Source organism: Schistocerca cancellata, chromosome 1 (genome assembly GCF_023864275.1).
Source record: "Schistocerca cancellata isolate TAMUIC-IGC-003103 chromosome 1, iqSchCanc2.1, whole genome shotgun sequence".
NCBI classification, from domain to species: Eukaryota; Metazoa; Arthropoda; class Insecta; order Orthoptera; family Acrididae; genus Schistocerca; species Schistocerca cancellata.
Window position 1 is genome coordinate 54,480,534 of NC_064626.1, and position 144,179 is coordinate 54,624,712.

At 44.6% G+C, this 144,179-nt stretch overlaps 4 protein-coding genes across 4 annotated transcripts; 1 reads left to right on the plus strand and 3 right to left on the minus strand.

Moving 5' to 3' along the window:
- Window positions 1–24,332: 24,332 nt before the first annotated feature.
- Window positions 24,333–88,370, minus strand: LOC126088096 (uncharacterized). Its single transcript, XM_049915210.1, has 2 exons — window positions 87,950–88,370; window positions 24,333–24,445 (listed from the first exon to the last, which is right to left on the minus strand). The coding sequence occupies exons 1-2, from the start codon at window positions 88,368–88,370 to the stop codon at window positions 24,333–24,335; spliced, it is 534 nt and encodes a 177-aa protein (XP_049771167.1).
- A 12-nt stretch (window positions 88,371–88,382) lies between these two features.
- LOC126167175 (serine/arginine-rich splicing factor 4-like) lies at window positions 88,383–89,903 on the minus strand. Its single transcript, XM_049920877.1, has 5 exons — window positions 89,512–89,903; window positions 89,384–89,480; window positions 89,128–89,339; window positions 88,898–89,009; window positions 88,383–88,781 (listed from the first exon to the last, which is right to left on the minus strand). Exons 1-5 carry the CDS (start codon window positions 89,901–89,903, stop codon window positions 88,383–88,385), a joined length of 1,212 nt encoding a protein of 403 aa, XP_049776834.1.
- Window positions 89,902–90,942, plus strand: LOC126180769 (keratin-associated protein 10-10-like). Its single transcript, XM_049927054.1, has one exon. It carries the CDS (start codon window positions 89,902–89,904, stop codon window positions 90,940–90,942), a length of 1,041 nt encoding a protein of 346 aa, XP_049783011.1.
- A 283-nt stretch (window positions 90,943–91,225) lies between these two features.
- LOC126088097 (bcl-2-associated transcription factor 1-like) lies at window positions 91,226–98,628 on the minus strand. Its single transcript, XM_049907968.1, has 9 exons — window positions 98,330–98,628; window positions 97,889–98,274; window positions 97,656–97,792; window positions 96,781–97,286; window positions 96,343–96,689; window positions 95,949–96,241; window positions 92,496–93,294; window positions 92,060–92,340; window positions 91,226–91,894 (listed from the first exon to the last, which is right to left on the minus strand). Exons 1-9 carry the CDS (start codon window positions 98,626–98,628, stop codon window positions 91,226–91,228), a joined length of 3,717 nt encoding a protein of 1,238 aa, XP_049763925.1.
- Between the last annotated feature and the right edge of the window lie 45,551 nt (window positions 98,629–144,179).

The following is a 144,179-nucleotide window of genomic DNA, read 5'->3' on the forward strand; positions in this document are numbered from 1 at the left end:
CGACACGCACTGATTATCTGTAATTAGAGGATTTTCACTAAAACATTGAGTGTCGCTAGTTTTATCGGTCAAATTTTTCGAGTCGGCTTTTTCACTCATTGCACATTGCGATGTACTGTTAGTAGTTTCTCGCAGCATTTCCGCAAATTAAAATTAAGCACAAAATAAAACAAAGACAAAGCAAAACTGGAACAAATACAATTACAACAAAGAGCAGTATATTGCCAACGATCTGTGAAAGAAAGAGTTACAAGTTAGTAAATGCGTTGCGCCAGATGGAAACTACATTTAACATTAAGTAAATAAGAGCAGATACATAACTGACTACTTTTCAGAAATTCACAAAGAAATACGATCCTGGCCGGTTGTCGACAAGTATAACCTCCCCACAGAGAAAATGCAATAACCTCCAAACAGTAAAAATATAATTATTTATAACTCACATTCTAGCGTAACCTGCCAAAAATACAATGTGACGAAACTCTCATAGAAATTGTATCTTACTTATAACCTTTCAATAATTAACTGACTGTGAATCTAAATTGGTAAGTTTGGACGTCAGCATTGCTGCGTCATGGCCCTGGAAGATCATACTGAATAAATTAAAAATTGTTACCTCAATAAGGTCGCAGAATAAAGCATATACACTCCTGGAAATTGAAATAAGAACACCGTGAATTCATTGTCCCAGGAAGGGGAAACTTTATTGACACATTCCTGGGGTCAGATACATCACATGATCACACTGACAGAACCACAGGCACATAGACACAGGCCACAGAGCATGCACAATGTCGGCACTAGTACAGTGTATATCCACCTTTCGCAGCAATGCAGGCTGCTATTCTCCCATGGAGACGATCGTAGAGATGCTGGATGTAGTCCTGTGGAACGGCTTGCCATGCCATTTCCACCTGGCGCCTCAGATGGACCAGCGTTCGTGCTGGACGTGCAGACCGCGTGAGACGACGCTTCATCCAGTCCCAAACATGCTCAATGGGTGACAGATCCGGAGATCTTGCTGGCCAGGGTAGTTGACTTACACCTTCTAGAGCACGTTGGGTGGCACGAGATACATGCGGACGTGCATTGTCCTGTTGGATCAGCAAGTTCCCTTGCCGGTCTAGGAATGGTAGAACGATGGGTTCGATGACGGTTTGGATGTACCGTGCACTATTCAGTGTCCCCTCGACGATCACCAGTGGTGTACGGCCAGTGTAGGAGATCGCTTCCCACACCATGATGCCGGGTGTTGGCCCTGTGTGCCTCGGTCGTATGCAGTCCTGATTGTGGCGCTCACCTGCACGGCGCCAAACACGCATACGACCATCACTGGCACCAAGGCAGAAGCGACTCTCATCGCTGAAGACGACACGTCTCCATTCGTCCCTCCATTCACGCCTGTCGCGACACCACTGGAGTCGGGCTGCACGATGTTGGGGCGTGAGCGGAAGACGGCCTAACTGTGTGCGGGACCGTAGCCCAGCTTCATGGAGACGGTTGCGAATGGTCCTCGCCGATACCCCAGGAGAAACAGTGTCCCTAATTTGCTGGGAAGTGGCGGTGCGGTCCCCTACGGCACTGCGTGGGATCCTACGGTCTTGGCGTGCATCCGTGCGTCGCTGCGGTCCGGTCCCAGGTCGACGGGCACGTGCACCTTCCGCCGACAACTGGCGACAACATCGATGTACTGTGGAGACCTCACGCCCCACGTGTTGAGCAACTCGGCGGTACGTCCACCCGGCCTCTCGCATGCCATCTATACGCCCTCGCTCAAAGTCCGTCAACTGCACATACGGTTCACGTCCACGCTGTCGCGGCATGCTACCAGTGTTAAAGACTGCGATGGAGCTCCGTATGCCACTGCAAACTGGCTGACACTGACGGCGGCGGTGCACAAATGCTGCGAAGCTAGCGCCATTCGACGGCCAACACCGCGGTTCCTGTTGTGTCTGCTGTGCCGTGCGTGTGATCATTGCTTGTACAGCCCTCTCGCAGTGTTCGGAGCAAGTATGGTGGGTCTGACACACCGGTGTGAATGTGTTTTTTCCATTTTCAGGAGTGTATATATATATCTGCGCTTATAATAAATTTTTCTGGCACAGCGCAGTGCAATGCTGGCCAATATATTTGTCATGTATAAAAAGAAACAACTGATTTGTCTTTACAATAGTCAAGATGACCCTGGATAGGAGAAATTAGTAAAATCCTTGAATTGAGTTGAATGATTGTGAACATTTCTTTTTATAAGAAACATTATTATTAAGAGATTTCTTTTTAAAAACATTTACATGGGACTTGATATAACAATAATACAAATGCGCGAGTCTGCTTTTACCTTATACTGCAACGCTCAGGCTCCGCAATCGCTCCACACGACCGGCCCAGCCAATAAGATACACCAGACTGCCAGCTACTACTTACTGCTACTGACACACAGTTTCTCCTGCTGACAACACTGCTCTCTAGTCTGAGATTCTCTTACAGCTTACATATCGCAGGCAGCGCGTGAGCAATCCATCGAAATTACATCTGCTCGAGTGCGCTAGCAAGAAATTCCTTAATCATAGACCTCTTACATAACCCTCCACTGGGGAGGCAGAAATTTTGCGGCGATGGTGAGTCAACTGGACTTGCGATGAGCAACAAATTTTCCTATAATCTATTTAGTTTACTAAGTCTACAGTCAGAGAGTATATATATATATATATATATATATATATATATATATATATATATATATATATATATATATATATATATATATACAGAATATATTAAGAAATGACAAAGTGTATACGCAATAAGTACAAAATATATTAACAAATTACATAAAGTGCACTCACACTGTGTAAGTCTTTACCATTTTACAAGAATTTAAACATATTGAGAAATGAAATTAAGTGCACATGCACTGAATAAGTCTTTACCATTTTACAAGAATCTGAACTTATTGAGAAATGAAGTAAAATGCACACGCACTGAATAAGTGTTTACCATTTTACAAGAATTTAAATATATTGAGAAATGAAATAATGTGCACATGCACTTAATAAGTCTTTACCATTTTACAAGAATTTAAACATATTGAGAAATGAAATTAATTGCACACTCACTGAATAAGTCTTTAGCATATTTAGGACAACTGATCATGTTAAAGTATGAAATGAAGTGCACACGCACTGTATACGTCTTTAGCATATTTAGGACAGTGAAAGTCATTTTCATTATTACAAGAACTAGCATAGGAATGGGAAGGATAGCATCATGGTTGTAGCACAGCAGGTTGCACGTAGCTGCAGTGAAAGTCCATATCTTTCTACAGAAACACAACACCAAGTGAGACAATCTGAAGTTCTCTTCCTGAAGTATTTATCAGTGTAACCAAGACCTGAAATGTTGCATTAATATTGTATGTTATCATTTTGGTAGTACATTAGGTACACCAAACAGTAGGACCATGATAACATCTCCAGCGTTCAAGGTGGTGGACAGCTTGATATGTCAACATCACATTCTTGTAGAATCCATACTCTTACATCAACGTAGAATTAGTGCAAAACCCAAATGTAGTACTCCGTGATCATGAGGATGGACAGGACATACGGATATTGCAGGAATTTCTGGTAATTAGGTCAGAAGGTGATGGATACTTTAAGAGTTATTGAACGCAGTTTCCCGAAATTCCATCATCAGGGAAGACGAATGGAATATTCCAGAATTTGCATCATGAACAGCTGCTAGCATGAGTTTCTTAGAAGTAGATATCTTAGGGGTTGCGAAGCAACTCAAATCGCTTGATACGGGCAAGTCTTCAGGTCCTGATTGTATACCGATTAGGTTCCTTTTAGATTACGCGCATACAATGGCGCGGTACTTAGCAATCATATACAACCGCTTGCTCACCGACAGATCTGTACCTACAGACTTGAAAATTGCGCAGTTCGCACCAGTGTTTAAGAAGGTTAGTAGGAGTAATCCATCTAACTACAGACCTATATCATTGACGTCGGTTTGCGGTAGGGTTTTGGATCATATACTGTATTCAAACATTATAAATCACCTCGAAGGGAACGATCTATTGATACGTAATCAGCATGGTTTCAGAAAACATCGTTCTTGTGCAACGCAGCTAGTTCTTCATTCGCACGAAGCAATGGCCGCTATCGACCCCGAATCTCAGGTTGATTCCGTATTTCTGGATTTCCGGAAAGCTTTTGACACCGTTCCTCACAAGCGACTTCTAATCAAGCTGCGGGCCTATGGGGTATCGTCTCAGTTGTGCGACTGGATTCGTGATTTCCTGTCAGGAAGGTCGTAGTTCGTAGTAATAGACGGAAAAACATCGAGTAAAACTGAAGTTATATCAGGTGTTCCCCAGGGAAGCGTCCTGGGACCTCTTCTGTTCCTGATCTATATAAATGACCTGGGTGACAATCTGAGCAGTTCTCTTAGGTTGTTCGCAGATGATGCTGTAATTTACCGTCAAGTAAAGTCATCCGAAGACCATTATCAGTTGCAAAGCGATTTAGAAAAGATTGCTGTATGGTATAGCAGGTGGCAATTGACGCTAGATAACGAAAAGTGTGAGGTGATCCACATGAGTTCCAAAAGAAATCCGTTGGAATTCGATTACCCGATAAATAGTACAATTCTCAAGGTTGTCAATTCAACTAAGTACCTTGATGTTAGAATTACCAACAACTTCAGTTGGAATGACCACATAGATAATAATGTGTGGAAGGCGAGCCAAAGGTTGCGTTTCATTGGCAGGACACTTAGAAGATGTAACAAGTCCACTAAAGAGACAGCTTACACTATACTCGTTCGTCCTCTGTTAGAATATTGCTGCGCTGTGTGGGATCCTTACCAGGTGGGATTGACAGAGGACATCGAAAGGGTGCAAAAAAGAGCAACTCGTTTTGTATTATCACGTAATAGGGGAGAGAGTGTGGCAGATATGATACGCGACTTGGGTTGGAAGTCATTACAGCAAAGACGTTTTTCGTCGCGGCGAGATCTATTTACGAAATTACAGTCACCAACTTTCTCTTCCGAATGCGAAAATATTTTGTAGGAATGATCATCAAGATAAAATAAGAGAAATCAGAGCTCAAACAGAAAGGTTTAGGTTTTCGTTTTCCCCGCACGCTGTTTGGTAGGGGAATGGTAGAGAGATAGTATGATTGTGGTTCGATGAACCCATTGCCAAGCACTTAAATGTGAGTTGTAGAGTAGTCATGTAGATGTAGATGTAGATGAAGACTTATGCTAGGCATCATTCAGAATTACACTAGTGTACCAAACGATCTGAATAATTATAGGCATTCATTGGCTATTTACACAGCATTTAATTAGAAAGTATGGAGTATTACACAACATTATTCATAAGTCGTCTCATTACAGTAATTATTGGAATGGCATTTATGCATAAGTTATTTTGTTGTAGTAATCATTGGCATCATAAGACATGTCATTACAGTAATTATTGGCACTCATTGACAAATTACAAAAAACATTTTTATCCATTATTCGGAAGTCATCATACAAAACAAGAGTTAATTATTGGCACAGCATCTATGCATAAGTCATCATAATACAGTAATCAGTGGAATCATAGGTCCTCTCATTACAGTAATTATTGACACTCATTGGCCAGTTACAAAGCATTTTTTATGCATTATTCAGAAGTCGTCATGCAAAACAACAGTTAATTATTGGCATAGCATTTATGCATAAGTCATCATATTACAGTAATCATTGGCATCATAAGTCATATCATTACAGTAATTATTGGCACTCATTGGCCAGTTACAAAGCATTTTTTATGCATTATTCAGAAGTCATCATTCTAAACAAGAGTTACTGTGTGTAGTATCAAGCTGCTAGTGTTTATATATGATATCATGTAAGTGACATAAGACATATTTAAAATGTAAGATGTTGTAACTATTACCCAAGGTGTTAAGTCCAATAATACATAGAAATAATGGAATCAATACATCAGAAAAATTCGCATTATATTTAAGGCTAGAAATATATCTTAAACTGGTAGCATTATTTAGTTGTATACTGCTAATAGTTGTGACTAGTACAAAATATTTTTTGTGCTGGCAATGCATTGCATTGGGATCAATAGTAAATTGCTGGGGCATGAAAATATTTGCTTTTGACTTATTGCTGGAAATAAGGATTTTTAACGTCATTCGTCATGACTCAGCTGTAGCAAGGCTATGAAACAAGTAGAGTATCTGTGATCACATTCATAAATAACAGACACAACTGGCTAAAAAATGCAAGTACTAGAACAGGTTTAATAACTAGCTGCTTATAGCATATTAATATCATGAAAAGCTTCTCCTGAAAAAAATACAAAATGGGTTATTGACCTGAAAGAAAAAAAAGGTATATTATGCTGAAAAGTAGTAAACTTCGACTTAACAGGTAATGAAACGTGTACTCAATATGCATGTACTTTAGCTGTCTTTCCCAAATCATTCGGTCATTATACTATGCGACATAAGACATACTGTCAAAAGGAACTGCAACAAATACTTAAATAACTACATAGCATCTCCTAACTAATACAAAATATATAAACCTCATCTTTATCATAATCTGCAAAGAAAAACTTCATTATTCATATTACTATAACTTTATCATTATCATAATCTGTAAATAAAAACTTCATTATTCATAATACCATATACTTCACACAACTATTCATCATCATTTATTATCCTATACAAAAATATTTAAAAATAGACACTTCATTATTCATTATTCATATTACCATTTACTTCATAACACTATTCGTAGTATAGAGTTTCTTACTTCTAGAATATTTCATCACTAAAATTAACATGTGTAGATCTGTCTGACAGCCTGCATCAATCGCCTCGTATTCTGAAAGAAAAATAATTAGTTAAGACTGCTGTTATACAGTGTCTACAGTACATTCATGTTAATGCTTGTTAATTCTGATCCATTTACTGTTCTTGACAAGGTATTGCATTTTCTTTCTTTCTTTTTGATGGTAAAACTTCCATTTCATAGTAAACCACTGTGGTTTGTAGACTTCATTTTTTTACACGTTATTGCTTTCTGAAAATGATGAATATGGATTAATATCTTGCATTTCATTCATATACTCATTAAATAAAAACTTGCTTCTAGTGATATAACTAAGCATACAGTATAGCATGACAGAAAACGTATTCTGTCAAAAACATAGACAGTGCAAAAAAGGTATACACAGTATTATAATGTAGTAGCAAAAAATGTAAAATAGTCAAGATGTTGAGATATAATAAGGCAAAATGTCAACGTCAACTGGTGTTAGTTACATCTTAAAGATTTCATAGTGCATACAGAGAAAAAATTCTACTTTCGATAGGAAAACAATCATACATACACAAAAAATGGAAAATGGGCACGGTCTGATGTCTAACGATACGAAAAGCTACCTGCTAACTTTACCTCGCCGGGCACTCGCCAAGAAAAAATATAATCATCATCAGTAAGTGGTTACATCTGGAAATGGCATTACAGTGTGATAAATCATAAAGTATGCTCATTCAATAAAGGGTTTAATATTGGAAATATGGTGATTGCCCTTACTTTATCTGTTTCTCAAAGTTTCAACATGTACTACATTGGGGTGAGGAATGTTGCGAATTCTATATGGGCCTGCGTATAGAATCTCAAATTTACCTCATCTACTCTTTTCTCTATTGGATAAATAGTGTGTGCGTACTAATATCTTCTGTCCTATGTGAAAGTCACGGCGTGTACGAACCTATTTTTGCTGTCTTCTCCGGCGCTTTGCGGCACGGTTTATGTTGTTGAGCGCAATGTCAATTATTTCATGGTGGCGTAGTCGACGAGATGTAGGAAAAGATACTAATTCTTTAATTTTCTTGGGTGGTTCAACATTTTTCAATATAAAATTCGGAGATAGCATAGTAGATTCATTTGGTTTAGAGTCAATTACACCCTGGAATGAGATTATGCGTGTGTCCCAATCAATATATCTTTTATGACCAATTTCTTTTATCAATCGTTCAGAAGGGTTCGAAGAAGCGTGATACCTGGTTATACAGAGCGAGAAATGTTTCTAGTTCTTAACATACCTGTTCATATCGCTGACCGAAATTGCGGTCCATTATTGAAAATTACTTTGAATACATGCCCTACATGAAATAGAAAATGTTTTACAAATGCGTTCAAAATAGATTTAGCAGTAGCTTTGCGTTACAGGGTGAAGGTATCAAATTTAGAAGTGAGTGCAACAGCGACAAAGATGTAGCAAAAACCTCTATGAGATCTGGGAATCGGTCCAAAAATGTCTACAGCGGCCATATTTCTCAATTTGATGGGTACAATGGGATGTAAAGGAGGAATATGAGAAGTTGTGTCTGAATTAGGTCCCTGGCAGATTTAACATGACGCTAAAACTTGTCGAATACGTTTCTCCATGTTCGCAAAATAATAGTTCGGTGTCAGTATACGAAAACATTTTCTGGCTCCGTAATGTGCGTAACTGAAATGCGTATACCAAATTAATTTGTTAACAAGCTCGTCAGGGATACATAATAACCAGTTGTTCCAGTCAGGGTGAGAGCGGCGAAACAGAATATTTTTGCATACAGTATAATGGTTTTTAATGGTAACGTTATTCCTATCTTGCCAAAGGTGTTTCATTTCTTTCCATACGTTGTCTTTGCTCTGCTCTTGTGCTATGACTCGTAAAGACGACGAAATAAAATTTTCAAATGCAACTTTTTGAATATACATGACGATAAAATTTGCTTGGAAGAAGTTGGTTGCTGTAAAAGAATTTTGCGTAATTGAGTACTTTCGTCATCTGTGTTTGTGTTGCTCTGTTTTACTTTATCAGAAATCATTTGCGTAACGTCATAGTCGGCTTCGTCTGGTGTATTGTAGTTGTGTACGTACGTATTTGTGAAAAATGTGGAATGATAGTTTGTGTTACGCGATGTAGAAATAACCTCTGCTCGATTAATTGCTTGCCCATCTGCAGATAAAGCGTGCTGAAATGCTAATGCTAGTTGTACATTTTTATCCTTTACCATTAATTAGGAATTATGAAAGTCAAAAATTGCGTCGTGTTGTACCTAAAGAATTCCTACCTAAATTAGCGTCTGTTGTCAATAAGGGAATAATCCAAAAATTTGAGGGGAACGTGTGACCTGCAATACAAAATGATAAGAGCGTCTGTAATTTTACATCTACTCCTTACCAGATACTGCTCCTTTTACTTTAGTTTTACCTAATGGTAACGTAGGATAGGTGTTCTCCTTGTTACATTCGTTGAAAGTTTCTTCATTTATAACTGACATAGGTGATCCAGAATCGATTTCTGCTGAAAATGTGTATGATCCAATCTTTACACCAATAATAGGGTGGTAAATGGTTTTTTGTATAACTGGTTTTTCATGCAAAAGTGTGTCTCGGATGTCGTCAAAAGTAGTAATATTTTCGTGAACAAGATTCTGTGTGTCAAAAATATTGCTTACGTTGCTGGAGGATGCAACCTGTACTGTATCTAGTCAAATTCTTTCTGACGTGCTGTTATTTGCAGAAGGATGCTGTGGCATTTCGACTAATTGAAGTGTTCTGTTATTTTCTCCTGACGGATTAGGTTCGGGATGATATGGACTGTCTGGTTCATTCATGATAATTTTTGTTGCGGATGATTCGCTGCTGGTAAGACCTACTGTTATTAAATGTACACTGAAATCTGTGCTCATTACTTTTACGTCTGTCATGATAGACAATGCTACATGGTGCGTTTAGATAGGAATTGAAATGATGTGTTTTCAGTACGTACTGATTTCCTTGTTGCGGTGTGTTACTATTTGGTGGAGCTGACGCAATACGTGTAGGGAGCGAAACATTAAAGCTTGGTTGACCTTGCGCATTATATTGTTGGTTAGGTATGCTAACCGACTGGTTTTGTTGCTGTTGTGGGGAAAAGTCCCTACTGTTGCCAAACTGTCTTTGCTGTTGCTGATAATTATGAGGATATTGATAATTACAATTTAGTCTGTTATTCAAGTTCTGGTGGTTGTCATTCCTGGACCGTCTATCACCTTTGCTATTAAAATATCGTGGCTGATCGTAATTGCAAATGACAAAAAATTTTGTTTATGAAGGAATAGTCTCATTGCTGAACTTCCAAAAGCTGTAACAGATCTCTAAATGCCGAAATATTTTCTTTCTGCTATCCTGTTAAGAGTTATACCCTTAACGATCATGGTAATTAAGAAATACGTAATTGGATAAGTACTGATTCACTGTATGGTTCAGTTAAGTATTGGTTTTGTTGGACCATGTGTTCAAACATTTGCGTGACAGTGGGAAAATTTGAGTTCTCATAATTCAGTAAGCTAATTAATTGATCCTTTATCCCGTGCTATGCCGTCTTCGACCAATACGCTGACAGAGAAGCATTCTGATATTCTTCTACCGAATAGCATTGTCTCGCGATCGGTCTCATACGAGTTGCCGGTTCGCCTTCCAAAAAACTGCAAATAAATTCAAGTTTGTGTGTTACGGACCAAGTTGGGGGGAAAGCAAAGCTAAATTGTTGTATCCAATCCAAGCTTTGAATCTGTCATTCCTAAATACCTTAAATTTTCTCACGGATAGAAAGTGCTCATAATCAAAATTATCGTCTCTGTATGTCTGAGCAGGTTCAGGATTGTATGATAATCTGTTTGTCTGTGACTGTTCGGAATCTGAGTCACGTACTGTCTGTAGATTACTTAATTTGCACTGTCTGTGTGAATGTGACAAATGTTCACAATGTGGCGTATGCTGTGACGTGTTAGAGGCTGAAACGTTTTTCATTTCTGTCACTTCTTGCTGTAAAGACGAGACTTTTCTACGCAATGTATTATTGGACGAACTTATCTCACTGACTGTCTGCTGTAAAATTTGGAATTCGGGTGTTTGACTGAACGAAATTAATGACATTTCGTCTGATTTGGTGTCATTGTTATTTTCGATAACGTCAATACGACTGGCCAATTTATAAAATTTTTCAGTCAGTGCTCTTACCTGATCGTCGTTTTTAGTGTCACCAGCATTAATTTGTTTTTGCATGTTACGTGTGGCTTTGTTCAATTTCTTAACGTCTGCTTTGATGGGATCAGGATGCTGTATTAATTCTAGTTGTTCAAGTCTGTTGGTCATTGTCTGAAAGTCAACTGTGTGTGTGTATGTTTTTGTTTTAAGATCTGAGATTTTATCATGCATTTCGGTGTTCAACTGTTTGATTTCGTCTGATACTGTAGCAATGTTGTTGTCTACGTATGTTTTTACTTTCGTAAGCAATTTACGCTTATCATCCTGTCTCTGTGCAGTAATTGTTTCCATGACTTGTATCTATACTTTGTTCTGTTCCGGTATGAACCTACGGTAACGCGTTTCACGGTTTTGTAGGTGGCGATTTAAACGTTCGTCAATTTGGCTGGTCTGTTGGTCAAACTTCTTGTCTACTTTCGCATCCACTGTGCGTGAAAATTCTGCTGACATTAACTTAAACTCGTCGCGTAACTGTGTTGCGTTTTCTGAACATTGTTTAGCAAATGCATTAATTTCATCTCTAAGTAATTTCGTAGTGGCTGAATGCGTATTACTTAATTCTTGTGCAACAGATCTAATTTCTTCACTGCTGTTCCTAGCACAAGCCTTAATTTCCTCACGCAATTGTTCTTTAGTATCATAACATTGCTCCGCAACGGCTATATTATGTTCAGTAAGCTGTTGAATAGAGGTGTCAAGTTTTTCATTAATTCGTTTGAACGACCTGTCGTGGTTTTCATTCGATTGTTTGAAACATTCATTAAGTTGTTGTTTGAGATTTTAATTAAGTTGTTTGTTCAATTCATTAAGTTGTTGTTTGAGATTTTAAGTTGTAGCAATAATGCCATAACTTGACCCATGCCAAAATTAGCTGCTCTATTATCTGTGCTGTGTGATGGTGTATCTGCATTTGTCACGTTTTGTGTAACCATTTTGTCACTCTCTGATTCTTGTAAAGGTTTGCCAATTGGATGTTCACTGTTGGTCACTACACCGGAATGAAATAAATCTGACGTACTTTGAGTACATTGTTCACCATCGTTAGAAACATTTATCTGTTCGCTGTGTAAATTTTGCAAATGAGGCATGTCGAACTGGACAGCGTTCATTGTAACGGAAGGTGTCGCGTCATCAGTTGTTAAATTGGCTGTGGACATAACTGAATTTGTTTCCTCATCATTAGGATCAAAATCACTACTAGTGATCGACACGCACTGATTATCTGTAATTAGAGGATTTTCACTAAAACATTGAGTGTCGCTAGTTTTATCGGTCAAATTTTTCGAGTCGGCTTTTTCACTCATTGCACATTGCGATGTACTGTTAGTAGTTTCTCGCGGCATTTCCGCAAATTAAAATTAAGCACAAAATCAAACAAAGAAAAAGTAAAACTGGAACAAATACAATTACAACAAAGAGCAGTATATTGCCAACGATCTGTGAAAGAAAGAGTTACAAGTTAGTAAATGCGTTGCACCAGATGGAAACTACATTTAACATTAAGTAAATAAGAGCAGATATATAACTGACTACTTCTCATAAATTCACAAAGAAATTCACAGAGAAAATGCAATAACCTCCCAACAGTAAAAATATAATTATTTATAATTCACATTCTAGAGTAACCTGCCAAAAATACAATGTGACGAAACTCTCAATAAAATTGTGGCTTACTTATAACCTTTCAATAATTAACTGACTGTGAATCTAAATTGGTAAGTTTGGACGTCAGCAGTGCTGCGTCATGGCCCTGGAAGATCATACTGAATAAATTAAAAATTGTTACCTCAATAAGGTCGCAGAATAAAGCATATACACTCCTGGAAATTGAAATAAGAACACCGTGAATTCATTGTCCCAGGAAGGGGAAACTTTATTGACACATTCCTGGGGTCAGATACATCACATGATCACACTGACACAACCACAGGCACATAGACACAGGCCACAGGGCATGCACAATGTCGGCACTAGTACAGTGTATCTCCACCTTTCGCAGCAATGCAGGCTGCTATTCTCCCATGGAGACGATCGTAGAGATGCTGGATGTAGTCCTGTGGAACGGCTTGCCATGCCATTTCCACCTGGCGCCTCAGATGGACCAGCGTTCGTGCTGGACGTGCAGACCGCGTGAGACGACGCTTCATCCAGTCCCGAACATGCTCAATGGGGGACAGATCCGGAGATCTTGCTGGCCAGGGTAGTTGACTTACACCTTCTAGAGCACGTTGGGTGGCACGGGATACATGCGGACGTGCATTGTCCTGTTGGAACAGCAAGTTCCCTTGCCGGTCTAGGAATGGTAGAACGATGGGTTCGATGACGGTTTGGATGTACCGTGCACTATTCAGTGTCCTCTCGACGATCACCAGTGGTGTACGGCCAGTGTAGGAGATCGCTCCCCACACCATGATGCCGGGTGTTGGCCCTGTGTGCCTCGGTCGTATGCAGTCCTGATTGTGGCGCTCACCTGCACGGCGCCAAACACGCATACGACCATCATTGGCACCAAGGCAGAAGCGACTCTCATCGCTGAAGACGACACGTCTCCATTCGTCCCTCCATTCACGCCTGTCGCGACACCACTGGAGGCGGGCTGCACGATGTTGGGGCGTGAGCGGAAGACGGCCTAACGGTGTGCGGGACCGTAGCCCAGCTTCATGGAGACGGTTGCGAATGGTCCTCGCCGATACCCCAGGAGCAACAGTGTCCCTAATTTGCTGGGAAGTGGCGGTGCGGTCCCCTACGGCACTGCGTAGCATCCTACGGTCTTGGCGTGCATCCGTGCGTCGCTGCGGTCCGGTCCCAGGTCGACGGGCACGTGCACCTTCCGCCGACCACTGGCGACAACATCGATGTACTGTGGAGACCTCACGCCCCACGTGTTGAGCAATTCGGCGGTACGTCCACCCGGCCTCTCACATGCCCACTATACGCCCTCGCTCAAAGTCCGTCAACTGCACATACGGTTCACGTCCATGCTGTCGCGGCATGCTACCAGTGTTAAAGACTGCGATGGAGCTCCGTATGCCACGGCAAACTGGCTGACAATGACGGCGGCGGTGCACAAATGCTGCGCAGCTAGCGCCATTCGACGGCCAACACCGCGGTTCCTGGTGTGTCCGCTGTGCCGTGCGTGTGATCATTGCTTGTACAGCCCTCTCGCAGTGTCCGTAGCAAGTATGGTGGGTCTGACACACCCTTGTCAATGTGTTCTTTTTTCCATTTCCAGGAGTGTATATATATATCTGCTCTGATAATAAATTTTTGTGGCACAGCGCAGTGCAATGCTGGCCAATATATTTGTCATGTATAAAAAGAAACAACTGATTTGTCTTTACAATAGTCAAGATGACCATGGATAGGATTAGGAAAATCCTTGAATTGAGTTGAATTATTGTCAAAATTTAATTTTTATAAGAAACATTATTATTAAGAGATTTCTTTTGAAAAACATTTACATGGGACTTGATATAACAATAATACATATGCGTGAGTCTGCTTTTACCTTATACTGCAACGCTCAGGCTCCGCAATCGCTCCACACGACCGGCCCAGCCAATAAGATACACCAGACTGCCAGCTACTACTTACTGCTACTGACACACAGTTTCTCCTGCTGACAACACTGCTCTCTAGTCTGAGATTCTCTTACAGCTTACATAGCGCAGGCAGCGCGTGAGCAATCCATCGAAATTACATCTGCTCGAGTGCGATAGCAATAAATTCGTTAATCATGGACCTCTTACAAGCTGTAGAGACAGTGACTGGAATACATCCAGCACATAACTGAGGACGTAGGGGGTAGCTGCTGCTCTGAGATGAAGAGGTTGGCACAGGAGAGGAGTTTGTAGCGCAGCGCATCAAACAAGTCCGGAGACTGATGACTAAGAAAATAAGTATGTTTGGGATGCAATACAGTACAGAAGTGAATAACGGACTGTGACAAGACAGTAAAAGATGAGAGCTGAGGCGTCTGACATGCGACGCTGTGGAGGTGTGTCAAAAAATTAGTCGTACTGATAAGGGAAGAAACGAGGAAATTCTCCCTAGAATATGCAAGGAAAGCGACATGTGGGAAACATTGACATTAAGAATGGGTAGAATGACGCTATACGTGTTAACACATTCGTAAGTACCTCATCAGATATTAGATGGAAGAGCAGAGGGTAAAACCTGCAGTGGAAGACAAGCTATGAATAAGTACAATAAATAATTGTGAATGATGAGTCCAGTGCTGCCCCGGTGGTGGTGGTGGTGGTGGTTAGTGTTTAACGTCCCGTCGGCAACGATGTCATTAGAGACGGAGCGCAAGATCGGGTTAGGGAAGGATGGGGAAGGAAATCGGCCGTGCCCTTTCAATGGAACCATCCCGGCATTTGCTTGAAACGATTTAGGGAAATCACGGAAAACCTAAATCAGGTTGGATGGAGACGGGATTGAACCGTCGTCCTCCCGAATGCGAGTCCAGTGTGGTAACCACTGCGCCACCTCGCTCGGTTGCTGCCCCGAGATGAGAGTTTAGCACAGGAGACGAATTTATTGCGAACTGCATCAAACCAGTAAGAAGACTGCTGACTCACAGAAAGTTCCGTTATCACTATTTTGTCAAAGGAGTCCGGTGCGGATGAATGTGAAAACAGTCGGATTCTTACTCTGACAAATCAATCTTGTGAACTGATAATCGGAATAACGCATAGGAGAATTGAGAATGTAATTCGAAGGAGTACTCGACAAAGAAACTTAGACTTGCAGGGAGGGAAAAAGGTACCAGAGACGAACTTAGTGATGGATGGCATATCAGCGGGTGTGGGTGTGGGGAGGGGAGAGGGAATGGAATAACAGTGGTATATCAAGACGTAGCGTATTATTTTTTTTTTTGTTCGGATGGGAGTAAGCTTCATTTTCATCCTATGAATAATTCTGTTCAGACTTAATATCAAACTCGAGTAATCAAGAACGTGTATGAATTTTTCGAAAGAAATGTGATGTCGTCTCCCCAAAGGTATTGATGATAAGAGTATTGATTTAGAAACGGGTGAAGAAAGACGACAAAACAAGCCAGATTTAGAATGAACTGTCTGCAGTTGTGAGCCTTCGAGTAGTAGGGCTTGTACCTGGTAAAACGTACCACACCTTACATGGTCCGGCTTGGTTCTGACGCTGCGCTCCAACAAGAGTGGAACACCTACTCTTTCCAGTAGCTAAAACGATTAAGGCACAGCAAGTAAGTAATACAGTGCTATGGTAAAGGCGAACTATATTGTTGAAGCGGTGTGTCCCATTAAGTTGGTGTACAGTATAACAATAACACAAACATAAAGAAAAAAGTGCCATCCACCAAAATTAACCTTACCGGTGCTTTATCCAATACTTCCTATCAGTTCTAACCTGCTGAAAATTTGTGTCTCCAGTATGAGACCACACCTTAGTACTGCTGGCATGTGGTACTTTATAAACAAAACTCCGGGATACTTCTGCACTTGCTTGGTACCGAAAGAAACAATGTTGTCCAAGGCGGTAAAATCTGATACAGCCAGTTGAGACGAGAAGGTCATCCGCGACTATTTAACACCTAACTGAAAGAGTGCCCAGCGGGAAAAGAACCAAAATCCTATTTTCCGTCAGCAAATTGAGAGACAAAACAGTAGCGCTTCCCGTGCTCTATTCACCCGATGTAACAACATCTAAAGTTGTAGTTACTATCACAGTCAAAAATACACCGACGGAAAAATATCAGAGTATCAAACAGGATTAATCTAGAGAATGAAATTTCCAAAATTCCATTTTCCTAAGTAACATATTTAAGTGAAGAAGACTGCAAGATCTATTGCTACATCAAAGATAAATGTAAGCACGTGATACGCCATGATAAATGTGAATTGCTGATAAATTAATAACCGGTGTAACCACCACTATGTTGAATGTAAGCGTGCAAACGTGTATGTATTGTGCTGTGCAGGAGCCGGATGTCAGTTGGTTGGGTGGAGGAGTTCCATGCCTGTTGGAGGTTGGTCAGTCAATACAGGGACTGTTAATGCAGTTCGAGGTTGACGCTGGAGTTGTCGTCCGGTAATGTCCCACACGTGCTCGACTGGTGACAGATCTTGTGATCGAAGAGATCAAGGTAACATCTCGACATTCTGTAGAGCATTTTGGGTGACACCAGCAATGCGTGCGCGAGTATTATCCTGTTCGAAAACATTCCCTGGACTGCTGTTTACTATTTGCAGCACAACAGCTCGAATCAACAGATCGACGTGTACATTTGCTGTTAGGGTCCATGAGATAACCGGTAGAGTACTCTTGCTGTCGTAAGAAATCACGTCCCAGACCACAACTGCAGGTGTAGATCCAGCGAATGTAGCACGCAGACAGGTTGGATTTAGGTCCTCAGCTGGCCTCCATCTAATTAATATACGACCATCACTGGCACAGAGGTACAACCAACTTTCGTCTGAAAACGTAGCATGCTTCTACCGTTGTTGTCCAGTGAGCTATCGCTTGGCATCACTGAAGTAACTCCCACACACTGCTGGTGTTGCGCTCTTGGGAGCAGGTACAACTTATGTATTATATATGATATTAATATGTTGTTGTAAATAAAACTTTAAGACATTCTCATGTACTGACAGCCATCAGCGTTTTTCTTTACCATACTGTAGCTACGTAATTATTATTTCAGAAATTGTGTACAGTCACAGACTGCATAAAAGCTGCTTGTGCTCTGATTTTCTCGCTGTTAATACGTACTGTGAAAACAGATGACACTTCTTTCTGCTTCGTTGTGAAACACGCACGCGAAGCAACGTTAATGGCGAAAAACAAGTTGTTCTTAATGTCTTGCACAAGTTTAGAGCGAAAAATCGGCCCTGATATTTTTCGAGAAAAACTATATAATAAACGGATAACATCCTCATAATATGCTTGGTGTAATCCGTAGCGTCGCAGAATCAGCATCATGTATGCTTTGAGGCCGCAGTTCGACTCTTTTTGAGGTCTAAGACTTTTTTTCTCGGTTTGAATACCTAGATAATTTAAATATATATTTATCAAATATATGTTAATTACCTTATAGTTAACCACCAGTTTTAAGAAAAATTCACGTCTTCTAGTTTCTAATTACATATCGCACGAAAAAATTCCGGTTTTCCTTGAAGCTATAGATTCTTAAGTAATGATATTTTATAAAATATGTTAAAGAATGCTGAAGTTAAGAAAAATGAAAGTCACATATTCTTTATTCGAAAATACCCATGTTTTTGTGGGCAGATGTGGTGTCACACGAGCCAGAGCGATAAGCGTCGTAGAAACATGGAAAACAGTCATTTTCACGACGTCGAGCACACTGTAAAAATGATAAAATGCTGCATTTTTAAGGCTGTCACCATACCATGCTACTTGAACGATTAGAACTAATTTAGAACCAAGTAAAGGCTTTTTATCACGAGAAATATCAAGACATATAAGCTGCCAAACGCACTGGAAGTAATGCACGAAGCTTTGTGGCACGTCACTGCCGAACGATGGAAATATTCAGAACAGCACGTCAGAAGAGAGGAGGAAGAAATATGGTCTTTTTGGTTGCCTGGGATTCTGCTGCTGATCGCCTCTTCATCAAAGCGGCAGTACTGAAATGATTTCGTCGGAATCCGATATGGAAGGAGTTCAGAGGTTAGCAGACGGCTGACTGTAGTACATTCAGTGGCTTCAGTGTTTAATTACATGGGAAATCACCAGTGCGCTTTTACGTCACACATAGCTCATGCAGAAGAATTACCCTTGATAGATTCAGATACTTCCATCACTCTCGTTTTAATTACAGTACCATGTTAAGTAAGAACGAGACCATGTTATGTTTTCCATCAGGTCGCCTAAGAAGCGTTTCGCCTGAGTTTTGCCACACATAATTTCCTTCTGTTTAAAAAGTAAGTGACATTCAGAGGTATATTGATCTCTGTTCGTCTCTTTCTACGTCTTTGCTGCAACCGTTCACATCACTGCAAATTAGTTAGATCACACTTGCTTGGCCAGTGCTTTCCAGGTTAAATGCGCTGGTAGACCTGTTGTCCTGAACCATCGCTGAGTCGACGTACGTGAAACGCACAGTTTAAAACGTATCCTCATTTGTATTCAGATTAAGCAATCAGGACGCTAATGCATGATGTGTGCAGTCTGTAATTATTGAACTGATTGTAATTTCTATTTGAGTGTAGAAACTGCAGCCAAATACTAAAAAATACCTATATTCAGGAATGTACTGCCCGTATGTTAGCATTAATTTTTTATTTCACAGCAAGTCCTTTTTTGCTGGGATTGAGCGAATGATGTAACACTTTTCAGTGTAGCAATTAACTGAGGCTACACAGTATGTACGTGGTTGCGGATTCAAGAATATCGTAAGAAAAAGAAAAGGTGTACTTCAATTTTTATTAAAGTGCTCGTATTATAACCACTAGATATATATGCGCGATATGTTTTCGCAACACACCTCAAGAAGTGATCAACTAGCGTAACAGTAAAGGCTGCGAAGGCACGGCGGACGAAACGAACTTGCTGCTGTCTCGAAAGGCGGTTCCCAATCAGAAATGCTAAGAAAAAACTGCACTACCAACGTCCCAAGTGTCCAAGGCCACAAATTAACACTTCACAGCAATCATATAAATGCAGTGGACAGGCGCGACTAAGTTATTCAGTGACGTTTTCAGATTAAATGACAACCATAGGTATTTTTCATGATGCGCAAGATCTTTTCTCCCTTCAAGTGAGCACGTGAATATTTACCTCAGGAACACTGGTCCCCATACAAACTAAGCAGTTCTTTAGGTCGCCTGAAATCTATGAGATCTTGACTGCATCCAGGGTTGCCATAATTTCTCTCTGACAAAACGGTGCCTTTCTCTCAAAGAGACTAAAATGAACGTAATATGGGAAGCAGAAACTGAACCTGTTGTGGACTGGCAACACAGCCAATCCACTATGACGGGTAGCCGAAAGGCACGCGTTTAAGCTCACGCAGGCTGGCGTGAGTTCTGGAACAGTTAAAGGAGTTGAGTCTAGTAAAAAGTACGGAGCTTCGGGAATACTTAAGTTCAATCCGTAATTGGTGAACATCGGTCTGACTGTACATGCATCACAAGTTAAAAAGCAAATGATAATGGCGCCTTGCTAGGTCGTAGCAAATGACGTAGCTGAAGGCTATGCTAACTATCGTCTCGGCAAATGAGAGCGTAATTTGTCAGTGAACCATCTCTCGCAAAGTCGGCTGTACAACTTGGGCGAGTGCTAGGAAGTGTCTCTATACCTGCCGTGTGGCGGCGCTCGGTCTGCAATCACTGACAGTGGCGACACGCGGTTCCGACGTATACTAGCGGACCGCGGCCGATTTAAAGGCTACCACCTAGCAAGTGTGGTGTCTGGCGGTGACACCACAGAACCAACCAGCACACTTCCCTCATAATTCTTTTTGTCGCTCCGTTCATGATGTGTTAGTGGAGAAATAATTGAAAAGTTTAATTACAAATGTTTCCACGTCAACATTCGGAACGTCAGCGGCTGCCTTCGCAACATACTAAGTCTGCTGGGCATCCAACTCGTTTTGAAATATATTTTTTACCTTTTCCTCCGTCCAATCTTTTCTTAACTTGCTTACCCTTGGTCCGTTCCAATCTTGCTTCACGTTCTTTCCTTATCTCTACCTTCTCTGGTGTATCAGTGTAAATTGTAGACATTCAGTTTTTCGCCCTTTAGGCCCATTATTTTTCCTCGGAGGAGGTTTCTGTAATGGCTGTACTGCGTCTGGAGTAAATATAATAGCATCATTATAAATGGATTGTGCAATTGCAGAGGGGCCTCAAGTTTCCTGAAGGTTGATGCTACTGGATTTGGGTGGTGTAGCCGTATTAAAATTTTCTTGAGGTTCATCACCGCTTTCTTGCTGGGTTGTTGGAGCAGGCAAGTTATGGATAGCCACTTCTCGAAACGTTGTCTATGCTACTGCTGACTCAGCTGTATTGTCTGGATTAGGTGTATCCATTACCAATGCAGGTGCAAAATAGAGCTCAGTAAACAGCTGTCGGTTATATGGGTTAATTCCCGTTTTGCAAAAGCCGGCTTGATGCTGGAAGATGTCATAGACGCGGCATAGCAGGTGTTACAATCCCCGGAAAGTCGTAAATGACATTCTTTTTCCTGGATGGCTTCGCTTCCACGCATCACTTGTCGAGTTTACAGCATTCTTCTAAGGGCCGTATGCAGTGGCTGGAGTTTGTGGGAGCAATGGGGAGGGAAGGACTGTAAGAAAATTCCATTGTTCTTTCAAAAGACCAGTGAATTAATATGAAGTGAGGATTGGTTATCAAGTATGAGTAACATTTTATGAGACGGAAATACATTTGCGTGCTTCTTGATGTGTTCCAGGAAATTCATGTATGATTCATCCCGCATCCAACCAGAGGGATTTTCAGTTCCGGCAGACCCTACTGGCCCATCCTTAACGAAACGGTGTTGGAAATGTACTCGTGGAAAAATAAAGAGTAATGGAGGAATAAAAATGCCAATGGCGTTTGCTGCAAAAGTTACCATCACTAAAGTACCCATTTCAGCTGCAGTTACTGAATCTACTTGACGAGCACAACGTCTAGCTACAACTGTAACCAGGTTTTGAACGACTGTTATGCCTGTTTCATCAGTGTTACATATGTCTTCTCGTTCAAAGTTATGACGAGTCACGACAATGGTCAGATTGTAATAGAAAACATCTACCTTATTTTTATTAAAGCTAGTCGTCCTGGACTTGCTTGTAGCTTGCGCGGTGCATACGCAAAGTTCAGGGTTTCGTCTCATTAATATCTGACACAATTACTCACCAGCCATTTCGTTATCGTCGAGAGGTTGTGATAAATTATAGTTATTACTAAGTTCGTTGGCCAATATTCTCACATCTTTCTTATATAGTACGAAATATATATCTGCACAAGGAATCAAGTACTTTGATAATTGCTTTCCTTCTTCATTGAAAACTCTGTTGTGTGCTCTATATCCCATACCTTCATTGTCCCCGCCAGTCACATCTCGCTTTCGTATATATCTCAGTAGAGAACATATGCTCTTCATATGCATCTTTATACCTTGACAAATCAATCTGCCCACTGGACGTCTTTCTCGTCCGAAATCTAGGCATCTAAAAAACAACACAAAAACAATACGTCTGTTTCAACTGTGCTCACAAAAATTGTTTCAACTGCAACAGCTCCACCTCTGATAAAAGACAGTTTATGGCAGTGGTGGTAATAATAACACATTAAAAATAGGCATTATTCCGAACTGTACAAGCTACAGAAAAGTCACAAAGAGACATTCGACTTTTTGAGTTAAATAAAATACACAATATTAGCATAAATGTCAGCAGAACAATATATTTACTTTTGGATATTAAAACACAATAGGGACTCCTGAACGTGACGACAACGCGCAGGAAGCGGCGCAACCCAGAGATTCGTGTTCAGACCTGTCACCCGCTTCGCTGCCCCATTACAAACTCCGCTCCCTGCGTAACCGTTCCAGCGTTTAAACCTTCCTTTGTTTCAACCGCACCCATTGTATCCTACTCTCCACACTCTTCGTAGGACACTCATTATTTGATATTCCAACACACGTCCAGTTGTCCGGTCCCTTCTTCGTGTTATTATTTGTATACCGGTACTTTCCTTTCGTCGCAGATTCCTCAAATACCTCTCATTTCTTGTTATATCAGTGCACCTATTTTTCGACATCCAAGGTTGGAATTTTAAGAGCCTCAACTATCTGTTTACAGTTTGCGCACAATAGATACACTTTTCGAAGATTTTCTGTCCTTCGAACTAATGACCAGCGTTGTCTATAAGCCATTGTCAGTGATGTGGAAGTCATAGGATACCCGAAGCAGCACCAATTGTGTTGACAGTTCGTTAGGTGAAGTCTGTTGCTCAATAAATCTCTGCAACAGTTCTGAAGCTAATCCCGCGAAGTGCTTACTTAATTTAACGAATCAAGTTGAAGTCGTAAGGCAGTTTTATGGGTGGTAGAGTACATCCAAGCCCGTCGATCGAACGAATCATTCACAACTTCCTTCCCTAAGCTGGCTGTAGGCCGTGTTCCAAAAATGAACAGCTTAGGGAAAAAATCACTGACACTTTCTGCAGAACCTTTCCAATATTTTGCAGGAAAATGCAGACTAGTATATAGTGCAAGTTCATTTGTTAGATCGACGTGTCCCTAGCTTCTTATGTCACTTTGCTCCCAAGGTAGCAAGCAGTGTTACTCGAATTAGCCTGCTTCGTGATCGCCAGTTTTGATCTTTATTGCTAATATCATTTGTACTACACCTCGCTAACTTCCTCTTTCCTCGGCTCACTCTCAATCCTTATTGTGTGCTCACTAGACACTTCGTTCCATTCACCAGGTCCTGCAAGTGTAACTCACTTTCACTAAGGACAGCAATGTCATCAACGAGTCTTATCATTCACGTATTTTTATCGTGAATTTTAATCCCGCTCCACGGCATACTTTTATTTCGTCATTGGTCCTTTAATGTACAGATTGAACAGTAGTGACGATCGACCACACACTGTCTTATATACCTTCTACTGCGAATACTTCGTTCTTGATCTGCATTCCTATTTCTCTCTGGTGACTACTGCACATACTGCTCACTAAACGTCTTTCCCTCTATCTTACTCGTATTTCCGTAATAAATTCGAGGAGTTTTCCATTTCACACTGACGGAAGCCTTTTCTCGATCGACAGATCCTGTGATCGTGCCTTATTACGCCTCCCATCCATTATCAAGGGCTCCTTCAGAAATTTCCTCTCCTGTCGTGGTAAAGCAAAATCGATCGTCACCCAACATAACCTCAATTTTCGTTCTAATATTATGTGTAATATTCTTGTCACAAACTTTGAAGTATGAGCTGTTATGCTCATTGTGCGACAGTTTTCGCATTTATCCGCCCCTGATAAGTTGGGGATTTCCGGAAGTCTGATGGTATGTCTCCAGGTGCATAGATTCTCGAAATCCAATTGAATAATTGTTTGCTTTCCAGTCCCCTTGAATGTTTCAGGAACTCTGAAGGAATGTTATCCGCATTTTCCACGTTACTTTATCACAAGTCTTCTAAAACAGACATCAGTTTTGAGGAAATTGGGATAACACAGTTCGTTTTACGGAAGGAAACCGTTATCTACTTGACCGTCCTCCTCTGATCAGCTTCTTCCTCTTTAATCACAGGAAGAGATCCCTGATCTCCTGTGTTTAGCTGCTCTCCACCCAGGATATGCATCGACACTACAGAAGCTATAATATTTTCAAGTAAACGCTGAAGTCACTTACAAAACAACATCCCCCCATTTTTATGACAGAATGGACATTCCTGTCACTTTTCCTTTAGTTTCGTCTGTGCAGGCCATCTTCCCTTCAGTACTGTCCAACAGCGAGGTTGCTCTTCATTTCCACACCCCCTCCGTCACTCATGTATGACATCCTAGTTCGTCCCCTGCGATACCTTTCTTCACTGCCACCTTAAGCTGTTCTTCCTATAATGTTTGTGTCTAAAATGTGACCAACGAGTCTGTCTCGTGCTGTATTGAAGTGCTCCCAGAGAGGTCTGCTTTCCAGTATTCCTTTCTTCCTTTTAATTTGCAACTGAGCGAGTATCTCCAGCAGCTCGTGGGCATGCTTCTGTAGGACCAAATCTCCAGCGCATCTTGTTTTCCTTTTGTCCACTTTTACTCCTGTTTAGGGCTATACTTGAAACAAATGGTTTCTCCCTTGATCCGTTTTGTTATATCTAGCCGGAACTTTTTTCTCAATTAAATAGTGGAGTACAAACTGGGATTGCGGAGGAATTCGGCAGATTCTGTTACAAAGCAACTCTCCCGATATCTAATCGGTTATGGGGTGATACGGAAAATCTAAACTACGATCACCGGTTATGGATTTGAACATATCCTTACTCGAGTGCTCACATAGGGTACTAACATCAGAAAGTTTTTAATTTACCGTTTTATTTTTGCCATGGCGAAGAAAAAGGCAGTACAGACATTTAACTACAGGCAAAATTTAGGGTGCTTGATTCACGACCGCACGGCCGTTGTTTCACACGGCGTCGCAAAGTTTTGTGGAGATATGGTTCCGCTACACAAAGTTCAGCCGCGATAGTTTCATCAGCACCATTATTGCGTGAATAGTGAAACAGATGATGCGAATTCTTGCCAATTCAGACTTCAGTTTAGGCAGAAGTCATGTACGCTACATTGTTAATGAAATCCCACTAGAAGGCTCTAGTGGAGATCAGACGATGTGAACAAGCTGGTCACGAAACAAAATAATTTCTTCGTGTCGGTTTTTCAGGGACTGTCCAAGAATATGAGTCTCAGGTAGTTGCGGCCTTGCCTTGGCGCTGGATGCTGAGGAGGGTGCAGCAAGTGGAACAGTGTGCGACGGCGGCGGCCGTGAAGCCATTCCGACCGCTATGGTCCATCTGGTGGGTGCGAACGATATGACGCGAGAAACAGTTGCACTGCCTGATCCTTGCTATGTGCGGACCGAAGTTCGGCCATCTGCTGCTTCAGTGTTCTGACAAAACGTTCCACTTCCCCATTTGACTATAGATGTAACGGTGCACTGGTTACATGATGCATGCCATTGCTGTCACAGAATGTTTAAATTCATTTAACGTGAACTGAGATCTGTTATCTGACACTATTACTTCAGGTGAACACTCTAGACAAAATGGTCCTGCGAAGTCTATGTAATTGCAACTTAGGCCAAGAAGAGAATTTTTGTGGCCGAGCGGACTGATTTTCCGCACATGCGTGACACTGTGACTTCATCTGTTCTATTTTAACGTGCACACCCTGCCAAGCACAGTGTCGACGCGCTGACTATTTCGTACGAACAATCCCCCAGTGTCCTTGGTGAAGTAACTGCAAAACTTCCTCTTGCTAATCTTTAGGGATGAACACACTTAACTGTCCATTGTGATTCTGTACAAGAATTTCACCTTTCTGTACAGCCAAAGTGCAGCATATTTTTTTTCTTTACTGTGATTTCATTCCCCTGCCCAATATAGGCAGGGGAAGGCTGGCAGCGGCACAATCCGCTGCTCTTCAGCCGAGTGACACGACAACTTAAAATATGAATAAAATGTTACATACATAAGGCGATAAAAAAGGGGAACTTAAAACAGAATAATAGGAGAAAATGGAGGTAAAAATAGACTGACTTGGAGACCTTCATGGAGGACAGTTAAAAAAGTCACCAGAAAGTTAAGAAACACAGTTGGCGATTTTTAAAACACAGAGAAGACACTGAATGGACATGCACAGGTTAAAAGTCGGCCACAGTATTAAGAACACTCCAGAACAACACACTTAAATCACACTTCGAGCACACACGATGAAGAATAAGACTGCCAGGTGGGACCTGCCGAGGGAAGGTCAGAGAGGCTGGAAAAGGAGGGGACAGCAAGGGGCAGCAGGGGAAGCGGCGAGATGGAGGGAGGAGGGGCGTCAGCGGGTACACGAAGAGACAGGAGACACATGGGGCGGGAGAAGAAGGGGGAAGACAGGGCAGGAGGGAGTGAAGAGACACTGAAAGGGGGCACAAGAGAGGAAAGGGGAGTAGGAGGGGGAAGCTGCTCAGGAGGAGGGAGAGGGCGGAGAGGGAGCCCTGAGGAGGAGGCAGGAAGATGGGGTTAGAGTTGGTGGGAAGGGTAAATGTCAGGGCGAAGCTCTTCATCCGGGAGGGATAGATGGTGGAAGTTGTGTTGGGAAAGGAGATGGAGGGTGTGTAAATGGAGAGAGGGTGGGACACAACGGTAAAGGCGCGGCAGATGTTTGGGGGTGTAGAAGAAGGGAGACACCAGGAGGTTTGGGCATATCAGCGGTGTACAGGAGATAGAGGAGAGGGGAAAGGACAGAACCTTGGGGCACACCGGCAGAGGGATAGAAAGTCTGAAATTGTGGATAGTAACATAGGAGGGACGATGGGAGAGGAAGGAAGCAACGAGACGGACGAAGTTGATGCGGAGATGATAGGTCTGGAGTTTGAAGTGGAGCCCGGGATGCCAGACACAGTCATAGGCGTTCTGGAGATAAAGTGAAACAAAGATAGCGGAGCGACGGGAGTTAAGTTGGAGGACACGTGAAGTGTTCCACAGGTCGGGGTAAAATCCAGTGGAGAGGAGGACATTGTACAGGGTAGCAAGGACAGACAAGAAGGATGGGGGGGATTCCTTGAGTTGGCGGTAGGTGACGCCATCATGACCAGGGGCGGTGTTGCGTTTGGAGCGGAGGACGAGTGTGATGTCTTGTGCAGTGATGGGAGTGTTGATGTCTGAGGGGGGTAACTGACCCAAGTACTGGAAGCTAGGGGCGAGAGGGGTGACAGTGGTGTCAGTGCGGTCAAGGACGATGGGGAAGAGGGAGTAATCAGAATGAGGATCGTCAGGAATGGAAAAGACCTTGGAGAGGTGGGAAGCAAAGTGGTTAGCCTTACTGAGGTTAAAGTGTAGGCGCACTACAGAGTACTTTATGCTACGCAAGGGACGAGGCCAAGATGAACAAATGTAGTTGAGAAAAATGTTCGAATCCGGATCACCTTCCGTGGCCTGTGCAATGACAGAAACAATTCAGAATCCTGAGCATCGATGTGCCAATATGCAGCAGAAGCCTCAAAGTCTGTATCTCTGCTAGGCCGTGCTATGCTCCGCGAATACCTTCCGCTAACGTCCGGCGGAGGCTGGTAGGAGCCGCGCTGATATTCACTTCTTGCAGAGGTCGCTCCTGGCGTGGCAAGGTCCACAACAGCTGGCCATTGGCTGACGTTCCCTCACCGCTTTTTCCGGTCTTGCGTTCGTCCTCTTCGTTCTGGCGCTGATTGGTACGCCAGAACACAGTCTACTATCAATTCACAGACTATATTTCACTTCACTACTGCATAAATGAATACTCGAGTGGTGTGAAATTCGCAAAATTTCATAAATTTCTAGAACTGAGAATTCTGTTTCTGGTAAAACATTTTTCAAACGAGTAATGTACGTATTCAGTGAAGGCAGGGGGTCTGCCAAACAGCTCTGCAGCGCGCACTGACATTACAGTGCACGTAGTTTCAGGTCAATTTCTGTGAATGGCTGAGCTGTAGCAACCGGTGCGGCATCACTTAGAACACAGTCTAGTGCACGTATCACGTTTCACGTGCTAATTATAATGCTGGTTGGGGTCTCCCCACGCACATTCATAATTGTTTCTCACACGTCCTGAGTCAGTATAAACAGTTCTTGCCTTGGTAGTTGTATTACGGCACCACTTACCCTGTATCCCTTAGCCTGGAAAATATGTTAAGCGTGACGTGCTTGCTACATGATGATTTAAGTTTATACGACGCGCAGTCATAGTAATCACCACGAAACAATACCACTGCGTGACTAATACTGGTTTATTTGCAGGTATATGTGTGCAGTCCTGGTACACATTGTTCAGGCCACTGCACCGTGGCAAGCCGCCAGTAAACACAAACATAACGGCTCAGCCCATTCACTATCAAGCGGCAATGGCTTTATTTCAGCAACAGAAGAAAACAGAAGAAAACAGATCCATCACATTATGCAATTAGACGCTTCTAATATCGTCGGCGTGGGGGCGATATGTAGTATTGTGAACACAGGATGAATTTTCAATTGCCAAGATGTCTAAAATCATTTGTTCATATAGATGACCTGTTTAGGCAGTTCTCTGTTGCAACTTCAGACCTGAAAAAGATGGAACCGAAAATGCTAGGATAGGCAACTAATATAACAGCACACATAAATAGATCCAAAAATTTCCAATACATGGAATAGTAGCAACATACCTATATTTGTATCATAACACAATCTCAGCCTTCCGTATAGTTAATGGTGCTGCCCAATGTATGTTCATGTTGGTCTCATGAGCTATACTAGAAGTCGACATGTCGATTTTGAAATAACAGCTGTGTACCCACATATTATTATGCCGGTTACAAATTCTCACTCTCATCACTACTTTGCAACTGGCATATCAAAGCGTAAATATTCTGAATGATACGTATGTATATCAGATGCCACAGTGGTACCACAAATAGATACCATCATCTCACATTATATTAAGGCATGGATCTACCAATCCGTATAAATACATATGCCTCAATTGTCGAACCAGTTGTCTGTATAAATAATGGGTTTCAACTACCTTGGCCTTTGAAAAGTTATTCAATGTTTATTATGGATTCTCCAAGTTCTTTGGATACACTTCATCAACAGTATGCAATGATACACATCAGAAAGACGTGCAAAGGAGGTATACACCCACCCACCCTCCCTCCCAGAGAGAGAGAGAGAGAGAGAGAGAGAGAGAGAGAGAGAGAGAGAGAGAGAGAGAGAGACAGAGAGAGAGAGAGGGGGAGAGAGAGATTGATAGAGATAGACAGAGGGAGGGGGAGCGAACGACAATTTCAAAATCGGCGTTAGAATGACACGAAAACAAGTGAACATTAACAAAGTTTAGGTACACAGCATAAACATAACAACTGTAGTTTGTGAAATTCAGAAGTGTAACCTGTATTGTGCTTCTTTCTATTTTTCCACAACAGAGGAGCAAGTAGATAACGATGAATACTTCGAAATTAACTGTGTAGTACTCGCTAAATATTTTTTGCGTAAGAAAATAATCTTTATTAGTAAATGGTTTGTAAACTTTCTAACCAAACTCATAGTAACATCATCCAGTTGCAGACCAAAGGCTTCCAGTTAACAGTACTAAATGAAATGTCCTTCAGAGCCCAAAAATATGGTAAATAATAACCACAACAAATACAAACTATCTTTTGGTCTAAATTTCGTTAGAATAATGTTCTTAAAACATGTTAGCATTGACAAAAGCACCCTCTAATGATGGTACAAACGCTCAGAATCGTATTTCGGTATTTATAAACATCAGCTGTTTGCATAATAGGTCGACTTGAGGCGCTATAATTTAGTCTCTAAACACGACAGTTCCGAGAGCTTCAAAGCAGTACCACTTTCTAAGTAATGCCATGTATGTTCCTACATTTCATCAGGACTCAAACTGATTTTGGCATTGGTCGGCTTCGACCATTCTTAAGATTCCTCTGTAAAGAATTCGTGTTGGTATTTTGCAACACAAACCTAGTAACTGATTGTTTGGTAATACTCGTACTAGCCAACACCGAGCTTCTTCTTTATGCCATCTGTTTTGCCTAAATTTATGTATTAGAAGACACGATGGCCATCACGATATTCTACCAGTGCCGAGTAATGAAGAAGAGAAGGCGTGGAGGAAAGTCCACATGCACAAAGAAATAATATTGCACGTTTTGCATTTTTACAGTACTGTAGCTTCAGACTCAAAGGTAGTCATAGGGATATGTAAGCTTGATGAGATCGTCGTAACAGGCCACGTACATGTTTCCGTGTCTCATTTATGGCTGCACGGAAAGTCGTGGAAAGCTGCAAGAACTGGACATAAGCGAAGGGTGAAAGCAGGCGACTGGAGAGAGCAGATAAATGGATTGGTAGCATTTTGTGAAGTTAAGGGGAAATTTATGATTGAGATGTAGCAGAAGCGCTAATAATCGACGTATTTACCATGAAGAATATTTATCTTAATCCAAATATTTGAACTGTGATACTTTTCTGATAGTTCTTGTGTTTTGTGTACACGGGAAGAATTATTTTGTCTTAATTCAGATCTACATGTGGAGACGAATATCTGTGATGTAGATACGCTGACTAGAGTAGGCTGTATGAACATACGGTATGACGAAACAAGAGGTGGTAAATAACAGCTCTGCAGATAATTTCTGTCATATGATGTATCCTGTGTAGCATGATAGGCTACAAACCACAGTATCCCACGATTGTAGACTGTACAGCGCACTTTGGTTATGAGTCAAGGCAGGCAGGGCTGCTTCTAAGAGTGCATTCTGAAACGCGAAGTGATTTTCCCACTCCTTTCCCCTCTCTTTTATTCAACTGTTTCTTAGGCAGACATTTTCTCAAAAGCCCCCTCGCATATCAGATTGCTATATCATTTCAAAAATGCAACAGAAACTGTGGTACGATCGCCCCCAGGACCGACCTAGTATCCTAAAAAACTGCTCTGAGCACTATGCGGCTTCACTTCTGAGGACATCAGTCCCCTATAACTTAGAACTACGTAAACCTAACTAACCTAAGGACGTCACACACAACCATGACCGAGGCAGGATTCGAACCTGCGACCGTAGCGGTCGCGCGGTTCCAGACTGTAGCGCCTAGAACCGCTCGGTCACTCGGCCGGTCCCCGTATCCTATCTTGAACATTATCCATGTTTTCCTCATCCTTCACTCTTTCTGTTTCTATTCCATCCCATAAACGTATCCTAATACTTTTTCACATTTCTTCTGTATTGGTTTCATACACGTCTGCTGATACTCGATAACGACGTAATGAGAAAATTCACACAACGACTGAATTTTTTGAAATACCATAACTTAATTACCGTATCTTTTGTTATTATTATTATTAAAGGTAATATGTTGCACTGCTAGTGTACTGCACATACTGGATGCGTGATTAGATATAATACAGGACTTTAAGGAAATCATCTTGCCAGGTGAGTTATATAAGTTAATAATTTCTCTAATTATCACAGAAAGTAACTCAGAGGAATACGCGAGGGACAAGTATCTTCCCGGGGAACGACCAAGTCACTTGTTGTTTGTGTCTCTCAGCACCATGTGTAACGTTTACGAAGGGCGCTGTTTAAATTGGAGATCGGTAATTGCTTCTTCCCCATCCAATTTGCGTCGTTGTTTACGCGGCTCGGTATTCGGGTTATCGGCGTCCACACGGAAATTGGCGGTACAGGCGGTGGCTTGTTTCCTAGCGCGCCTGCGACCAATTACAAATAACCCCAATCTCCTTCCTCGCACGGGCATCGATTAAATGAATTTCCCCACGCTGGGAAATTAGGGCTGCGGCTCTACGGAGAAAAATGAAATCGGCGTATCGAAAAAGCTGTGCTACACCATCCCTAACTGTTTCCTACGTGACTTGGTCCATCCACGAGGTCACCATGAAACTTGTCAGGCACCTCGTTTGTTTAATTTTGATAACCCGCTGAGTGTTCCTATTATCACAGGTGCATACATTACACACATCGATCAGTTAACCTTACCATTTTATGTACATGCTGAAATGATCGACTGTAATTGAGATAAGCGATCGCAGAATAGAAAAACAACTACAATAGCTTAACAATAGAAAGGCATCAGGACCGGATTAGATACCTGTATCATTCTACAAAGATTATGGGAAAGAATTCGCTCGCTTTCTAGCAGTAATATATCGTAGATCGTTTGAATATGGAAGGTTACGTAGCGACTGGAAGAAAGCGCAGCTCATTCCCGTTTTTAAGAAGGGCCGTAGGACAGATTCACACAATTATAGACCTATATTGTTGACGTCAATCTGTTGTAGAATTACGGAACACGTTTTATGCTCAAGAATTATGACGTTCTTGGGGAAGGAAAATCTCCTCTATAAAAATGAACATGGATTCGGCAAAGAGAGATCCTGCGAAACTTAGCTCTCTCTGTTACTCCATGAGATCCACGGCGAAGTGGATAAAGGCGCTTAGGTTGATGTCGTGTTCCTTGACTTCAGGAAGATATTTGGCACCGTTCCTCATTGCCATTTAGTGAAAAGAATACTAGCCTATCGAGTATGGGAACAGATTTGCTGCTGGATTCAAGACTACACTTCCTTCCACTAAAAACTGAACACTTCGTTCTTAACGGAACAAGATAGACACATGTAAAGTCAACTTCCGGTGTACTCCAAGGAAGTCTCATACGACCGTCACTGTTCACAACACATACACTCCTGGAAATGGAAAAAAGAACACATTGACACCGGTGTGTCAGACCCACCATACTTGCTCCGGACACTGCGAGAGGGCTGTACAAGCAATGATCACACGCACGGCACAGCGGACACACCAGGAACCGCGGTGTTGGCCGTCGAATGGCGCTAGCTCCGCAGCATTTGTGCACCGCCGCCGTCAGTGTCAGCCAGTTTTCCGTGGCATACGGAGCTCCATCGCAGTGTTTAACACTGGTAGCATGCCGCGACAGCGTGGACGTGAACCGTATGTGCAGTTGACGTACTCTGAGCGAGGGCGTATAGTGGGCATGCGGGAGGCCGGGTGGACGTACCGCCGAATTGCTCAACACGTGGGGCGTGAGGTCTCCACAGTACATCGATGTTGTCACCAGTGGTCGGCGGAAGGTGCACGTGCCCGTCGACCTGGGACCGGACCGCAGCGACGCACGGATGCGCGCCAAGACCGTAGGATCCTACGCAGTGCCGTAGGGGACCGCACCGCCACTTCCCAGCAAATTAGGGACACTATTGCTCCTGGGGTATCGGCGAGGACCATTCGCAACCGTCTCCATGAAGCTGGGCTACGGTCCCGCACACCGTTAGGCCGTCTTCCGCTCACGCCCCAACATCGTGCAGCCCGCCACCAGTGGTGTCGCGACAGGCGTGAATGGAGGGACGAATGGAGACGTGTCGTCTTCAGCGATGAGAGTCGCTTCTGCCTTGGTGCCAATGATGGTCGTATGCGTTTTTGGCGCCGTGCAGGTGAGCGCCACAATCAGGACTGCATACGACCGAGGCACACAGGGCCAACACCCGGCATCATGGTGTGGGGAGCGAGATCCTACACTGGCCGTACACCACTGGTGATCGTCGAGGGGACACTGAATAGTGCACGGTACATCCAAACCGTCATCGAACCCATCGTTCTACCATTCCTAGACCGGCAAGGGAACTTACTGTTCCAACAGGACAATGCACGTCCGCATGTATCCCGTGCCACCCAACGTGCTCTAGAAGGTGTAAGTCAACTACCCTGGCCAGCAAGATCTCCGGATCTGTCCCCCATTGAGCATGTTTGGGACTGGATGAAGCGTCGTCTCACGCTGTCTGCACGTCCAGCACGAACGCTGGTCCAACAGAGGCGCCAGGTGGAAATGGCATGGCAAGCCGTTCACAGGACTACATCCAGCATCTCTACGATCGTCTGCTTGGGAGAATAGCAGCCTGCATTGCTGCGAAAGGTGGATATACACTGTACTAGTGCCGACATTGTGCATGCTCTGTTGCCTGTGTTTATGTGCCTGTGGTTCTGTCAGTGTGATCATGTGATGTATCTGACCCCAGGAATGTGTCAATAAAGTTTCCCCTTCCTGGGACAATGAATTCACGGTGTTCTTATTTCAATTTCCAGGAGTGTATTAATGGTTTAGTAGAAAGCGTCGGATGGTCTCTAACGGTGTTCACTGATCATGTGGTTGTTTATAACAAAGTGGCAACGACAGAAGATAGTAACGATTTGCATAATGACATTCAGAGAACTTATGGATTGCGCGGGCTCTGGCAGTTGACCCTGAACGTAAATAAATGTAATGCGCCTACATAGGAAAGAAATCCACTACTGTACAGCTACAGGATTGATGACAAAAGCGTTGGAAACAGTATCTGTCGTAAAATATCTAGGAGTAACTTCTCAGTGTTACCGTCGGTGAAATGACCATCTATAACAAAAAGTGAGAAAACAGATGCCAGGTTCAGATACATAGGAAGAGTTTTAAGAGAACGTCACTCCTCCACGAAGGAAGTGGCTTATTAGGTGCTTGTTCAGTCCATTTCTCAGTGCTGCTCATCTACCTGGGATCCCTACCAGATAGGACTGATAGAGAAGATCCAATGAACTGAGGCACGCTTCGTCACGGGAATATTTAGTCGTCAGGAGAGCGTTACGGGTATGCTCAATAAAAACTCCATTGGCAGATGTTACAAGAAAGGTGATGTGAATCGCGGGGAGATTTACTACTGAAATTTCGAGAGAGCACTTCCTTGGAAGAGTCGGAACATATTACCTCCCGCTACATACGTCTCCAGTAATGACCGTGAGGATAAAATTTAAGAAATTAGAGCCAACACAGAGGCTTACCGACAATCATTCTTACCACTCGCTATTCGAGAGTGTAACAGGATTGGAGGGCTCAGTTAGTAGTACAAAATTTCCCTCCGTCACACACTATAAGGTGGCTTGTGGAGTGTGATGTTGATGTAGATGAATATCTGACGTTGTGTCGGCACGGTTATTTGGTTTTATGCTTCCAGATTTTCAGCATTATCTGCAATGCCTTTAAATTCATACAAAAAGAAGCAAAAGCACGTCAGCATTTTTAAATCAAGCAAGCAGGGTTTTGTGTTGCTACACCGCAAGACAAAACAACAGTACAATCAGAATTTAGTTCATTAGATAAGACAGGAAGGGACGTTAGGATGTTCTTGTTAATCTTGAACGTGTGAGACATAGCAGTCAACAAATATTAGAGACAGATCAGGTGATGAGAAGACATGTATATGTACATGAGAATGCAGTTTTCATACAGAAGCCTCAACGTGGCTCACACTCTGTTGCTCCAGCGTCATGTCTTAAGACTGGAATCGTAATTCTTATCGATAATCAATCGTTCTCTAAGAATGGTTGAAATTTTTGTTTACGTACCTATCATCATTTTTGGTATGGCAGCAACGTTACTAGAGATTTTATGTAGCCTGACTGTGTAGGTTACCGTATTACTTGTTTAGCACTATCTGCAGCCATACTTATACATTCTTAACATGATTTACTCCCTATTTTGAAATATCTTCCACTTTCAAGTTTAATTTGTTGTATGTCGGTTTGGCCACTTTTACATTTTACACTATGGTTTTATTAATTTTATATTTTGTAGTACGGTTTTATTAATTTTATTTCTTGGAAGTTTCTTATATTTTTTTATTATATTTGTTGACGATTGCATTATGCACTGCATGTCTTATTTAATTTAGGCTATCTTAGCAAGTGTCACTGCATATGTAAGGTGGTTTTGGCCCTATTAGTAGACCTTTTTCATGTCTCAACCACATTGGATATCGCAAGCCACTTCATAAACTTACTGATACAATTTCTTCGTACACAATCAATACATATCCTGACATTAGGATTTGTATGGGGTCTTTTGATGGTAATTAATTTTATGAAGTATCCCTCTTACTTTTCCATGTTTTTGGAGGGCCTGTAGATGGGATTCACATCCTGATACCCGGGTCTTGTGTACGCTATTATCCAAACAAAGCGTTTTGCAAAGTACAACTGCAGCAGGTTTATTCATCATGAAAAATTCCTTGTGTTGTTAATACAACAGGAAGTCGATGACAAAAGACAATTTCACACATCAGTAATAACTTGACGTTCTGCTTTACATTCTAATATCAGAAATCATTAATTTTTTCTTTTCACTTTCCCTCTTCGTGAAATTTCTCACCGGGAAATCCCAACCACGCACATTGTTATTCATAATAGAATTTTTTTTAATTTACATAAGTAAAAATCGTTAGAGAAACTTTCATGAGTTTCTGGTTGGCTTTACTAACCACGCCTCTTCAGCTTGATGCGTTCGGTATCGAAACAGGAAGGCGCAAAATCTCCATCATGCTGGACAGCTGGAAAAACTACACCAAAATATGATGTTAGTAAAGGACGTTTACACTTACACCAACAGTGAAACTACATGTTACGTGGCCCTGATTTCAGAGAAAAAGAGAATTAACTGCGTATCTTTGATTACTGTCACAGAGCCCATGCGAGAGCAACACAATGTCTCCCATAGCACAATAATACTCCCATCAGCCTACGTCCTTGGCGTGGTGCACTTTCCACAGATTGCAGCGATCGACAGTATTCACTGTCCACGTCTCTTACTGTCCCGAGTGTAGTATGGTGGTAAAGATTGGTCCAATACTGTGTAACAATGACATGGCACATTATCTTTTTCACAAAAGTAGCGTTTTTCTGTGGCTTTTGCACAAAATGACACAAAGTATTCATGCCGCAGAAACGCTCATCGATCGTGGTAGACAACTGTTCGAAATATTAAGTGTGCTTTCTGTAGTATCCTGCCCACTCGTCTAATATAGGGTGTCTAAGAAACTGTATGCTCAGATCGCCAGGCAAAAATTCAAGAAAACCAAATTTATGGAGTTGATTACAGTGAGTATTCCGTATTCACGAAATTGTGTCGCAAGCAAATGGCGACCTGCAAATAATCAATGTTCTTTGGTATATACAATTTCAATGCAAGCAAAAACAAAACAAAACAAAAGTTCATAGGTCACTGCTATAGAGCTGTATAACGGCTCGTCGTCCACTGTGGGCCCGGCTAGGCTGCTCGGCGCTTATATTCCTTCGTAGAGATGCCGCGCATGTCTTGGTGTTGTCCTAGTGAGCGTACTGTTGGCTTACGTCGTCTCACAGCCCTCTCTGCTGTAACGTTACAACCCGACATGCCGGCGCTTGATGTTACGCCGGAACATTCCTCCCCCCTACCCCAACCCACCAAAGCGACGGGCCGCCATCGTGTAGGGAGCGCTACAAAGGCGGGGGTGGGCGGCAGAATGGACGGTGGACCGGAATCCGCGGCTGAATGGGACATCAAACTTCCGGTCGAGCCCTGCCAGCCGATCTTCCTTCTGGCGGAAACGTCCCTGGAAGACCACAAGGATACGCGTCCACTTCCTGACGCCTATAACCGGATGTTGAAGGCGTCGGGCGCTGCAGTGTGGGCGGGTCCAGCTCAATCGGTAAAACGAGAGGAGGCGGAAGAAGCGAAGTCACCGTCTCCACGTGGTCGTCACGCGGTGTAGCGACGACACACTCTGGGAGCGGCTCGGGATCCGTGAATCTGTGGAAAGAGGCACAGAAGGATCACCGTGCACAGGACAGAGGCGAATTTGATTATGAAGACGGCGCTGCAAACCATCTGGACTTGAAATTAGGCGCATGCAAGCGTCAAGTCGACGGACGATCTCACCTCGCGCCCATCGTCTGCTGCCGCTAAAAACCCTGTAAAAGACAGCAAATGGCTCTGAGCACTTTGCGACTTAACTTCTGAGGTCATCAGTCGCCTAGAACTTAGAACTAATTAAACCTAACTAACCTAAAGACATCACACACATCCATGCCGAAGGCAGGTTTCGCAACCGTGACCGTAGCGGTCGTTCGGTTCCACATTGTAGTGCCTAGAACCGCACGGCCACTCCGGCCGGCAAAACACATGAGGCGAGAAGCGATTCTTGCGGCCTTCCTTCGGCGTCGAATGATGAGGAACATGAAGCACGTGGGGTAGTGTCCGATAGCGGCAGCCGTGAAGCAATTTTGCCGGCGATGGTAGATGTGGATGCAAACGATAGGGGCGAGATACCGTTGCAATGCTTGATCTCAGGTATGTGCAGAGCGAAGTTTGGCCATCTGCAACTTGAAGATTCGTGCAAATCGTTCCGCTTCGCCGATCACCTGTGGGTGGAACGGTGCATTAGTTAGATACTCTATGCAACTGCATTTACGAAATGTTTCAAATTCATTTCTCTGACACGATGACGTCACGTAAACCTTAGAAGCAAGAGGCAGAGGACAACACCTTAATACAGAGTGAGATTTTCACTCTGCAGCGGAGTGTGCGCTGATATGAAACTTCCTAACAGATTAAAACTGTGTACCAGACAGCGACACGAACTCGGCACTTTCGCGGGCAAGTGCTCCACCAACTGAGCTACCCAAGCACGGCTCATGACCCGTCCTCGCAGCTTCAATTCTGCCAGTACCTCTTCTCCTACCTTCCAAACTTCACAGAACCTCTTTTGCTAAACTTGCAGAAATAGAACTCCTGGAAGAAACGATATTGCGAAGACAAGGCTTAGCCACAGCCTAAGGGATGTTTCCAGAAAGAGATTTTCACTCTGCAGCGGAGTGTGCGCTGATATGAAAACTGTGAACTGGACAGAGACTCGAACTCGGGACCTTTGCCTACCGCGGGCAAGTGCTCTACCAACTGAACTATGGTACGTGACGTTCTCGAGTATTGGCACAGCAAAAGAAACTTGCTATACGAGTCAACCACAATGAACCAACGAGTATTCCAAAAACGTCCCGCAAAGTCTACGTGCACACGTTGCCATGGTGATTGCGACTTATGGCAAGCAGGGAATTTTTGTGGCGGAGTGTACTGATTTTGCGCTCATGTGTAGCACTGTGACGTCATCTGTTCTATTTGGGTGTCCATATCACGCCAAGTACAATTTCGGCGCGTTAACTGTTTCGTACGGACAATTCCCCAGTGTCCTTGATAAAGTAACTGCTACATTTCTTTTTGGAAAGCTTTAAGGATCAACAGACTGTGACTGTCCAATGTCATTTTGAAAAGAGCCGCTCCTTTCTGCATAGCGAGACTATGCCGACGTGCGATGTATCAACATACTCTGAAGTTCTTTACGCTGTGCAAGGAACGAGGCAAAGCTGTGCTTATGCATGTTAGGAAAATGTTCAAATCTGAATCAGCTTCCGTGACCTGTGCAATTTTTCTATAGTTCATTGGAGAAAACTGAAGCAATTCTGAATCCTGAGCATCGATGGAGAAGGTGCAGCAGAAGCGCCAAAGTCTGTATCATTGCCAATCGGAAGCCGTAAAAGTCCGTCCACATTACCAGGCTGACCTGCCGGACGGTACACAATCTCGTACTGGTATTGCGACAACAACAAAGCCCATATTTTCAATTTTTCAGTAGCTTGAACAGGAACCAGCTACATCGGATGAAACAAGGACTGTAATGACTTGTGATCCGTTACTAAGTAGAGTTTTCTGCCATACAGATAGTGACGTAATTTTGTGACGCCATACACGACATCCAATGCTCTTTCTCTGTTTGTGAGCTTTGGACAACACTTTTGATGCGAATGCAATAGGCCTGTCTTTATCACCAATTCTGTGCAAAAGCACTGAACCGATTCCGTCAGGGGAAGCGTCAACTTGCAATATAACTAGTATGTTAGGATGAAAGTGAAAGGAGAGGTTCTAGGCGCTACAGTCTGGAACCGTGTGACCGCCACGGTCGCAGGTTCCAATCCTGCCTCGGGCGTGGATGTGTGTGATGTCCTTGGGTTAGTTAGGTGTAGGTAGTTCTAAGTTCTAAGTTAAGTCCCATAGTGCTCAAAGCCACTTGAACCATTTGAAAGTGAAGGAAACATCGATCAGTGAGCAATGCATCTTTAAATTGATAGAATGCTTCTTGGCACTCATCTTTGTCCAAACAATGGGGACATTCTTGCGACGCAAGCGATGCAATGGATCTGCTATGTATGCAGCATTCGGTATAAACCGAAGGTAATAGTTCATCTTCTCTAAGACTGACTGGAAATCTGTGACACTGCCAGGCACTGGTTGGTTACATATGGCTAACAAATGTGACTGAAGTGGATGTACTCCTTGACTGTTTATGATATGACAGATACTGCAACCCAGGTTTATAAAAATCACACTTGTTCAGTCTACACTTTGGTCCTGCATCACATAATACACGAATCAAAGCACGCGAATTTGCAATGTGTTCTTAGGGTGTACGACCTGCTACGACAATATCGTCCAAATAGTTTGAACAGTTTGGCACTTGAGCAGTCAGCTGTTCCAAATACCGCTGGAAAATGGTGGGTGAGGAAGCACTGCCAATAGGCAAACGAACGCAAGTATTTAAAAATCCCAAATGAGTGTTCACAACACAAAATTTTCGAGATTCTTCATCTAGTGGTAATTTAAGATATGAGTCGCGAAAGTCATTTTTCGAAAAGAAACGACCAGTGCCTAATTTGTCCACGAGATCCTCCGGGAGTGGCAATGGATATGTACACTCCTGGAAATGAAAAAAGAACACATTGACACCGGTGTGTCAGACCCACCATACTTGCTCCGGACATTGCGAGGGGGCTGTACAAGCAATGATCACACGCACGGCACAGCGGACACACCAGGAACCGCGGTGTTGGCCGCCCAATGGCGCCAGCTGCGCAGCATTTGTGCACCGCCGCCGTCAGTGTCAGCCAGTTTGCCGTGGCATACGGAGCTCCATCGCAGTCTTTAACACTGGTAGCATGCCGCGACAGCGTGGACGTGAACCGTATGTGCAGTTGACGGACTTTGAGCGAGGGCGTATAGTGGGCATGCGGGAGGCCGGGTGGACGTACCGCCGAATTGCTCAACACGTGGGGCGTGAGGTCTCCACAGTACATCGATGTTGTCGCCAGTGGTCGGCGGAAGGTGCACGTGCCCGTCGACCTGGGACCGGACCGCAGCGACGCACGGATGCACGCAAAGACCGTAGGATCCTACGCAGTGCCGTAGGGGACCGCACCGCCACTTCCCAGCAAATTAGGGACACTATTGCTCCTGGGGTATCGGCGAGGACCATTCGCAACCGTCTCCATGAAGCTGGGCTACGGTCCCGCACACCGTTAGGCCGTCTTCCGCTCACGCCCCAACATCGTGCAGCCCGCCTCCAGTGGTGTCGCGACAGGCGTGAATGGAAGGACGAATGGAGACGTGTCGTCTTCAACGATGAGAGTCGCTTCTGCCTTGGTGCCAATGATGGTCGTATGCGTGTTTGGCGCCGTGCAGGTGAGCGCCACAATCAGGACTGCATACGACCGAGGCACACAGGGCCAACACCCGGCATCATGGTGTGGGGAGCGATCTCCTACACTGGCCGTACACCACTGGTGATCGTCGAGGGGACACTGAATAGTGCACGGTACATCCAAACCGTCATCGAACCCATCGTTCTACCATTCCTAGACCGGTAAGGGAACTTGCTGTTCCAACAGGACAATGCACGTCCGCATGTATCCCGTGCCACCCAACGTGCTCTAGAAGGTGTAAGTCAACTACCCTGGCCAGCAAGATCTCCGGATCTGTCCCCCATTGAGCATGTTTGGGACTGGATGAAGCGTCGTCTCACGCGGTCTGCACGTCCAGCACGAACGCTGGTCCAACTGAGGCGCCAGGTGGAAATGGCATGGCAAGCCGTTCCACAGGACTACATCCAGCATCTCTACGATCGTCGCCATGGGAGAATAGCAGCCTGCATTGCTGCGAAAGGTGGGCATACACTGTACTAGTGCCGACATTGTGCATGCTGTGTTGCTTGTGTCTATGTGCCTGTGGTTCTGACAGTGTGATCATGTGATGTATCTGACCCCAGGAATGTGTCAATAAAGTTTCCCCTTCCTGGGACAATGAATTCACGGTGTTCTTATTTCAATTTCCAGGAGTGTATATATCACAGTGTGTGTTTTGACTGCAGGTTTCCAGTCAGCACAGAAGGGAATGCGACCTGGGGAGCAAAACTAGTGGCCTTGCCCATCCAATAGTTTGTATGAGCGCAGCAGCTCTACCATCTAGCAATTCTTTAAGTTCAGCAGCGACTTTGTCCATTACTGCAATGGGAACAATTCTGGTCAGGCAAAATTTCGGTTGAGCATTCCTGCAGAAAAGAGGTCAAGGAATTCTTCCAGCAAGCTAGCTACTATGTCTTTTGCATTGTATTCAGTCACTGACAACACATTTTCCTGAATGTTAAAGTCAAGCAAATCAAAAGAATCAAGGCCGAATGTGTTTTCAGAATCGTATGATTCTAGCACAGTGAAAGTTACAGTTCGCGTATGCGAGTGATACGTTGCAGGTAAAGTACATTTTCCATTATATTGTCCATTACATTGTCCATTATAAGCTGTCAGGTTCGTGCTATTTTTTGACGGGCGTGGGGAGCCTAACATTTAATATTTTTTACGATTCCGTAATGTAACAGACGCACCCATGTCCACACAGTTTATTGGACTGGCGTAACACTGAAGAAACTGTCCGCTTGAGAGTTTTGCTAATGCCTGCAGCAGGCTTTGAATATACTTCGTTACATACTTGGGCCTTCTGGCAAGATTTTTGTATGTGTGTGTGGGGGGGTTTCGAATTGTTGAGTTGGTCCTGATGCATCCAAATGTATTGTACATGTTCTTTCTTGCCACAATTGTAAGACTGTTCTGGTCAGGACAGGCAGTCTTGGCGTTTCTGCTGTGACTTAATTCTGTTGGCCTGTTTGGAGATCTATTTACGTGGTGTGGAGTGCGAAAGCTGTCGCTGCCTAATGGGCCCGTCACGAGCAAGGAGTAACTCGACCCGACAAATCTACGTCCACTCAAACTTATCAGCCAATACAGCACCTGAATCGTACTGATACAGTACTTGCACTACGTGCTGAAATGATGGATCGGACTGTTTCAAAATATGTTCCCTAAGTTTGACATCACTTACATTGTACAGGACCGCAACACGCAACATCACATCTGAATAAAAAGCACCGCAAGCACATTTGAATATGCATTTCGTCGTCATACTGTGAAAATCTGTTACCCACTCGCAATAGGTTTGTTCTGACCATTTCTTGGAATTAAAGTATTGGTACCAAGCTGCTACCACATTCACTTGTTGGTCAGAATAGTTAGCGAATGTACAATCTGATCATATGAAAGTGCACTCGGATTGGCGTTAGGAAATAACTTCTAAATGAGTCTGGAAACTGCACTTCCTACCGTGGAGATTAAACAGGGGACTTTGAGAGTACCTGGTACATTGTGAGCAATTACTTGGCTTCAAACTGTTGCAACCGTCCGAACCATTCCTGTTCTCGTTCATGAAACTGTCGAAGAGGCGGCATAACGCTTGGAACCATGGTAGACGTGGTTTACTGTTCGGGTGGGCTCGGGCAATGGCCAGTAGCTGCTGCACCATTTGATATTTACTGATTGGTGACTCCATAGAGTGCTGTGTGCACAACGACCATTTACGTGAAATTAGAAGGACGTTCAGCTTTGGACGTAATTTTGACGGTTTATTGACAGCAAAATCCATTTTCAATCACATAATGATCATCTTCAGTGCTGTAGTGTGCAAGTTATGAGTTTTAATTTGTACACTCCAGCACTGAAAATGATCATTATTTGATTGAAAATCGATTTTGCTGTCAATAAACCATCAAAATTGCGGCCAACGCTGACCTTCCTTATAATTTAATGTTGAAATTTGTTGGCTCTGAAGCTGAAACATTTGCATTAGTTGTGTCTATCATTGACAGCTGTGGCGCCTGAGTAGGTGGTGGGATAGGTGGGGTGGGCATCTTGGAAGAAACACATACGGACAAGGAAAGCAATAAAAATAAGTACAAAAGCAAAGAAAATTTCTGCAATTCTAAGTTGAAAATCTGGTTTGCAAGAACACTACAAGAGACTTTTAAAGAAAGTAAATACTTCTGAAAATAAAAGACAATGAAGGCGCCACCAAAACACAAAAGCCCATGAAAAATGAAGACAGAGAATCAGTGGTAGCTGTCGCTATGGAATCCGTTGACCTCCTCGTCAGTAATATTCTGTCCTGGCTACTCATCTAACACAGGGTGTTACAAAAAGGTACGGCCAAACTTTCAGGAAACATTCCTCACACACAAATAAAGAAAATATGTTATGTGGACATGTGTCCTGAAACGCTTAATTTCCATGTTAGAGCTCATTTTAGTTTCGCCAGCTTGTACTGTGCTTCCTCGATTCACCGCCAGTTGGCCCTATTGAAGGAAGGTAATGTTGACTTCGGTACTTGTGTTCACATGCGACTCATTGCTCTACAGTACTAGCATCAAGCACATCAGTACGTAGCATCAAAAGGTTAGTGTTCATCACGAACGTGGTTTTGCAGTCAGTGCAGTGTTTACAAATGCGGAGTTAGCAGATGCCCAATTCATGTATGCATTAGCACGGGGCAATAGCCGTGGAGCGGTACGTTTGTATAGAGACAGATTTCCAGAACGAAGGTGTCCCGACAGGAAGATGTTCGAAGCAATTGATCGGCGTCTTAGGGAACACGGAACATTCCAGTCTATGGCTCGCGACTGGGGAAGACCTAGAACGACGAGGACACCTGCAATGAACGAGGCAATTCTTTGTGCAATTGACGATAACCCTAGTGTCAGCGTCAGAGAAGTTGCTGCTGTACAAGGCAATGTTGACCACGTCACTGTATGGAGAGTGCTACGGGAGAACCAGTTGTTTCCGTACCATGTACAGACTGTGCAGCACTATCAGCAGCTGACTGGCCCCCACGGATACACTTCTGCGAATGGTTCATCCAACAATGTGCCAATCCTCATTTCAGTGGAAATGTTCTCTTTAAGGATGAGGCTTCATTCCAACGTGATCAAATTGTAAATTTTCACAATCAACATGTGTGGGCTGACGAAAATCCGCACGCAATTGTGCAATCACGTCATCAACACAGATTTTCTGTGAACGTTTGGGCAGGCATTGTTGGTGATGTCTTGATTGGGCCCCATGTCCTTCCACCTACGCTCAATGGAGCACGTTATCATGAATTCATACGGGATACTCTACCTGTGCTGCTAGAACATGTGCCTTTACAAGTACGACACAACATGTGGTTCATGCACGATGGAGATCCTGCACATTACAGTCGAAGTGTTCGTACGCTTCTCATCATCAGATTCGGTGACCGATGGATTGGTAGAGGCGGACCAATTCCATGGCCTCCACGCTCTCCTGACCTCAACCCTCTTGACTTTCATATGGGGGCATTTGAAAGCTCTTGTCTACGCAACCCCGGTACCAAATGTAGAGACTCTTCGTGCTCGTATTGTGGACGGCTGTGATACAATACGCTATTCTCCAGGGCTGCATGAGCGCATCAGGGATTCCATGCGACGGAGGGTGGATGCATGCATCCTCGCTAACGGACGACATTTTGAACATTTCCTGTAACAAAGTGTTTGAAGTCACGCTGGTACGACCTGTTGCTATGTGTTTCCATTCCATTATTAATGTGATTTGAAGAGAAGTAATAAAACGAGCCTTAACATGGAAAGTAAGCGTTTCAGGATACATGTCCACATAACTTATTTTTTTTCTTCGTGTGTGAGGAATGTTTTCTGAAAGTTTGGCAGTACCTTTTTGCAACACCCTGTATAGGGTGCCTAGGGAACCGGCTTTCTCAGATCGCTAGGCAACAATTCAAGAAAATCGTTTTAATGAGTCTTTATGACAGTAAGATAAATGAAAATACTTCGAGAATTTACAATAGTGTGACTCAAGCAATGGGAAAAAGACCAAATAAGATAGTCTCTTCAGTACACACAACTCCCAATACAAGTGAAAAAATTCAGTTCCTAAGTCGCCGCTGTAGCGCTGGTAGAACGGCTAGTCTTCATCTGGGCCGCAGTTAGGCGGCGCGGCGCGTATGTTTTCTTCACCTAGCGGCCAATGTTGGTGTCGTCCTAGAGAGGGCTCAGTCAGCATACTACTTGCTGACGTCTTCTTCACAGCCCACTCTGAACTACCGTTCCAGAGCATCCTGTTGGCGCTGGACCAGTTATTAATAAGTATTCTCTGGACCAACTCTATTTTGCCAATCCTGCATGTACACGTAGAGCCATAGAGGAGAAAGGCGCCCTTCTGATCTCAGCAGTTCCATTTTGATCTTCCATTTCTTTTGTACTCTTTTGGTTCTTCCACATACTCTTCACCCGCGTATGCAATCGACACATACCCACATATTGAACACACCTCATCTATCCCCTGTCGGTGTCCTCTTCTTCCTCCGTCCGTCTGTCCAGCTCATCCTCCCACCTCTACCTGTCTTTCTTCTCCTCCCCATTCTCTCTGCCTCTTCATCTTTTCCTCACCTTCTCTTTGTTCATTTACTCCAACACGTCTCTCTGACATCTTTCACCCCCTACCTGTGACACATCCACCTCCGCCTTTTTCCTTTCATTTCCAGCTCCCTATCTTGCTTTCCAGCTGCCCACGACCTCTCTACACCTTCCACCTGCCTTATGCCTCATGAATCTCCTCCTCCCTCTCCTTCTCTATCGGTTTTCTCCTCACACTCACTCTGTGCATCCCCTCTTCTACCCATCTCAACCAGTCCCCTGCAATGCTCATCAGAATGTTCTGCCCCTGCAATACAGCAAGATAAAGCAAGCCGATACTACTCCCACAGTAAACACATCATGCAAGGCAGGCTACATACAAGGGGCTTGATATTCATTTATTTTCCGCTGACATACAGTCTCCGATGCAAAGCAGGTCGATAAAGCTGGCTGGAAGTGTGTAACATTACATTAGTATGTCCTATATAGTCAGATCTACTTTGCGTCACGTGAGTGTAGGGGAGTCGAAACCAGTAGTGACCCATGACGTCATATCAATTTGAGATTTTTTTATACATATCATTCATTTCTAAATTTTATTGATTATTTACAGAGTACTGAATTTAATTATGTACAACATATAATAGGTAATGAGTTTTAATGAGATAGATGTAAATATGTTTTGACATAGCAAATCATCTTGTTGCATATGTTTTCTGTTTGTAAGAACAAAGACTTCCTGTTGCTCGAGTGCGCAATAAAGTAGTCGTCGAGTGCGGATCTGCTGTATCTTTCAGGAATGGGCATAGAATTATTAATATACAACCTGCAATTGATTTGAAAATTATTCTAGGGAACCACGGCCCTACTTTGGTGCAAACAAATCGCCCGCGAATTCTCAAATATAGGCGCAGAGTTCTAGATACGCGATTGGACATAGAGCGTTATCGTCGCGTATGTGATTCAGTAACATTAACCGCAATTTACGGACACTAGTTTGATAATAGGTATCAAAGACTTATATGAGTGGCATAGTTATCGTCCTGAAGGTTAAAGTAAGCGAGACGCGATTTACTGTCGGAATACGACAGATATTAATAATTGCATAGTCAGCTTGTTGATACGTTGCTTAGCAATTCATAAATGGACAGTGATAGAATTACTAAAACGATCTTTTAAGTATTAACGACCACAACACACACTTCAGAAACAGAACAATAGTTGCTTAGCAACTCATAAATGGACAGTGATAGAATTACTAAAACGATCATTTAAGTATTAATGACCACTACACACACTTCAGAAACTAATTACTCTAACGGTGAGTGACTTCTGGATAGGATGAGTTTCTTTATTTCAGCTAACTGGTATTAATAAACTTCTTTCGTGGTTGAAACTTCATCACTGTTATCGCGCTCATTCAGTTTAGTAGAACGACAGACAGCACTAACTACGCTACCATTTATAGTTTTAAAAGAAAAGAGGGCACATAGCTGTTTTCCTTTTGAGAAATGTTCGTACTTCAGTCGTCAGTCTTCTCAAACCACAGGCACGAGTGATGCTCCCTCACAGCACTACGATATCGTGAACCACCACACACATGTGCCCCCTTCTCACTACATTTCTTCATTGAAAACCCTGAGATATAGCCGCTGTGCGAAGAAGGAAGAAAGAAGAGGAAAGATCAGCGAAAGAAACGAAGCAAAGAGAGATGGGGAGGTCACAAGTTCTCCAAGAGAACACAACTATCTTGTAGGCATCATGTAGGCCCAGGGAATCGATTCTCCCCATTGACATGTAGGCTACCCTTAAAATCGCACAGCTGGGCTGTTTTGTAGGGCTGCCTATAAGCTACAGTTCTGGGAAAACGCGTTTTTGCCTGTATTCCGCTACTATTGTAGCTACGAGTAATGGACACTTCACTGCTGGTACATGTGAGGCCTGGTGTTTCTCTGTGAAATTCCTTTGAAATCGATGAACTGGTTTGGGAGATCTGTGACATACAATCCTACTCTCTGCGGTATATTGAAGCCGCTACTATTGTAGCTACGAGTAATGGACACTTCACTGCTGGTACATGTGAGGCCTGGTGTTTCTCTGTGAAATTCCTTTGAAATCGATGAACTGGTTTGGGAGATCTGTGACATACAATCCTACTCTCTGCGGTATATTGAAGGTGATTCACTTGCCTGCGCTAATGTCGTTTGCTGCAAAAACAATATTATATCAGGCTGTTAAAAACTACATGCTAGATTTTCATATTGCATTTTTCACTATCTGCAAACTATTGGTTCTCCAGAAAAAATGAGTAGAATCTTTTTGTAAGAAACCCAATATAGTCAACTTTCGTATTTTGTTAGATGTTCTCTGGCGGTTATAGTTTTCGACTTATTCAAGAAAAACCTACAAAAGTCACCATGAGATACACCCATAACCCGACACATATCTCTCACTAGTCAGGATTTCCATTATGTTGATCCTGGCACTACGTCCTACCACCGTACAAAAATTCCGACTACACGAACCATTGCCAACATTCGACCATTTTTGGTCTGTACTGATTTTGCCATTAGACCACCAGTGTAGTCGGCTAATTCGTTTACATTATTAACTTGAATGTGCCTGTGAGGGCAATGAAAGGCAATAACTTTTGAAAATGTTCGCTAAAGATAATTACGTTGACAAGTCGATCTAAACTTAACCCTTAAAAGTGTAGTAGTTTCGTAGTCTGAAGTCTTGACGAGTACTGCGATGTAATTGTTTATTTTACACTGTTAAAATTCACAAAATTTTGTGGTGAAATTTTCACAATCGTCAGTTTCTCAATTTGTAAATGTTCGTGAATGGCTCAGTAGGTAGCACAATATGGACAGTCGAAGATGACCAGAAAAAAACTAATGTGGGTAATAATTACTGCAGATTCTTGTACACTGGTAGCGGGGGAATGTCAAGAACTACATACTAAATCCTGATTGGTGGGGGCTCAGTGTGGGAGCGAGGTAGCGTTTCAAAGTTGCTTTTGTACGTTTTCGTTGAATAACTCGAAAATTACAGTCTCCGCCGGAAACTTATTCATCTACATTAAACTTTCTACAAAAAGATCCTATTCAGTTTTTCCGTACGGTTAATAATTTTCATGTATCGAGCGAAAGAATATGAAAATCTCGCTCGTCGTTTTTGGAGGCTAAGTACAATATTACGGGATGCACAAAATGACATCCACATGGGCTGCTGGATCTAATGCATGTAAGAGAAGATTAACTTTCTCGTTTAGCATACCCCTATTTATGTAAGAAATTCGAACAAAATGGCTCTGAGCACTATGGGATCTAACTTCTGAGGTCATCAGTCCCCTAGATCTTAGAACTACTTATACCTAACTAACCTAAGGATATCACACGCAGTTGCGCGGTTCCAGTCTGTAGCTCCTAGAACCGCTCGGCCACTCCGGCCGGCGAATTTCGAACATTGTGCACCATTCCATAATGGAGAATGCTTACTGTATTTATACAAAAGTTTTCCAGTGAACAAGTGTCCAATGATTCGGCGGTACACACATGAGTAAATAAATTGCAAGGGGTTAGTAATGATTGGGGGATTAAGTGTCAGTCTGTACTGGAGAACCGAGAAGTTTCAAGAGTGGGCAATAGAACTGGAAGACCAAGAGGGAAAATCTTGGATTAAAAACGACTTCATTCTCCACTAGTGTCCTACCCGTACGTGCACGCCGGGCAAAATTATACTGGTCTGGAGAATAGTTATGGCCTTAACTAGGAAGTGGGCATTGTTAAGGAACCTGGAACTGCTCATCTCGGAAAATGTTAGACATAGTGATTTTCATGCCCCAGTTTGTTGATGCCATACGCGTGGTCATGTGCATCTCCTGCTCGCTCTGCCCAGAGTATCTCGCTGTGCCATTACGCTTTCGTGATTGGGAAGGCAGCCATGTTTAGTGATTTGTTGAATGCAGCAAAAATGGCGTTCGAAAATTAAAAAAAAAAGTGATTGGTCATTGTCTAATGCAGAGCATAATTCGTGGAAAGTATTGTGGAACTGTTTGCACAAAAATTTAAGGCCCAAGTTGTTTCGGCAAATAATCCAGCAAAGTTTGAACTGGAAAACTTGATGTCATATGGTGCTAAAGGCCTTCGTAGCGAATAGAAAACGTAACTACACGAAAAGTGTTCGAACATTTGTAAACGTTGCTCAACTGAAAGAAACCCTGGAACAATGATCGACGATATCTCAACGTTACTTTCCTGGGAAGGATGAATTAACTTCTTTCAAAAAATTAGCAAAACCCTCTTCTGTGTGTATACTTACATATTTACTGTAGTGCATGAATTAAAGCGTACATATGAGTATGCGTCTACTGGTGATTTCTGAGTGATTTCGCATCAAGAGTTATTGGCCTTCGTTTTTGAGTTCTTCAGGTGAGGTCAGGTTCAGTCGTCAAGATACGAGATCTCACAGAACATTCACCGTTATACATAAGAAATTCCCAATCAGTAACAAAATCTGCGACTGGTGTTCGGTACGCCATGTCTAGCGTTCCCACCGTAACACGATTTTTTAGAAAACTATTAATTCTGTCCGGTGTGTCCAAAAATTCTTTAGTATGTGGATCAACTCACAGAAGATAAACGACTCTATGTTTATTTTCTGTAAGATGTAGTTACAGCACACTGTGCCTTGACTATCTTGTCAAGAGTGCATGAGGTGTTCCGTGAGGAGAGTATAGTTAGGAGAGAGCGAGTCAGATCACCTGCCCACCTCGATCATGTGAAACAGCTCCCTGTGATTTTCAGCTGTGGGACACACTGATGGGTCAGGTGCACTCAGATAATCGTCAACTGCTCGAAGAACTACAACGGAACAACGGCAACACTACTGCTGCTATCCCTCAGGCAGTATGAGAAACTACTCATAGCGCTGTTATCAATTCCAACTATGGCCGTTTCCAGCATCAAAGTCTAGAATCAGAAATACTGGATTTAATGGAAAGACATCTGCGGCAATTATCCAGGTTGAAAATATATCAAGTGTAAGATCCACTTAAGTCACTGTTATCCTCAGTGAAAGTGAAGAAGCAAGACTCTAAGGAACCATCAAGAAAAGGAAATTCAAAGCGGTCGAGATATTATGTCAGAGAAAAATGCTAAAATTTAAGTGAATTTATAAGATATTAAATGATGAGTTTCTCCATGCAACTGGCATGGACAAGATCTTGTCGAAAAACTAAAGAGCAGAAGGGACAGGATGGCGGGATATGCGTGAAGACATCAGGAAACACGTGCTAATAGAGGACGTCATAGTGAGAAAAAGCGATAGAACACGTCAGCAACTCAAACGGGTGTCTCATGCAAAAATTACATCCTATCAAAACCACGGACTCCTGTCGTTGTCTGTTCCAAGAAGCAGAGTCACTTTAAATTTTTAACCCTATTTATGGAGTGGTACTAGGCTCGATATCATTTTATCAGTACACTGGGCAAGCACTGAAACTAACCAATCAGAAATTTGGAGGGGGAATAAGAGTTCACAGAGAAGAAGAATAACCTTTTAATTTAGTTGATGACATTGTAAGTCTGTCAGGAACAGCTAAAAGCTTGCAAAATGAGTGGAGAACATCAAAAAACTAAAAGAGTAATGGAATCTTACCGAATTTAATTAGGGGATAATGAAATAATTAGATAAGGAAATGAGACACTGAGAGCAATTGGTGAGTTTTACGAAGTGAGCAGCAAAACAAATGAAGATGGCAGAAGTAGAGAGCGTTTAAAATCCAGGAAGCCAATAGCACCAAAAATATTCCTGAAAAAGTGGAATGCATTAACATCTAGTATGTACTTAAGCCTTAGTAAAACTGTGTCTGTCTGTAGTATTACCCATACCTACGTGAAAAAGAGGACGATAAAGAGTTTAGACGAGAAGAGAACATAAGCTTGGTAAATGTGGTGATAGACAAGATTAGTGAAGTCTGGATGGGTAGATCGAGTGACTAATATAGAGGTACTGATCAAATTAGTGAAAAAAGAAATTTATGATGTAAGTAAGTAGGCTATTTATGTTTTCTTATTGGCAACGTTACGTAGCGCTCTGTATGAAAATCACTGGCTGTACTGTGTGCAGTCTGTGGCTAGTTTGCATTGTTGTCTGCGATTGTAGTGTTGGGCAGCGGCAGCTGTATGTGAACAGCGCGTAGCGTTGGGCAGTTGGAGGTGAGCCGCCAGCAGTGGTGGATGTGGGGAGAGAGATGGCGGAGTTTTGTAATTTGTCATGAACTGCTATATATATATTATGACTATTAAGGTAAATACATTGTTTGTTCTCTATTAAAATCTTTCATTTGCTAACTATCCCTATCAGTAGTTAGTGCCTTCTGTAGTTTGAATCTTTTATTTAGCTGGCAGTAGTGGCGCTCGCTGTATTGCAGTAGTTCGAGTAACGAAGATTTTTGTGAGGTAAGTGATTTGTGAAAGGTATAGGTTAAAGTTAGTCAGGGCCATTGTTTTGTAGGGATTATTGAAAGTCAGATTGCGTTGCGCTAAAAATATTATGTGTCAGTTTAAGCATAGTCTTGTATAATTGTTCTAAGGGGACGTTACAATGACATGATTTCAATAAAAGAAAGGATCGCTTGTTACATCGCATGGTGAAGTACAGAGGTGAGTGTAAAAACTGTACAGTGTAGCGAAGGTATGGATTTCTTAGTGGCTTCAAACAGAACTCGACAGATCAGACAGAACATTATGAACACACACCTACTATCGATATAAACCCGTCCAGGCAACGGCACCATCGCCTGGAGAGGAATGACTGCTAGTCAAACACACGCCCGCTGCATGTAGCATCAGCGAGCCTGCTCTCCGTGTATAGAATGCTGGAGGCGCGCGATCTATCTGAGTTTGACAGAGGGTAGATTGTGATCGCCTGGAGGCTCGGCACGAGCATTTCGAAAACTGCACGGCTTGTCGGGGGTTCTAGGAGTGCTGTGGTGTGTGTCTTCAACACGTGGTAAAACCACATCCATACGTCCTGAAGGCTGGGCGGATTGGTAAAACAGGACAGGCGGCGAACTGTGGAGGAACTAACATCAGACTCTTATGCTGCGCAGAGTACAAGTGTATCTGAACATACAGTGCCCCGATCACTCATAAAGACGGGCCTTCGCAGCCGACGACCAATGTATGTGGCAATGTCAACACCGCGACATCGGGTACTACGATTGAAATGGGCGGTTGACCACCGGCACTGGACGTTTGTGCAATGGCAATGAGTTGCATGGCCTGTGAAATTCCGATGCCTTCTTCATCATGCCGATGGGAGGGCGCGAATTCGTCTTCCAGTAGAGCAGCTCGCTGATATTTGTGCTGTGGCACGGAGAAAAGCTGGCGGGAGCTCCATTTTACTCTGGAGGACATTCACGAGGGCATCCATGGATACAGAGGACCTCGTACAATACACCATCACAGCCAAGTGGTATCGTACACTTGTTGCAGACCACGTACACCCCTTCATGACGAACATGTTTCCCGACGACAGTGGCATTTTTCAGCAAAATGATGCTCCATGTCACAAGGCCAGGTATGTGTTAGAGTGGGGTATTTTTCAGCAACATAATGCACCATTGTCACAAGACTAGGAGCGTGTTATAGTGGTTCCAGGAACACAGTGTTCAAGGTGATGTGCTGGTCCCCCAACACGGCAGGTCTGACCCTGTTCGAACTCATCTGGGATGTCATCGAAAGGTGGCGTCAGAGCCCATCGCCCCCCTCTCAGGAATTTACTTGAATTAGGAGACTTTTGTGTGCAGATTTGGTGTCAGTTCCCTCCAGCGACCTACCAAGCCTTCTTTGCCTCCATGACACGACGCTTCGCTGCTGTCTTTCGTGGCAAAGGTGGACATATCGGCTATATGGTAGGTGGTCATAGTGTTCTCGTCGATCAGTGTAGGTTACATCAGTTATGTACAAATATCGCGGCGTGTACGGGATAGATTAACGTGGAGAGCTGCTTCAACTCCTTTACGACTCCAGATAAACCAACAAGAACACCAACAACTGCGGAAAACGTAGAATTCGCTTTTGCAGGTACAATAGCAACAATTTAAAGAGGTACACGTAAACGTTCGTGTCATCGTCTTAACGCCTTTTTCCTTGTCATGCTGGATTTAAAAGAGGTTCGCACTAGCAAACGACTGTTTCCGGGTAACACGTCTCTATTCCGAAAATACGAACGGCAACATTTCGCATTCCGAATGTGTCCTATTTGGTAATTATTCTTGTAACACAATCAGAGAACAGTAGAAGACCGGGAATTGTGGAGACCACGTCCGATTTACATTCAGCAGCATGTTTGTGTTTGTTTGCTCATACAGCAGGTGTTCGTGAATTAACGCGGTTGACTACGAACAGAGTTGTAAAACACATTCCAGAAGTAATGGATGCACGGTTTGCTCTTCATTCATGTCTCTTAATCAGTGGAGCTCGGGGAGTGGTTTTAGTTGTAATGGCAGTTACGTTACCACGCGATACTTCGCATAAATGAGCGTTAATGAGTAGCCCATTCGTCACGCTGAAATCTAGAAGCTAAATGACGAAATAAATCTATGCGTCCTATGTGTACGAGAGCAAATTGTTAAAACATAGAACATTCCATCACGCTGCATTGGATGCCACTGTTTTAACACGTGGCGGAAATTACTTAATATGCGTTATACCGTAATCAGTACTAGCCAGCGATGTGGTCATCACGCTCGCACTATAGAACTGCAAGAATTTTTACCATTAGTTAGATTTCGCTCAGAATGGATCCGTGTGTTGATAAACTCAGTGTCACCCCGCTTTGCTCGACGGAAAGCACTCGCCGTAACTAAAGATGCAAGCGCCTACTCAGTTCTTTGGTACAGTAACGTAACATAAAACCTTGAGGTTGAACTGAGAGATAGCAGTCAGTTTACCGACTAAGTAAGTACCGATTGGACAGGCGCAACAACTATATCTACATCTACTCTCTAGAAACCACTGTGATGTGCCTGAAGAGGGTACACAACATTGTAACATTTCTTAGGGTTTTCTCCATTCCACTCACCCAAGCAGTGATGAAAGAAAGGTTGTTTAAATGTCTCCGTAGGCGCTGTAATTAATCTAATCTTGTGCTCACAGTATCTACAGGAACGATAGGTAGCGGATTGCAATAGGTTTCTAGAGTTATCATTTTAAGGCCGTTGTTTAAACTTTGCAAGTAGATTTTCTTAGGATAGTTGAAGTCTATCTCCGGGAATAAGCCACTTCAGATTGATCTGTACGTCTGTGACGCTTTCCCACGGCTCAAATAAACATAAGAACTTTTGTGGTGCTCTTCGATGTATATTTTCAATATCCACTGTCAGTCCTATGTGGTACGGTTCCAAACACCAGAGCAATATTTTATAATGGCTCGGACGATGGAGTAAGCAATTTCCTTCGTAGACTGATTGCGTTTTCTCAGTATTTTAACAAAATACCGAAGTCCACCACCTGTTTAACCACGACTAAGGCTATATGTTCATTCCATTTCACATCCCTACAAAGCGTTACAACGAGATATTAGTAAGACATGGCCGATTCCAAGTGTGACTCATTGATGTTATTGGCACCGGCTTTACGTCTCGTGAAGTACACAATTTTTCATATCTGAATATATAAAGCAAGTTGCCAGTCTTTACACCACTTTGAAATCTTGTCAAAATCCTACTGAATATACGTGAAGCTTTCCTCTGGCAGGACATCAGTATATAACTGTATCATCTACGAAAAGTCTAAGGTCACTATTAAATTTGCCTGCTAGGTAATTAACATACAGTTTGAACAGCATGAGTCCCAAGACACTTCCCTTGGGCACACTCGAAGTTATTCCTACACCTTTCGATGACTCTGTTTCCAAGGTAAATTGCTGCTTCCACCCTACCATAAACTCCCCAATTTTGTCATAGATTTTGCTTGATACCTACACGATTGTACTTTTGATAATAGGCATATATGTGGGATACAATCGAATGCTCTTCGGAAATCAATAAACACTGTACCTACTTGTCTGCCTAGATCCAAAAGTTTCAGTATGCCATGTGAGAAAAGTGAGAGATGGATTTCACAAGATCGGTGTTTCCGGAACCTGTCGTCTTTCGCATGGAGCAGGTCATTCTGTTCGAGACATCTATGTTTGAGCTCATAATCTGTTCTAAGATTCTGAAACAAAACGATATTAACGATATTGGACGGTAGGTTTGTGGGTAACTTCTACTACTCACCTCGTTGATGAGTATGACCTGTGATTTCATCCAACTGTTGGGCACGTTTTTTTGTTCGAGGAATGTTCGACAGATTAGAATTAAACGTTTGACTACCCCAGCAGTAAATTCAGTAGGGACTCTGATAGGGAAGCCATTGGGCCCCGGAGCTCTGTATAATTTTTACGATTTCAGCTGTTTTTTCAACATCACTGAAACAACACACCCTGTACTTCCCTCATATTTTCAGTGGTACGATAATAAAACCGAGCCAATACTCCTGAGTTTTATTTAGCAAAGGAACATTTGATAGCTGAGTTCAGCATTACTGCTTTTTGTTTGCCACCCTGAACTTCAGTTCCTGTCTCATCCACAAGCTACTGGCTGATATCATTAATACCACTAATAGCCTATACATAGAGCCACAATTTCTCTAGGTTTTGTCAAAGTTCATTTAACAATATTCAACTGACGCATTGCTCTCTTTAGGCCTAAACGTGTTTCATTAACCATCTTTCTATCTGCTGCCCCACGCTTTGTATTATACCTATTATGCACCAGTCTCTGTTTCTTTAGAACTTTCTTTCATAGTGCTGTCACTTGGCAAATCATTAAGGTGCCTGTCAATCTGTAGTTGACAACATAGAGGAAAGTGACCGTAATATACTTATTTCTGAGATAGGAAACGTATATTTTAACGCACCTAATGGGGTCTGGCTTATTAGGAAGAGAACGGACACTGGATGTTCGCCAGTATATTTTGTTCCAGCCTGAAATTTAGCCAAGCTTTATAGTACCAAATATGAATTGAACTGTGGCTGAGTTGAATACAGTTTGTATTAAATGGTCAATTGAGGTAAAATAATTATCTGGCCCTAATCAAAATTTCTTCTTACGTCTCCTCTTGACAACATTCTTGCAGACTTGTAGGAAGCACAACAGCAAACAGCAAGCAGGCAGTTGCTAAGCTAGATCTTTGTTTCTAACTACATATTCAAACTGTTTTATGTATGAATGCGTATTGACAACCAGTGGGATGGGGAGAGAAACTATTCCTATCAAATGATATTCCAAGATAAAGATTTTTGAATGAAGTATATATTCAAAAAGACAGAGTAGAACTTCGCGTGATCTTCACACGTAACATGGGTCTGAACTATACTATGCTCAAAAAAGTGAACGATGGTTCAAATAGGGTTCACAGTGAACAAAGAATTTCTATATAAAAACAGCTTAATCAGTTGATATGTTAAGCTATGATTCACGGAAGCTGTGTAGCCTTCCTCTCAGCGCTGAGCTACTTAACTAGCTGACAATAAATATTTCGACAAATTATGTGCGCAGTGCTGCAGTCCTACCTCAAACCTCGTCTCTACAAAAACAATTGCGTTATTCATAATTTATATTCCTTTCACCTTGCAGTGTGTACATTATATTCAGCCTTGCTGTTGTTCCTTCATCTAGCAGATAGAATCACAAGTCCACCCAGCATGACTAAACACTTCCATCAACTATCAGACTTCATCTAAGAAGGTACCAGACTGTGCAGAAGCAAATACTGTGGCACGACAAGGTCAAAGATTGTTTAACAGTAACGTGACGTGTCTCTCTCTGACGTGCTCATCGGTGGGATACAATAATCAAAATGACATGACCACCTTACAATCCGAAACATAACAAGCGGAGCTCTGCTCTGAATTTCGGCTTCGAGCAGCTCACGAAGTGAAGAATAATGATCAAATTGCAGAGGTGTAAGTTAACAGTACACGGAATCGGCAAAAACAGGCATGCTTTCTTAACATGGCTACCCGCTACATTTGAGAGAAGAGGAAACAATAGGGAGACAGACTAACAGACTACTGGAAAGCGTTACAAGAGTTGTGTAAGCTCTCAGGATTATACGAGACAACTTTGAGAATGTTTCACTGCAAAACTACAGTATAAGCATTTAATCTTCCACACAAAATTTAGACATTGGCTACAGCACGTGAAAAACCATTCGATCCTACACAGGTTTATGTTTAACTAAAGCATCTGGCATTTTTAACAAAATCACGAGAAAGACGTTATCATCTTGAAGTGTATCAACTAATAAGACACGCTATGACATTATGACAGCAGATAGGGAGAAAAAAGATGGTCTTATGACAATACTCCCAGTAAACACACCAGATGAAGAAGATGAACGTCCGTCATACAATGGCATTGAGGTATATACCCTACACTGAATAGTGAGCTACAATGTGATTTGTACGAGGAGAAGATGAGACAGATATTACTCAGTTCTAGAAAGGAAGGGAACGTGGCATTCAATACATTAACACTCATGTGATACACGGAATAAAAGTGCTAAATGGCCATGTTTTACGATGGTATTCAGTTAATAATTATTAAATTGGCAGATACCCAACATTTCATACATTCTCGACTTCAAGAACCTTCAACATCGCAGCGCGTCAGCAATCATTGGTTAATATATTAAAAAACTAAAAACCCACCTCGATTTCGAAAGAAAAGCACCTAGTGTTAAGTGTTAACCCAGGTTTCGGCGTAGATAACTACACCTTCTTCAGAACAACAATAAAGCCCACATGTGCCTAAGAAGACCTTTGTCAAAGATTAAAAGAACACCATAGCTATACATTTATAAACGAAAAAGAAAAGGAACACACAAACAGTACATATGTACTAAGTCAAAACCACTACTTAACTTAATGGTGTACGCTCCACCTCACATCGGCCTATGTTCGATGGTCCATGACCCGCCGTAAACTTCAGCTACAAACAGTCGCTCACTTACAAGCCTGAACCGCTATCTATGCACATGCGTTAGAAGGGAAGTGACTTGAATGCGCTTGCGCATACGAATACGAGAAAGTTTATACATGGGTCGGGGCTAAATAGCCCATATATTCCCAACCGTGGATCAACGTATATCAAAAAATTAAATGGATAGAACAAGAGACGAGCTAAGTAGGAGATGAAACCTAAAAATAACCGCACATGGTTGCTTATGCTAGTAAAGAAAGTAATATTTGAAGCTACCTATGACTACAGGAGGAACTCTTATTAGAAACCATACTGTGATTGCTGTATTCGGATGAGGGCTGAGTTGGCATCCCTTCGTTCACAGCTGCAAGCGGCTCTGACTTCGGTCGCGCAGCTTGAGGCTGTTGCCAATGGGCACCTCTGTGGGGAGCCGGACTTGGGTATCACGGGGATGTCAACCTCATCCCGTCTGTCCCCAGATCGGTCTGCCGCTGCGGTTGCCCCGGTTGCAGCCCGCAGTGGGGTTGAGCCCTCGCCTGTGGTTGATTGGGAGGTCGTTCCAATGCGTGGCAGGCAGCGAAACACGTCCCCGGAGGCTGATCAGAAAGCCTGCCCGGTGCGTCTGACAAACAGGTTTCAGACACTGTCTCTGGCTGAGCCAGATGCAGCTGCCTGCCCTGTTTCAGAGGATGATTCTCAGCCTTCAAGGTCCGGGCAATCACAGAGGGTGGGCTTATTAGTAGTTGGGAGCTCCAATGTCAGGCGCGTAATGGGGCCCCTTAGGGATATGGCGGCTAAGGAGGGGAAGAAAACCAGTGTGCACTCCGTGTGCATTCCGGGTGGAGTTATTTTTGATGTGGAAAGGCTCCTTCTGGATGCCATGAAGAGCACAGGGTGGAGCCAGCTGCAGGTGGTAGCACATGTCGGCACTAATGACGTATGTCGCTTTGAATCTGAGGAAATTCTCTCTGGATTCCAGCGGCTATCTGATTTGGTGAAGGCTGCCGGTCTTGCTTACGAGATGAAGGCAGAGCTCACCATCCGCAGCATCGTTGACAGAACCGACTACGGACCTTCGGTGCAGAGCCGGGTGGATGGTCTGAATCAGAGGCTCAGACGGTTTTGCGACCGTGTTGGCTGCAGATTCCTTGACTTGCGCCATAGGGTGGTGGGGTTTCAGGTTCCGCTGAATAGGTCAGGAGTTCACTACACTCAGCTGGCGGCTACACGGGTAGCGGAGGCTGTGTGGCGTGGACTGGGTGGTTTTTTAGGTTAGAAGGCCTCGGGAATGTACGGGGTGCGCTGCAATCTCAAAGGGTGCATGGCAAATACAGGACGTGCTTGGATCAAGGAACAGTCGGAATTGTAGTTGTAAATTGTTGTAGTTGTGCTGGGAAAGTCCCTGAGCTTCAAGCGCTAATAGATAGCACAGAGGCTGAAATCGTTATAGGTATAGAAAGCTGGCTAAAACCTGAAATAAGTTCTGCGGAAATTTTTACGAAGTCTCAGCCTGTGTTCAGGAAAGATAGATTAGGCAGAATTGGTGGTGGAGTGTTTGTGTCTGTCAGTAGTGGTTTATCTTGTAGTGAAGTCGAAGTAGATACTCCATGCGAATTGGTATGGGTGGAGGTTATACTTAACAGCCGAACTAAGCACTTTCTACCGACCCCCAGACTCCGATGATATAGTTGCGGAACAGTTCAGAGAAAATTTGAGTCTCGTAACAAATAAATACCCCACGCATACGGTTATAGTTGGTGGGGACTTCCACCTTCCCTCGATATGTTGGCAAAAATACTTGTTCAAAACCGGTGGTAGGCAGAAAACATCTTCCGAGACTGTCCTAAATGCTTTCTTCGAAAATTATTTCGAGCAGTTAGTCCACGAACCCACGCGAATTGTAAATGGTTGCGAAAACACACTTCACCTCTTAGCCACAAACAATCCAGAGCTGATAGAGAGCATCATGACTATTACAGGGATTAGTGATCACAAGGTCATTGTAGCTAGGCTCAATCCCGTTTCTTCCAAATCCACCAGAGACAAACGCAAAATAATTTTATTTGAAAAAGAGGATAAAGTGTCACTAGAAGCCTTCCTAAGAGACAATCTCCATTCCTTCGGAACTGACTATGCAAATGTAGACGAGATGTGGCTGAAATTCAATGATAAAGTAGCAACAGCAATTGAGAGATTCATACCTCATAAACTGGTAAGAGATGGAACTGATCCCCCGTGGTACACAAAACAGGTCCGAAAGCTGTTGCAGAGGCAACGGAAAAAGCATGCGATGTTCAGAAGAACGCGAAATCCCGATGATTGGCTAAAATTTACAGACGCGCGAAATTTGGCACGGATTTCAATGCGAGATGCCTTTAATAGGTTCCACAACGAAACATTGTCTCGAAATTTGGTAGAAAATCGGAAGAAATTCTGGTCGTATGTAAAGTACACAAGCGGCAAGACGCAGTCAATACCTTCGCTGCGCAGTGCCGATGGTACTGTTACCGACGACTGTGCCGCTAAAGCGGAGTTACTGAAGGCAGTTTTCCGAAATTCATTCACCAGGGTAGACGAATGGAATATTCCAGAATTTGAAACACGAACAGCTGCTAGCATGAGTTTCTTAGAAGTAGATACGTTAGGGGTTGCGAAGCAACTCAAATCGCTTGATACGGGCAAGTCTTCAGGTCCAGATTATAAACCGATTAGGTTCTTTTCAGATTACGCTGATACAATAGCTCCCTACTTAGCAATCATATACAACCGCTCGCTCACCGATAGATCTGTACCTACAGACTGGACAATTCGCAGGTCGCACCAGTGTTTAAGAAGGGTAGTAGGAGTAATCCATCTAACTACAGACCTATATCATTGACGTCGGTTTGCAGTAGGGTTTTGGAGCATACATTGTATTCAAACATTATGAACAACCTCGAAGGGAACGATCTATTGATACGTAATCAGCATGGTTTCAGAAAACATTGTTCTTGTGCAACGCAGCTAGCTCTTTATTCGCACGAAGTAATGGCCGCTATGGACAGGGGATCTCAAGTTGATTCCGTATTTCTAGATTTCCGGAAAGCTTTTGACATCGTTCCTCACAAGCTGCTTCTAATCAAGCTTCGGGCCTATGGGGTATCGTCTCAGTTGTGCGACTGGAATCATGATTTCCTGTCAGGAAGGTCGCAGTTTTTTAGTAATAGACGGCAAATCATCGAGTAAGACTGAAGTGATATCAGGTGTTCCCCAGGGAAGCGTACTGGGAACTCTGCTGTTCCTGATCTATATAAATGACCTGGGTGACAATCTGAGCAGTTCTCTTAGGTTGTTCGCAGATGATGCTGTAATTTACCGTCTAGTAAGGTCATCCGCAGACCGGTATCAGTTGCAAAGCGATTTAAAAAAGATTGCTGTATAGTGTGGCAGGTGGCAGTTGACGCTAAATAACGAAAAGTGTGAGGTGATCCACACGAGTTCCAAAAGAAATCCGTTGGAATTCGATTACTCGATAAATAGTACAGTTCTCAAGGCTGTCAATACAACTAAGTACCTGGGTGTTAAAATTACGAACAACTTCAGTTGGAAAGACCACATAGATAATAATGTGGGGAAGGCGAGCCAAAGGTTACGTTTCATTGGCAGGACACTTAGAAGATGCTACAGAGACAGCTTACACTACACTCGTTCGTCCTCTGTTAGAATATTGCTGCGTGATGTGGGATCCTTACCAGGTGGGATTGATGGAGGACACCGAAAGGGTGCAAAAAAGGGCAGTTCCTGTATTATGACGTAGTAGGGGAGAGAGTGTGGCAGATATGATACGCTAATTGGAATGGAAGTCTTTACAGCAAAGACGTTTTCCGTCGTGGCGAGATCTATTTACGAAATTTCAGTCACTAACTTTCTCTTCCGAATGCGAAAATATTTTGTTGAGCCCAACCTACATAGGAAGGAATGATCATCAAAATAAAATAAGAGAAATCAGAGCTCGAAAAGAAAGGTTTAGCTGTTCGTTTTTCCCGAGCGCTGTTCGGGAGTGGAATGGTAGAGAGATAGTATGATTGTGGTGAGATGAACCCTCTGTCAAGCACTTAAATGTGAATTGCAGAGTAGTCATGTAGATGTAGATGTAGTTGTAGATGTACCTAAAGCCAGTAGTTAGCCGGAGGGGGGAGTGGGGGCAGAGGGGACGTAAACTAAAGACGTCGTGGTAATAAAGATATAGGGATAAAATGTGAGGTGTTCAACGGGCTAAAATCACCTACATCGTAAAAGGAAAATGAGGAAAAAAAGAAAGAAGATGAACAGCTCGACCAACCGCGCTCGCCAATCAGCGCGCGCATGTGATAATCCGCAGATCATCAGATATACAAGTATGAAGAACAAAGTAAAGGCGCGAAACCTTAAAAAAATTTTCAGTTTCCGCAGATCATCAGATATACAAGTATGAAGAACAAAGTAAAGGCGCGAAACCTTCAAAAAATTTTCAGTTTCTTAGTAGGAGTTGGTCATTGAGGATATTGTCTTTAACATGTTGCAGATGCTTAAAGATCTGCATTTCTTCCAAAACATCCAGTTTTAATTCTTAACCTCGCCATGAAGTAACTCGATATTAACTGGAGGGCTCGGCGCATGAGCCGTTTGCACAAGGTGTTCCGCATAAGTAGAGCCCTTAGTACCGTCACCGCTTTAATAGGAGTATGCTCCTTATACCTGAGACCCAGAGCTCGCCCCGTTTTCCCTACGTAATATTTTGGACAATCCCCGCACGTAATTTTATATACTACTGATTGGGAAAGTTGGTGACTGAAATTTCGTAAATAGATCTCGCCACGACGAAAAACGTCTTTGCTGTAATAACTTCCATCCCAATTCGCATATCATATCTGCCACACTCTGTCCCCTATTACGTCATAATACAAGAGCTGCCCTTTTTTGCACCCTTTCGATGTCCTCCGTCAATCCCACCTGGTAAGGATCCCACATCGCACAGCAATATTCTAACAGAGGACGAACGAGTGTAGTGTAAGCTGTCTCTGTAGCATCTTCTAAGTGTCCTGCCAATGAAACGCAACCTTTGGCTCGCCTTTCCTACAATATTATCTATGTGGTCTTTCCAACTGAGGTTGTTCGTAATTTTAACACCCAGGTACTTAGTTGAATTGACAACCTTGAGAATTGTACCATTTATCGAGTAATCAAATTCCAACGGATTTATTTTGGAACTCATGTGGATCACCTCACACTTTTCCTTATTTAGCGTCAACTGCCTCCTGCCACACTATACAGCAATCTTTTCTAAATCGCTTTGCAACTGATACTGGTCTTCGGATGACCTTACTAGACGGTATATTACAGCATTATCTGCTGTTACTCTGCAAGGAGTGAATTAAATTCCAATGTAAATTATTATTAGTAGAATAGGCGATTCTGAAATTATGGGCTCTGAGTAAACGCCCCAATTTGTAACTTACATTGCCTATGTAAGGGATAGATATCGTGGCCACCTGTTTGTCATCTAACGCATCCCCTGGGGTGGAAGACGTAATATTATTTTCATTAATTTTCTTGTTATACCTCTGTTATACATCTGTCTTACCAACTGATGCCTACAGCCATTATTTATAGCAATATTCTCAAGTGTGACCAATTCAGTTTCTACCGTATCTGGTGCAAGAGGGATAGCTGTAACTCGATGAATATTACAATGAAAAAAGCCATCTTATGGGCGTACGGATGGGCCGAGTCTGCAAGTATAATATTGTCGGAAAACGTGTTTTTCCGAAAAATATTAAATTCAGTGCGGTTATCAACTACTTAACTTTCTACTAACTACTACTTAACTTTCTTACTTAAACTTTCTCTTCCGAAAGCGAAAATATTTTGATGAGCCCAACCTACATAGGAAGGAATGATCATCAAAATAAAATAAGAGAAATCAGAGCTCGAACAGAACGCGAACGTGGATGACAACTTGTGAATGGCCGTTGGTGCATGTAGACATGCTGGAATACGTTTCCGCAACTCAACGAGGAGACGGGTAGGCCTGTCTATTCGCTGAATATCCTCTCGTTCCAAGATCTCCTCTAACTGCGGAGTTCGATGCGGTCGCACATTACACCTGGACTACCTGAACAATCATATTCTACAATACCGGACGCACCATCATATGGCAAGAAATGATAACATACAGGGTGGTCCATTGATAGTGACCGGGTCAAATGTCTCACGAAATAAGCATCAAACGAAAAAACTACAATGAACGAAACTCGTCTAGCTTGAAAGGGGAAACCAGATGGCGTTATTGTTGGCCCGCTAGATGGCACTGCCATAGGTCAAACGGAGTCCACAGCGTTTTTTCAAATAGGAACTCCCATTTTTATTACATATTCGTGTTGTACGTAAAGAAATATGAATGATTTAGTTGGACCATTTATTTCGCTTTGTGATAGATGGTGCTGTAATAGTCACAAACGTATAAGTACGTTGTACCACGTAACATTCCGCCAGTGCGGACGGTATTTGCTTCGTGATACATCACCCGTGTTAAAATGGACCAATTACCAATTGCGGAAAAGATCGATATCGTATTGATGTATGGCTATTGAAATCAAAATACACAACTGGCCTGTGCTATGTATGCTGCTCGGTATTCTGGACGACATCACCCAAGTGTGCGGACCGTTCGCCGGACAGTTACGTCATATAAGGAAACAAGAAGTGTTCAGCCACATGTGAAACGTCAACCACGACCTGCAACAAATGATGAAGCCCAGGTAGGTGTTTAAGCTGCTGTGGCGGCTCATCCACACATCAGTGGCAGACAAACTGCGCGAGAATCGGTAATCTCAAAAACGTCGGTGTTGAGAATGCTACATCAATATCGATTGCACTCGTACCATATTTCTATACACCAGGAATTAATTGCATGGAGACGACTTTGAACGTCGTGTACAGTGCTGACACTGGGCACAAGAGAAATCACGGGACGATGACAGATTTTCTGCACGCGCTCTATTTAGCGACGAAACGTCATTCATCAACAGCGGTAACGTAAACCGGCATAATATGCACTACTGGGCAACGGAAAGTCCACGGTGGCTGCGACAGGTGGAACATCAGCGACCTTGGCGGGTTAATGTATGGTGCGACATTATGGGAGGAAGGATAATTGGCCCCCATTTTATAGACGGCAGTCTAAATAGTGCAATGTATGCTGATTTTCTACATAATGTTCTACCGATGTTATTACAAGATGTTTCACTGCATGACAGAATGGCGATTTACTTCCAACATGATGGATGTCCGGCACATAGAACGCGTGCAGTTCAAGTGGTATTGAGTAGCATATTTCATGACAGGTGGATTGGTCGTCGAAGCGCCATACCATGGCCCTCACGTTCACTGGATCTGACGCCGTCGTATTTCTTTCTGTGGGGAAAGCTGAAGAACATTTACTATCGTGATCCACCGACAACGCCTGACCACATGTGTCAGCGCTTTGTCGATGCCTGTGCGAACATCACGGAAGTCGAACTACTCACGCTTGAGAGGAATGTTACACGTATTGCCAAATGCATTGAGGTTGACGGACATCATTTTGATCATTTATTCCATTAATGTGGTATTTACAGGTAATCAAGCTGTAATAACATTCGTTCTCAGAAATGATAAGTTCACAAAGGAACATTTATCACATTGGAAAAACCGAAATCAAATGATCAAACGTGCCTACGTTCTTTTTTTTTTCTTTGTTGTTATTTTAAAACCTGTACAACAGGCAGGCTGTCAGTAGCACTCTACGCTGCTCTTCAGCCATAGAATACACAATGAGAAAGAAACAGTGAGAAGACACATAGAGACAAACATGGAGCCGTTCACACTCGACGATAATCCACACTGCAAACTGTTGATACGACGCACAAACACTGAATATGGCGATGGCACAGGTGAAGGATGGAGTGCGACGGTGAACACTGAACACTAAACACGACGGCACACACGAGACACTGATGGCGATGATCTCCGGCGCGCGAAAGTCCACGGAGCGTCTGCGAGTCCGGGGACCTGCCAAGAGGGGAGGAGGGGTGGAGGAAGAGGGAGAGGGGAGAGCAGATATGCCATGAGCCGAGGAGATAGGGGGAAGGGAGGAAGGGTGAGGGGTAGCCCAGGGGAAGAGAGATGGTGGAAGGGGGATTGGGGGAAAAGGAGAGAGAAGGGAGGGATGGTGCGTAAAGGAAAGGACACAGGGTGTGGAAGGGAGGGAGAATAAAAGTTGATAGGAGGGGTAGATGGAGGGGAGGAAGACATAATCAGGGAGGGGGAGCTGGCGGAAGCCACCTTGGGAGAGGGTAAGGAGGGTGGAAAGATGGAGACCGGGTGGGACGTGGGAATACAGGCGCGGCAGCAGGCGGCGTTGGGAGAGGATGGGTGAGACAAGCGGATGAGGTGGATCGAGTATGCTGGAGGTGTACAGGATCCGTATCCTTTCAAGGAAAAGGAGGGGGTGGGGGAATGGGATGAGATCATACAGGATCCGCGTGGGGGAGGGGAGACGGATGTGATAGGCGAGGCGGAGAGCATGGCGTTGGATTTGTAGGGATCTATAAAAGGTAGGGGTAGCGGAGATCCAGGCTGGATGGGCGTAACAAAGGATAGGGCGGATGAGGGATTCATAGGTGTGGAGGATGGTGGAGGGGTCAAGACCCCACGTACAGCTGGAAAGGAGCTTGAGGTGACGGAGTCGGGAGCGTGCCTTGGCTTGGATTTTCCGGAGATGGCGAGTCCAGGAGAGGGGACGGTCGAGGGTGACACCAAGGTACTTAAGGGTGGGAGTGAGGGCGATAGGACGGCCATAGACGGTGAGATACTAATCAAGGAGGCGGAAGGAAGGGGTGGTTTTGCCTACAATGATCGCCTGGGGTTTGGAGGGATTGACCTTGAGCAACCACTGGTTGCACCAAACGGTGAACTGGTCAAGATGGGATTGGAGAAGGTTTTGGGAGCGCTGCAGGGTGGGGGCAAGAGCAAGGAAGGCGGTTTCATCAGCCAGCTGGAGAAGGTGGACGGGGGGTGACGGCGGCGGCATGTCCGCCGTGCACAAAAGGTACTGAAGGGGGGAGAGGACGGAGCCTTGGGGCACACCGGCGGAGGGGAAAAAGGTGTAGGAATCTGTGTTATGGATGGTGACATAGGAAGGACGGCGGGAGAGAAAGGAGCCGATCAGACGGACGTAGTTAATGGGAAGGGCGAAGGTTTGGAGCTTGAAGAAGAGACCGGAATGTCATACGCGGTCATAAGCTCGTTCGAGGTCGAGGGAGAGGAAGATTGCAGAGCGACAGGAATTAAGCTGATAGGAAAGGAGAAGAGTGAGGTGAAGGAGAAGGTCGTCGGAAGAGAAGGACGGCCGAAAGCCACACTGGGTAACGGGAAGGAGGCGGTGCTGGCGGAGATGCTGGTGAATGCGATGGGTGAGGATAGATTCCAGGACCTTGCTGAAGACCGAGGTAAGGCTGATGGGAAGGTAGGAGGAGACGACGGACGGCGATTTGCCATGTTTAAGGAACATTAGGATATGGGAGGTTTTCCACAGGTAGGGGTAGTAACCAGTGGACAGGACTACATTGTAGAGCCTGGCCAGGGTGGAGTGGAAAGAGACAGGAGCTTCACGAAGGTGACGGTAAGTGACACGATCGTGACCACGAGCAGTGTTGCGTTTTGTGCTGAGTGTAGCAATGAGATCCTGTGTAGTGATAGGGGCATTGAGTTCCGTGTGTGCAATATTGTCCAAGTACTGGAAACCAGAAGCAAGGGGAGGGACAGAGGTGTCAGTTCGATGGCGGACATACGGGAAGAGGGAGTAATCGAACTGGGGATCATCGGGGATGGAAAATACATTGGAGAGGTAGGAGGCAAAGTGATTGGCCTTACTAAGGGTGTCAAGGAAGCGGTGATCATCATGGAGAAGAGGATAGTAGGGGGAGGGTTTAGTTCCGGTAAGGCGACGGAAGGCTGACCAGAACTTGGACGAGTTGATAGGTAGGGTAGCATTTAAACGGGTGCATGTCTGTCGCCAGTTCCGGCGTTTCTTAGCCGCGAGCAAATTACGAATGTGTCGCTGGAGTTACCGGTGGTGTCGTATTGTGTCCGGGTCACACATGCGGAGGAAGGCACTGTAGAGATGGCGGGATTCACGGAGGAGGAGGGTGGCCTGTGGGGGTAAGGTGGGATAGTGGGGGTGGATGGCGACAGTAGGGACATGGACCTCCACGGCCTCAGACAAGGTCTGCTGGAGAAAGGAGGCGGCATGGGTGACATCGTTGGGGTGGTGGTAGGTGAAGGGGTGGCTATCGACCTGGGTGGAGAGGGTATCCCGGTAGGCATTCCAGTTGGCATGGAATAGTCATGGATGTACTTAGGGGGAGGGTCATTAGGAGAATCGGGGGGGGGGGCGACGACCATCTGAAACGGTGAGGAGGACAGGGAAATGGTCGCTACCAATAGGCTCCAGGACAACCACCGTTATGAGGCCAAGGAGGTTGGGGCAGGAGAGGATAAGATCGGGAGTGGAGTTGGATTCGGGACGGGTGTGCTGGGGGTTGGGGATGAGGTCGCCTTGAAGGGAGGAGAGGAACCGATGCCACCTCCGTAAGTGGGTGGCGGAACGACTATGGATGTTGAGGTCGGCGGCGATGACGTAGGAGGAGAAGGTACGGTCAATGTGGAAGAGGAAGTCGAAGGGAATAGGGGCGTTAGAGCGTATATAGATGGTAACAGCAATTCTGGGGAAGAAGAGACTGAGAATCAGGAGTTCAGTGGGTTCAGGAAGGAGAAGTAGGAGCTGAACGGGGATCTGGCGGTGGTGACCAATGGCAACTCCGCCACGCGCTATCGGGAGGGGATTATCGGAGTGGTGAAAGAGGTAGGGCGAAGTGTGGACGGTGTGGTGGGGTTGGAGGGAGGTTTCATTGAGGAGGAAGGCATCCACGCGGTGGGTGGCAAGGGTGTGCAGGAAAGGAAGGGAGCGGATATTGTTGAAAAGGATACAGTGTTGTCGCGCCATGATTGGGATTTAGACGAGGGTGTCAAGACGGGAGAAGGTAAAATGGGCCTGGTTGTTGGAGTGGGTGGCGTACATTTTCAGTTGGAAAATGGAATGGGGGGCAAGGGAAATCTGTTGGAGGGTGTGGGGGCGCTGAAAAGGATGAAGATTCTGAAGGACGATGGTGAGGAATCGGATGATGTCCTCAGCGTAGGGGGCGGGCGAAGGAAATTGCCGGGAGGGGTGGGGGCGTCCAGAGGACGGACAGGGACAGTGAGTTCAGGAGTGGTTGGAGGGGGTCGGGCCTTACACTTTTTGCAGGTATTGCAGGAGGGAGGGTATTGAATGTTAAGGCACTGCCGGAGGAAGTGAGCTTGCCTACAACGCGGGCAATTGGGGGCCTCGCGGCACTCGGCTGTTGGGTGTGCTTTATAGCGCAGACACCTCTGGCAGCGCAGGGATTGAGGAGGGGAACGGGAGCGGTCGACCTTGTAGCGGTGGTTGAAGAGGAGGGCACCCTCCTTCAGGAGACAGTCAATGGAGGGGCGTCCTCGGAGAAAACCGGCATAAGGCGGGTGGTGCCGGCCGAGGTGAAAATGCGGCGGACGCCCGCACCTCCAGCGTGGCATGCGCCTTGAGCTCCGCCAACACCTCCTCCTCCGTGATCGACGGACTGAGCCGAGTGATCAACGTGCCTACGTTCTGTACTGTAGTTTAAAAATCCTACATGTTACCAACTGTTCGTCTAAGATTGTGAGCCGTATGTTTGTGACTATTACAGTGCCATCTAAGACAAAGCGAAAAAGTGGTCCAACTAAAACATTCATATTTCCTTACGTATTACACGAAAATGTAATAAAAAATGAGGGTTCCTACTTAAAAAAATGCAGTTGATATCCGTTTGATCAATGGCAGCGCCATCTAGTGGGCCAACCATAGCGCCATCTGGTTTCCTCTAGACAACATTCGTTCATTGTAGTTTTTTCGTTAGACTATTTTTTCGTGAGATATTTGGCCCAGTCCCGTTAATGGACCGCCATGTATAATGCACCCATGAGCATTATCGAACATAACCGTTTCGGTGGGCGAGGAGTTATGGTGTAGGGAGGTGTAATACCCTTGGAACACGCTACACTAACTGGTCGTTGTTATTATGGCACTGTACTCCCTCCACATGTCCCACTTTTTGGTGGTGCATTCGACACTGACGGAATTTTTTGAGTGACACCGAGCGACCGAATCGAAAATCGCAGTTGGAGGAGCTCTTGGAAAGAGAAGATATTCGGCGAATGGTCTGGCCCTTCCCCCGGGTTAAGTCCCATCGATAAGGTGTGGGTGGCGTTGTGGGGACATGTTGCAGCACGTCGACGTGCGCCAATGACCATCCAGTAGGTGTCAACCGCTCTGCTTGAGGACTGGAACGCCCTACCACGGTAACTCATTACCAAACTTTTGAAGCAGTATGGAAGCACTTTCCCGAGCGTGTACTGCCATCTGTTATTGTCACGGCATTAAGTCAAGCACCGGCATGCCAGTCGGGAACAACAGGGAACAGAAGGCTGTGAGAATAAGTCGGCCAATAGCACGCTGACCTTACCTCCCTCCAGGACGACAACGTGACAGCAGCGGCACCTATGTGGAGAGGACATACGCGCCGCGACCGACTGGCAACGCCCCAGTTCAATAGCAGTTTTTAGACTACTGACTTGGAAAGAAAAGTCAACGCTAGATCTCTTCGTTTGTACTCTTTATGTAGTGCAGATTGTCTACAATGAAGAAGATTGATTATTTCGTATGTCGCCCTTTCCTTGCGACACATCTGTATAATAGCAAAAGTTAAGTATTGCAATTTTCTTATTGTAATAAAATTCATTAATAGGACTTGTTTGAATGTTTGTCTAGCGAAACGAGTATGCAGCCTTCCTAGACGGTCCAGTACGACACAACGAATCGCGGTGACTTGTGTGTGATTACTATTTTTGAATAAAAGTATCATTTCTATTCGTCTCACTGCGTATTTTTTTGCCTTCTGCAATATAGTGTAGTAGGTCATTCTATGTATCGTCCAAGCTTCATTGACCTATGCTACTTGGCAATGATACATCATGCGAAAGTTACTTTTCTCCTGAAGTTTTCATCGGCGTCCAAGAAAACTATCGCAGAAGCCAGACATTTCCATGTCAATCTTCCGAAGGACTGAAATAGTATATAATAGAAGGCACAGAACGAGTAAATAGTAAGTACTTAGATCTGTGACCGGACAGACAGCAGAAGAATTGAACAGTACAGTATAAACTTCACGGAGTTCACACAAAAGAAACGGCTATTCACTAGCAGAGAGCAAGTAGTGATTATAGATTCTTAATTCTTACCTGTAATATACAAATTACGTAATTATTTTCTTGTTTGTTTGTGGACACCCGCGTCCAGTACTGGTGCGCACTGATATCCCCACTTCTCAGAACGGCACGATGTCGCCATGGGTTTCGAAACCAAAGTAGCTCTGTCCATTGGTGGAATGGACAATTGTGCAGTGCTTCGTTCGCTGTATCTGAAGCAGATCTATGCTGCCACAATCTATGTTAAGTTGGTAGAAGAGTACAATAACAATGCACAAGCGTTTAACATATTGGTTCAATGACACAGACGCTACCAGTGCGATCCTTTAAGTCTGAATGGTGGAGAACGAAGTAATACACAATTTATCTGAGAAGATATGGGAAACGCCGTAGAGGGGCTCGAAGGCTGCCGTGGCACAATCGAGACTACAACGGAAAAAGTGAATATCAGTCAGGACTCAGTTTTCAACATGTCGTACGTCATTTTGAACTTCACAACGAACGCCGGCAAACGTATCCTTCGCCTGCTCACATCCATTCTGAAAGCCCGAAGCAGCAGTGAAGATGCTGCACTTATTTCAGACTAGTCCAGATGAAATGATTACCCACCAAAGCACCGTGGGCGAATACTGAGTGTGTCATTGTGACCTAGAAGCAAGATGGCAAAACAAAAGTTGAAAGCTACCGAAACTCCGGAAGAACGAACCATTATAGGGCAAGCTGATGATACAGAATACACTCCTGGAAATTGAAATAAGTACACCGTGAATTCATTGTCCCAGGAAGGGGAAACTTTATTGGCACATTCCTGGGGTCAGATACATCACATGATCACACTGACAGAACCACAGGCACATAGACACAGGCAACAGAGCATGCACAATGTCGGCACTAGTACAGTGTATATCCACCTTTCGCAGCAATGCAGGCTGCTATTCTCCCATGGAGACGATCGTAGAGATGCTGGATGTAGTCCTGTGGAACGGCTTGCCATGCCATTTCCACCTGGCGCCTCAGTTGGACCAGCGTTCGTGCTGGACGTGCAGACCGCGTGAGACGACGCTTCATCCAGTCCCAAACATGCTCAATGGGGGACAGATCCGGAGATCTTGCTGGCCAGGGTAGTTGACTTACACCTTCTAGAGCACGTTGGGTGGCACGGGATACATGCGGACGTGCATTGTCCTGTTGGAACAGCAAGTTCCCTTGCCGGTCTAGGAATGGTAGAACGATGGGTTCGATGACGGTTTGGATGTACCGTGCACTATTCAGTGTCCCCTCGACGATCACCAGTGGTGTACGGCCAGTGTAGGAGATCGCTCCCCACACCATGATGCCGGGTGTTGGCCCTGTGTGCCTCGGTCGTATGCAGTCCTGATAGTGGCGCTCACCTGCACGGCGCCAAACACGCATACGACCATCATTGGCACCAAGGCAGAAGCGACTCTCATCGCTGAAGACGACACGTCTCCATTCGTCCCTCCATTCACGCCTGTCGCGACACCACTGGAGGCGGGCTGCACGATGTTGGGGCGTGAGCGGAAGACGGCCTAACGGTGTGCGGGACCGTAGGCCAGCTTCATGGAGACGGTTGCGAATGGTCCTCGCCGATACCCCAGGAGCAACAGTGTCCCTAATTTGCTGGGAAGTGGCGGTGCGGTCCCCTACGGCACTGCGTAGGATCCTGCGGTCTTGGCGTGCATCCGTGCGTCGCTGCGGTCCGGTCCCAGGTCGACGGGCACGTGCACCTTCCGCCGACCTCTGGCGACAACATCGATGTACTGTGGAGACCACACGCCCCACGTGTTGAGCAATTCGGCGGTACGTCCACCCGGCCTCCCGCATGCCCACTATACGCCCTCGCTCAAAGTCCGTCAACTGCACATACGGTTCACGTCCACGCTGTCGCGGCATGCTACCAGTGTTAAAGACTGCGATGGAGCTCCGTATGCCACGGCAAACTGGCTGACACAGACGGCGGCGGTGCACAAATGCTGCGCAGCTAGCGCCACTCGACGGCCAACACCGCGGTTCGTGGTGTGTCCGCTGTGCCGTGCGTGTGATCATTGCTTGTACAGCCCTCTAGCAGTGTCCGGAGCAAGTATGGTGGGTCTCACACACCGGTGTCAATGTGTTCTTTTTTCCATTTCCAGGAGTGTATTTCTAGTGGGTGCCAGTGGGTGCTGCTAATAGAATATGCTCGTAACGAGCATACTAACGAGACCTCTTGATGAGATTATGGCAGGCTGCCAAGACGAAATCCTGTAGGATGCTCCTGCTTCATGACGAAGTCCCTGCTAATTGTGAACAGGATACACTCAAGCAAGCTATGAGCTATCCAATTTTGCCTCATCTTCCCGTATTCTCCTTACACGTCAGCAAGTGACACCTTCCACGTTCTTCAGATAACGAAGTGTGGTGGAGCATCCTAGACTTGAGGTGATTGTCGTGATGGAACGTTTTCACAACTGCGAAAATTCAGATTTCTACAGCCACGGTGACCAGAGAGTCGTCCAGCGTTGGCAACATGTTGCCGCCCCCTAAAAATTTTCGGATTGTGATATGTAATCTTTTAAGGTCTTTTTGTTTCCTGTTCCGGATAGACATTAGAGGCCAGCGCCGCCGATATGCCAAACAATTAAGCCACTGGGCTGTATTGTTGACATTGTGGGAAAGCCTTACACAACGATGTAATGTGCGAGACGTGTTACGGCTGAAGCACATGGAACCGCAAGCTGCACCACACAGTAACAACAGAAGTGAAGTAACAATTTGTATCTGGGAGCACGTGTGTCCTTATGAGAAACTCTCATGTTAGCAATTAAATTGGGCCCAACAACCCGTACTTCGGGTTCGAGTGAGCTGTATGGCTAACCTACTCGTCCTCCCCCGCCACCGAACGAGGTCACAAGGAGTCACCTTCGGGAGGACGACGGTACATACCAGCGTCTGGCCAATCTGGTTTAGGTTTTCTGTGATTTCCTTAATTCGGTTCAGACAAATACCAAGATGGTTCCTTTGAAAGAGCACAACTGACTTCGTTCCCCACCCTTCCGTAATACGATGGGACCGATTGCCTCGCTGTTTGGTCCCCTCCACCCAAGCAATCAACCAAGCAACTTCTCTCACCCTCCCCTCCTTTCCGGTAGGACTTCGACATAAGCGTCGTTTCAAGGCATTATGTACTAGAGCTTTAGGTCTTCAAACATTCAATCCTGTTGCCATTCTATTGCGATTTGAACTGGAGAGGAGGACGGGTTTTGAGCTCTAAAGAGACGAAGGCTGGCAGTGAGTCGGCTACTAATTCATCCAGTCCCAGCACAAGAGGGGAGCTTGTGTCCAGCCTGCCACCGCCCTCTGACGAACGTCGGTAGTCGGACTGCGGGTTGTCCTGGGGGTGGTGGGGGGGGGGGGAGCAGGTGAACAGAGCATGGCCGCTCGGCATCAGGACACCTAGTATCGACTTCACACCCAAATGCACGACATGGGGATAATGAGTACGCCAGCGAAACTCTAGATTCCCTGAGCGGCTGCACTGGTTCCTCATCAGTTGGCGACCTACACAGAGGCGCGGCAGGACAACGGACGTCACCTAAGCATTCTGCCATCGGCTGCATCTGCACTGTTGTGGCGTAGCAAGACAGCCACGCCACTAGGAAGTAGCCGAAAGGCACGCGTACACACACGCCGGCTGGCGTGAGTTCTGGAACAGGATACTTGGTGAATGCTATAGAGAAAAATATGCAGTTCCTCGGATACTTAACTTTATTGCATCCTTGTGGTACATCGCTCTTGACTATACAAATTAGACTATCTTCAGATACGGTTAATGGCGCCTTGCTATGTCGTAGTCATGAACTGAGCTGAAGGCTATTCTAACTGTCTCTCGGCAACTGAGAGTAAGGCTTCGTCAGTGTAGTCGCTAGCAAAGTCGTCGTACAACTGGGGCGAGTGCTAGTCCGCCTCTCTAGACCTGCCATGTGGTGGCGCTAGGTCTGCAATGACTGACAGTGGCGACAGGCGGGTCCAACATGTACTAATGGACCGCGGCCGATTTAAAGCTACCACCTAGCAAGTGTGGTGTCTGGCGGTGACACCACATGCACCCACACAGTACTGCCCTGAGACCGACGTGGGTGAATCTGCCCTCTCCCTTAATATTTCTCTCGCCCATCCAGCCACTTAACAGACCAGACTAGGTCGGGTGTTACTATGTCGAATTACCTAATGTAATGTATACAGATGGTCGACGTTGCCCTTGGAGCAGGACAAATATCCTTCAGATCATAAAACAATTGTCCACGTGGCATTAGAAAAAAATCAGGAGAAACCATCCTAAGACCCCAAAATAAGTGCACTTATTGAAGGTAATAATGCCAATACAGTTTCGAAAATTTGGTTGAAACCAGAAGTGAGTCATATTGGGATATTTACACCAAAGATACGCTAGACATCAGCGGTGGTTAGAACTTTAACCTCCATAACACTCTCGTACCATCTAATGAGGTTTTAACAGAATCCGAATGAGAAAAAATGAGGATTGAGATCAGAGAGCAGTGTAAGTAATGAAGATACAAGCCACCTGGTAGAATTTTACACAGAGTGTGACTTAATCATAGCTAACACTTGGTTTAAGATTCATGAAAGAAGGTTGTATACGTGGAAAAGGTCTGGAGACATTGATAAGTTTCAGATGCTTTATATAATGGTAAGACAGAGTTTTTGACCAGGTCTTAAATTGTAAGAAGTACTTTAGGGCAATATTATGGAAATGGAAGAGAACGTAGATGGAGATGAAGTGGGAGATATGATACTGAGTGACGAATTTGACAGAGCACAGAAACACCTAAGTCGAACAAGGTCCCCAGGGATGACAACGTCCAGTTAGAACTACTAATAGCCATGCGTGAGCCATCTATGTCAAAGCTCTTCAATCTGATGAGCATAGATGTGTGAGACAGGCGAAATACCCTCGGACTTCAAGAAGAATGTAATACTTCCAATCCCAAAGAACACAGGTGTTGCAAGGTGTGAAAAATACCTAACTAACAGTTTAATATGTCGCGGTTTCCAAATACTTACACGAATTATTTACAGATATCTTAGAAGATAAGTTAAGGAAAGGCAAACCTATGTTTCTAGCATTTGTAGACTTAGAGAGAGCTTTTGATAATGTTGACTGGAATATTCTCTTTCAAATTCCAAAGGCGGCTTGGGTAAAATAACGGGAGCGAAAGGCTATTTACAATTTGCACAGAAACCAGATGACATTTATGAGACTCAAGGGGCACGAAAGAGAAGCAGTGGTTGAGAAAGGAGTGAGGCGGCATTGTAGCCTATACCCGGTGTTATTCAATCTGTATGTTGTGCAAGCAGTTAAGGATACAACAGACATGTTTGGAGTGTGAATTAAAATCCATGGAGAAGAAATAAAAACTTTTACGTTTGCCGACAATACTATAATTCTGTCAGAGACAAAAATGGACCTATGACAGCAGTTGAACCGAGTGGACAGTGTCTTGAAAGGGGGATATAAGATGGACATCAACGAAAGCAAAACGAGGATACTGGAATTTAGTCGAATTCTCTAAGATGATGCTTAGGATATTACATAAGGAAATGAGACACTTAAAGTAGTAGATGAGTTTTGCTATTTGTGCAACATAACGAATTATGGTTGAAGTAAAGAGGATACAAAATGTAAACTGGCTGTGGCAAGCAAAGCGTTTCTAAGGAAGAGAAATTTGTTAACCTCTAGTATAGAATGAAGTGTCAGGAAAACTTTTCTACTGTTTACATGTAGTGTACCCATGTATGGAAGTGAATCATGGACGATAAATAAATTAGACGAGAAGATAATAGAAGTTTTCGAAATGTGGTTCTACAGATGAATGCCGAATGAATGGGTAGATCACGTAACTAATGAGGAGGTGTCAAGAGATGACCAATTTAGTATTGGGGGGAAAGCGTGGAGGGTAAAAATCGTATAGGGAGATGAATACAGTAAGCATATTCAGAAGGATGTAGGTTGAAGTAGCTACTTGGAGATTAAGAAGCTTGCACAGCATAGAGTAGCATTGAGGTCTGAATCAAACCAGTCTCTGGACTGAAGACCACAACAACAAGTGGCATAGCGCTTCAGAGACATCTTCGTTAATTTCGTAAGTTCCCCGATTATACTACTGGTATAAGGAGAGACTTCAATTTGGCAATTAGAGAATGGGAGAGCCACGTGATCAAAATTGTTGGCGGGGACTGGTATTCGATTATTATTGATCTGAACTCCTAGTCTGAACACAATTATAAAAACCGATTAATGAGGGCAATGTCTTCGACACCCTAGTAGCTAACAGACTCGAATGTTCCGAATAAGTTAATGTATGACTGTCTAAAGCGATTATAAGGCCGCCGAAGCATCAGTTACAACATGTGTTCACAAGAATAGCTGAGGAAAACGGGAATACATTTATTACTAATCAAGATATGAAGATAAGTGACCAGTGAATAGAAAATCAATTAAAATCATGCTAAAATGGAATGGCGTCTGTGAGATTCTACAAAGTTTGTACTAAAGAACTTGCTCCACTTTGACAGCAGATAACCGTTGGTTGCACCAGTTCGAAAACTCACATCATTTCCTCCTACGAGCATAGTTGTCGGACAAATGTACGAGTACATTATCATATCAGAGTAATGCTGTAACTCTAAGAGCACTGAGCTCACTCGCAGCTGATTATAATAGGCCTGTATCACTGACATCAATGAGTTGTATAACTGTCAATCATGTTTTATCCTGACACATATTGACGTTTTTGGCGACTGAAAATCTGCCCTACAAACACTGACATGAACTCCTAGCTAAAAGCAGATGCTGCCACTGCAGCAGTGACAGAAAACTCGGGAGGCAAATTCGAGTGAGATCTACGCTCTGAACATATCATTAAAAGAAACTGAGGATAGTGGACGTTTGCTGGATCAAAATCTCTTCGATAAGTCTAATGTACTAGAACAACATCAGAGATACAATTATCTTAGACTGTTCGGAATTCCAGAGATTGGGAGAGAGATCCAGACGATACTCACGACGAGTGGCCAAGGCTCTGTGAGAAGCTAGACCTATAGATGAAACTGAATAATATTGATAGAAGTCAGAGCGGGATGCAGGATGACAGGATCTACCAAACCTAGACCAATATTAGTGAAGTTCGTATCGTATGGAAGAAGATCTGAGTTCTTCAGAACAAAGAAGAAACTAACGAAGTCAGATCTGACAATACGACAGGATCTCACCTCTGAAAGATTAAAAAATTTTGAGCAACACGGTTTTTAAATTTGGCCAAAAAATGATGGCGGGATATTTGTGAAGACCGAAAGAATGAGTAGCTCAGTTTGAATTACAAATTAATTCGAAGGTTGTGCTTTAGGTACTAAGAACATATCAACTCATCCTTCCGACAGTTTTGTGTACTGTAGATTAAAGTCAAAAATAACTTACTTTATCTTACTTTCAGTACTGTTGCGCAAAAATTATTCTAGGTCTGTTTGCTAAATTTCTTTCTTTGTCATGAGTCGGCTGATGAACAATTGCTGAAAAGACCTCTCGCCTTGGTCACAAAAGCTCCCTCACCGTTGAAGATACTGCATATGAGTTACATGCCTTGCTCGAAAAGGAAAAAGAAGAGAACCAGTGGAAAAATGCACCTGTCGCAGTACAAGAAAAGTTAATATGTTCCTGTTTACGTAAGAGACTGATCGAAAAGAGGGGTACCCGTTGCCTCATTCTACCTTCCTCAGCACCTTTAAAATTTTTTCCAAAAATTTTGGCATGCGGAAATATTCGCACATTTGTGTGCTGAGAGAGAAGACACGAACACTGGAAAAAAGAGTCGGACTGCAAGGGAACTGACAATGGCTGTGTTCTTTAAAGTGTGAAGGAGATAAAGGCAATGTGAAAGAAGGAGAGGGACGTAGTGCATTGAAAAATAGTTGGCAGTGCCAGAACAGTACTAGGAAAAGAATGAAAGAGACATTGCCATGGGGGCAGAAATAAGAGAAAGGGAAGATGGATGTTGGTGAAAGCGAGTGATTATGAGAGACGTAGTACGTGACTATGACAGAGAGGAAGAGAAAGATAGTGGTCGTGAGAAGAGATAGCAGCAACAGGAAGGAAGGAATAAGACATTATCAGTAAGAAACAGAAGGAAGGAGACAGCGACAGTAAAACGAGATTGTAACAATTGAGACAGAGAGAAGTGGACCGTGACTGTGACACAGGAGACAATAACACGGACACAAAGAGATAATGACAATTAGTTGGACTGAATAAGTGAGTGAGAAACGGCAACTGGGAGTGGATGGGTATGAACGACTTACAGCGATAGAAAAGTGGGTATGAGATTCAAATGGTGCAAGTGGCTCTGAGCACTATGGGACTTAACATCTGAGATCACCAGTCCCCTAGAACTTAGATCTACTTAAACGTAACTAAGCTAAGGACATCACACACATCCATGCCCGAGGCGGGTTTCGAAACTGAGACCGTAGTGGTCGCACGGTTCCAGACTATAGTGCGTAGAACCGCTCGGCCACCCCGGCCTGCTTTGTATGAGGAAGTTACAGTTAGAGGAGCTTGTCGGAGTTTGACATGAGTTGGAAATTAAGAAAAGAGCGAATATGTCCATACCCCACAATTTTAGGGAAAATTTTTAAAGGTGCTGAGGACGGAAGAGCGAGGCAGCTCTTATCCCTCTTTTCGGTCAGAATCTTTTAAATAAATTGGGACAAATCGCATTTTTCTCTAATGTCTGAAACTCAAGTGGTATCAGACGTTTTCGAACTTTCTAATAAATAAAATGGTGACGAGAGCCAGGTGGTCCTGCAAATTATTTCCAGGTGTGCCAGAGAAACTGGAAAGAGATAATGATATAGGGAACTGGTGAGATAAATTCATTTTATACTTCTATTTTACGAACTCTCAGAATACGAACATATTAACAATTGTCGTTGATAAATATTATATGCTAATGCTAAATTGGAATTTATGGGCACCTTGTTTTCAGACACGTGGACTAGCATACTGAAACAAACCTCCACCAAAACAGGACTGCTGAAATCTGGTTCGGCAGGACAGAGCGGAGCATGTTAATTACTGTTAGTTATACAAGAACACACACAACTTTATTCCTCAAGGCAATGCATAGTTCTCTCCTGAAAACAACGAAGATCAAATCACGGCTGAGAGCCAAAGTAACTTTTCCAGAATAAGTTTAAATGATTGCTTTTAAAACACCAGGATTTAGAGTAATGGCTGGAAGCCTTACTTAGGTAAAACTACAATATCTTCTCTGCTAAAGGCAGAAATATTATTTCAGGTCAGTTAAGGAAATTATTTAAAAGCAAAGCATTTACAAATTCCGGCTAAAAGACATATTAAGAAATTTTCAAGTTAGTTCTTCAGCTGAAAGCCCAATTAAAAAATTTAAATAATAAAAGAGAGACTTTAAATATAAGCTTTTACACAGTGCAACAGACAAACATGTTAAGAAAACTTGTAGTATCTTGTCAGCTGAAGGCGCAAGCAATTACCCAAGAATAATTAAAGACAACCTTAAGAAAAACATTTACAGAACATGGCTGAAGGCCGTTTCAAGAATTCAAGATAATTGAAGAGAAACCATACAGACAAGGATTTACATATTAAAGCCACAGATTCTGAAACAAATGCGGCTTATTGCCTAAATGCAGATCAACAAGAATTTTAAATAAAACACTGCTGAAGGCCTAATCTTAAGTTGTTATGAAGTTCGGCTGAAGGCCATGTACTAAACATAAAACAGACGATATTAATACGTGGCTGAAGGCCTGTCACAGTACGTGTGACCAAATCAAATAAAATGACAGTCACATAAAGTGACGCTCAGAAGTGTTTCAACGGTCGGCCTGCGGAGGAAACTCTAACTACAGTTTACGTGAGACAGACAGCCAAGCGTAACACTAAACTATCAGGTTGCAGCACGACCTACGGACAGGTGAAGAACTAACCAACGGCCTAGACGAAATTCGCAGCAGGATTATGTCTTAATAATTGTCATATGAACACAGTCAAGACACAATAAACACTCAAAAAAAAAAAAAAAAGAGAACAACACCAAACTGACGAACTCCATGCCGCGCCGGACAGCATACACACGGTGAGTAAAACACACTGCCGCAAAACTACGCTAACGACCAGGGCAGGTAACCGTAACGTTAAAGGCCACAACTCAGAAGATACCGCCGCTGCACTTCACTAATAAATTATAATCATTTCAAAAGTTAAACAGCGTACAGGGAGACAGCTGCCAAATTTTGCTCCAACACACCATCACGTTGCTGCTTGCGGGGACTGCCCAGGACGCAACAACCAGCAATTAACGAAGAGATGTCACAACGGTTGAGCTTTCATGACAGGTTCACTGATTACTCAACTCCAGTATGCAGGTGCGGTGGGGAACGAACTTAGCAGTTCTTGCGGCTTTTTTTTTTGTTTTTTTGTCATCAGTCTATTGACTGGTTTGATGCGGCCCGCCACGAATTCCTTTCCTGTGCTAACCTCTTCATCTCAGAGTAGCACTTGCAACCTACGTCCTCAATTATTTGCTTGACGTATTCCAATCTCTGTCTTCCTCTACAGTTTTTGCCCTCTACAGCTCCCTCTAATACCATGGAAGTCATTCCCTCATGTCTTAGCAGATGTCATATCATCCTGTCCCTTTTCCTTATCAGTGTTTTCCACATATTCCTTTCCTCTCCGATTCTGCGTAGAACCTCCTCAGTCCTTACCTTATCAGTCCACCTAATTTTCAACATTCGTCTATAGCACCACATGTCAAATTCTTCGATTCTCTCCTGTACCGGTTTTCCCGCAGCCCATGTTTCACTACCATACAATGCTGTACTTCAGAAGTATATCCTCAGAAATTTCTTCCTCAAATTAAGGCCGGTATTTGATATTAGTAGACTTCTCTTGACCAGAAATGCCTTTTTTGCCATAGCGAGTCTGCTTTTGATGTCCTCCTTACTCCGTCCGTCATTGGTTATTTTACTAAATAAAATATGGAGTTTCAGTCTTCGATCGCTATTCTTTACTTTTAATTACCGGTTTCGGGCTAGCTGCCCATCTTCAGATCTGTTAGACAATGTTAAAAATGTAATTAATAAGAGAGATACAGTTAGTGAAAAAATATCTTAGTTTACAAAAAGAAATTTTGGAACGTATAAAATGCCAACATACCACATGTTGTAGTTACAGAGTAACTTGTCCGTACAGAACACACAGTTCACTGTCATAAGTAAAGTAAATTTCAATCTGTTAAAACATTATATCGCAGTATTTAAGAGTAACCTGATTGGTAACAGTAAAAAGTGCCCTCTACCTATGACAATTGTGCATCTGTTATTATTTCGCCGTATATATTATTGGCGAATATTCTTTTTAATAAAACAATTTTTAAGGTAATAACAAATGAATAATCTTTCTGAGTGGACCATGAAACGAAAAATTTTTACATTAATTTAAAATTTCTTTATAAAGAAACATAAAATATAATTAAAATGTAGATATCCTTCCGAAAATGTGCGTTTACTCTTCTTTGTTTTTGATTGGTGGTTCAGTGGATTTCCCTACGTCAGAACGTATACAACGCCACGCCGAGTTGTCTTGCGCCGCGCCCAATTCACCTCGCCGCCAGTACGCTGAGGGCCGTTCCGCTGTAGCTGTTTCTTACTGGGGCGTGCTGTTGCATTCAAGAGTAAGCCTAAAACAGGTCTTTAAAAATCTCATAATAATTCCTGTGCATAAAATCACTTTGCTCATTAAGTAGTAGGCCTGGGGTTTTCCTTTGATGTGCGTATATTTCAATCTCTTCGAGCACGTTGAGATTGAGACTTTTTGGAGCTTTATGTAGCACCTCCATTTGTTGATTTATATTACTAACTTCATGTCTACTCTCTTTTACATGTGTTCCAAATGCTGTTCGATTGCTATGACTGCAATGTTCCCTGTATCGAATTTCAAAATTCCGCCCTGTTTGTCCTATATAATAACTGTCACATTCAGCACATTTAATCGTATATACTCCGGAATTATTGTATTTCATTTGTTTCGTCGTTGCTGGTTTATGTCTTAATCTATGTGTCATTTGCCCTTCGTTCTGAAATGCCACTGCGATGTTTTTTGGAAAGCATTTAGCAATTCTTTCCGACACACGCCCTTTGTATGTCAGGGTGACAAACTTCTTCTTAACTTTAATTTTCCTAGAATCGCTACTGATGCCCGCGGGTTTGTTTTTGATTTTATTAAACATACGTGTAACACCTTGTGTCCTGTATCCGTTAGCTGCTGCTACTTGCTTAATAATACCCAGTTCTTTCTGCAACTCATCTTCCTGTAGTGGCAATCTGAGAGCTCTGTTGCACATTGCATGAAAGTACGCTCTCTTATGCTGTGCCGGGTGAACGTGTCTTTTCTATAGACGCCGAAAACGTGTCTGCCTCCCTCCTTTCTGACAGTCAAATCTAAATAGTTAATCGCCCCGTTGTTTTCCATTTCTAGTGTGAATTGAATTATTGGATGCTGCTCGTTTAAAACTGAAGTCATTTTCTCTACGTCTTCTTTTTCCCCTTTGAATAATAAAATAGTGTCGTCTACATACCGTCTGTAATAAATTAACTTCTCCTTAATTTCTGGAAAAGAGCTAAAAACTTTGTTCTCAAAGTCATTCATAAAAATTTCAGCTAAAATACCTGATAGACTGTTACCCATAGCTAAACCTTCATCTTGAATAAAAACTTTATCGTTAAAGATAAAACTATATAAAACACTGTGTGTACTCCAGCATATCTACGATTTCGACGATTTCACCCACTGCCTAGGTAGCAGAATCCCTTAACTTCATTGACTTCGTGACCATCAATCCTGATGTTAAGTTTCTCGCTGTTCTCATTTCTACTACTTCTCATTACCTTCGCCTTTCTCCAATTTACTCTCAAACCATTCTGTTACTCATTAGACTGTTCATTCCGTTCAGCAGGTCATTTAATTCTTCTTTACTTTCACTATGTCATCAGCGAATCGTATCATTGATATAATTTCACCATGTATTTTAATTCCACTCCTGAACCTTTCTTTCATTTCCAACATTGCTTCCTCGATGTGCAGATTGAAGAGTAGTGGCGAAAGGCTACAGCCTTATCCTACACCCTTCTTAATACGAGCTCTTCGTTCTTGATCGTCCACTCTTATTATTGCCTCTTGGTTGTTGTACATATTGTATATGACCCGTCTCTCCCTATAGCTTTCCCTACTTTTTGCAGAATCTCGAACAGCTTGCACCATTTTATATTGTCGAACGCTTTTTCCAGGTCGACAAATCCTATGAAAGTGTCTCGATTTTTCTTTAGCCTTGCTTCCATTATTAGCAGTAACGTCAGAATTGCCTCTCGTCCCTATACTTTTCCTAAAGCCAAACTGATCGTCACCTAGCGCATTCTTAATTTTCTTTTCCATTCTTCTGTATATTATTCTTGTAAGCAGCTTCGATGTATGAGCTGTTAAGCTGATTGTGCGATAATTCTCGCACTTGGCAGCTCTTGCCGTCTTCGGAATTGTGAGGATGATGCCTTTTCCGAAAGTCAGATGGTACATCGCAAGACTCATATATACTACACACCAACGTGAATAGTCGTTTTGTTTCCACTTCCCCCAATTATTTTAGAATTTCTGATGGAATCTTATCTATCCTTCCTGCCTTATTTGACCGTAAGTCTTCCAAAGCTCTTTTAAATTCCGATTCTAATACTGAGTCCCCTATCTCTTCTAAATCGACTCCTGTTTCTTCTTCTATCCCATCAGACAAATCTTCACCCTCACACAGGCTCTCAATGTATTCTTTCCACCTATCTGCTCTCTCCTCTGCATTTAACAGTGGAATTCCCGTAGCAATCTTAATGTTACCACCGCTGCTTTTAATGTTACCATAGGTTGTTTTGACTTTCCTGTATGCTGAGTCTGTCCTTCCGACAATCATATCTTTTTCGATGTCTTCACATTTTTCCTGCAGCCATTTCGTCTTAGCATCCCTGCACATCCTATTGATTTCATTCCTCAGCGACTTGTATATCTGTATTCCTCAATCTACTCAAGTATTTCTTCTGTTACCCATGGTTTCTTCACAGCTACCTTCTTTGTACCTATGTTTACCTTCCCAACTTCAGTGATGGCCCTTTTTAGAGATGTCCATTCCTCTTCAACTGTACTTCCTACTGTGATATTCCTTATTGCTGTATCTATAGCGTTAGAGAACTTCAAACGTATCTCGTCTTTCTTTAGTACTTGCGTATCCCACTTCTTTGCGTATTGATTCTTCCTGACTAATGTCTTGAACTTCAGCCTACTCTTCATCACGCCAACCGTGCGTGGACGCCACCAGCGGTCCCGGCCTGATCGCCCGCCGCAGAGGCTTTCTCGCTGCTCTGGCGCAACCGATCAACTGTTCACATATGGAAACAGTCAAAAGATCAAATACACGTCGGCCGATCAGACGACCGACCGAAAGACCAACCAACAGTCGTCCTCGCTCCAGTCTTCTTCAGTCGGACAATTCATGTGTGTCGCCAGCGGTCGGCAAGTACTGGATGTCCTCACATCACTAGCGCTCCATGCCTGACGCTCCTTTGTCCCCGACCGCTGCTCCGTGCTCGACTGCTGCTTCGTGCGGGACTGCTGCTTTGAGCCCGACTCTTGCTTCATGCGAGACTGCTGCTTCGTGCCCGACTGCTGATTTGTGTGGGACTGCTGCTTTGTGCCCGACTGCAGCTTCGTGCGGGACTGCTGCTCCGTGCCCGACTGCTGATTCGTGCGGGACTGCCGCTTTGTGCCCGATTGCTGCTTCATGCGGGACTGCTGTTTTGTGCCCAACAGTTGCTTCGTGCAGGACTGCTGCTTCGTGCCCGTCTGCTCCTTCGTGCGGGATTGCTGCTCCGTGTCTGACTGCTGCTTCGTGCGGGAATGCTGCTTCGTGCCCGACTGTTGCTTTGTGCGGGGCTGCTGCTCCGTGCCTGACTGCTGCTTCGTGCGGGACTGCTGCATTGTGCACCACTGCTACTTCATGCGGGACTGCAGCTCCGTGCCCGACTGCTGCTTCGTGCAGGACTGCTGCTTCAAGCCCGACTGCTGCTTCGTGCCCGACTGCGGCTCCGTGCGGGACTGCTGCATCGTGCCCGAATGTTGCTTCGTGCGGGACCGCTGCTCCGTGCCCCACTGCTGCTTCGTGAGGGACTGCTGCTCCGTGCCTGACTGCTGCTTCGTGCGGGACTGCTGCTTAGTGCCCAACTGCTGCTTCGTGCGGGACTGCTGCTTCGTGCCCGACTGTTTCTTCCTGCGGCACTGCTGCTTCGTGCCCGACTGCTGCTTCGTGCGGGACTGCTGCTTCATGCCCGACTGTTGCTTCCTGCAGGACTGCTGCATCGTGCCCGACTGGTGCTTCGTGCGGGACTGCTGCTTTGTGCCCAACAGCTACTTCGTGCGGGACTGCTGCTTCGTGCCAGACCCTTGCTTCGCGCAGGACTGCTGCTCCGTGCCTGACTGCCGCTTCGTGCGGGACTGCTGCTCTGTGCCTGACTGCTGCTTCGTGCGGGACTGGTGTTTCGTGCCCGAGTGCTGCTTCGTGCGGGACTGCTGCTTCGTACCCGACTGTTGTTTCGTGTGGGACTGCTGCTCCATGCCCAACTGCTGCTTTGTGCGGGACTGCTGCTCCATGCCTGACTGCTCCTTCAGGCGGGACTGATACTTCGTGCCCAACTGCTGCTTCGTGCGGGACTGCTGCTTCTTGCCCGACTGTTGCTACATGCGGGACTGCTGCTTTGTGCCCGACTGTTGGTTCATGCGGGACTGCTGCTTTGTGCCCAACTGTTGCTTCGTGCAGGACTGCTGCTCCGTGCCCGACTGCTGCTTCGTGCGGGACTCCTGCTCCATGCCCGACTGCTGCTTCGTGCAAGACTGCTGCTTCGTGCCCATCTGCTGCTTCGCGCAGGACTGCTTCTTCGTGGCCGACTGCTGCTTCGTGAGGGACGGCTGCTCCGTGCCCGACTGCTGCTTCGTGCGGGACTGCTGCTTCGTGCCCGGCTGCTGCTTCGTGCAGGACTGCTGCTACGTGCCCGACTGTTGCTTTGTGCGGGACTGCTGCTCCGTGCCTGACTGCTGCTTCGTGCGGGACTGCTGCATCGTGCACCACTGCTGCTTCATGCGGGACTGCTGCTCCGTGCCCGACTGCTGCTGCGTGCGGGACTGCTGCATCGTGCACCACTGCTGCTTCGTGCGGGACTGCTGCTCCGTGCCCGACTGCTGCTTCGTGCAGGACTGCTGCTTCGTGCCCGACTGCTGCTCCGTGCGGGACTGCTGCTTCGTGCCCAAATGTTGCTTCGTGCGGGACCGCTGCTCCGTGCCCCACAGCTGCTTCGTGAGGGACTGCTGCTCCGTGCCTGACTGCTGCTTTGTGCGGGAGTGCTGCTTCGTGCCCAACTGCTGCTTCGTGCGGGACTGCTGCTTCGTGCCCGACTGTTTCTTCCTGCCGGACTGCTGCTTCTTGCCCCACTGCTGCTTCATGTTGGACTGCTGCTTCATGCCCGACTGTTGCTTCCTGCAGGACTGCTGCATCGTGCCCGACTGGTGCTTCATGCAGGACTGCTGCTTTGTGCCCAACAGCTACTTCGTGCGGGACTGCTGCTTCGTGCCAGACCCTTGCTTCGCGCAGGACTGCTGCTCCGTGCCTGACTGCTGCTTCGTGCGGGACTGCTGCTCTATGCCTGACTGCTGCTTCGTGCGGGACTGGTGCTTCGTGCTCGAGTGCTGCTTCGTGCGGGACTGCTGCTTCATACCAGACTGTTGTTTCGTGTGGGACTGCTGCTTCGTGCACAACTGCTGCTTCGTGTGGGACTGCTGCTCCATGCCTGACTGCTCCTTCAAGCGGGACTGCTACTTCATGCCCAACTGCTGCTTCGTGCGGGACTGCTGCTTCATGCCCGACTGTTACTACATGCGGGACTGCTGCTTCGTGCCCGACTGCTGGTTCATGCGGGACTGCTGCTTCGTGCGGGACTGCTGCTTCGTGCCCAACTGCTACTTAGTACGGGACTGGTGCTTCGTGCCCGACTGTTGCTTCGTGTGGGACTGCCGGTCCGTGATCGACTGCTGCTCCCCACCCGACTGCTGCTTCGTGCGGGACTGCTGCGTCGTGCCCGACTGCTGCTTCGTGCGGGACAGCTGCCTCGTGCCGGACTGCTGCTTCGTGCGGGACTGCTGCTTCGTGCCCGACTGTTGCTTCGTGCGGGACAGCTGCTTCGTGCCCGACTGCTGCTACGTGCAAGACTGCTGCTTCGTGCCCGACTGCTGCTTCGTGCGGGACTGCTGCTACGTGCCGGACTGCTGCTTGGTGTGGGACTGCTGCTCCATGCCCGACTGCTGCTTCGTGCGGGACTGCTGCTCTGTGCCCGACTGCTGCTTCATGCGAGACTGCTGCACCGTGCGGGACTGCTTCTTTGTGCGGGACGGCTGTTTTGTGCCCGACTTCTGCTTCATGCGGGACTGCTGCTTCGTGCCCGACTGTTGTCCCGTCCGGGACTGCTGCTTCGTGCGGGACGTCTGTTTCGTGCCCGACTGCTGACTCGTGGGGGACTGCTTCTCTGTGCCCGACTGCTGCTCCGTGCCCAACTGTTGCTTCGAGCGGGCCTGATACCCCGTGCCCGACTGCTGCTTCGTTCGGGACTGCTGCTTCGTGCCGGCTGTTGCTTCGTTTGGGACTCCTGCTCAGTGCCCGACTGCAGCTTCGTTCGGGACTGCTGCTTCATGTCAGACTGCTACTTCGTGCGGGATTGCTGCTCCGTGCCTGACTGCTGCTTCGTGCGGGGCTGCTGCTTCGTGCCCGACCGCTGCTTCGTGCAGGACTGCTACTTCGTGCCCGACTGTTGCTTCGTGCGGGACTGCTGCTTCGTGCCCGACTGTTGCTTTGTGTGGGACTGCTGCTTTCTGCCCGACTGTTGCTTCGTGCGGGACTGCTGCTCCGTGCCCGACTGCTGTTTTGTAAGGGACTGCTGCTCTGTGCCGGACTGATGCTTCGTGCGGGACTGGTGCTTCATGCGCGAGTTCTGCTTCATGGGGGACTGCTTCTTCATGCCCGATTGTTGCTTCGGACAGGACTGCTGCTTCGTGCCCGACTGCTGCATGGTGCCGGACTGCTGCTTCGTGCTCGACTGTTGTTTCGTGCAGGACTGCTGCTCCGTGCCCAACTGCTGCTTCACGCGGGACTGTTGCTCCGTGCACGACTGCTGCTTCGTGCGGGACTGCTGCTTCGTGCCCGACTGTTGATTCGTGCGGGACTGCTGCTTTGTGTCCGATTGCTGCTTCATACGGGACTGCCGTTCTGTGCCCGACTGCTGCTTTGTGCGGGACTGCTGCTCCGTGCCCGACTGCTGCTTCGTGCGGGACTGCTGCGTCGTGCCCGACTGCTGCTTCGTGCGGGACAGCTGCCTCGTGCCGGACTGCTGCTTCGTGCGGGACTGCTGCTTCGTGCCCGACTGTTGCTTCGTGCGGGACAGCTGCTTCGTGCCCGACTGCTGCTACGTGCAAGACTGCTGCTTCGTGCCCGACTGCTGCTTCGTGCGGGACTGCTGCTACGTGCCGGACTGCTGCTTGGTGTGGGACTGCTGCTCCATGCCCGACTGCTGCTTCGTGCGGGACTGCTGCTCTGTGCCCGACTGCTGCTTCATGCGAGACTGCTGCACCGTGCGGGACTGCTTCTTTGTGCGGGACGGCTGTTTTGTGCCCGACTTCTGCTTCATGCGGGACTGCTGCTTCGTGCCCGACTGTTGTCCCGTCCGGGACTGCTGCTTCGTGCGGGACGTCTGTTTCGTGCCCGACTGCTGACTCGTGGGGGACTGCTTCTCTGTGCCCGACTGCTGCTCCGTGCCCAACTGTTGCTTCGAGCGGGCCTGATACCCCGTGCCCGACTGCTGCTTCGTTCGGGACTGCTGCTTCGTGCCGGCTGTTGCTTCGTTTGGGACTCCTGCTCAGTGCCCGACTGCAGCTTCGTTCGGGACTGCTGCTTCATGTCAGACTGCTACTTCGTGCGGGATTGCTGCTCCGTGCCTGACTGCTGCTTCGTGCGGGGCTGCTGCTTCGTGCCCGACCGCTGCTTCGTGCAGGACTGCTACTTCGTGCCCGACTGTTGCTTCGTGCGGGACTGCTGCTTCGTGCCCGACTGTTGCTTTGTGTGGGACTGCTGCTTTCTGCCCGACTGTTGCTTCGTGCGGGACTGCTGCTCCGTGCCCGACTGCTGTTTTGTAAGGGACTGCTGCTCTGTGCCGGACTGATGCTTCGTGCGGGACTGGTGCTTCATGCGCGAGTTCTGCTTCATGGGGGACTGCTTCTTCATGCCCGATTGTTGCTTCGGACAGGACTGCTGCTTCGTGCCCGACTGCTGCATGGTGCCGGACTGCTGCTTCGTGCTCGACTGTTGTTTCGTGCAGGACTGCTGCTCCGTGCCCAACTGCTGCTTCACGCGGGACTGTTGCTCCGTGCACGACTGCTGCTTCGTGCGGGACTGCTGCTTCGTGCCCGACTGTTGATTCGTGCGGGACTGCTGCTTTGTGTCCGATTGCTGCTTCATACGGGACTGCCGTTCTGTGCCCGACTGCTGCTTTGTGCGGGACTGCTGCTCCGTGCCCGACTGCTGCTTCGTGCGGGACTGCTTCTTCGTGCCCGACTGCTGCTTCGTGCGGGACTGCTGCTTCGTGCCCAACTGCGGCTTCGAACGGGACTGGTGCTTTGTGCCCGACTGTTGCTTCGTGCGGGACTGCTGCTCCATGCCCGACTGCTGCTTCGTGCAGGACTGCTGCTTCGTGCCCGACTGCTGCTTCGTGCGGGACTGCTGCTTCGTGCCCAACTGCGGCTTTGAACGGGACTGCTTCTTCGTGCCCGACGGCTGCTTCGTGCGGGACTGCTCCTCCGTGCCCGACTGCTGCTTCGTGCGGGACTACTGTGCTGTGCACGACTGCTGCTTTGTGCGGGACTGCTGCTCCGTGGCCGACTGCTGCTTCATGCCCGACTGCTGCTTCGTCCAGGACTGCTGATCCATGCCTGACTGCTGATCCATGCAGGCTTGCTCCTTCGTGCGGGCTGCTGCTCCGTGCCCGACTGCTGCTTCGTGCCCGACTGCTGCTTCGTGCGGGACTGCTGCTTCGTGCCCGACTGCTGCTTCGTGCAGGACTGCTGCTTCTTGCCCGACTGTTGCTTTGTGCAGGACTGCTGCTTCGTGCCCGATTACTGCTTCTTGCGGGACTGCTTCTTTGTGACCGACTGTTATTTCGTGCGGGTATGCTGCTCCGTGCCCGACTGCTGCTTCGTGCGGTACTGCTGCACCGTGGCCGACTGCTGATTCGTGCCCGAATGCTGCTTCATGCGGGACTGCTGATCCGTGCCCGACTGCTGCTTGGTGCGGGCGTGCTGCATCGTGCTTGACTGCTGCTTCGTGCCCGACAACTGCTACGTGCGGGACTGCTGCTCCGTGCTCGACTGCTTCTTCTTGAGGGACTGCTGCTTAGTGCCCGACTGCTGCTTCGTGCGGGACTGGTGCTTCGAGCCCAACTGCTGCTTCGTACGGGACTGGTGCTTCGTGCCCGACTGTTGCTTCGTGCGGGACTGCTGGTCTGGGCGCGGCTGCTGCTTCGTGCGGGACTGCTGCTCCGTGCCCGACTGCTGCTTCGTGCGGGACTGCTAATTCGTGCCCGACTGCTGGTTCATGCAGTACTGCTGCTTTGTGCCCGACTGCTGCTTCGTGCGGGACTGCTACTTTGTCCCCCACTGTTGCTTTGTGTGGGACTGTTGCTGCGTGCCTGACTGCTGCTTTGGGCGGGACTGCTGCTTCGTGCCCGATTGTTGCTTCGTGCTGGACTGCTGCTCTGTGCCCAACTGCTGCTTCGTGCATGAATGCTGCTTCGTGCCCGACTGCTGCTTCATGCGGGACTGCTGCTCTGTGCCCGACTGCTGCTTCGTGCGGGTCTGCTGCTCCATGCCCGACTGCTACTTCGTGCGGGACTGCTGCTCCGTGCCCGACTGCTCCTTCGTGCGGGACTACTGCTTAGTCCCTGACTGTTGCTTCGTGCAGAACTGCTGCTCCGTGCCCGACTGCTGCTTCGTGCAGGACTGCTGCTCCATGCCCGACTGCTGCTTCGTGCGGGACTGCTGCTCCGTGCCCGACTGCTGCTTAGTGCGGGACAGCTGCTCCGTGCCCAACTGCTGCTTCTTGCGGGACTGCTGCTCCATGCCCGACTGCTGCTTCGTGCGGGACTGGTGTTTCGTGCCCGACTGTTGGTTCGTGCAGAACTGCTGCTCCGTGCCCGAATGATGCTTCGTGCGGGACTGCTGCTCCGTGCCCGAATGCTGCTTCGTGCGGGACTGCTGCTTTGTGCCCGACTGGTGCTTAGTGCGGGACTTCTGCTTTGTGCCCAACTGCTGCTTCGTGCGGGACTGCTGCTTTGTGCCCGACTGCTGCTTCGTGCGGGACTGCTACTTCGTGCCCGACTGCTGCTTCGTGCGGGACAGCTGATCTGTGCCCGACAGCTGTTCGTGCGGGCCTGCTGCTTCGTGCAAGACTGCTGCTCTGTGCATGACAGCTGCTTCGTGCCCGACTGCTGCTTCATGCGGGCCTGCTGCTCCGTGCCCGAATACAGATTTGTGCGTGACTGCTGCTCTGTGTCCGATTGCTGCTTTGTGCCCGACTGCTACTTCGTGCGGGACTACTGCTCTGTGCCCGACTGCTGCTTCGGGCCCGACTGCTGATTCATGGGGGACTGCTGCTCCGTGCCCAACTGCTGCTTCATGCGGGACTGCTGCTTGATGCCCGACTGTTGCTTCGTGCAGGACTGCTCCTTCGTGCCCGACTGCTGCTTCGTGCCCGACTGCTGATTCGTGCCCGACTGTTGCTTTGTGCGGGACTGCTGCTCCGTTCCCAACTGCTGCTTCGTTCGGGACGGCTGCTTCGTGCCGACTGTTGCTTCGTTTGGGACTACTGCTCTGTGCCCGACTGCAGCTTCGTTCGGGACTGCTGCTTCATGCCCGATGCTGCTTCATGCGGGATTGCTGCTCCGTGCCCGACTGCTGCTTTGTGCGGGGCTGCTGCTTTGTGCCCGACCGCTGCTTCGTGCAGGACTGCTGCTTCGTGCCCGACTGTTGCTTCGTGCGGGCCTGCTGCTTCGTGCCCGACTGCTGCTTTGTGTGGGACTGCTGCTTTGTGCCCGACTGTTACTTCGTGCGGGACTGCTGCTCCGTGCCCGACCGCTGTTTTGTAAGGGACTGTTGCTCCGTGCCCGACTGGTGCTTCGTGTGGGACTGGTGCTTCGTGCCCGAGATCTGCTTCATGGGGGACTGCTTCTTCATGCCCGACTGTTGCTTCGTACAGGACTGCTGCTTCGTGCCCGACTGTTGTTTCGTGCGTTACTGCTGCTCCGTGCCCAACTGCTGCTTCATGTGGGACTGTTGCTTCGTGCGGGACTGCTGCTATTGAGCCGGACTGCTGCTCCGTGCCTGACTGCTGCTTCGTGCGGGACTGCTGCTTCGTGCCCGACTGTTGATTCGTGCGGGACTGCTGCTTCGTGTCCGACTGCTGCTTCATACGGGACTGCTGTTCTGTGCCCAACTGCTGCTTCGTGCGGGACTGCTGCTCCGTGCCGACTGCTGCTTCGTGCGGGACTGCTGCTTCGTGCCAAATGGTTGCTTCGTGCGGGACTGCTGCTTTGTGCCCGACTGCTGCTTCGTGCGGGACTGCTGCTTCGTGCCCGACTGCTGCTTCGTGCGGGACAGCTGATCTGTGTCCGACTGGTGTTCGTGCAGGCCTGCTGCTTCGTGCGGGACTGCTGCTCTGTGAATGACTGCTGCTTCGTGCCCGACTGCTGCTTCATGCGGGACTGCTGCTCCGTGCCCGAATACAGCTTCGTGCGTGACTGCTGCTCTGTGTCCGACTGCTGCTTCGTGCCCGACTGCTACTTCGTGTGGGAATAATGCTCTGTGCCTGACTGCTGCTTCGTGCCCGACTGCTGATTCATGGGGGACTGCTGCTCCGTGCCCAACTGTTGGTTCATGCGGGACTGCAGCTCCATGCCCGACTGTGGCTTCGTGCATGACTGCGGCTTTGTGCGGGACTGCTGCTCCATGCCTGACTGCTGCTTCGTGTGGGACTGCTGCTTCGTGCGCGACTGTTGCTTCGTGCGGGACTGCTGCTTCATGCCGACTGCTGCTTCCTGCAGGACTGCTGCTTCTTGCCCGACTTCTGCTTCGTGCGGGACTGGTGCTTCGTGCCCGACTGCTGCTTCGTGCGGGACTGCTGCTTCGTGCCAGACTTTGCTTCGTGCGGGACTGCTGCTCCATGCCCGAATACAGCTCCGTGCGTGACTGCTGCTCTGTGTCCGATTGCTGCTTTGTGCCCGACTGCTACTACGTGCGGGCCTACTGCTCTGTGCCCGACTGCTGCTTCGGGCCCGACTGCTGATTCATGGGGGACTGCTGCTCCGTGCCCAACTGCTGCTTCATGCGGGACTGCAGCTCCGTGCCTGACTGCGGCTTCGTGCCTGACTGCTGCTTTGTGCGGGACTGCTGCTCCATGTCTGACTGCTGCTTCGTGCGGGATAGCTTCTCCGTGCCCCACTGCTGCTTTGTGCGGGACTGCTGCTTCGTGCGGGACTGGTGCTTCATGCCCGACTGCTGCTTCGTGCAGGACTGGTGCTCCGTGTCCGTCTGCTGCTTCGTGCGGGACTGCTGCTCCGTGTCCGACTGCTGCCTTGTGGCTGACTGCTGCTTCGTGCGGGACTGCTGCTCCATGCCTGACTGCTGCTTCGTGCGGGACTGCTGCTCCGTGCCCGACTGCTGCTTTGTGTGGGACTGGTGCTTCGTGCGGGGCTGGTGCTTCGTGCCCGACTGTTGCTTCATGTGGGACTGCTGCTCCATGCCCGACTGCTGCTTCGTGCAAGACTGTTTCTTCGTGCACTACCGTTGCTTCATTCGGGACTGCTGTTCCGTGCCCGACTTCTGCTTCGTGCAAGACTGCTGCTTCGTGCCCAACTGCTGCTCCGTTACCGACTGCTGCTTCGTGCGGGACTGCTGCTCCATGCCTGACTGCTGCTTCGTGCGGGACTGCTGCTTCGTGCGCGACTGTTGCTTCGTGTGGGACTGCTGCTCCGTGCCCTACTGCTGCTTCGTGCAAGACTGCTTCTTCATGCCCGACTGCTGCTTCATGCGGGACTGCTGCTCATTTCCCGACTGCTGCTTCGTGTGGCGCTGTTGCTCCTTGCCCGACAGGTTCTTCGTGCGGGACTGATGCTCCGAGGCCGACTGCTGCCTCATGCCCGACTGCTGCTTCGTGCGGGACTGCTGATCTGTGCCCGACTGCTGCTTCGTGCCCGACTGCTGCTTCGTGCGGGACTGCTGCTCCGTGCCCGACTGCTGCTTTGTGCGGGACTGCTGCTCTGTGTCCGACTGCTGCTTCGTGCCCGACTGCTGCTTCGTGCGGGACTGCTGCTCCATGCCTGACTGCTGCTTCGTGCGCTACTGCTGCTTCGTGCGCAACTGTTGCTTCGTGCGGGACTGCTGCTCTGTGCCCGACTTCTGCTTCGTGCAGGACTGCTGCTTCGTGCCCGGCTGCTGCTTTGTGCAGGACTGCTGCTTCGTTTCCGATTGCTGCTTTGTGCGGGACTGCTGCTCCCTGCCTGATTGCTGCTTCGTGCCCGACTGCTGCTTCGTGCGGGACTGCTGCTCTGTGCCCGACTGCAGCTTCGTACGGGACTGCTGCTTCGTGCGGGACTGCTGCTCCATGCCCAACTGCTGCTTCGTGGCCGACTGCATCTTTGTGCGAGACTGCTGCTCCGTGCCCGACTGCTTCTTCTTGCGGGACTGCTGCTCCGTGCCCCTACTGCTGCTTCGTGCCCGACCGCTGTCTTGCGCGGGACTGCTGCTCCGTGCCCGACTGCTGCTTCGTTCGGGGGGGCTGCTGCTCCGTGCCCGACTTCTGCTTCGTGCGTGACTGCTGCTTTGTGCGGGACTGCTGCTCCGTGCCCGACTGCTGCTTTGCGCCCGACTGCTGCTTGGTGCGGGACTGCTGCTCCGTGCCCGACTGCTGCTTCGTGCGGGACTGCTGCTCGGTGCCCGACTGCTGCTTCGTGCGGGACTGCTGTTTCGTGCGGGACTGCTGCTCCGTGCCTGACTGCTGCTTTGTGCCCGACTGCTGCTTCGTGCGGGACTGCTGCTCCGTGCCCGACTGCTGCTTCTTGCGGGACTGCTGCTCCGTGCCCGACTGCTGCTTCATGCCTGTCTGCTGCTTCGCGCGGGACTGCTGCTCCGTGCCCGACTGCTGCTTGGTGCAGGACTGCTGCTCCGTGCCCAACTGCTGCTTCGTGCCCGACTGCTGCTTCGTGCGGGACTGCTGCTCCGTGCCCGACTGCTTCTTCGTGCGGGACTGCTGCTTCGTGCCCGACTGTTGCTTCGCGCCCGACTGACTTCCAGACAGACGACGAACCAGAAATACTATCGGTCGCTCCAGAAATAGTGCGACAGCGCACTTACGTAAAGCGCTGCTGCTGACACTCACAGGCATGTAAGGCAGGAACATAGTGACTGAGCTGGTGAGAGACGAACTTAATGATGCTAGTAAATGGAATAAGAAAACGAGGCGGCAGTACGGTAAGAGAAGGTGACAAACAATAAAGGGAATGTACACGAGCCGCGCACGGCTCAACAACTGTTTTCACTTTTAATATATAATTCTAATGGTTCAAATGGTTCTGAGGGCTATGGGACTTTCCATCTGTGGTCATCAGTCCCATATGACTTAGAACTACTTACACCTAACTAACCTAGGGTCTTCACACACACCCATGCCCGAAACAGGATTGGAAACTGCTACCGTAGCGTTCGAGTGATTCCAGACTGAAGAGCCTAGAACCACTCGGCCACCCGGGCCAGCTAATATATAGTCATAACGAAGTTGTCACCTACTCGGAATCCGATTGCTCTAACTCGCCAGCTCTTGGGACACAGGGAGATGAGGCTGCTCCAGATCGAATTCTGATCGCTAGCTAATGGGGAAGTGTGGTTTGCCAGCTAGTCTGGCTCTGGGCTTTAGGAGTTTTCTCAGATCCGTTTAGGTTAATACGGGGCTAGTACCACGACGTGCCTGGACAAACTCTTAAATATTCCGAGAATTATTTGAAGCTGAACAAGAACAGGGTCATGCAATGAACGAAGAAAGTTACAGCACGGTACTGAAGGAAAAACAGTGAACCTGGAGCGAGGAACTGGTGACCGAGGTGAGTATGAGGAACCGTGGAATTGGAACAAGTAACGGCGAAACCGGAACGAGAAACCTGTGTACACCCAAAAAAGAACGAAACAGAACGAACGAGGCTGACGTGAGAAGGAGACACTCGTGAAGGCTGCAGTGAACAACTGTTTCTCAGAAGTCGCTGCTCGGTCCTTCAGCTTAGTGAACAGTTCCTTTAGAACCATTCGCCGAGTCGTCTGAGGCGCTGCAGTCATGGACTGTGCGGCTGATCCTGACGGAGGTTCGAGTCCTTCCTCAGGCATAGATGTGTGTTTGTCCTTAGGATAATTTAGTTTAAGAAGTGTGTAAGCTTAGGGACTGATGACCATAGCAGTTACGTCCCATAAGATTTCACACACATCTGAACATCTGAACATCGGAACCATTCCTTCGCGAACGACACACCTCCTATATTTACATCCTACTTCCTGCATTATTTGTTACATATATTTCCATCTCTGTCAGTCGGCCGGGTTGGCCGAGCGGTTCTAGGTGCTACAGTCTGGAACCACGCGACCACTACGGTCGCAGGTTCGAATCCTGCCTCGGGCATGGATGTGTGTGATGTTAGTTAGGTTTAAGTAGTTCTAAGTTCTAGGGGACTGATGACTTCCGAAGTTAAGTCCCATAGTGCTCAGAGCCATTTGAACCATCTCTGTCTTCTACAGATCTTATCTCCTGTAGGTACTACTAGCACCTAGTAAACCTTTTGTTTTTCTGTGCTCTCTTCTAGTTAATTTTCTTATATTCCTATAACACCACGCCAAAAGCTATTTAGTTCTCTACTTTTCCCCACCACGATTCTACTTCAACATATACGTGCGTACTCCGCAAGCCGCAGTATGGTGCTTGACAGACGGTACCCTCAACCACTTTTAGTCATTTTCTTTCCTGTTCCACTCGCAAATGGATGTGGAAACGAATATCTATATGCCTCCGTATGAGCCCTAATTCGTCGAATCTTATCTTCGTGGTGCTTACGCGCAGTGTATGTTGGCGGCAGTAGAATCGTTTGGCAGTCAGCGTCAAATGCCAGTTCTCTTAATTTTCTAGATAATGTTCCTCGAGAAGAATGTAGCCTTCACACCAGGGATTCTCTTTCGAGTTCCCGCAGCGTGTCCGCAACACTTAACGTGTTGTTCGAACCTACTGGCAACAGATATGAGGCTCACCTCTGAATTGTTTCGATGTCTTCTTTCAACCCGAGCTGTTACAGACCTCGAACACACTGGCAGTACTCAAGATCTCAATAAACCGAAGTCAACCATTCGCCTTCCGTAATACAGTTCTCTTATGCTTGTTCCATTCCGTATCATTTTGCAACGTTACCCCCAAATATTTAAACGACTTGGCTTTGCCAGGCAGGACACTTGTAATAGTGTAACCAAACATTACAGGTTGGATTTTCATACTCATCCACATTGACTTAAATTTTTTCTACATTTAGAGTTAGCTGCCATTCATCACGCCAACTAGAAACTAAGTCTATGTCATCTTGTATCTTCCTACCATCACTCAACTTCGACACCTTACCTTAGCCATCATCGGCAGCGTCATCGGCAAACGACCGCAGATTACTTCCCACACTGTCAGCCAAATAATTTATGTATATAGAGAACAACAGTGGTCCAACCACACGTCCCTGGGCAGTTCTGACGATACACATCCCTCTGGTGTGCACTAGCCGTCGAGGATAACACAATTGGTTCTATTATTTACGAAGTCTTCGAGCCACTCACATATGTGTGATTGTATTCCATATCCTCATACCATAGTTAACAGCGTACTGTGGGGCGCTGTGTCAAATGCTTTCCGAAAGTCTATAAATATGAAATTAGCCTGTTATCCTTCATCCATAGTTTGTAGTATATCGTGTGATTAATTTGCAAGCTGAGTTTCGGACGAGGGATGCTTTCTAAAACCATGCTGATTCATGCACATACGCTTACCAGTCTCAAGAAAGTTTACTGTATTATAACTGCGAACATTTTCAAGGATTCTGCAGCAAACCGAAGTTTTCGTCTGTAATTTTGCCGGTCCGTTCTTTTACTTTAGTTATATATCAGACTCACATGCACTCTTTTTTAGTCCCTTGGGGCTTTATGCTGGGCGGGTGATTCACGATAAATGCAGGAAACGGATACTTTCCGGGTCTGGTGATTTATTTGCTTTCAATTCTTCCAGTTGTCTCTCTAAGCCACGGATGTTTATAACTATGTCGACCATACGGGAATCTGTCCGATGGTCAAATGACTATATGTTTTTACGATTCTCCAGTAGGAACTATTTCTTGAAGCAGAAATTTAAAACTTCGGATTTCTACATCTACATCTACCAACATACTCCGCAATCCACCATACGGTTCGTGGCGGAGTGTATCTCGTACCACAAGTACCATCTTCTCTCCCTGTTCCACTCCCAAACATAATGAGGGAAAAATGACTGCCTATATGCCTCTGTACGAGCCCTATTCTCTCTTATGTTACCTTTGTGGTCTTTCCGTGAAATATAAGTTGGCGGCAGTAAAATTGTACTGCAGTCAGCATCAAATGCTTGTTCTCTAAATTTCCTCAGTAGCGATTCACGAAAAGAACGCCTCATTTCCTCCAGTGACTCCCACCCGAGTACCTGAAGCATTTCCGTAACACTCGCGTGGTGATCAAACTTTTTCTTTCTTTTTTTTTGGTCATCAGTCTACTGACTGGTTTGATGCGGCCCGCCACGAATTTCTTTCCTGTGCTAACCTCTTCATCTCAGAGTAGCACTTGCAACCTACGTCCTCAATTATTTGCTTGACGTATTCCAATCTCTGTCTTCGACTACAGTTTTTGCCCCCTACTGCTCCCTCTAGTACCATGGGAGTCATTCCCTCATGTCTTGGCAGATGTCCTATCATCCTGTCCCTTCTCCTTATCAGTGTTTTCCACATATTCCTTTCCGATTCAGCGTAGAACCTCCTCATTCCTTATCTTATCAGTCCACCTAATTTTCAACATTCGTCTATAGTACCACAACCCAAATACTTCGATTCTCTTCTGTTCCGGTTTTCCAACAGTCCATGTTTCACTACCATACAATGCTGTACTCCAGACGCACATCCTCAATAATTTCTTCCTCAAATTAAGGCCGGAATTTGATATTAGTAGACTTCTCTTGGCCAGAAATGCCTTTTTGGCCATAGCGAGTCTGCTTTTGATGTCCTCCTTCCTCCATCAGTCATTGGTTATTTTACTGCCTAGGTAGCAGAATTTCTTAACTTCATTGACTTCGTGACCATCAATCCTGATGTTAAGTTTCTCGCTGTTCTCATTTCTACTACATCTCATTACCTTCGTCTTCCTCCAATTTACTCTCAAACCATACTGTGTACTCATTAGACTGTTCATTCCATTCAGCAGATCGTTTAATTCTTCTTCACTTTCACTCAGGATAGCAATGTCATCAGCGAATCGTATCATTGATATCCTTTCACCTTGTATTTTAATTCCACTCCTGAACCTTTCTTTTATTTACATCATCGCTTCCTCGATGTACAGATTGAAGAGTAGGGGCGAAAGGCTACAGCCGTGTCTTACACCCTTCTTAATACGAGCACTTCGTTCTTGATCGTCCACTCTTATTATTCCCTCTTGGTTGTTGTACATATTGTATATGAACCGTCTCTCCCTATAGCTTACCCCTACTTTTCTCAGAATCTCGAACAGCTTGCACCATTTTAAATTGTCGAACGCTTTCCAGGTCGACAAATCCTATGAAAGTGTCTTGATTTTTCTTTAGCTTTGCTTCCATTATTAGCCGTAACGCCAGAATTGCCTCTCTCGTCCCTTTACTTTTCCTAAAGCCAAACTGATCTTCACCTAGCGCATTCTCAATTTTCTTTTCCATTCTTCTGTATATTATTCTTGTAAGCAGCTTCGATGCATGAGCTGTTAAGCTGATTGTGTGATAATTCTCGCACTTTCAGCTCTTGCCGTCTTTGAAATTTTGTGGATGATGCTTTTCCGAAAGTCAAATGGTATATCGCCAGACTCATATATTCTACACACCAACGTGAATAGTCGTTTTGTTGCCACTTCCCCAAATGATTTTAGAAATTAAGATGGAATGTTGACTATCCCTTCTGCCTTATTTGACCGTAAGTCCGCCAAAGCTCTTTTAAATTCCGATTCTAATACTGGATCCCCTATCTCTTCTAAATCGACTCCTGTTTCTTCTTCTATCACATCAGACAAATCTTCACCTTCATAGAGGCTTTCAATTTATTCTTTCCACCTATCTGCTCTCTCCTCTGCATTTAACAGTGCAATTCCCGTTGCACTCTTAATGTTACCACCGTTGCTTTTAATGTCACCAAAGGTTGTTTTGACTTTCCTGTATGCTAGTCTGTCCTTCCGACAATCATATCTTTTTCGATGTCTTCCCATTTTTCCTGCAGCCATTTCGTCTTAGCTTCCCTGCACTTCCTATTAATTTCATTCCTCAGCGACTTGTATTTCTGTATTCCTGATTTTCCCGGAACATGTTTGTACTTCCTCCTTTCATTAATCAACTGAAGTATTTCTTCTGTTACCCATGGTTTTTTCGCAGCTACCTTCTTTGTACCTATGTTTTCCTTCCCAACTTCTGTGATGGCCCTTTTTAGAGACGTCGATTCCTCTTCAACTATACTGCCTACTGCGCTATTCCTTATTGCTGTATCTATAGCGTTAGAGAACTTCAAACGTATCTCGTCATTACTTAGTACTTCCGTATCCCACTTTGTGTGATTCTTGAACGGGGTATTCGCTATTACAACCTGAATTCTGTTACAGAACTCAATTAGACTTTCTCCTCTTTCATTCCTTGTCCCATGCCCATATTCTCCTGTAACCTATTCTTCTATTCCTTCCCCTACATCTGCATTCCAGTCGCCCATGACTATTAGATTTTCGTCCCCCTTTACATACTGCATTACCCTTTCAATATCCTCATACACTTTCTCTATCTGTTCATCTTGAGCTTGCGACGTCGGCATGTATACCTGAACTATCGTCGTCGGTGTTGGTCTGCTGTCGATTCTGATTAGAACAACCTGATCACTGAACTGTTCACAGTAACACACCCTCTGCCCTACCTTCCTATTCATAACGAATCCTACACCTGTTATACCTTTTTCTGCTGCTGTTGATATTACCCGATACTCATCTGACCAGAAATCCTTGTCTTCCTTCCACTTCACTTCACTGACCCCTACTATGTCTAGATTGAGCCTTTGGATTTCCCTTTTCAGATTGTCTAGATTCCCTACCACGTTCAAGCTTCTGACATTCCACGCCCCGACTCGTAGAACGTTGTCCTTTCGTAGTTTATTCAATCTTTTTCTCATGGTAACCTCCCCCTTGGCAGTCCACTCCCGGAGATCCGAATGGAGGACTACTCCGGAATCTTTGGCCAATGGAGAGATGATCATGACACTTCTTCAATTACATGCCACATGTCCTGTGGATACACGTTACGTGTCTTTAATACAGTGGTTTGTATTGCCTTCTGCATCCTCATGTCGTTGATCATTGCTGATTCTTCCGCCTTTAGGGGCAATTTCCCACCCCTAGGACAAGAGAGTGCCCTGAACCTCTATCCGCTCCTCCGCCCTCTTTGACAAGGCCGCTGGCAGAATGAGGCTGACTTCTTATGCCGAAAGTCTTCGGCCGCCAATACTGATTATTTATCAAAAATTTAGGCAGTGGCGGGGATCGAACCCGGGACCGAAGACGTTTTGGTTATGAATCAAAGACGCTATCCCTAGACCACGGGTACTACCCGTTATCAAACCTACCATTAACAGATCTAGCAGCCCACCTCTGAATTGCTTCTATGTCCTCCCTCAATCCGAATTGGTAGGGATCCCAAACGTTCGAGCAGTACTCAAGAATAGGTGGTATTTGTGTTTTATAAGCGGGTTCCTTTACAAATGAGCCACATGTTCCCAAAATTCTACCAATGAACAGAAGACGACTATCTGCCTTCCACACAACTGCCGTTACATGCTTGTCCCACTTCATATCGCTCTGCAATGTTACGCCCAAATATTTAATCGACGTGACTGTGTCAAGCGCTACACTATTAATGAGGTATTCTAACATTACCGGATTCTTTTTCCTATTCATCTGCATTAATTTACATTTATCTATATTTAGAGCTAGCTACCATTCTTTACACCAATCACAAATCCTGTCCAAGTCATCTTGTATGCTCCTAAAGTCATTCAACGACGACACCTTCCCGTACACCACAGCATCATCAGGAAAGAGCCGCACATTGCTATTCACCCTATCCAAAAGATCATTTATGTAGATAGAAAACACCAGTGGACCTACCACACTTCCGTGGGGCACTCCAGCTTTCGTTTTGTTACCTTAAACTGCTACACCAGACTGGTCAAAAGGGACCGACGTTCCTTACTCCCGCTTAGCCATAATCTCGGGTCCTCTGCAACATCTATTGCTAAGCTGTGATTCACTTCTGTAAAGGGTTTTGCTCCATTCGTAACTTCTCTGAAATTCAGTGTAAACTTATTTGAAGAAAAATGCCCTATTTCCCTCTTCTAGTTCTTCTGTGTGCTATCCTACCTACCGCATCAGTTATCTGTTATTTTGCTATCAAAGCAGCACAAGTCCTTCACTTTTGTCTTCTTCGCAGCTCACAAAATTTATTTATTGTCATTACTCCCTATCATTCTCTTGGTTCATCATACGTCCGTATACTGCTTTTATTTGACCGTTCACTCTGTTCAACAGGCCCTGTAATTCTTATTTTCACCGAGAACAGCAACCTCTTAAACGAATCCAATCGTTGCTTTCCATTCACTCTGAACCTCAGTCCCACTCCTGAGACTCTTTTTTTATTTACGTTATTGTTTCTCCGACGTTGGCATTGATCAGTAGGAGAGGAAGATTGAAATCCCATCTCACGTGATATCCAATCCGTGCACACGTTTCTAGGTATTCCATTCGCATTATTTCCTCTCGGTTCCTCTGCAAAATGTGGATTATTCACTTTTCTCTATTGCTTGTGCCTGTTTTTCTGGTAGCTAGAGACATACATCGACTACTCGCCATGGACAGCCTGCTGTTGTCCGTACGGAACATGGTCTCCAGCAGTACGTACATTATTGGAGCCATTACTGTGGGTTGACGTCTACTGTAAAGTATAAACTGATAACTCTACCGTTTCCATTATGCAGAGTCCCAATTTCAGCTTGCATAATTTTAGGTTAGCAAACATTTTTTATAGGTTGATAAATTCTGTGAAAGTGACTAGAATTATCTTAATTATTGGCTCTATTACCAAAGACAACATCCGACCTGTCTCTCTGCACCTTTAATTTTCCTGTCAATCGGACTGTAATCTAACAGATCTTCAGTTTTCTTTTTCGTTCTTCGATGCTCCGTTGTTGTGAGTAATTTCGAGGCAGTGACTGTTGAGCTGATTGCACAAATGCTTTTGTATTAATCTTCCGTTTGGTATAATCAAGAATGTGTCGTTGACTTTCTCCCAGAAGGCTGGTGGTTTGTCTCTTTTCTTATGTATTGCACCAGTATCAAGTCAGTTAACTGTGAATCATTTTCCTAAAGAAAACACGTGGTACAAAATTGATAACGATTTAACGAAACGTAACTCTACAGCTATGACAGTGGCAGACTGAAAAGCTCAACGATAGAGATCTATTGAAGCATACACCTTTATTGCTAAGATAACGTTTCACCGTTGAAGTGGAAATAATCCAAATATAATAGAAAACCTGTTTAATTAATCAAATAAGAATGCTACGCACAATAACAGTGAGGCATCTGTTAGGACACCGTCAAACACCACGCATTACCTTCATAATATGCACTGCTATGATTTATATGGTTATTTGAAAAAAAAATTAAAGTAATCAAAACCTCTCACAATTTAAATTCTATCGAAGTTGTGAGTTAACTGATGGTACGAGTAGAAAGAGTGAGGTAATTTTCTGTAGGAATTACCAGCAAATTTGTTAATAGAGAATTCTAGGCACCATTGACAATTTATTGAAACTGGAAAGGTCTCACTAAATTCATTTTCATTTTTTGATAGCCATGCGTCGTACAATCTACCGCAATACTGCGAATTAATCTGTACCTTTCTGTATCTATACTTCGCGTACCACGTTACGCTGTATGACGGAAGGTAATTCTAGTACCACTATCTGATATCCCTTTTCTCTTTCCAACCGCGAATGGCTCTGTAATTCCTCGACTTTGTCGTTGTTTTATTTTGTGAGACGCATGTGGGAGGAGGTGATATGTGGGCCAACTGTTCCCGGAACTTCTCCTTCCTCTCTGAATTTCCACGGTATATCTCTGCTACACAGTTTGGTGAGAACTTCTGTAGTACCCTCGCGGCGACTGAACGACCCCCGTACGAAGAGCGCTGCTCTTTGTTGGATTTTTCCTTAATATTATTCCTATGAATATCAGTCTGGCATCTACTTTTCCTGCTTCTGCATGACGTTGTCATTTCAATTTAGGTGCCTACAGATAGCTACACCCAGGTATTGTACGGTAGCGATTTGTGACCAATGGCGTAATTGTACGGGAGTGTACTTCTTCGCCTATTTATTGGTAAAATTTTGCATTAATTTGGATTCAGGCGAACAGCCAGTCTCTACTCCACTAACCAATCACCTGCGCGACTTGTTGCAGGACGCTACAATGTTTTGGCGCTGCTACCTGATTACTGAGAACTACGTCATCTGAAAACAGCCCCGTGGAGCTTATCATGCTCTCCTCTAGATCATTTACATATAATGTAAACAGTAGCGGTTCTATCACATTTCCTTGGTAATTCCTCAACTTAATTATGAGGTCAGCTTTACAGGAATTGCACTGAGGATAGTTCCTTTTAGTGCCAGTCTTCTAGAAACTTGCGATGTCAGCACATCCCGGTGTCAGCATTTCCTACCTGGGGCAATTGTACTTGTTGTAATCGAGGTCATCCTCTTCTCCCTCTTGTTTTGCTTTTGGGGGTAATCTACATCTACATCTACATTTATACTCCGGAAGCCACCCAACGGTGTGGCGGAGGGCACTTTGCGTGCCACTGTCTTTACCTCCCTTTCCTGTTCCAGTCGCGTATGGTTCGCGGGAAGAAGGACTGCCGGAAAGCCTTCAAGCGCGCTCGAATGTCTCTAATTTTACATTCGTGATTCCTCGTGAGGTATAAGTAGGGGGAAGCAATATATTTGATATCTAATCCAGAAACGCACCCTCTCGAAACCTGGACAGCAAGCTACACCGTGATGAACAGTGCCTCTCTTGGAGAGCATGCCAGTTGAGTTTGTTATTGTTGTTGTAGTGGTCTCCAGTCCTGAGACTGGTTTGATGCAGCTCTCCACATTATCCTGGGCAAGCTTCTTCTTCTCCCAGTACATACTGCAGCCGAAATCCCTCTGAATTTGCGTAGTGTATTCATCTCTTGGTATCCCTCTACGATTTTTACCCTCCACGCTGTCCTCCAATCCTAAATTGGTGATCCCTTGATGCCTCAGAACATGTCCTACCAACCGATCACTTCTTCTAGTCAAGTTGTGCCACAAACTCCTCTTCTCCCCAATCCTATTCAGTACCTCCTCATTAGTTATGTGATCTACCCATCTAATCTTCAGCATTCTTCTGTAGCACCACATTTCGAAAGCTTCTATTCTCTTCTTGTCCACACTAGTTATCGTTCATGTTTCACTTCCATACATGGCTACACTCCATACATATACTTTCAGAAACGACTTCCTGACACTTAAATCTATTCTCGATGTTAACAAATTACTCTTCTTCAGAAATGCTTTCCTTGCCATTGCCAGTCTACACTTTATATCGTCTCTACTTCGACCATCATGTTATTTTGCTCCCCAAATAGCAAAACTCCTTTACTACTTTAAGTGTCTCATTTTCTAATCTAATTCCCTCAGCATCATCCGAATTAATTCGACTACATTCCATTATCCTCGTTTGGCTGTTGTTGGTGTTCATCTTATATCCTCCTTTCAAGCCACTGTCCATTCCGTTCAACTGCTCTTCCAAGTCCTTTGCTGTCTCTGATAGAATTACAATGTCATCGGCGAACCTCAAAGTTTTTATTTCTTCACCATGGATTTGAATACCTACTCCGTATTTTACTTTTGTTTTCTTTACTGCTTGCTCAATATAATGATTGTACAACATCGGGGAGAGGCTACTACCCTGTCTCACTGCCTTCCCAGCCACTGCTTCCCTTTCATGTCCCTCGACTCTTATAAAATACCATCTGGTTTCTGTACTAACTGTAAATAGACTTTCGCTCCCTGTATTTTACCCCTGCCACCTTCAGAATTTGAAAGAGAGTATTCTAGTCAACATTGTCAAATGCTTTCTCTAAGTCGACAAATGCTACAAAAGTAGGTTTGCCTTTTCTTAATCTAGCTTCTAAAATAAGTCCTAGGGTCAGTATTGCCTCACGTGTTCCAGTATTTCTACGAAATCCAAACTGATCTTCCCCAAGGTCGGCTTCTACTAATTTTTCCATTCGTCTTTAAAGAATTCGCGTTAGTATTTTGGAGCCGTGAATTATTAAACTGATAGTTCGCTAATTTTCACATCTGCCAGCGCCTGCTTTTTTTGGGATTGGAATTACTGTATTGTTCTTGAAGTCTGATGGTATTTCGCCTGTCTCATACATTTTGCTCACCAGATGGTAGAGTTTTGTCATGACTGGCTCTCCCGAGGCTGTCAGTAGTTCTGATGGAATGTTGTCTACTCCCGGGACCTTGTTTCGACTATCTTTCAGTGCTCTATCAACGTCTTCACGCAGTATCATATCTCCCATTTCATCTTCATCTACATCGTCTTCCATTTCTATAACATTGCCCTCAAGTACATCGCCCTTGAATAGACCCTCTACACACTCCTTCCACCTTTGTGCTTTCCCCTCTTTCCTTAGAACTGGGTATCCAGCTGAGCTCTTGATATTCATACAAGTGGCTCTCTTTTCTCCAAAGGTCTCTTTACTTTTCCTCTACGCAGTATCGGTCTTACCCCTAGTGAGATAAGCCTCTACATCCTTACATTTGTCCTCTAGCCATGACTGCTTAGCCATTTTGCACTTCCTGTCGGTGTCATTTTTGATACGTTTGTATTCCTTTTTGCCTGCTTTATTTACTGCATTTTTATATTTTCTCCTTTCGTCAATTAAATTCAATATTTCTTCTGTCACCCAAGGATTTCTACTAGCCCTCGCCTTTTTACCTACTTGATCCTCTGCTGCCTTCACTGCTTGATCCCTCAAAGCTACCTATTCTTCTTCAACTGTATTTCTTTCCCCCATTCTTGTCAATTGTTCGCTTATGCTCCCCCTGAAACTCTGTACAACCTCTGGTTTAGTCGGTTTATCCAGGTCCCATATCCTTAAATGTTTACTAAACATCTCCGTAACGCTATCACGCTTACCAAATAACCCTGTGACGAAACAAGACGCTCTTCTTTGGATCTTCTCTATCTCCTCTGCCAATCCGACCTGGTACGGATCCCACACTGATGAGCAATACTCAAGTATAGGTCGAACGAATGTTTTGTAAGCCACCTCCTTTGTTGATGGACTTCATTTTCTAAGGACTCTCCCAATGAATCTCAACGTGGCGCCCTCCTTACCAACATTTAATTTTATATGATCATTCCGCTTCAAATCGTTTCGTATGCATGCTTCCAAATATTTTACAGTAGTAATTGCTACCAGTGTTTGTTCCGCTATCATATTATCATACAATAAAGGATCCTTCTTTCTATGTATTCGCAAAACATTACATCTGTCCATGCTGAGGGTCAGTTGCCACTCCCTGCACCAAGTGCCTATCCGCTGCAGATGTTCCTGCATTTCGCTGCAATTTTCTAATGCTTCAACTTCTCTGTACACTACAGCATCATCCGCGAAAAGCCGCATGGAGCTTCGGAAACTATCTACTAGGTCATTTATATTTACTGTGAAAAGCAATGGTCCCATAACACTCCCCTGTGGCACGCCAGAGGTTACTTTAATGTCTGTAGACGCCTCTCCATTGAGAACAACATGCTGTGTTCTGTTTGCTAAAAACTCTTCAATCCAGCCACACAGCTGGTCTGATATTCGATAGGCTCTTACGTTGGTTATTAGGCGACAGTGCGGAACTGTATCAAACTCCTTGCGGAAGTCAAGAAAAATGGCATCTACTTTGGAGCCCGTATCTAATATTTTCTGGGTCTCATGAACTAATAAAGCGAGTTGGGTCTCACACGATCGCTGTTTCCGGAATCCATATTGATTCCTACAGAATTGATTCTAAGTTTCCAGAAACGACATGATACGCGAGCAAAAACACGTTCGAAAATTCTACAACAGATCGACGTCAGAGATATAGGTCTATAGTTTTGCGCATCTGATCGACGACCATTCTTGAAGACTGGGACTACTTGTGCTCTTTTCCAATCATTTGGCACCTTCCGTTCGTCTAGAGACTTGCGGTAAACGGCTGTTAGAAGGGGGGCAAGTTCTTTCGCGTACTCTGTGTAGAATCGAATTGGTATCCCGTCAGGTCCAGTGGACTCTCCTCTGTTGAGTGATTTCTGTTGCTTTTCTATTCCTTGGACACTTATTTCGATGTCAGTCATTTTTGCGTTCGTGCAAGGATTTAGAATAGTAACTGCAGTCCGGACTTCCTCTGTGAAACAGCTTTGGAAAAAAGTGTGTAGTATTTCAGCTTTACGCGTGTCATTCTCTGTTTCAATGCCAACATCATCCCAGAGTGTCTGGATATGCTGTTTCGATCCACTTACTGATTTAACGTAAGACCAGACCTTCCTAGGATTTTCTGTCGAGTCAGTACATAGAATTTTGCTTTCGAATTCAATGAACGCTTCACGCATAACCCTCCTTACGATAACTTTGACATCGTTCAGCTTCTATTTGTCTGAGAGGTTTTGGCTGCGTTTAATCTTGCAGTGAAGCTCTCTTTGCGTTTGCAGTAGTTCCCTCACTTTGTTATTGAACCACGGTGGTTTTTTCCCGTCCCTCACAGTTTTACTCGGCACACACCTGTCTAAAATCCATTTTACAATTGCCTTGAACTTTTTCTATTGACACTCAACATTGTCAGTGTCGGAACAGAAATTATTGTTTTGATCTGTTAGGTAGTCTGAAATGCCTCCCATTACTCTTGCTAAACAGATAAACCTTCCTCCCTCTTTTATAATCCTATTAACTTCCATATTCAGGGGTGCTGCAACGGCCTTATGATCACTGATTCCCTGTTCTGCGCTTACAGAGTCGAAAGAATCGGGTCTGCTTGTTATCAGTAAGTCCAAGAGTCGGTTCTCTGTTTAATTGGTCGAGGTAATTTTCGGATAGTGCACTCAGTATAATGATACGGGCGTAATGGTAATAAGCATAAAAATTAATTTCTTATAACAAATCCCTATACGCTGAACATTTCAGTAAAGATTACAGACCTAGAACACAGAGCAAATATGCATGAGATCAGTGGGACACAGCGGACATTGGCCAAGAGCAGCAGCACATGATTGAAGAATGGTTCATATCGCTCTGATATTTTTGAGTAGAGGCCACAATGAGACTGGCTCTTGCTTATTTACAGTAGAGCAAAGATCTACACTAACGTCAAGCAGATTAGTTATTTGCAATGTGCTGTTACAGCTGCATTGCTCACACCATTTTCTACAACAATGGACGTATTTACCCATGAGTTTAGAGTAGGCAGATACACTGCAGCATGAGGTGTTCAATTTTTGGCTGGTACTTATCTACATTTTACTGTTCTACAAACATGACAGTTTCATAGCCGGTCTAAGCAATTTCATGCCAGTTTTATGCCAAATTTTAGTCATTTTCCTGCCACTTTGCAGTTCGACACTCAGTTTGCCAGTATTCGGAGTTGGCATCCTACGAATTTCTTAATTCTATAGCCAGATTAAAAAATTTCATGATTTGCACCCTACTAATTTGCCAATTTTGCAGCCAATTTTACTAGATTAGACATCCTACCAATTTGCCAATTTCCTACCAGTTTTTGTGGTCAGTTTGCTAATTTACAACCTATCCTCCTAATCTTCTAGTTACAGATCACGGGGGTAGAATCCAGAGGAGTGAGGCTTCGACGAGATTGGCTGGAAGCATGAGTTGCTATTCACTTCCGGCTTCAGGCACCTGTTGCTAATACTATCTGGGCATTATCACCTTAAGAAAACGATACTAATTCTAAAACTTTACTATGGATGCTCTTGCATTTTATGAATACCATGTTAACCATTCTCATTTTCGACCTACGAGGAAGAACGTTCTCTCAGAACAATGTGCCTGGTTTGTCCCACATTTCGACCAGCAGTTCATCAGTGATCCCAGTGCGGGGTTCTTATAACCTAAAAAAACAAAACCGTGTCCACGTCGCACATACTCTGCTGCTATAGTGGCCGCTTTCTGCGTGCAGTGCGCAACTCACCTACTGCCGGGCGCCCTATGATTCTCCACCGACTGTTGACGTCCAGAAATTCGCATCCGCTATCTTTGCAGAACCATCCGGGCCTCTGGTTTAGACGTTCCACTTTTAAAGGCACGTACGAAATTTATGCAACGCAAAAAAAATGTCAATTATAAATTAAGTACTGCGAACGGTTGTATCGAATGTAGGATAGAATCACAGAAACAAATGTAAAATTGTTAGGTGGCATTAAGTTTGGTTCAAATGGTACAAATGGCTCTGGGAACTCTGAGACTTAATATCTGAGGCCATCAGTGCCCTAGAACTTAGAGCTACTTAAACCTAGCTAACCTAAGGAATCACACACATCTATGCCCGAGACAGGGATTCGAACCTGCGACTTTAGCGGTCGCGTGGTTCCAAACTGAAGCGCCTAGAACCGCTCGGCCACACCGGCCGGCATAATTTTGGTACCTGAATAGATTGTGAGCGAGTAGCGATGTTGTAAAGCTGTATCGCAGAAGTCAAGTTAGAGTCTTTGATGGGCGCTAGGGCGCAGTAGAACAGACTTTATTTATTTGTGTCATTTAGAGTGAGGAAGCAGACAATATTAACCTGTGTTAGAGTGAGGAAACAATGGTAATATTATGTTTCAAATTTATAGCCTCAGTTTATCAAATTGTTCAATCAACATGATTAGATCAAAATTGTAACAGAAACTGATTTCTGATGGAGGAAGTCCAATGGAATGTAAGAGGTAAATATTAAATTGATGTTACTTTCTTTTTGACTACTGCTGCGTCATCGGACTAACTTGCTCCCTGTACTGAGTCCTGCTAGATTTGAGAGATAGGAAAGTGCATGGTAAGATAATCATTAAATTTAAAATCTGCCTTGAGCACTTTTTCTCATTAAACATAAGAACTTTACTGTTTTCATTTATGCGCATATTTCGTTCTTTTACCGACATTTCTCTTGCTATTTTTAATGGGTTTTCGATCCAAGTGTGTCCGAAAAACAGTTGGATTTGCAGTTAGCACAGAACTCATTGCACCTCTCGAGTGTGTTTAGATGTAGTAATTTTCAGCTTCAGCATAGACACAGCAGTATTGCAACGTGGTATCCAGATTTACGCAGAATAGAGGTAACGACAAAATATTTTGATTTTCTGATGTTATTCAGAGACAGTTTTTGTGATCAATTTTGCAAAACCTATTCCTCTAGGTTTCACGTCAAAGTTCATTCTTCACGCAGTTTGTACTGTTCAAAATTCTTGCAGTCAGATTGATACCTTTCACAGTGTGAAATACTTACCTTTTCACTACGACAATTACTTACCATTACAGTGGAGATTTGCTTTCACATTACGACAGTACACGTTTCATTACGACAGTTCTTTAATTATTACAGCTCAGAGCCCACATCAGGAGCAGTACTTCAGTTATATTATTTTAAAAGAGAACTTTCACTATCTATTATTTTTAATGATTTTAAACGAGAACTTTCAGAATTACGTCCCTCAATTGTCTTAGATGCGAGCCAAGACGAACGCTTTTCTGCGATTACGGCAGATTTATACGCCACACAGCCTTTATCTTTTTTTATTTTGTAGAGGTGCGACCAAACCTGACGCACTCGCATGTTGTTGCATACAGCAACTGATTTAATGTAACTCTAACTGTAAATTCATTGTTTATGTGTGATAATTGATTATAACGTTATTATTAACACTTGTTTCATTTTATGTTACAAGTCATTCTCAGCTATACTGCGTCTTGACATGGCGAAAGATTCCGTATTCATTAAATGCACATAAATAGTCCAGTACGAAGCATTTCTTCAGTGAGAAAATATTTTCGAAATCCTATAAAAGAAGTTTTCGTTTGAAGAGAGATCCACCACCGAATAAAAGAATCAGAACAGACCTTACACACAAACCCACTGTCAGGCGCCAAACAACAGTAATGTATTAACAAACGCTATTTCATTAAGAAATTACTTTATTATCTTAGTAAGTGTGGCTCACTCCCTAGCATTCATCTAAGTACGAACCCGACTTACACTCTCTACTCCAACCTAGAGGACCACGTTCGAATCAGGGTACGATGCTAAAGGCAGTGGGATGTGCTTGTACCTAGTGTTGCTAGTCCCATTCACCAGTTCAGCCAAACGCCGACAAGAGCTGAGAATACCTAAGACCTAAAGTGGCAGGCCCCATTCGACGTGAGTCACGACATGCAGCCGATGACACCCAGTACGTTCGATAGCCGCCGACATAGCCTCCTCCAAATCTCGGATGACACATTGGCACCCTCCCCCGCCTTGATAGACTCCGCAACCTGCCTAATGGTGGAGCTCGCACTTACTAGCATACCTGCCCTCCGCACTTGCCCAGAGTAACCAGGAAAATAGTCTAGTGACGCCACAGGAGAGGCATCGCGTGTAGGCTCAGAAGTGTTTTCGGCACTGGGCAGCCGTGCGCATCCTTCCCATTTTCGCCCTCCGCCGAATGATAAGCGAACTATCCGGTCGGACATTGCATATCGGAAGGAGCAGTGACAACGGGGTGCCGCGGGTATAGAAAGGGCATCACAGGCGTCGCAGCTTTCGCCGCTGATGCCCCAATGTCGTTGCAACTCTGACAAGGGAACCTCCCCATCGCGCCCCCTTCAGATCTACTTTTAAGTTGGCAATGTGGATAGGCCTTGAAAAACTGAACACAGATCAATAGAGAAAACAGGAAGAAGTTGTGTGGAACCATGAAAATATAAGCAAAATATACAAACTGAGTAGTCTATGCGAATGATATGCAACATCAAGGTCATTTTGAGCTCAGGAGCGCCGTGGTCCCGTGGTTGGCGTGAGCAGCTGCGGACCCAGAGGTCCTTGGTTCAAGTCTCCCCTCGAGTGAAAAGTTTAATTTTTTAATTTCAGACAAACATTAAAGTTTAGGCTCTCACACATTATCAACTTCGCTCTCCAAAATTCCAGGACATGTTCAGATTTACTTGGACATATGCAGGATTTGACAGTCTACACACGGAAAAATTTGAAAACATTAAAAACATATGTTATGAGAGAACACAGAGAAAACTGTGCGACTGTGAAACTGTAGCATTCATTTGTTTCAGTTAATGTGACAAACTCTTATGTTTTCATCACTCTTTTGGGAGTGATTTTCATATCCACAAGAAAACCCAAGTCGGACAAGGTAGAAGAATCTTTTTACCCATTCGCCAAGTGTTCAAGTAAGGTTGGTCGACAACATATTCCTGTCATGTGACGCACATGCCGTCACCAGTGTTGTATAGAATATATCAGACGTGTTTTCCTGTGGAGGAATCGCTTGACCTATGACCTTGCGATCAAATCGCACGGTTTATCGGTGCGGTCGCAAAACACAGACACTAAACTTATTACGGTGGACAGAGACGCAATGAACGAGCAGACAGATCATAACTTTGCGAAAATAAAGAAACTAAACTTTTCACTCGAGGGAAGACTTGAACCAAGTACCTCGCGTTCCGCAGCTGCTCACGCTAACAACGCTCCTTAGCTCACACTATCCTTGAAGTGGCTTATCTTGCGCATGGACTACTCAGTTCGTATATTTAGCTTATTTTTTTCATAGTTCCACACAACTTCTTCCTGTTTTCTCGATTGATCTGTGTTCAGTTTTTCAAGGCCTATCCACAGTGCCAACTTATAACTAAATCTGAGGGGGGTGCGATGGGGAGGTTCCCTTGTGAGCAGTAGCCTGAAGTCATTCGACCGTAGCTTCCAGCTGCTACCGGACAGCAGTTAATTCTCCATGCGACCGCGCAAAACAAGAACCGTCCATATTAATTTGGTACAGCGTATAGAAAACTGTATAGAATTTCAAAAAATGCAAACGAAGAAGACAGGACTAATTGAGCAAGAAAGACCAGACTGCATCAAAATGAAGTATTGCGACGGTTGGGCTACTGGAGCTGAGATGCCGGAAAAACATAATCGAGATAAAGCAGCAAGTAATGATGCACCTTTCTATGTAATTACAGCTTAGTAAGCCTCTTAAAAATTTTAACTTGTACTAGTGTAAATTGTGAGCGTAAGAACTTGTGATTACCTACATGTTACTTTGTTTTGAGTCGTAGTGTATCGTTCATGCGACGATTTCGTCACACGTTGTGGTATACCGTTAGTTATTCGTGCGTGTACCCTTAGCACTTGTTACAATTTATGAGTAGAGGTGACGTTTGGACGCTTTTCTCTGGTGTCTCTCGACATGAGCAAGTCTTATATCACTAGTCTATTAGATCGTTATTATCAGCAGATCATTTCCTGTTAAAATACGTTCTTATTAAAGAAACCTGTGTCAAAGCAACAGGACAATGACACCTTTGCGCAACTGCCTTGTTCTGGCAAAATAATTTGCAACAATATAGCGAAAGTTTATTATTTCATAATATATATTTCTGCCCTGGCACCATAACTTCGCATTAATAGGAAAAAAGGAAAGTAATGGTTGTAATGAATACCTGAAAGGAAGTATGTAATATCTGAAGCTTGTTGAAGTACGCAATTCACTATAAAGGTAATGAGGGGAGGTAATTTCTCGCTGTCAGTGTTCTTGAAAGAATTAGGAAGTGTGATGAAAACTGGAAAACTACTTGTTAAGTGTTTGAATATCAATGTAGACGATAGACTTTCAGTGTCCCTCCGTATTAATAAAGATCTCATTCAACCCTACGGAAGACATTCTCCGCTAAAAACAGAAGAGGAATTGAACCTCAAGTTCAGGTCCCGATACTTGTTATGAGCTTTCCTACATATGCAACTACGTTAAAACTCTGCAACCAACAGCCGGATGGAGTGGCCGAGCGGTTCTATGCGCTACATTCAGGAACCGCGCGACCGCTACGGTCGCAGGTTCGAATTCTGCCTCGGGCACGGATGTGTGTGATGTCCTTAGATTAGTTAGGTTTAAGTATTTCTAAGTTCTAGGGGACAGATGACCTCAGATGTTAATTCCCCAAGTTTTTTTGCCGTATAACGTTATTCCACAACGCCCTTATGCAGTATATGCAATGTTCTCGTTGGGAAAGCGACATAAAAAATAAGATAATTTTATAAATATTATAAAATATGCTAAATACAAGTTTTGTCCTACAATACATCATGTATTACTTGATAGTACATGGTAAAAATTGTAAATAAATAGTACCGAAGGAAAGCAACAGCTTTTTATCTTCCTGAAAATTTATTAAATTGCGTTATGCAATCATCCTTGAGGGCGATATTCAGTTACATTCTCGACATCGGTGATTAACTGACGGTGGGCTACTGTTTCAAAATCTAACTCCATTATGTGCCGGTAGATGACATATCTGTATGGTAGAAATTCCGATAAAAGCGTGCATAAAAAGCAGACGGAGACATGAAGAACTACACTGTACTAAAAGATATTTCAAGACAGTAGGAGCAAACACCTATAATATCAAAGCCATTAAACAAAAGTACTTCCATAATTCACGTGATTCATTTGAGAGTAGAAAGGAGGGACCGAATGGTGGGCATGGGAGTGAAACAAGTAGTCATGCGTGGATGGGGTGGGAGGGGGGGATGGGTGAAGACAGATATTCCGTCACAATTCGTGCAGACTAGTGACATTAACATTTACATACCTGTGTACCTAACTTCGGTTTCCTACAGAATCCTTGAACATATTGTCAGATCGAATGTAATAAACTTTCTTGTGACTGGGAAGCTTATGTCCACGAATCAGCATGATTTTAGAATGCATCGCCCTTGGGAAACTCAGCTTGCCGTTTCCTCATATCATATACTGCAAACTATGGATGAAGAGCAATAGGTAGATTCCATATTTCTATATTTCCGGAAAGTATTTGACACGGTTCCCCATTACAGACACGTAACGAAGGTACTATCATACGAAGTAAGTCCATAGATATGTAAGTGGCTCGTTCTTAAGTTATGGAACCCAGTATGTTGAGCCGCGCGGCGTAGCCGTACGGTCTTGGGCGTCTTGTCACGGTTCGCACGGCGAGTCTTTCCCCAGGCATGGGTGTGTGTGTTGTTCTTAGCATAAGTTAGTTAAGTTAGTTTAAGTAACGCGTAAGTCTAGGCACCGATGGCCTCAGCAGTTTGGTCTCTTAGGGATTGACACCCATTTGAACATTTTGAACTATTGAGAAAATCTAGAGAACCGGCTTTTGAAGCTGATTACCGAACGATTCTACTGTTGCCAATATACATGGCGCGTAAGGACCACGAAGATAAGACAGGGGAAATCAGGGCTCATACGAAGGAATATAGATAGTAGTGGTACGGGGTACCATCAGCCACGCACCATACCGTGGCTTACGGATTATCTATGTAGATGTGGACCATTGACCAATTCAGTGCTGAGAAAGGAAAAATTACTAAATTCATCATTACAAAACATTTATGAAATTGTTCCTAAGAATTACCAAATTCAGGAAATGGACATAAACCAGAAGTGTGAGAACAAGGTTGTTAAAGCACGGATAGAAGATTTGATCTGAGTTTAATTGTCGCGGACCTTCAGCGTGGCACTATGTTCCAGCCTTAACCTCACTTAGATGCAGCCACCGAAAAGTAACATTTATTATCAGTGTGTATGTGTGATTGCGTGTCTACTCGTAGATATATCGTAGTGTTTTCTACTTTGTATCTTCGTTCACTAGGCTGTCTACGGATTTTTAAGCACACAACGGGCTCGGTTTTGCCGATAATGAAAAGTTAAAGTGATATTTTATAAACGATACGTTCAGTTCTATTAATACTAACAGTTCTCTCTCTGGTTGGTAGTAGCTTCCACCATTAGGATTCGATCGTTAATTTACTGCCCACGCCTGCAACGAGACCCTGGAACTTGCATTTCATGTTAGTAGCCTTATTCGCGGTGTCTCCATCCACGTTGTTAATTTGGCACTGAATTAATAAATCTCGGAGAGTTTGACAGCTTATGAAATGAAAAGCGTGGACGTTTCCGCGTTATTAGATTAACTCAACACACATAAATTTCCCTCCAGGTGATAACAATATTTCATTCATGTTTGTCGACGGAACCTATGATATATTTCAATGAGTTTAAAAATACCAGGAACGAGATTTGCGTTTTTACCAGTTTGATGGAACTAAAGATTTATCTCCACGCGTAGGTGCTCATCACTTTACGTGCGATTTTAATTTCAAGTTCCAAGCTTGTGATTGTTACGAGTGCCAAATCCGTAAAAACGAGCGACAAATAAAAGTGCAGTTCAGCAACTGTAAATCTTACACGTAATACCCGAATCTCTATCCCGCCCCTATAAGGAAATCGATTCTCTTGTTGTTTAAATCGCTTATTAGGGTTTAGTCTATCGATACACTTCGACCGTTCTCATGGCAAATTCAACATTTTCCTGCCACAAGATGATAAAAGGATATCTGTAGGTTTGAGATATGATATACAAGGGTAATATGATAAGTCTTCAGGCTATGTTTCATCGTGAATGGGTAATTCACACCTTTGTTCATAGGGCACAGGTCATCTCAGACGCTGGACGTTTATCATCTGAGTCAGCGGACTTCGAAGCCACCTCTCACTATAACAACTGTTTACTAATCAGCTCACCTTACTTCTCTACATAATTTCCTTTGAGGGATATACGCTTGGCCCATCGATTCTCCAGCTGTTTCATTACATCGGAAAAATATGTTATGTTATAGTCTGCAAATACTCGTCGACTGCAACTATCACTTTACCATTTGATACAAATTTCTACCCAGTAAGACTAAATTTCGCGTTAGGGAACAGATAGATGTCACTAGAGAATACGTCCGGTGAACAGGGTGGATGAGGATCCAATTCAAAGCGCACTTCATGCACTTTCTCCATTGTTACTGCTGATGTGTGGGATGGTGCATTATCCTGGTGAATGAGCGCTTTTTGGGACCCACCCTCCGTCTTCTTCTTTAATCAAAGTAAGTTTCAAACGATCCAACGATGAAGTGTAATAGGATGTTTTTATGGGTCTGTCTTCTTTTAACTATTATATGAAGATTATACCTTTTCATTCCTTTGGAATCCTAAACGGAGAAAAACACAGTTGCCATCACCGTATCAGCTGACGAAATTGACCTCGCCTTCTTCGGTTCGCTTTATCTAGACGCTGTCCGTTGTTTTGATTGAAGTTTTGACTCTGGTGTATAATTATTGATCCCGGATTCATCAACAGTCAAAAATCGGAGCAAATACTCTGGAAATTTGTGATTAAATATCGAATGACACCGTGCTGTAACGTGGTACAGGATTCGCTGGTCGTTTGTGAGTAGTCAGAGCAGCCACCTCGCACACATCTTCATAGCCTATTCTCCGTGCTAGATGTCATACACTCCCTCAGCTGAGATGTCTACAGCCTCAGCAACCTCACAAACTTTTATTCGACGGTCTTCCATTACAGTATCACTGATTTGTCATTTGTTTCGTTAGTAGTGACCCAACTGGGTGGTTGGTGAGCACTTGATCGTCGGTGCTAGTGCAACCACGTTTAAATCTATTAATCCAAAGAAGGTGAAAGGTCCTCGTTAACTTCATGCAATTCTGTTTTGATTTGTGTGGCAGTTTAGGCCTTCAAATGAAAGTTTTTAACTCGGTTTTCTTCATTTTAAATCCCAGTTAACACACTGACCAATTCAGATGGCTGTCAGTAATTAACCATGCACTGTACATTGCTAAAATTCTTTATACGATCTTTCGAATAATGAAGCTTACCAACCATGAACGCGCAATAAAAATGTTCCATTCTTTGGTGTACCAGAATTATCAAAGCACCCTCGTCTTGCTATAGCTTTTCCGTTAATCAGTATGATTTCTGAAAACTAATATACTATGCATTTCAACACGTGTACGGACAATACCAGCAAGTCATCGGATTCTTCTCGACCGATTTATGCGCAGCAGACTTTATTTTCTGTAGTTTTGATTCTTTAACCTCAGACATCCCCAAGACTCATTTGCGCTGCTTGAGTGCCTCGATAGTCACTCTATAGCTATATTCACAATGGAAGGGTATTTGTGTAGGGCCCACACATAGTACCTGAGCAGTGGCAGTATCCCTTTCAGTAGATGCAAAGGCTACAGTCTGCGTGAACTAGCGTTCTAAAACATTACTGTACAAGAAAGAGCACACCCTTCTCAAAGCGATACGGCCACTACCCAAATAAATTCTGCAGTTTCATTTGCTCTAAGCCAGTGGTTCAAGTGGTTCAAATGGCCCTGAGCACTATGGGACTCAACTGCTGTGGTCATAAGTCCCCTAGAACTTAGAACTACTTAAACCTAACTAACCTAAGGACATCACACACATCCATGCCCGAGGCAGGATACGAACCTGCGACCGTAGCGGTCGTGCGGTTCCAGACTGTAGCGCTTTAACCGCTCGGCCACTTCAGCCGGCCAAGCCAGTGGTCGTCAACTGCAAATGTACCGATCTCATTATTAATGGGCAACGAAAATAAATCACAATATTGTTGTAGTTGTGGTCTTCAGTCCAGATACTGGTTTGATGCAGCTCTCCATACTACTCTATGCTGGGCAAGCCTCTTCATCTCTGAATTTCTACTGCAACCTACGTCCTTCTGAATATGCTTAGTGTATTTATCTCTTCGTTTCCCTCTGAGACTTTTACCCTCCACGCTACCAAACTGGTGTTCCCTTGATGCCTCAGAACGTGTCGTACCAACCGATGCCTTCTTCTACTCAAGTTGTACAAAAAATTCCTCTTCTCCCAAATTCTCTTCAGTACCTCCTCATCAGTTCCGTGATCTACTTATCTAATCTTCAGAATTCTTCTGTAGCACCCCATTTCGAAGGTTCTGTTGTCTTCTTGTCTGAACCAGTTATCGACCATGTTTCACTTCCATACATGGCTACACTCCGTACAAATACTTTCAGAAAAGACGTCCCGAAACTTAAATCCGTACTCGATGTTAACAAATTTCTCTTCTTCAGAAAAGCTTTCGTTGGCATGGCCAGCCTACATTTTATATCCTCCCTGCTGCGAGAGTCATCAGATTTTCTGCCTCCAAAATAGAAAAACTCATTTAGTACTTTAAGTGTCTCATTTCCTTACCTAATGCCCTCAGTATTACCAGATTTAGTTCGATTACATTCCACTATGCTCGTTTTGCTTTTGTTGATGTTCATCTTATATCCTACTTTTAAGACTTTGTTCGTTTCGCTCATCTGCTCTTCCAGGTCCTTTGCTGTCTCTGACAGAATTACGTTGTCGTCGGCAAACCTCAAAGATTTTATTTCTTCTTCATGGATTTTAATTCCGCATCGATATTTTCCTTTTGTTTCCTTTACAGCTTGCTCAATATACAGATTGAACTTCATCGGAGATGTCTCACTCCCTTCTCAACCACTGCTCCCCTTCGTGTCCCTCGACTCTTACAACTCTCATCTGGTTTCTGTACAAATTTTAAGTAGCCTTTCACTCCCTGTATTTTACCCCTACAACTTCAGAATTAGAAAGGGAGTATTCCAATTGACACTGTCAAAAGCTTTTTCTAAGTCTACCGATGCCAGAATCACAGGTTTGTCTTTCCTTAACCAGTCTTCTATTATAAGTCGTAGTGTCTGTATTGCCTCCCGTGTTCTAACATTTCTACGGAACTCAAACTGATCTTCTGCGAGGTCGGCTTCTACCAGTTTTCCATCCTCTTCTAAGAATCTCGTGTCAGTATTTTGCAACCGTAACTTATTAAACTGGTGGCTCTGTAATTTTCCCATTTGTCAGCACCAGCTTTCTTTGGGATTCGAATTATTATATTCTTCTCTAGGTCTGAGGATATTCCGTCTGTCTCATACATCTTGCTCACCAAAGGGAAGAGTTTTTACATGGTTGCTGTGGCGAAACAAGCCCTGTATAATTTTAAATACAGAGATGCGAGCGAGTGTGCCACGACTTACCACAGTTTCTGCTACTAGCGCCACGTCACCATAACGCGTCTGCGCGTAGCACACAAGTTTTGCACCATAATTCAAGAATGAAATTAAAAATTAAGGTACCTCTTCCAAATTTTGTCAACACATGTATCAGTATATTAATGTTTAAATTGTCAAATTTCCGAGTGATCAGATAAATATCTTTCCCTAAATACAGAATTTTAGTAAGAAAAAGAAGTGTAGCTAAATAATAAAGGTAGAAGGCCAAAAATTGGTCAGAATGCGCACACGTATGTCAAAATCAACTGTTATCAGTTTCAGCTTTATCGGAACAAAATTTTAGACAGAATCCATGTTTATACGAAAAATAAGTGAAGCTGAATAATAAAGCTAGAAAGCCAAAAATTTTCATAAGCCTTAGTTTGATACGAAAACCTGAAGTATGTGACTGCATTAATAGATTTCGAGTAGTTTATTGACAAATAAATTTGCAAAAAAAAACGGTCCTTATTTGCGGTTGACTAAGTAACAGTTATGTTAATGCTAGAAATTTCTGATTACAGCACGTGATTATACCCATTAAACAATAGAGCTATAACACATTTCAAGGCTTTAATGTAAATAACAATGAATACAAGGTCTCTCTGAGCTGTAGTTCAGAGGTCGTGTTCTTTTGTCAGTTCCGTTCCAAAGATTCTAGACGGCAAAGGTTAAATGTAGGCGAGGTAAAACTTTTTCTGTGATTCAAGCCTACTTAACCCCATTCATACAAAAGTCACGAAAATTTTAATTAATACACAACAGTACTATAAAATATGTGTCCGAGAAAGTGACCAATTAGAAAATAATACAGGGACTTTAGGGCGGAGTTCATTCAATGGAACTCTCACTTTACCCATACCAGCGGACGACGATTCGAACGTGTCGCACTGCGGCATGTGACCATCATCCTGGGGCCCATGGACAGCCTGATATGCTCGACATCACAATTCTGAATGGGGTCGAGCGGCTTACGTCTGCCACTACAGGGACAGCCCTGTCACCTGGTCACGTACCAGTGATCTTTGACACGGATTTAATTGGGGTGGTGGTATGAGTTGGCCACCCGACCTACAGAAAGGTTGATGTCGAGCGCTTTCGAGGTGAGATGCTGACGTACCTTACCCAGTGGAGGTGGTGGCCGATGCGGCTATTACCTCTCTCAACCAGGCACTCCTACTAGCTGCCGACGTAGCAACACCTGGACGGTCACCCGCAGGGCAGGTCTTGCCGTCTCCCACAATGTGCTGTTTCGGCCATTGTGGTCAAGAACCGCCTCGTCCATGATTGGCAACTAAGCCAGCGGCGAAACGTCGCGATATGAGTTATCTCGGTGGCGGTTCAAGTTCACAGCAACAGGATATAGGGGGACACTCGACCCGGATGATGGCAGTGCTTGGCGTGTTGTACGCGGCTTGCTGCTCCGCAGGCAGCGCGTCCCTCCATTGCAGACTGAACAAGAGTATCTCTGCGAGCCGGCTAGTGCCCTGCGGATATCTTCGAGGTGAACTTCAGGCCCGTGGTTGACGTCATTGACCAGACCCACATCCAGCTCGTTGAGGAACGTCTTCTCATCTTCCTTGCTGCCAGAGAGGAGGACGACGTCATCGACGCCCTCTCTGCCACGGAGGTCGCTTCGCTTCTTCGGACGCTAAATGCCCGGAGGGCATCTAAAACATACTACTGAGGAATCTGCCTCCGGAACTTCATCCACATCTGGCGGACATTTTCACTCAGATTTTTGCTTATGGGGAGGGGGGTGTACCCTTCTATATGGAACGTGCGGAAGTGGTGACAATCCCAAAGTAGGACGAAGACCCCGGATGCCGTAAATCTACCTGCCCATAAGCCATCTGCCATCCCTATCGAAGGTTTACGAGAGGCTATATGTTAAGCATCCCCTCTGGCACGTAAACCAGCAGCATGTAGACTAGCAGTTCGGATTCCATGGCGGCCACGCCATGTCCCACCAACTGCTTCGTCTCTTAGAACCTGCGGTGAGGACACTGGAGACGAGGGAATACCTTGGGGCGGTATTGTCATATGTATTTTGTGCTTTCGACTCCAAGTGACACATTGGCCTCGTGTACAAACTATTTGTGCACGCGGTACCGACGTCCTATGGAGTACTCTTGAGGTACTACCTCTGACAAGGCGTTCCACGTCTGGGAGGACCAGGGAACTTCCACTGTCTGGCTCATCAGTACTGGCGTACCGCAGGGGACCGTTCCTTGTCCCCCGATTTACTCGCTCTTCACAGCCAATGCACCTTGAGTGGACAGATTAGAGTCGGCCCTGTATGCGACGATACTGCTCTGTTCACTCGAAGTAGTGCTTGCGCCACCAAGTTGCGTCTTAAGTATAACGCAGGAAAGTGTCAGTCGGTCACCTTCACTAAGCAGAAGGTGCCGCCAAATCTAAAACCCTTACACATCGTGGTCAGAAACTGAAACATATCTCTGTGTGTGATTGTGCTAGCGGCTTACCTGTGTCCTACATATTCTGTGGGTAAGGAAAAGGGCCATAGGGAGACTTCATGTCCTATAGCCCCTACTCAATCCGAAGTCGACCTTGCCTCCCCACCACGGCAGCACACTGTATCTAATACTGGAGTGACCGGTGTTGGAGTACGTGGCTGTGGTGTGGGGCAATGCAGCCGACTCCTGGATAACTTGCCTTCAGCGGGTCCTAAAAAGGGCGCTTAAGCTCTCGCTGCGCCTGCCCCGGTTTTACCCCTCTCATCTCCTCCATGAGGATACCGGCATTTTGCCACTGCGTGACCGATTTCGGGCTATGGCACGTCACTTCTACGAAAAAGCGAGTCTCTCCCGCAACCGTCTCATCCAGGGTCTGGGCCAACAATCACACCATCGGCCAACTTCACCTTGGCAGGACCTTTTGTGGCAGTGACCCCCTTCCCCATCGCCAGAGCCCTCATGACCCACAGCAGACTCCACCTCCCGCACACAGTTAGGTTCTGCAGGCACAGCAAGCAAGTGCTTATCCTGCCTCATTTTGCAAAAAAAGACATAATGTCTTATGGGATAACAGCAATCAGTGATTTTATAATGTTACTTAAAATCCGTCTTGATTGCAAAAAAATTTTTTTTATTTATTATTCATATGACCGGTTTCGGTTCATTCAGAACCATCTTCAGATCTGATATTTCAGTTACAGGAGTAACCCGTCCAAATCCAGAAACTTTCACATACTACGTCACATAAAATGACGTAGCATGTGAAAGTTGCTGGATTTGGACGGGTTACTCCTGTAACTGAAATATCAGATCTGAAGATGGTTCTGAATGAACCGAAACCGGTCATATGAATAATAAATTTAAAAAAATTTGCAATCAAGACGGATTTTAAGTAACATTATCCTGCCTCAATCTAGCCTTAGGTTGGCACGTCAGTCCGTAAATCCGAGGCGGGCCGAGCAGCGACTTCACTTCGCTCGCAGCCACGGTATGGACCGCGTCAGTCAAACGCCGACTTACGCGCTGCCTCGGGTGACGTGACAGACACGCTGCAATTAAACGCATTTCTTTTTGGCACCAGTAGGAAGTGAAATCGCGAGGACTGTACACCGTTCTGGATCGCTTAGATTTCACGGAAACAGCTGTTTGTGTGCCATCCGTAATGTTAACAAAATCGAGTGGCAAGTAGTGATTTTATTTTTCACTTTAGTGGCCAGCTATTAACTTTGATTATTACAACTCAGTGCGAAAGACCAATTAACGGGAACTTACAGTAGGGGTGGCCTCTGAACTGCTCATAGTGCTCTTTGTGATAGGAAAATCAATATCGTTATTATTTCCACGAATATTACAGGGCTGTGAGTGAGAAAGTTTATCAAATGTATCTATCAAATAGAACTCAAAATTTTTCACTTATAATTATAGTTATTGATTCCGCTGAGTAAATAGAGAGTAGAAACATTTATTTCAGTGGGTAAGACAAGAATGCGACTTGCAGACAGGAAGCTAAGGTCAGTATGTTGTCTATCGCTTTCTGGCTGACCGCAAAAATGTTTTCAGGCTCTCGTAGAAGACGGCGGCGCCGCGCTGCACTGCCTCTCCCAAGGCTACCAGTAGTTCTAATGGAATGTTGTATCCTCTCGTGGCCTTGTTTCAACTTAGGTCTTTCAGTGCTCTGTCAAATTTTTCACGCAGTATTATATCTCCTTTCTCATCTTCAACTACGTCCTCTTGCATTTCCATAATATTGCCCTCAATTCCATCGCCCTCTCTATATACTGATTCCATCTTCCTTCTTTCCGTTCCTTGCTTAGGACTGGTTTCCCATCTGAGGTCTTGATATTCACGCATGTGGTTCTCTTTTCTCCAAAGGTCTCTTTAATTTTCTTGTACGCAGTATCTATCATACCCCTAATGAAACATGCTTCTACATCTTTACATCTGTCCTCTAGCCATCCCTGCTTAGCCATTTTGCACTCCCTGTCGTTCTCATTTTTGAGACGTTTGAATTCCTTTTCGCCTGCACCATTCACTTCATTTCTATATTTTCTCCTGTCATCAATGAAATTCAATATCTCTTCTGTTACCCAAGGATGTCTACGAGCCCTCGCATTTTTATCTATTTGATCACCTGATGCGTTCGCTATTTCATCTCTCAAAGCTACCCATTCTTCTTCTACTGAATTTTTTCGCCTCTTGTTGTGAACCGTCCCCTAATACTCTTTCTAAAACTCTGTAAAATCTCAGGTTCTTTCAGTTTATCCAGGTCCCATTTAGTTAAATTCCTATCTTGATGCAATTCCTTCAGTTTTAACTTACAGTTCATAACCAATAGAATGTGGTCAGAGTCCACATCTGCCCCTGGAAATGTCTTTCAGTTTAAAACCAGGTTCCTAAATCTCTGTCTTACCATTATATAATATGTCTGGAACCTTCCCGTATTTCCAGGCCTCCTCCATGTGTACAACCTTCTTTCATGATTCTTAAACCAACTGTTAGCTATGATTAAATTATGCTCTGTCCATAATTCTACCAGGCGACTTCCTCTTTCATTCCTTATCCCCAGTAACTATCCGCCTACTACTTTTCCCTTCTCTTCCTTTTCCTACGATTGAATTCCAATCCCCCATGACTGTTATATTTTCATCTTCCTTCACGGTCTGAATAATTTCTTTTATCTCATCATGTATTTCTCCAATCTCTTCACCATCTGCATAGTTAGATGGTATATGAACTTGTACTACTGTGGTAGGAATTGGCTTCGTTCTATCTTTGCTACAATAATGCGTTCACTATGCTATTCGTAGTAGCTTATCTGCGATCATATTTTTGCATTCATTAATTAACCTGCTTCTGCATTACCCCTGTTTCATTTTGTATTTATAAGCCTGTGTCTACCTACCACACGACTTCACTAACTCCCCAAATATCTAACTTTAATCTGTCTATTTCTCTTTTTAAATTTTCGAACCTACCTGCCCGATTAAGGGATCTGACATTCCACGCTCCGATCCATAGAACGCCAGTTTTGTTTCTCCTGATAACGACAGACCTCTTGAGTAGTCCCCGCCGGGAAATCCAAATAGAGCACTATTTTACGTACGGAATATTTCAACCAAGAGTACGCCATCACCATTTAACCGTACAGTAAAGCAGCATGCTTTTGGGAAGTATTATGGCTGTAGTTTCCCCTTGCTTTCAGCCTTCCGCAGTCCAGCAACGAAACGCCGTTTTCATTGGTCTTACAAGGCCAGGTCAGTCAATCATACCGACTGTTCCCCTTGCAACTACTGAAAAGGCACATGGCCCCCTTCAGGAACCACAAGTTTATGTGTCCTCTCAACAGATACCCTTCTATGGTTGCATCTACGGTACGGCCAGCTGTACCAATGAGGCACGCAACCCTCCACACCCACGGCAAGGTCCATGGTTCATCGGGAGGGAGAGAGATTAGAATATCACCGAAGTTCGATAGACTACTTGTGATAAGCTTGCCGCCGGCCATCAGGTTGTGATGTATGTAAGCGAAAAGTTCGTTATATATCCGCACCATTTGCAATAATTCTCGTAGACTGTTCGGTACCAGATTGCTGTAAACCTTAGTGACTTCAAAATTGTGAAACTGTATCTTCCTGGCGAAGAACTGTTGTTCTTTCTGTCTTAGCGGATGATTACTTGAGTAATAACAGTAATAGTACTTATATTTAAAAGCATCGCAAATGTTCACTAAATGATTTTGTGGTGTCACAGCCAGACACCACACTTGCTAGGTGGTAGCTTTAAATCGGCCGCGGTCCATTAGTACATGTCGGACCCGCGTGTCCCCACTGTCAGTAATTGCAGACCGAGCGCCACCACACGGCAGGTCTAGAGAGACGTACTAGCACTCGCCCCAATTGTACGACGACTTTGCTAGCGACTACACTGACGAAGCCTTTCTCTCATTTGCCGGGAGACATTTAGAATAGCCTTCAGCTAAGACCATGGCTACGACCTAGCAAGGCGCCATTAGCCTTACAGTGCTTGTATTTAAAGAGTCTCATTTGTATCGTCAAGAGCGATGTACCACAATGATGGATTAAAGTTAAGTAGTACCGCAGCTCCGTACTTTTCTTTATAGCATTCATTAAGGATCCTGTTCCAGACTTCACGCCAGTCGGCGTGAGTTGACGCGTGCCCTTTCGGTTTCCTCGCCTTGTGTCTAGACTGTCTTGTCTAGACACAACAGATTTGATCGACATATTTCTTTAGTTCATTGCGTTGTATTACAACAGCCTTAATTTCATTTCATATTCATTGCTACAAAGAAGTACCAGAATTTAAAATGATCATTCTGTGATGCGCATTCACGAATCCGTGTCAAAATTTATTCGATAGCAGCACATCAGTGTTAGTCGTGCACACACGCGAGTTGTCAGTACTCGACGACTCCCTCTCAGATCTTACGGCAGTACTATTTATGCTCTGCCCTGAAGTAACCGGCCAACCTTACTTGCCTCACGGCCGAACTCACCAACGTCGTAAAATATTACTATCTCTGGAAGTACCTTTGTTTGTACTAAAGAAGTCTACTATCTTTGGATTTGTTAGTTAGCGTCTTTGGATTCCGCTGCTAGTTGTAAGGTGCACATTATTATACAAGGTGTAATCAATCGAAAACGAGGCCAAAAGAGTGGGTAAACGGCTTATTATTTCGAAAATAATCGACATAACTGAGAATATATTTGTCACGCTGTGAGGCAAGAAGGCCAATGCCTTCATGAAGAAATGCCAGCGGGTACTTGCGGAATCGTGATTCCTCCCAGGCTTGCTACTCTCCGTTCGAAGCAAATCGATGCCAAGAATGTCGCCTCTTGAGGGCTCCAAACACACGGAAACCGCGTGGTGACGAATCGGGACTATGTGGAGGGTGTGTAAGGGCTTCCCAGCGAAACATCTGCAGCGTAGTCTAGACAACAGGCACGCCATCTCCGGGAAAGTCATGGTAGCTTTTTCCTTTTACTGCAGCCGGCCGGAGTGGCCGTGCGGTTCTATGCGCTACAGTCTGGAACCGAGCGATCGCTACGGTTGCAGGTTCGAATCCTCCCTCGGGCATGGATGTGTGTGATGTCTTTAGGTTAGTTAGGTTTAATTAGTTCTAAGTTCTAGGCGACTGATGACCTCAGAAGTTAAGTCGCATAGTGCTCAGAGCCATTTGAACCTTGCACTGCAGAGGCTCACTCCTCATTGATTTTCTGGAAAGCGATACCACAACTAACGCACAAGCGGCTCGTCCTCGCATCGCAAAGAATTAAAGCGCGCCGTCAAGTCCAAACGCCTAGAAATGTTAACGGACGTTAACTGCCATGTTCCCAAGGTTGTTTCTACTGCATTACAGAAGTTTCGCTGGGAAGGCCTCACATATTCTCTACACAGTCCCGATCTCTCGCAATGCTATTTTCATACCTTTGGAGCGCTGAAGAAAGATATTCCTAGTCGTCGATTTGTTTCGGGCTAAGAGATGCACGCCTGGGTACAAATATTTTTCCATGAAGGCCCTGACAGCCTGTCCTCGCAATAGAATGATTGTATTAACAAGTATGGCGAATACTTCTGAAATATTAAACAGTTTTTTTTTCAAGTATCTCTTTCTTACTTGATTGCGCCTTATGAAATTCGGTTGAGAACCGCTGACCGCACGAAGTTCACGTTGCAGTTTGACGACTACTGCCCTAAACCAAAAAATTCCCATATCAGAAATTTTGGCGTCCCATCTTCCCTGACTGTATTTCAAAAAACGTCAACCAATCCTACCGGAAAATAGCAACTGATTGTTCGAATGCAGTTGTACGATAGCTTTAAGATACCACAAAAAAGTATTTCGAACGACTGTAGCGTAGCGCAAAGCAAAGAATCCAACTGAGAAGATTGAAAAATTAAACCAACAAACAAAATCATAGCACATAGCCTGAAAATCTGATTTACTAGTAAATTTGCGTCAATTTATATGCGAAAATAACTTTTCAGAAGAAAATATCTGCATTTATCATCTTGAGACCGTTATCTAAGTGATAAAATGTCTTACCGATCAGTAACAAAGCATTACGTCAGAAAACTGTTGGATATGATAAAATAGTTGCTTTTACACTGAGCATATCGATATCAGACAAATTTAGTCCAACATCTTACTTTTCTATAGTCAAAATTCTTAAAAGTTCGTGCTGACGTGCATGGAAGTCTATGTTGCAACCCGTTGAATAAGCATCAACCCTCAAGTTCCGATGTGAATAACAAAGATCTTACTCGAAACCATCTCGACGAACGATTTTTTAAATAAATTTCACACATTTAAAGCGGGATAAAGTTCGAAAGATACAGTTTATTTACAGAGAAAAAAGTGAACGTATTTAGTCACTGTATGACACAATGACATTATTCGTCGTCATCAAAATCACTCTACAGATCCCTGGCGCTTTCATCAACTTCTGTTGCTGGGGATCAAGTACCATTAGTGAAAATCACTCATTTATTTATAATGACGTTACGGTGAAGTTCATGTGAGCTATACTTTTCTAAAGTGGCGTAGGTGATCACCCGAGTTTCACATAAAGTCTTAACCTTCTTCGTCGTCATTCGAAAACTTTGGACTTTAGACCTGTTACATTTTTACTATTAGTGTTCCTCCAGACTCGCTAAACATATTTTTATGCCATTCCATTTCCGTTTTACACAACAGTCCGTTTCAGGCGTCAAAATTTGATAAATCCGGATTTAGAGCTGTAAAATGATCTACAATTTTTATTTTATATGTTTCTGTATGAATATTTAAAGTAACCGAGAGGACAGAATTAATTTTTTTACTTGTGCAATCAGCATGCGATTTTTTCTGACACGTTCAGTATATTCCCAGTGTCAGAAGTGTATCTGCTTAAATCTGTGAAAGCGTTTTTGAAACGTGTAGAATATTTCAGCATTAGCCACTGGCTTTTGATTACCTGCGATTGAATGCGGGGTTGTAATTGCTGCCGGTCATAGTATTAGAAGCACGTAAAGATTAGCTAGAGCAGTCCGACTGTTTCACAGAGACGCAGAATAGAAGTAGATGGTTTGGTGGTGGGGGTGGTGGTGGGAGGGGGGGATGGGGGGATAACCATCTCCCATCTAGGTCCTTATGGTTTACAGAGCTTTTCACAAATTCTATACTCCCTAGCAACATACTTAAAATGTCAGTGTTGAATCCAGAGCAGCCGGTTTGAATCGTGCCTCGGGCATGGATGTGTGTGATGCCCTTAGGTTAGTTAGGTTTAAGTAGTTCTAAGTTTTACGGGACTAATGGACTTAAGTCCCATAGTGTTTAGAGCCATTTGAACTATTTGAATCCTGATTAGGAAATAGACCTCGTTAATTAATTTGACAAAAATGGTAAACCATCTTACTAATTGCCCCCCTGTGTGCTTGAAAAGTTAGATCTTCATTAACTTCTCGATTAACAATACGAATTCAACTCAATATTTAAGGCAAATGACGTGATTAATGCGGATTATTTTGTTCACGGTAATCTGCTGCCATGACCTACTGTGACCAATTATTAATTAAAATTTCGAATAGAAGTTCCTTAAATTTTTATTTTTTTGCGAAAGCCAAAGGTCAAACCTGTTGCGTTCGTGAGATGTGGATCGAGGAACACTACCGTAGAAGTGAAAAGCAGTTCTCCACAAAGGATGGTAAAGCACTGCAATGTTCGTTTCCTTTTTAGAGGTATAGGTAACATCGAAATGTCTGAGAACAAACGTTTTGGTAGCAAAATGACATTGGTATAGCAGAAATTGACCCCCGTGAAGCTGTGCCATTTTTGACCGCTACTGCCCACCTAGTCGAGTTCAGGATCATCTACTGCAATGATTTTATACAGCTTTGGCCATAAGACGATGAGACACGGTTTAGGTGTGAGGTCTCGTGTTACTAGGCAACATGGCCTTGCTATAATCGTACTACAAACGGGTGAAACATAGGTGAAGGTACGGCTGTAATTTTCCCCCTAGGGCATGCAGCTCTACTATAATGGCTAAAAGAAGATGGCACCTTTGGAGTATCACTTTCTAAAAATAAAGCAGTCCCTCATCCTGCTCTCCGGCAGGGACTGCTTAGGAGCAGATGGTCATCAAAAAAATTAAAACTGGCGTTCTACAGGTCGGAGACTGCATTGTCTAGCCCCTTAACCGGACAGGTATCTTAGAAACTATAAAACGAAAAATGGATAGATTGAAGTTATATATGGTGGGAATGAGTGAAGTCTGGAGACAAGAAGGACAGGACTTTTGGTCACGTCAGTCCAGAGTTATCAACACATCAGATAGGCATAATGCATCAGTAGGCCCAATAATGAATAATAAAATGGGAACGAGCGTAAGTTACTACATACAGAATAGTTTGGGACTGATTACATAATGGTAAGAGAGAGGTTCCATAAACGCATTTTCATCTGTAAGACATTTCCGCGGTCAGATGTACAGCCTAACCGTAATTTCTTGGAGTTAACAACAGATTTACATGAGAGAAAAATTAAGGAGATTGGAGCGGGATAAACTGAAAGAACGAAAGGCTACTAAGAGCTTCAAAGGGAGAATCAATTAAAGTGGGACAGAAACGTGTGAAAATAGTACAATAGAGACTTAGATTTGAGGGATGAGGTAGGGAGAGCAACAAAGGGTCATGTAGTTATAGAGGCAAGGCATAGTAGATATCCCTGTGTAAGATAAAAGACAACGAATTCGTTGTGGATTGGCAAGACAGCCAACCCACTATGACAGGAAGCCGAAAGGCACGCGCTAAGCTCACACAGGCTTGAGTGAGGTCTGGACCAGGTCAAGTAATTGAGACTAGCAAATAAAGTACGTAGCTGATGGAATACTTAACTTTAACCCATAATTGGTGAACATCGCTCTTGACGGTACATGTTTTACAGCATCAATAGTAACTGGTAATGGCGCCTTGCTAGGTTGTAGCAAATGACGTAGCTCAAGGCTATGCTAACTATCGTCTCGGCAAATGAGAGCGTAATTTGTCAGTGAACCATCGCTAGCAAAGTCGGCTGTACAACTGGGGCGAGTGCTAGGAAGTCTCTCTAGACCTGCCGTGTGGCGGCGCTCGGTCTGCAGTCACTGATAGTGGCGACACGCGGGTACGACGTATACTAACGGACCGCGGCCGATTTAAAGGCTACCACATAGCAAGTGTGGTGTCTGGCGGTGACACCACAGAATTTAACTGACGTAAGGAGAAATAAAAGCAGTAAATGAAGCAGGTGATATTGAATGCGGACGTCGGGGATATGAGACTGACAGAAAGTGGAAAATGATTCAGCAGGAATGGCTTCAGGATAAATAGAACAGTGTAAAGCACGCATATGTAGGGGAAAGGTAGAGGCCGCCTACAGGAGCATTACTGAGTCCTTCAGAATTATGAGCTGTATGAATATCACGAACGCAGACAGTAAGCCCGCACAACGTAAAGAAGGGAAATCTGAAATTCTGGAGAAATATATCGAGTGTGTATGTAAGGCAATCAAACTTGAGGGCAATATTATAGAAAGAAAAGAGGAAGTGGGTAAGGAGGAGATGGGAGATATGTTACTGTAAGACAAAATCTGTCAGAGCACTGAAAGACGAAAGTTGAAACAAGACCCTTGGAACAGACGACACTCTTTTATCATTATTGATATCCTTGGGAAAACCAGCCTTGCCAAATCTATTCCACTTGGTGTTCAAGATATATGAGACAGGTAAACTACGCTCGGACCTCTGTGCCAGTTCCAAAGAAGAGAGTTGCTGATACGTGTGAACACTATCGAGCCATCTGTTTGATGAGTCGCGTATGCAAACAAATTATTTTCAGAAGAGTGAAAAAACTGTTGCAATCCGACGTAGGTGAAGATGGGTTTTGGTTCCAGAGTAATGTAGCAACGCGTGAGACATCACTAACCCTCCGAGGTATCCTAGAAGACTGTGGGAAGAAAGGCAAAATTAAGTTAACAGCATTTGTAGATTTAGAGAAAGCTTTCCAAAAAGTTGACTGGACTAGACTCTTATGAATTCTGAAGGGAGCTAAGATAAAACACAGGGAGTAAGTGTTTAATGACAATTTGTACAGGAACTAGATCGTAGTTATAAAAATCGGCGGGCGTGAAATGAAAGGCGTAGATGAGAATGAATTGAGACAGGGTTGTAGCTTACCGCTGATGTTATCAAATCTATACAACGAGTAACCTAGAAACCAAGCGAAACTGGGGAATTTAAAGTTCAAGGACAAATGAAGTAAACACCTTAAGGTCTTGCGACTACCCTGTATTCTGTCAGGCACAGAAAAATATTTGAAAGAAGCATTCAATTGACTGCATAAAACCTTGAGCAGAGATTGTAAGACGAACATCAGTATAAAATAAAAAAAAATAAAAACAAGTATAACGGAGAGCAGTCGAATTCAATCAGGCGATGCTGAAGGAAATATATTGGGAATCGAAACATTAAAGATTGTTGATGAAATTTGATATATAGGCAGTAAAATGATTCATGATGGCCGAAGTAGAGATGATATAAAGTGCTAGCTGGCAATAATAAGAAAATGATTTCCGAAAAAGTGGAATTTTCTTAACATCTATTATCAGTTTAAGTGTTGGGAGCTCTTTTCTGTAGATGTTTGATTGGTGTGCAGCCTTTTACAGAAGTGAACCGTGAGCGATAAGCAGTTCCGATAAGGAAACAGAAGCTTTTGAAATGTGGCCCGTTTAAGAACGATGAGAATTACGCGAGTAGATCGAGTAACAGACGGAGAGTTACTGAATAGAATAGAATAGAGACAAAATAAAAATTAATGGCACAGCCTGACTAGAAGAAAGGTTTGGGTGATAGGACACATGCTTTTCCGCCATCTGACGCAGAGAGGAATGTTCAACGTAATAAAATAAGAGAAATCAGAGCTCAAAAGGAAGACTTACGTGTTAATTGTTCCCAAGTGCAGTGAGAGAGTGGAATGGTAGAGAAAGAGACTGAAGGCGGTAAAAATATTCCTCTGCTTGGCACTTACGTGTGAATTGCGTAGCTCTCACGTAGATGTAGTCATGTAGATGCAGATCGAAGAACTGTCAGTATAGTGATGGAAGGAATATGTGTGACATAATGTATAGAGGTAAACCGAGGTGCGAACGCAGAAAGCAGGTTCAATTGGCTGTACGAAGGGCGTTTAACAAGAATTGCGACACATTTTTTTTTCTCAGCCAGTTTCATCTCAAAAAATTCTGTATTTGTTGTGGAACACAGTTTAATATTCCCGCTTCAGACCATGCAGTTTGATGAAGTTCCGAGAGATGTAGGTGCTTTGTGTAGCCTTCGACATGGCGTCTGTAACAGACATGCGTTCCAAGGAGAGGGCTGTCATTGAGCTGCCCCTGGATTAATACCAGAGCATCGCAGATATTCAGAGGGACTTTCAGATTGTCTACGGAAAACCGGCAGTGAACGAAAGCACGGTGCGTCATTGGGCGACGCGACTGTCATCATCGCAACGAGCTGGCGCTAACCAACCCTATCTCCCGCGTACCATCCGGCCGCCTTCGGCTATTGCTTCTGCAGTGCTGGAACGTGCGAACACTCTCATTCGTGGTGATCGATAGATCAGAAGCAAACAACCGGCTGTTCAACCGTGCGCGCCCGAGAGGAGCTCACAGAATTTTATTGGACTGTTCTTCCTCATCCACCGCACAGCCCAGGTCTTAAACCTTCGGGCATCCGTCCACTTGGTCCAATGAAGAGTGCACTCCATTGGAAGCAGTATTAGGATGATGGGGAGGTGACTGAGGCAGAAAAATGCTGGCTCCGACGTTTACCAGTAGAGTGGTACCATGCTTTCACACCGCCCTCCCAGTAAGGTGGCATAAGACCGTCGCATTGAAAGAAAATTATGTTAAAAAGTAGGAGTTTGTATTCATAGGAGTGGGGAATAATATGGTGTTCTGGAGTCCTGAATAAAACCAACCTGCTCTCAGAAGAAAATGTATTGCATGAATTATTGAACACCCTTCGTAAGTTGCAGTATCTATAGTTACGTACAGATGAAGGTGTTTTCACAAGATAAGCACAAACTGGCTTTGGCAACAACCACCTGTAAACATAGTTTGCAGAGTTTCACCGATTAATGACCTATATTGGTGTCACAATGAGTACATCTCCGATTTTAAAATTATGTTGCACAGTTTTAGATGTTCTGGCTGCTTCACCCGTAAGTAACCATATTAATTACATTGAGTTGATACGTTCTGAAAGTGATAGTGAAGCTTATAGTCAGTGACATTCACTCAATAAATAATATTTTTAATAGATGTTTAAAAGTGTTGAGTCTCCAATAATGTCAAATGTATTGATGGGGAGTTGAATACTTTGTTAAAAAGTTACCGAGAAGGTGAAGCAGGAGCTATGTTTATGAAGGAGCAGTTTTCAGTTCATCACGTTTTACGTGTTGGAGGGGTTCTATGATTATGTTGCCAGGGGAGTGCATGCAGGGCTTAACAGTCACTGACAAGGGGTGACAAGGGTTCTATTGATGGTAGACAATGAAAACCTCGTACACCCAGGTACTAGTATCACGTTCATGAAAACTTTGGGTTGGTGGGATGTTGTAAATGGCACAAAAATGTTAAAATAAGTTTTGAAATATTTTTCAGCAGCTTGTAAGACCTAGTTACTTAGATGTTTATAGTGTCATGTAATGTTTCCCATTTTCCTCTTTATTTTTATTCTTTACATTATTTTTCCACTCGGCTAAAATTATGTAAATGAACTCCTTTTGCTCTGCAAACACTAGTGCTGTCTTGATCGCCTTTGTCTGACTACACGAAATAATCTATTTTCGTCAATATAAAATTAAAGCTTTTGGGCAGATACAGGCAACTGTGAGAATCTCTCTGAGACTGATATTTCAGATACAAGATAAATTCAGCATATGGATTTCATTTCTGTACAGATGTCTAAAGCATTAGTATATCTTGTTATAAGAGCTTCAGATATTGATCCATATACGAGATTAAAACCACAAAAAACTCAAAGGCATCAGAATATTTTAATTGTAGTTGTTGATGTGGTCTTCAGTCCTAAGACTGGTTTGATGCAGCTCTCCATGCTACTCAATTCCTGTGCAAGCTTCTTCATCTCCCAGTACTTACTGCAACCTACATCCTTCTGAATCTGCTTACTGTATCCATCTATTGGTCTCCATCTGCGATTTTTACCCTCCACGCTGCCCTCCAATGGTAAATTTGTGATCCCTCGATGTCTCAGAACATGTCCTACCAACCAATCCCTTCTTCTTGTCAAGTTGTGCCACATACTCCTCCTCTCCCCAATTCTATTCTATACTTCCTCACTTGTTATGTGATCTACCCATCTGATCGTCAGAATTTTTCTGTAGCACCTCATTTCGAAAGCTCTTCTTGTCCAAACTATTTATCGTCCACATTTCACTTCCATACATGGCCGCACTCCATAAAAATACTTTCAGAAACGACTTCCTCACTCTTAAATCTATGCTCGATTTTAACAAATTTTTTTTCTTCATAAACTCTTTCCTTGCCATTGGCAGTCTATCCTCTCTACTAAGAACCATCATCAGTTATTTTGCTCCCCAAACAGCAAAACTCATTTACTACTTTAATAGTCTTATTTCCTAATCTAATAGCCTCAGCAACACCCGATTTCATTTGACTACATGCCGCTATCCACGTTTAGCTTTCGTTTATGTTCATCTTATATCCTCCTTTCAAGACACTGTACATTCCGTTCAACTGCTGTTCCAAGTCCTTTGCTGTCTCTGACAGAATTACAATGTCACCCGTGTACCTTAAAGTTTTTATTTCTTCTCCATGGATCTTAATACCTACACCAAATTTTTCTTTCGTTTCGTTCAATGCTTGCTCAATATACAGATTGAATAACATCGGGGAGATGCTACAACCCTGTCTCACTCCCTTCCCAACCGCTGCTTCACATTCATGCCCCTCGACTCTTATAACTGCCATCTGGTTTCTGTAAAAATTGTAAAAAGCCTTTCGCTCCCTGTAATTTACCCCTGCCACCTTGAGAATTTGAAAGAGAGTATTCCATTCAACATTGTCAAATGTTTTCCCTAAGTCTACAAATGCTAGAAATGTAGGTTTGCCTTTCCTTAATCCTTTTTCTAAAATAAGTCGTAGGGTTGGTACTGTCTCACGTGTTCCAACATTTCTACGGAATCCAAATTGATCTTCCCCGCGGTCCGATTCTATGAGTTTTCCATTCGTCTGTAAAGAATTCGTGTTAGAAATTTGCAACTGTGACTTATTAAACTGATATTTCGGTAATTTTCACATCTGTCAACACCTGCTTTCTTTGGGATTGGAATTATTATATTGTTCTTGAAGTCTGAGGGTATTTCGCTGTCTCATACATCTTGCTCACTAGATGGTAGAGTTTTGTCAGGACTGACTCTCCCAAGGCCGTCAGTAGCCCCAATGGAATGTTGGCTACTCCTGGGGCCTTGTTTCGACTCACGTCTTTCAGAGCTCTGTCAAGCTCTTCACGCAGTATCGAATCTACCATTTCATCTTCATCTACATCCTCTTCCATTTCCATAATATTGTCCTCAAGTACATCGCCCTTGTATAGAACCTCTATATACTCCTTCCACCTTTCTGCTTTCCCCTCTTTGTCTAGAACTGGGTTTCCATCTGAGCTCTTGATTTTCATACAAGTGGCTCTCTTTTCTCCAAAGTCTCTTCAATTTTCCTGTAGACAGTGTCTATCTTACCGCTAGTGAGATATGCCTCTACATCCTTACATTTGTCCTCTATCCAACCTGCTCAGCAATTTTGCACTTCCTGTCGATCTCATTTTTGAGACGTTTGCATTCCTTTTTCCTACTTCATTTACTGCGTTTTTATATTTTCTCCTTTCATCAATTAAATACAGTATTTCTTCTGTTACCCAAGGATTTCTACTAGCCCTCGTCTTTTTACCTACTTGATCCTCTGCTGCCTTCACTACTTCATCCCTCAAAGCTACCCATTTTTCTTCAACTTTATTTCTTTCCCCCATTCTTGTCAATTGTTCCCTTATGCTCTCCCTGAAACTCTGTACAACCTCTTGTTTAGTTAGTTGATCCAGGTCTCATCTCCTTAATTTTCCACCTTTTTGCAGTTTCTTCAGTTTTAATCTACAGTTCGTAACCAATAGATTGTGGTCAGAGTCCACATCTGCCCCTGGAAATGTCTTACAATTTAAAACGTGGTTCCTAAATCTCTGTCTTTCCATTATATAATCTATCTGATAACTTTTAGTATCTGCAGGATCCTTCCATGTATGCACACTTCTTTTATGATTCTTCAACCAAGTGTTAGCTGTGATTAAGTTATGCTCTGTGCAAAATTCTACTAGACGGCTTCCTCTTTCATTTTTTAACCCCAATCCATATTCACCTACTATGTTTCCTTCTCTCCCTTGTCCCACTCTCTAATTCCAGTCACCCATGACTATTTAATATTCGTCTCCCTTCACTACCTGAATAATTTCTTCAACTCATCATACATTTCACCAATTTCTTCATCATCTGCAGAGCTAGTTGGCATATAAACCTGCACTACGGTAGTAGGCATGGGCTTCGTGTCTATCTTGGCCACAATAATGCGTTCACTATGCTGTTTGTAGTAGCTTACCCGCACTCCTATTTTTTTTTTATTCATTATTAAACCTACTCCTGCATTACCCCTATTTGATTTTGTATTCATAACGCTGTGTTCACCTGACCAAAAGTCTTGATCATCCTCCTACTGAACTTCACTAATTCCCACTATATTTAATTTTAACCTATCCATTTTTCCCTTTTTTAATTTTCTAACCTACCTGCCCGATTAAGGGATCTGACATTCCACGCTCCGATCCGTAGAACGCCAGTTTTCTTTCCCCTGATAACAACGTCCTCTTGAGTAGTCCCCACCCGGAAATCCGAATGGGGGACTATTTTCCCTCCGGAATATTTTACCCAAGAGGACGCCATCATCAATTAACCATACAGCAAAGCCCCATGCCCTCGGGAAAAGTTACGGCTGTAGTTTTCCTTGCTTTCAGCCGTTCGCAATACCAGCACAGCAAGGCCGTTTTGGTTAGTGTTACAAGGCCAGATCAGTCAATCATCCAGACTGTTGCCCCTGCAACTACTGAAACGGATGCTGCCCCTCTTCAGGAACCACACATTTGTCTCGTCTCTCAACAGATACCCCTCCGTTGTGGTTGCACCTAAAGTACGGCCATCTGCATCGCTGAGGCACGGAAACCTCCCCACCAACGGCAAGGTTCATGGTTGATGAGGGAATGATATTTTAAATAAGCATTATGTAAAAATACTGTTGATGTTATAGATGAAAAGATTTCAGAAATTATTTATTTATTTTACTTATTTGCGTATGGCAATACAGCGACAATATTTTATATAAGTACAACAATATGTAAACGAAATGTATAAAACGAAACAATGTGTAGATAGTACATGTATAAAAAACAAG

Excerpts from the sequence above, each read along its gene's own strand:
- LOC126088096 (XM_049915210.1), bottom strand. The coding sequence starts at position 88,370 with ATGCAGCAGTCCCGCACGAAGCAGCAGTCAGGCACGGAGCAGCAGCCC. Across the intron at positions 24,446-87,949 it reads GCGGTCGGGGACAAAGGAGC|CTTCTGTAGTGTCGATGCAT; the intron begins GTCAGGCATGGA and ends AAAATATTATAG.
- LOC126180769 (XM_049927054.1), top strand. The coding sequence starts at position 89,902 with ATGCCCGACTGTTGCTTCCTGCAGGACTGCTGCATCGTGCCCGACTGG.
- LOC126167175 (XM_049920877.1), bottom strand. The coding sequence starts at position 89,903 with ATGAAGCAGCAGTCCAACATGAAGCAGCAGTGGGGCAAGAAGCAGCAG. Across the intron at positions 89,010-89,127 it reads ACAAAGCAGCAGTCCCGCAT|TTGGGCATGGAGCAGCAGTC; the intron begins GTAGCAACAGTC and ends ACAAAGCAGCAG. Across the intron at positions 88,782-88,897 it reads CCGCACGAAGCAGCAGTCAG|CAGCAGTCCCGCACGAAGCA; the intron begins GCACAGAGCAGC and ends TTGGGCACAAAG.
- LOC126088097 (XM_049907968.1), bottom strand. The coding sequence starts at position 98,628 with ATGAAGCAGCAGTCGGGCACGGAGCAGCAGTCCCGCAAGAAGCAGCAG. Across the intron at positions 98,275-98,329 it reads CAGTCACGCACGAAGCAGAA|CAGTCCCGCGCAAGACAGCG; the intron begins GTCGGGCACGGA and ends GGCACGGAGCAG. Across the intron at positions 97,287-97,655 it reads CGGGCATGAGGCAGCAGTCG|CAGCAGTCGGGCATGGAGCA; the intron begins GCCTCGGAGCAT and ends TCTTGCACGAAG.